Below are 108946 nucleotides of genomic sequence, written 5' to 3'. Positions count from 1 at the left end.
CAATCCACAAAACCTATGAGTAATCTTCACTCTCTTCCTGCCCCTCTTGCTGCTGAATCCTTCCTATTTTATAAAGCCCCCACTTGGCTACACTCATAAGCGGCATAGTGTAGGAATTACATATACGCACTCAAAACCCAGAGTACCAACCCAAATCCAGGATCTGCTATTTGCTAACTTGTGTCACCTGGAGTAATTACTGACCTTCTCTATCCCTTGATGTTCTCACCCATAAGATGGGAATAACAACAGCATCAACCTCACAGGTTTTGTGAGGATTAAACAAATTACTACACGTGAAACTTTTAGAGCAGTGCTGCCACAGCACCCAATAAACACACCAGCAACCAGTATTATATTAGAGACCACCATGCAAAACATCGAAATTAGGGACCAGAAAAACATTTTAGAGGGGGTGTAACACAGACCTCACTTGTAATCACTAGATGTATTATTTTGCTAGGGCTGCTAGAACAAAGTACCACAACCCTGGGGGGCAGCGGGGAGGAGGCTAGGAGTCCTAAATGAAAGTGTCAACAGGACTGGTTCCTTCGGAGAGTTGTTAGGTAAGGATCTGTTCCAGGCCTCTCTGCTTGACTCGTAGATGGCCACCTGTTCACATAGCATTCTCCCTGCATGCATGTGTGGGTCCAAATATCCCCTGTTTAGAAGGACACCAGCATATTGGATTAGGTTTCACATTAATTTTACCTTATTTTAACTTTATTATAATCTGTGTAAAGACTATCTCCAAATAAGGTCACATTCTGAGGTACCTGGGTTTAGGACGCCAACATATCTGTGGGGAGGGAACACAGCTCAACCCGTAACACTAGACATGATGGGTATGAGACAGCACATCTTTAAAAGAAGTGTTTTGGTAGAGTTTCTCAAAAGATGAATTTATTATCTCTAACCAGTAGTAGCCAATTATATAGATGAACCATCTAGAGGTAGGGAGGTAGGTAAATCAGAAACAGCCAGTAAAATAACAGGTTAAATTGACAGTCTCCATGGTGAGACATTATTTTTCAAGAATAATGTTTTATGATTGTGCTCCAGGAAAAAAAAGTAATTTGTATTTGTTTATTCAGCCCCAAATGTAATTTTAAGAAATTCGGGCAGAGAAAACCCAGTTTCCTTGTAATAGGAGAAAACAGTGTCTGCTAGGTAACTAGAACGACTTTTACAAGAGAGATTCGCTGGCCTTTCCTGGTGGCGCAGTAGTTGAGAATCCACCTGCCAATGCAGGGGACACAGGTTCAAGCCCTGGTCCACGAAAGATCCCACATGCTGCAGAGCAACTAAGCCCTTGCACCACAACTACTGAGCCTGCACTCTAGAGCCCACGAGCCACAACTACTGAAGCCCGCATGCCTAGAGCCCATGCTCCACAACAAGAGAAGCCACCGCAATGAGAAGCCCGCGCACTGCAACGAGGAGTAGCCCCTGCTCGCAGCAACTAGAGAAAGCCTGCGCGCAGCAACGAAGACCCAACACAGCCAAAAATAAATAAAATAAATAAATTTATTTTAAAAAAAGAAAATAGATTGGCCCATCGATTTTTGGTGTGTGTGTGGCTGTGTTGGGTCTTCGTTGCTGCGCGCAGGCTTTCTTGTTGTGGAGCATGGGCTCTAGGCATGCGGGCTTCAGTAGTTGTGGCTCGTGGGCTCTAGAGTGCAGGCTCAGTAGTTGTGGTGCAAGGGCTTAGTTGCTCTGCAGCATGTGGGATCTTTCCGGACCAGGGCTCGAACCCGTGTCCCCTACATTGGCAGGCGGATTCTCAACCACTGCACCACCAAGGAAGCCCTGGCCCATCGATTTTTATTCTAAGGTTATAAAAATAGTTTTATGCCTTTTGGTATGTCTGGGTCAACATTTCCCAAACTCTTCCTCGAGATGTTGGTAGATATTATGGGAAAATTGTCCCACAGCCAAATAAACTTAGGATTTGGGAAATCGTACTTCTTTATGCAGGACTTCCCAGAGCCTTTGATGAGCTAGTATGTGCTGTGGTCCTCCAAGAGGCGATACAAGGCTCCCTGAACTTATCTGATGATGGAACTGTTTTCACTGGTGCTGTACATGATGTAGGCTGCGACAGGACACAGTAGGTGGAAACATGGGAGGTGTGAAGAGGATTGGATCTTGGTAGAGGAGGAACTGGGTATCACCTAAGAAATGAAATTAAGTGCTGTGATTAAAAAAAAAAAAAAAAAAATCCAAGGCGTTTGAGAACACATTGCTAGGGCATCTGATCCAGTCAGAGAATTGGGGAACAGTCAGATTAGAGGAAGTTACATGTAGAAGCTGTGACCTAAAGTGTGGGGTGAACTAAGGAGATAAGGAGGAGCTTTCAGGCAGAGGATCCTTGCACCTGCAGAGGTCTGGGGCAAGGAGAGCACGATACATTCAAAAAAGTAGAAAAAGTTAATAAAGGGGATGCAAGAACCTCTGAAGGGCTAGAGGTGAGAAGCAGGGCAACATTGCAAAAGGCCTCTTATACCATATTATGGACTTTGGGCTTTTCTCTAAGAGGTAAGGGGAACCATGAAAGAGATTTAAGCAAACTAGTTACTTGATCAAATTTTACTTTTACAAAGTCTTTAGCTGTTCTGAGAAAACTATGACATGTATTTGCCATTCTATGCCCAAGAGCTTATTTCCTCCCAGGGGACTCCACTCATAGGAAGACCTTCACCTATCACCAAATTTCTAACCCATAATATCCCTGTAATTACCGTTCCTAGGCTTTATAGCCATCTGAGGAAAGGTCTTTCCTAAGACTGTCTGGGGACTTAGGGAAACACGTAATAAAGCCAGACTGGTAGACTCTCCAGGTAAAGGAAAAGGTGTGGGAGAGGGGGTGACTTGTGGAGACAGGAGGGCAACTTACTGCCGCAATTCTTCTCGGTGACAATGACCACTGCTGTGGAACTGCAACGGAGGTAGAAGAATCTGGCCCAACAAGCCAAGTTCTGAGGATGCGATGTCAGGAATGTGGCTCCTGGGGACGACTCCCACTTACTCCTGCTCCATTTTAAGAAGAGGTGGGAAGCAGGTAAGAGGAGTGGGCAGGTATGTCAACGCTTTCCAATCTGTCAGGAAATCACTGCAAAAGATAGCATGTCCTAAAAGTGAGGATTCCAAACCTGAAATTCATGCTTATCCTAGAATCTTTAGGGGTCCCTGAGCTCCCTGAGATTATACATATATTTTTTCTCTTTTTTTTCAGGGACACTGTTCCTAGTTTTCATTTCATTTTTAAAGATGCCAATGAGTCAAAAAGTTTAAGAAATACTGCCCTACACATTTCAGAGAGGGAACCAGCAGATAGATGCCCAAGCCATCTCAGAAGTATCTACACACAGCTCCCTTAAAAAGAGGATAAGCCCTGCTTTGGAAAACACTTCCATGGCTCTGGTGCTTGGGATTCCTCTCCTTCTGCAGCCAGGAGGGGCCTCTGTTAACAAGCCTTGTGTTAGTGTGTACAGTTGCCCCTCAGTATAGCAGGGAATTGGGGGGGAATTGGTTCCAGGACCACAGAGGATACCAAAATCCACAGATACTCAAGTCCCTTATATAAAATGACGTAGTATTCGCATATAGCCAAAGCACATCCTTCTGTATAGTTTTTTTTTTTTTTTTTTTTTTTGCGGTACGTGGGCCTCTCACTGTTGTGGCCTCTCCCGTTGCGGAGCACAGGCTCTGGACGCGCAGGCTCAGCGGCCATGGCTCATGGGCCCAGCCACTCGGTGGCATGTGGGATCTTCCTGGACCGGGGCACGAACCAGTGTCCGCTGCATCGGCAGGCGGACTCTCAACCACTGCACCACCAGGGAAGCCCGCCCTTCGGTATACTTTAAATCATCTCTAGATTACTTATAATGCCTAACAGAATGTAAATACTATGTAAATCGTTGTAAATACAATGTAAATGCTATGTAAATATTTGCTGGTGCAGCAAATTCAAGTTTTGCTTTTCGGAACTTTCTGGAATTTTGTTTTTCAAGTATTTTCTACCCGTTGTTGGTTGAATCCAAGGATGTGGAACCCATGGATACAGAAGGCCGAGTGTACTTACCTACAAGTGCTCCTGAACCAGCAGAGCCTCAAAGACAAATGCTCCTTGCTAAGGATATAATATAGGTATAAATTTCCTGAGTTATAGGAGAAATCTCAGGGATGTGGAGGGAACCTGGTCTGACACCAGACTCAGCCTCAGAGAGGAACATGGGGGCAGAATTCTTCTCTGGAATTGTAACAGGAACGAAGTCAGCTCTTTGTTGACAGCCTCCAGTCTGTCTGACGTTACTGCAATGTTTTTAGATTTTAGTCAGGACACCTGACTCCCCATTCCCCCACCGGCTGAGAACCCTGGCCCACATCCACAAGGGGGGCTGGCTGTCCCCCCTCTACTCCCACTTCCCTGCCTCAAACAACCCAAACAAGCTGGAGAGGAGGGACACCAGCAGGCTCATCTGGCCAAGACCAGAAGGGAGACCGAGACACCCTGTCCCCACAAGGAAGAGAATGAGGCCTCCTGGAGAGGGCCTCCAGAAGGAAAGCGGAGAGTGGAGTACACTGAGATCCAGAGCCTTTGGATAACGAGCCCAAATTCATACAGCTAGGAGCAGAGCTGGATCTAGAAGCCAGGTCTCCGTTTGTCACCGTTATCTTGCCACCCCTTCATGACTGCAAAAATCAAATCTACTGGAGGGTGAGATGGCCAGAGAGAGTGTTTAAGGAGAAGAGGGCTCTGTTCCCCTTCCAGGTCACTATAGTTTCAGGGCAGGGTAGGTCCCTCCCAGTAAAAAGGCCCCTACATAGTCAATTCCTCTTCTCCGAAAGCTAAGGCCAGAAATACTGAATGTTTTATTGGCATTTGCAATATAGCCAGGAAATAGGGTGCTTCTCTGACCCAGGATATCATAGGAACAGACAGAGGTGGCAGAGCCAAAAGCTTTGTGGAAACAATGTTACGAGCTCTAAAGAAGTAACAGAAAAGAACCTTTCCAACCTACAAGGAAGGAGGCACCCTGACAAAACAATCAGCTGGATTCTTGGTGGGTGCTGAGACAAAGGGAAACCAGCTGAGACCCTAGAATATTTAAGGTAGGGGACTGCGGCCATGATAGGGGAAGTTTCTGAAAGCTGAGAGTTGCGTAGATATTACTCCAGAGAACTTGGAGGATTTGGTTTTATTCATTTCAGTTTATGACTAGGATAAGTATTTTTTCACTCAAATTTCTTTCTTTCAAAAAAGAATCCTCAAAGTAATGGTATGAATGAAGAAGTATCCTTACAAGGACTATACTTTCCATTTTTCCTTAATATACAAGGCGGCTGTGAAAGGGATTGAAAGAGCATGGCCTTCAGTCTGGTGACCATTCTTTGAGTTCCTTTCTCTTTCCCCATCTTAAGGAGAGAGGAATTTGATGGTGATGGTGATAGTGATGGCAGTTTCCATCACATGCGCTCTAGATCAGAAAATCATCTTTAGTTATTAACCTGCTGACATGAGCACACATTGCTAGTTTCATTTTCCAACCCTGTGTGAAAATGTCTTGACTTGCTTAGGACAGAAAACCAGAGACAGAAGCTAAAGGTCAGGTATATCAAGATCAACATTTACCTAATACCACCTCCAACACTGCTTCTCAAACTTTACAGTGCATAGGGACCACCTGCACTTGCTCAAACGCAGACTCTGGTTCAGCAGATCTGGGGTGGGGACCTGGGAGTCTGCATTTCTATCAAGCTCCCAAGTAAAGCTGATGCTGATGATCCTCAAAGCATGCTAAGAACAACCTGGAAAGATGTCTGGCCTTTCACGCTGTTAGATGATGGTCCCAAACTTTAATGCTTTTTATATACACCTCTTCTTAAATGCAACAGTTAGGAGTGGGAGTTTCCACCTGGCTCAGTGGTCTTCAACCCTGGCTACCCATTGGAACTACTGAGGAGCTTTTAAAAATACCACTGTAATTGGTCTGGGTCAACCTAGCATCAGGAAGCTCAAATGCTCCTGGGGGTTTCTAATGTGCAGCCAAGGTAGGGAACCCCTGATCTTGCCAAATAAGGTGATCCACTTAATGTTTCCACTTCAAGGTTAACTGTTATTCTCCTAATATGTTTTCTCACATCACAGCACTGACTTTAACTTAGCCAGAGTTTACATTTAAGTGTGCAGCAAACGAGTAGTCATATTATTTTTTTTAAAGCAAAGGTTACCCTTCCTTAAATTTCCAAAATTTTTCTTAGTGACATGGCAAATTTATTAAGCATTTTTCCCCACAGTGTTGACATGGCTCAGTTTTATTGATTTATAAAATTGCTACAATACTTTAAACAAGCAGGATTTTCATAACAAAAATATCGGGTACACCTTTTGGCATTCGGAAGGAAAAAGAATGCTCACAAAATAATTATACATATATTTTTAAATGAAGTTTATTTTTCCCCCTGGAAATAAAAATCCTATTCTGAAAATGTTTCAAAATTGGAGTGCTTAGTTATATCAATCTAAAGCCATTTTTGCTATTAGGTTACTAGGTTTATTTAGAGACTAGCTTTTCAATCAATTTCAATATTTCCAATTTATTTAACTTCTAAAGTTACAAACTGTTCATTTAAATACCCACAAACTCTTATTGCAAGAAGCATATGTATTAGTTAAAACCAAAAATAGACATTTAAAAGGAAAAAATAAAATAAACCATGTGTTTACGTTTCCAATAATATTTATGCACACAAAGCTATTTAAAAACAATCATATTTTCTAATGCTTGCTTATTTATGTTAGTGTGCAAATGTGAATAATAAATACTATTCAACTAGCTAACTAAAAAAGTGAACATTTAGGAAAGCCAACTGTACTTAAGATAGTAATTTATCTCAACTACTAAAAATAAAACAGTGAGTTTTTAAGTACACTGGAGAATTAGAAAGCAAAGATGAATACTAGCAACATAGTGCTTAGTAAGTGGTCAATACTGACTGAACAAAAGTTTTTGAAGAGGTGGATAAATATATACCCTATCCTAAAGCTAGATGCCTCCAATAACTCCCCACTCTTTCCAAGTAATTCATTTTCCAAAACAGTCTACCAGATATGGAGATACTGAGGAGGCTATTTTGGGGGACTCTAACCATCAATCAAAATGAGAGAAAAAGTTACAAATATCAAATCCTGTGGACACCTGCAACTAATATAATGTTATATGTCAATTATACCTCAATTTTAAAAAATAAACCTCTATTTTGTATGAGCCATTAAAAAATAGAGAAAAAAGGGCTTCCCTGGTGGCGCAGTGGTTGAGAGTCCGCCTGCCGATGCAGGGGACACGGGTTCGTGCCCTGGTCAGGGAGGATCCCACATGCCACGAAGCAGCCGGGCCCATGAGCCATGGCCGCTGAGCCTGCACGTCCAGAGCCTGTGCTCCGCAACAGGAGAGGCCCGCGTACCGCAAAGAAAAAAAAAAAAAAAAATAGAGAAAAAGATAAAGTAAAGTGAATAAGAAAAAAAAGGAAAGTTAGAATTGGAAAAGTTCATATGACTTTCTCTTTGGCTAATTACAGGTAATGTTGGAAAGCTCTTAGAAACTTACTTTGAACATTCAACCATGATTTTAATAACATTCAACCATGATTTTTATAACATACAGCCATGATTTCCTCAGAGCTCATAAAAAGGAAAGGTTGAGATAACACAGAATTTTGACAGAGGGCAAAAAAAAAAAAATCACATCATGAGTCTTTTACTGTCTCTACAGCAAGCTACACACTTGAACTTAAAAACATCATCTAAAAAATTATATCCATTCCTTTACTTTCAAAAGAAAGAAAAACACCTGCAGGTATCAATTCTGACAGTGACAGATGCAAACATTATAACTGAAGAAGTCACATGTCTCCCCAAAGAAACTGTTATGAGGACAAAAAATGATAGGTCATTGGTAGGTACATTTTGCAAGGCTTCATGACTTAAGCAAAATTTAAGGCCACTGTGTGGCCAACGTAGCGTGATTCACAAAAGCAAGAAAGAAATCTTGCAGTCTGTACACTCTCCCCCCAAAAGTCATGGCCTGTATTTTAAAAACACAGCAAGGAGAAAGAAGGGCAACTTGTCTAAGGAGGTTTGCTACTTATGCAAAACCACAAATGAACTAAAACTCTTCTCTCAAGTGATGACTAAGGGTGATCTAAATGTTCAAAAGGTGACACGTGCAAAGCACTGGTATGCTATAGAATTTCACTTCCTAAACTCATACTTTTTAAAGTTTTTTTAAAGTATGGCACTGTTTTTTTTTTCCTGAGCACCACATCAAGGTTGCAAAGGTCTTCAAATTCACAAAGGCACTGCTAGTAAGTTAATGGTGTGCATTACTCATGCACACATATACACTTGGCCTGAATAGAGAGATGACGGGTTATTTTTGTTTCCATTTAAAAATATATACACTTGATTAAGTTCACCCTAGTGTGATAGTGGAAACTGAAAACAGGGAATCAATTATGAGTTGTTCAACTTGGTTTATTTTGAGTACTTGAAAATGTAATCTAGCAAAATTCTGCAAAGTCAGACCATAATCATTGCCCTATATTCTGGATGACAGAATATCCTTGCCACCATTCCCACACCTTCCCCACCAAGCCCACAGCAGACATCATTAATCAAGTAGGTAGGTCACTCTCTGCTGATCCTAGCCTCAAACTTAGAATCCCCGAAAGCCACAACTAACTGAGCAGAGTTGGCACAGAAGGAAAAAAACCCAAAAAGACAGTATGCCAATGTTCAGGTATGTTAAACCACAGGTATTTACTGCCTCACACTTCTTTCTGGCCAACAACTGCAAAACAAGAAAACAAACAAAATAATAAAGTCAAATAGGAGTTGTATATATGACTTGTATTCTAAGGCCTCACCCAAGATGGGGCGTCACGACAAGGAGCTCTAAACGATCGTCTGGGTATGCCAGTTCTGAAGGCATGCTGAAACACTTGTATAACCTAGTAACCACAAATGCCACAGGAAAAGGGCAAGTATAGACATTTCCTATTTAAGTACAGAGTGTGATTCTGATGGTAAGACTTAAAAGGTATTTGTTGTATGCTCATTTACCATATAAATTCGGCAACTGAAGGTTTTTAATCATGTATACATTCCAAGACAGAAATCTAGATGCTTAACTTTTACCATCTCTAGGCCACTTTTGATTGCTGACAAACAAAAAACATAACTCTATTTTGACCAAGTAATGGTAGCTTCTACAGCAAACTTATTTTATCCTTTGTAACTCAACTTGTAAAATCAATTGTAAAACTAAATAACTAAACATATCTCAGAGCAAAACGGTTCCAAGTTGCATTGTCCACGACCAAACTGTACGCACACACACTCACACACACAATTAAAGAAAAGCACTAGAAACTCCAGGATTACTTTCAAAAGAAAATGGCCTCATTCTAGCTATCTACAAAAAGCCATCAATTCATAGTTCCTTGCATAGAAGGGTTAAAAAGGAAATAAAAGAGCTAGAATGTCAGGTCAGTAATGGCAGTGGTCAGAATTATTCTACTGTCACACACAAGACATACTTATAAAGATATTTAGAGTCACCTTCTCCTTTATTACCAGCTGCACCACAGAGTGCCACTGTTTACTTAACCACCTTGCTTTTGATGAGGGGATCTGAATGACTGCATAAAATAAAAGTCACTTACACTTACATAAAACAAAAGTCAATGTGTAGAGGAAAGGTCTGGAAGGGCACATAGCAGAAGAGTGGTTACCCCTGGGAGAGCGGGGGTGACAAGGTGAACTTTCACTTTATTGACACTGTCTAAATGATTACTTAATAAAGAGAATACATTCAGGTACGGCTTTAAAAAAAAAATAAGAGGAATCGGGGGGAATAACCCAGCTCTCTCAGAGTCTGAAGTCCAGAGTGCTGAGACAGAAAGATGATAGCACTGAGCGGAACTGAAATGCTTTCCTAGGACCCCTCCTTTTCACTACACATAAGTACTCTTCATTATTCTTCATTCCTAAACTGCTACATCTCATCCAAGACGACCACCTCTGCCTACTAATACCAAGAGGGTGGGAAAGAAAAGAGTGTGTGGGTGTAGCTCCTGAGAGCCATGGATCCTTTCATGACACTATTCTCTCTCCTTTGTTCCTAACTGTCCCCATGCTACCAAATCTGGTAATATACTTTATAATTGAGATTTAAGTGGGTAAAACAGTCTTTGTGACAACTTTCATCAGCACAACTATCAACAGCATCCTCCTCTCACTCGGACACTAAGGAGGAAATTCATTAGAGTCATGTATTTTATTCATCTTTGGTATTCTGAATACATTACCCCTCACTGATGTCAAAGGAATTACTTAATTTGTTAGTATTCCTGTATATTAATTCATTTGTTTTATCTATCAAATTAATCAAAACATAATCCTCCCTTCCATAAGTTCTGGATTTTATAAATTCTGGGTTAGTTATTTATTCAGCATAAGGGCTCTAAAGATGTAGACATTAAAGTTCCAGAGATGAAATATCAAAGCAAATAATGAGACATAATAAAAATAATATATTTACATCTAGGGAGGGGGAAATGGCAGCATCAAGCTAATAGCAGGCACTGTTTGACCCTGCCCATGACTACCTGTTTCATCTGTCCTACCAAAGTCATCCTGGTAAATCGCAAAGAGGTTTATTCACACTAAGCAACTGGCCGTTCTTTTGTAGAAAAATTGCTAGCAACTCTAGTGTACAGATATTTACAGCCCTTTGTCACAACCATAGGACTCTAGTGAGAGAGAATGCAAACCTCCTTACAAATAAAAATCCCCTTCCCTGAAGTATGCAACTCACTATCCATAAGAAGAGTAATGTGAGCACCTACTCACATTTCACCTCTAAAAATTAGTATTCAGTGTTATCATATACACTTTTTTTTTTTTTTTTTTTTTTGCGGTACGTGGGCCTCTCACTGTTGTGGCCTCTCCCGTTGTGGAGCACAGGCTCCGGACACGCAGGCTCAGCAGCCATGGCTCATGGGCCCAGCCGCTCTGCGGCATGTGGGATCTTCCTGCACCGGAGCACGAACCCATGTCCCCTGCATTGGCAGGCGGATTCTCAACCGCTGCGCCACCAGGGAAGCCCATATACACTCTTAATCTAGACACAAAGACGATACTTAAAATAATTGAGCAAATGCAGACATTCTGCTTTATATAAGTTCATAACATTTTCTGAAAAGTATACGAACATTCACTAGGTCATAGGTGCAGTGACTGGAGTCTACTATGTCTCTACATCTATACTCTATATATTCAGAGTATCTCATCTACTGGCTGTAAGGCATATAAACATCACCTCCTTAATTCTGTTTTCTATACTTCATATTTAGATGATTAAAATAAAACTCAATACCAATAAAGCTTAAAAGCACATCAAAATTGTTATTATTTGCTTTTAAAACTTTTAGCATAACTATTACTGATTGGATTTTTAAGGCTTTAATGTGTCTTAAATAACATTTAACCTGAGCATTTCATGTGAAGTCTAGTTAAATGCAGGGTCAATAATATCTAACACTAGAGAATTCCCTGGTGGTCCAGTGGTGAAGACTATGCCTTCCAATGCAAGGGGTGCAGGTTTGATCCCTGGTTGAGGAGCTAAGATCCCACATGCCTTGTGGCCAAAACACCAAAACATAAAGCAGAAGCAAAACAGTAATAAATTCAATAAAGACTTTAACAATGGTCCACATTTTAAAAATCTTTAAAAAAACAGTAATAATAATAATATCAAACACTAGATTTTCCCATATATCAATAATTCTTCCCTTGGTGAAAACATCTTTATTCAAGTCTAAATGGTTTATTGAATTAAGAGTGATAGTACTACTAATAATAATGATAACAATATTTATAATGGCTAACACTTATTAACACATACTATGTGCCAGGCACTGGTCTAAGTGCTTCATATGTATTGATTCTTCTAATCCTCACAACCCTATGAGGTAGGTAATATAGTAAAACCATATTAATTGAAAATCATTAAAGAGTGGAAAGAATGAATTACAGAATAATACTTTCTAAAATTTTCTACGCATTATTACAATTTAAACCTAGAATTCCAGTTAAATATAGTAGACTGACTAACATGACTAACATGTCAGAACAGACTACATAGCCATGAGATTTCAACAAGTGTATAAAAATAAAATCCAGGAGGAGGTGTGATAACTAACCTAGCAGAGTAAAGGAAGTTAAAGCCTATGTACCCAGAAGAGAGGAGCCAATACACTCAACCAAACACCTAACAAGTTCAGAACCTGGAAGTAGCAGATGCTGCAGAAAAAGGGGATGAGGCATAGGGCTGAAATTAGGACTAGATGTCTATAAAATGGGCAACGGGACCCCAGGTCCTCTCCCTACTCCCCACAGCCAGACAACACGCCCCACCACCACCAAACTCCATCCACTGGAGAAACTGAAGCTAAGGGTCACCAAACATAGAAGAAGACTGTGGTGGGGTGAGGCGGGGTATATGGAGGCCGAAAATAGAAAGATTAAGTAAAAAACCACATACAAATGGTGGAGTCCTCAGCCGTTTTTTCCCACCCTGTTGCCAGAAGGAGGAATCCTTCCTAGGGAAACTGAATAGCTCCAAAGAAAAGACCTCCTCTGAAATTTAGGGAACTCCAAGACAAAAGGCCAGCTCTCTGCCTGAGGCAGATAACTGATAAACCCAGCCCACACATAAAGAACTATGAAGTTAGCTTTTTAGTACCTAATTCTTAATATGAATGGATGACCTCTCCAGCTTTCTAAGAAAGCCTTCAGAATGGAAGAGACAATTCAAAACAAACAGAACAGGAAACAATGCAGGAAACAGAAAAGACATGAGGAAAAAACCCATAATCATCCTCATGGAATTGGAACAGAGAAAAAAGATATATTAGAAATTAAAAGATGTAGCTAAAAAAAAAATTCAGGGCTTCCCTGGTGGTGCAGTGGTTGAGAATCCGCCTGCCGATTCAGGATACACGGGCTCGTGCCCCGGTCCGTGAAGATCCCGCATGCCGCGGAGCGGCTGGGCCCGTGATCCATGGCCGCTGAGCCTGCGCGTCCGCATCCGGAGCCTGTGCTCTGCAATGGGAGAGGCCACAACAGTGAGAGGCCCGCGTACCACAAAAAAAAAAAAAAAAAAAAAAAAAAAAATCAACAGAAGAGTTGGAGGAACAGAAAAAGAACAATTACAATACTACAACTTAGAGAAAAGAGGATCAATTAGAGGTCCAACATTCTTTTAAATTAGAGGATCTGTCTGGGAGGTCCAACATTCAAATGACAGGAATTCTAGAAAAACAGGACGGAGAAAATGGAGGAGAGAAAATTATCAAAAAGATAACACAAAAAGTTTCCCAGAATTGAATTAGATAAGTCTGAAAATTGAAAGATTCCACCAAGTCAAGTACCCATCAACATGAATGAATAAAGACCCACACATCCTCATGAAATGCTGGGCATAAAGAGAAGCTCTTAAAAGCTTCCAGAGTGTAAAAACAGGTCCCACAGGAATCATGAAGGCTATAAGACAATGGAGCACTGCCTTTAACATTCTAAGAGAAAATTATTTTCAACAGAGACTCCAAACTACCAATCTATCAAGAGTAGAGACATTTTCAGACCTGTAAAGCCTCAAAATCTTTACCTGTCATGCACCTTTTCCCAGGAAGTTTTTGATAGTGGATATACTTTGGCAAAAAAAGTACAGTAAATCAAGAAAAAAGATCCAATAAACAGGAGATCCAACATGAGATTGAAAAACAAAGGGATCCCAGAATGACCACCAAGCCATACATGGGTCTGGAGAGCAATGGTCCAGATGGCAGAAGATGAGGGACTGTGGAAAAATAGTCCCCAAAGGGAAAAAAAAAGGAACTGATGGATTATTTAATGTTTTTTAGCATTTAAGCCTTTGGATACTCATCGTGACAGGTATATTAAAAACTAAGCAAATTTTAAAGTCAGGAAATTATTATTGTAATTCAAGGAAAAATAAGATTCTAGTAGAAAGGAAACAATGATAGGAAATCACTGATAATGATCAATAAACAACATTTATATCTATTGATTTAACAAAAAAGTTTGTGATTAATCTACATTGGGAGGGGTGGGGGAGGTGAGGATATAAGCAAAGTAATCCTGCCTGCCATAAAAAGAATTCAAAAAATCATTTTTAAAATTGACAAATCAAGAAAGCATAATAAAACATATTTTCAAGGAAGGTAAATACTAGAACAAACTAAGAGCTAAAAGTACTTGTCTCCATGGCTCTAAGAGAAGAAACTACTCCTTTTCATTATAAGCCTTCTACTTCTACTTGAGCTTTTAAATTATGTGCATGAATTACTTTAGTAAAAAGAAAGCTGATTTTTTAAAAAAGAAAAGAATTCAAACTTACAAATTCAGTAGGAATTCAAAGAAAGGAGGACTGTGGAACTGTAAAGCATGAGAAGGAAGCCCTGTCTACCAGCTACAATTACTTACCCCACCAGGGCTATTCACAAATAGCCTCCTCAAAGGAGGTTATTCACAAATAACCTCCTCAAAGGAGCTCCCACAGCCTAACCAGGCTTTCTTACAGGCCAGGATATTCCCTCTGCACCAAGTGGCAGGAGCAAACGACAGACCCAGAGGCACTTCCTTTAATAAAAGTGAAGAATTGGTAGAGTCCAAATTAATGATACTATAATGTGTATGGAATCAGTATAAACAGCAATAAAATACTGCCATATTACAAGGATACATTTCCTGAGCTCTTATGATAATTTCTAAACACTAAGTATAATAACACACACTGGAAAATCTACAACTCAGGGTGAAGTTCCATGGTGACAGTCAAAATGAAGATACTTTATCTCTTGCCTTGGAATTTAAGCTTAAGCAATAGCATCCATTTCTGGACTTATCCTAGTTAAAGATAACACAATAATTCAGGGTAATATAACAAAGTTCAAATTTGGTCCATTTACAAAAGAATTCTCATCAAAGTTGTTTTAATCATAGAAGCCTTGGATTCCCACACAACACAAACCAGGCACTTGAAAAGTAAAGCAAGTACTAGTTCTACTTAGAAGATCACTGATATATGAGTCTCTAAATTTCTCAATAACCCCATGGCCTAGATAAAGCAAAACAAGAACAACCAATAGTTATACATTACAAAAAGTCCTGACAAACTAAAATTCTTATGAAGTTGTTCTTATTTGGTTCATCTTTTTCTTAAAATTCAAAACAGTCAGGCACACTTGAAAATACACTGGGCTCCTCAAAATGCAAGGTTCCCTGAAGCTTTACAGGTTGCTTCATGCTACCAACTCACTGATCAAAACCTAGATGTAATTCAAGATACATTGATATCCCCTAAAAATAAATGATTTCACAAATGTGTTGGTTCCTAAGGGAGAAAAGGTGGCTCCAGTCACAATAAAAGCCATACTGAGGAATATAGCAAACTTGTTCAAAGGACCTGTTTCAAGGAGAAAAAACTGATGAACCAGAAATAACTATTTTATTTTTTAAAATATTTACAGAAAACTGTTCAGGAACTCATATTTTTTGATAAAGCAATAGAAAATGGATTTATTTTCCATGAGTTCAAAAGCTTTGTTATAGTGTTTTCATTATAAACCTACTGGTTCAAAAAAAAACTACCAGAAAAACACCCACAATGAGTACCACCTTGACCTTCATAGTCTTATCACCACTCATTCTTACTACAAAAAATAAAAAATAAAAAAATAGAAGCAGCAAAAAATCTGATTACTCACTCAACATGAAAACTTACATTATCAAACTTTTTTCTCAAATTAGACATATGAAGTATAACATATGAGCAGAAAGATTCCTCTTAATATAGTCTAATGACCTGTGTGCTATTTAAAATCACAAATACTTTAAGTAGCATAGAGTTTATCTAAATGTATATTAATGTATATAGATTGTTTATGTCCATTTTAAACTTAAGGAAGAAAGCCTATAACTACAGACTTATTTTAATAAGGAAATACCAAATATTAATTTTTAAAAAAATTCTCACATAAACGTACAAGAAAAATTTTAAATGAATAGGACGCACTATTCTAAGCTCACAGGCAAAAAAGCTAAAAATATGCCTAATTTGTGTATTTACTATGAGGTCCTAAGATACAAACAACATCAAAGCAATAAAGAATATTATTACCACTTGATAAAGATTAGACAAACTATCAATAAATGTAAAAAATACAATGTATTATATGATGAGTTTGAATGCAAAAACCACATATTTATTAAACATATGATTAACTTAAAAACACCAAACCAGTTTGTTTTAAAGTGCTCCTCATCCAAAACCTTGGACAAAACGATCACTCCAAAGTGAACTGAAAAAACAGTTTACAAGGCAAACACTGACAACAGGTATGGACAGGCACTACCAAAAAATGCTATTTGTTCTTTAATTAAATAATGCCATTCTCAAGTTATGTAGGGCAGTCACCTTGACAGATTCCTTTTTTATAAATATTCATAAATAAAAAATGTCTAGATATTCTAAAGAGCTGCAAACATTAATACCTTACAACAGCAGCTTACGTCTGTTTTCAGAAAAAAGCACTAAAATCCTCTTCCATTGCAAGTCATTTATTTCTCTCGTGGAAGTGAGCAAGGTCACTACAATATTAACCTCTTTTCTAGAACAATGTAAATAACAAGGTATACACATCTTAAATTTGGTAGGTCATAAAAGTTAGGATGCAATAATTTTTTTTGATGCAACAGAAAAATAAATAAGTAAAAATTAAATACTTTAACCCAATATTTGGTATTGACAAATCAGTAGTGTCAACTTCATATACAAAGGACAGCACAATCTGGTTTTTAAAAAATCCTCAATGTCATGGTATTTGGGGTAAAAATATTTCGAATATTAAATGTTTCCTTTTTGCTTAAAGGAATATAATACAAACACCATCAAGCTGCGACTGTAACTCACTTTCAGCTGGGGTAAAGTGACCATTTGGTCCATGGCACAAGTTACATATATCACACTTCTGTCAAACTGAAACCTTAGGTTTATAAGATTTCATGTTTATAAGCTACAATACACACTGACTAAGATGTCAGTCCCTCACAGTATTTTAGAAAAATATCTACATTTGTCCTTACAGATGTCAAAATGTTACACCATCATTTGTTCAAAAAAAAAATGCATATTCATACTGTGAAGTTATTAGGAAAATACTCTTGCAAATAAACTATATAAAGATAAAATACACTTCAAAGGTATGTGGGGTGTTTTTTGTTTGTTTGTTTTACAATATCCTATAAAGTGCAGAGAAATCCTAAGGGAAAAATTACTCCCTATAACATAGTTTAATTACAGCAGCTTTTGCATAGCAATACTTAGAGGAAGTTGGACACTTCCGTTTCCTCAGGAAGAGAAGGATGGAAGAGGATCTTCCGATTCAGATTTTTTTTTGGCCATAAGTCTGCTTTCTTCAGGAATGCTTGCTGATGCCAAATCTCCATTAAGTGTATTTCTGGAACAGTGAACAGGTCCTATTAAGAAATTGATTAAAAGGTTAAACATCCTATCAATATTAACTCCAGTCCTCCATGAAAGAATATTTCCTATTCAGGGACATGAAATTCCTTTAGCTTCCTGCTAACTTTTTGATCATTTGTTTAAGAGTAAAAATGTAACTTTTCTAGTATTGGCAGTTGTAAGGAGAAACTTCAGAGTTCTTGAGAAATTATGAAACTATCTGAAGTAGAGATACTTGTTTTGTTCATTGCTAGAACCAAGGTTGGCACACATGAGCAGCCAATAAGTATTTGCTGAATTGAATTTAGTCTTTCTTTCTATTCTATTTTGTGTGTGTGTGTGTGTGATACGTGGGCCTCTCACTGTCGTGGCCTCTCCCGTTGTGGAGCACAGGCTCCGGATTCGCAGGCTCAGGGGCCATGGCTCATGGGCCCGGCCGCTCCGCGGCATGTGGGATCCTCCCTGACCGGGGCACGAACCCGTGTGCCCTGCATTGGCAGGCAGACTCTCAACCACTGCGCCACCAGGGAAGCCCTAGTCTTTCTTAACTATTGTTTTTCCAACCTGATCGTTTTAATGCTGTTAGTATCCTCCTCATTTTCTAGGCAAAGAAACCATGTCCCAAAAAAGATTACAGGCCTAACTCAAGAAACACACAACTGGTAACAGAACTGGAACTAATCCAGGTCTTGCTCTTTTCATCACAAGACTTTCTTTTTCTTTCTTTTTTTTTAAATATTTTAATTTTATTGGAGTATAGTTGATTTACAATGTTGTGTTAGTTTCAGGTATACAGCAAAGCATCACAAGACTTTCTAAGCAATGCTGACAAGGTTTGTCACAGTGAAAGTTCTCACATCTCCATTTGGGATGCAGCTCACAAAACTATCACTGCAGCTGCCAAGTGAGCACATCAAACACATTGGCAAGGTCCTATTCACTTTCACGTGTACATATTTTTTTAATTTAGCAAGAACATTTATTACTTTTATAATTTTAAAAAATCTAGTTAATAAAAGTAGAAGCAGCTGCATCTCTCAAGGAAAAGAATATGCTGCAATAAGGACTTTCAACTAAGATTGCTAATTTGCAAAAAATACTTTCTAAGAAAGAGCACTAATTCAGTCTCTGCTTTGTCAACTAACTGGGATACTAAACTTTAGGATAAACAGAAGGAAATCTAAGGATAAAACTCTGACATACCCTACACTTGCCAATTTAAAAAAGTTCTAGAGAAGTGAGATATATGTATGTATATAAATATTAACACATGTGTATATAAATATTAATGCATGTATGGGTGGGGGTGTGTGTAACTAATTTTGTTACTCTCCTTAACAGCTAAATTGCGGGGTGTTAAATGGAATATTTACACTTAGATCTTATAAATCAGTTTTCAAAAATTCAGAACCAGAGTACCTAAAAGAGAAGAGAACTAAGGAAAATGGCTGGCTTTAAAAAAATTAATTTAGCTATCACAAATGAAAATGACGCCCTTAAAAAAAAGAAATGGCAGGACTTCCCTGGTGGCACAGTGGTTAAGGATCCACCTGCCAATGCAGGGGACACGGGTTTGAGCCCTGGTCCAGGAAGATCCCATATGTCGCAGAGCCACTAAGCCCGCAACCCACAACTACTGAGCCTGTGCACCACAACTACTGAAGCCCACGCACTCTAGGGCCTGGTGCCTCAACTACTGAGCCCGTGTGCTGCAACTACTGAGCCCGCGCACCTAAAGACCATGCTCCACAACAAGAGAAACCACTGCAGTGAGAAGCCTCCGCACTGCAACGAAGAGTAGCCCCCACTCACTGCAACTAGAGAAAGCCTGTGTGCAGCAACGAAGACCCAACGCAGCCACAAAATTAAAAAAAAAAAAATGGCATCTAAAGAAGTACAAGGCAGAACAGAACTCTTTCATAAGCTCTGGATGAAAAGGGTCATGTATAAAAGGCAGAAAGAGCAAGGTAAATCAGAGTGTATGTTACCTGCCCCAGGTGACATTTTTTCCCATACTTAAGCTCTTTAACCATCTTCCTCTTTTTCTTATCACTTCCAAGATCTAGTAAATTGGCCCAGGAAAGTTTCTTTCTCCCAACCCCTTCCGACACTCAATCCTTTTCCTTCTTTCATTTCTTTACTCATTGCCCCAACTTATATTCAAAATGATAATGAGCATAGTGTTCTATATCAATAAATAGTTCTGTAAGAAAAATGGGCATTTAAAAAAAAAATGCAGGCTTCCCTGGTGGCACGGTGGTTAAGAATCCTCCTGCCAATGCTAGGGACACAGGTTTGAGCCCTGGTCCGGGAAGATCCCACATGCTGCGGAGCAGTTAAGCCTGTGCACCACACCTACTGAGCCTGCACTCTAGAGCCCGTGAGCCACAACTAGTGAGCCCACGTGTCACAACTACTGAAGCCCATGCGCCTAGAGCCTGTGCTCCAGAACAAGAGAAGCCACCGCAATGAGAAGCCCACGCCCGGCAAAGAAGAGTAGCCCCCGTTCGCCGCAACTAAAGAAAGCCCAAGCACAGCAACAAAGACCCAACACAGCCAAATATAAATAAATAAAATAAATAAATTTTTTTTTTTAATGCCATCAACTTCTAAAAATCTGAAAATGATCAGCAGTCCCCTTCATGAACTTTACATTTCTCCTCTAATTAAACCTGTTTAACCTTCTGGTTAAGTAAATCAACTCTATCTTATGCAATGTTTTCAATATATTCAAATACTAGAAATCCAACACCATTGTTTAGTCCCATTTCAGCCACATTATAAATTAGCTGGGCTCTTCTAGGCCATCTAACAAATTTAACCACCATTCACCATGTCATTTCCATAAGGGAAATAATATCTTGTTCCAAACAGCTGACTTACAAATAAACTCTTGGAACACAATCTGTTGCTGAATTGAGAATTGTATGTAATTTCTATCCCACATGTTTCATGGGCAATAGTAAAGACTCTGAAAAGCAAAAGTCTATTAATGGAGTTGTAATAATAATACCATATTTGCATTCACTGAAAATCATGGTCACTACTGTCGAAGTAGATATTCTGACAGACTTTCAAAGCTTTTTCTCTGAAGAGAAAAATAATTAAATTTTAACATAAATCACAAAACCTTTCCTAAAGTATTCAATCACAGTATGCTGACTGTTTAATAATAAGGAAGAAAAAGGTACAGGAATAAATGTTATTATAATTCATCACCACCACCAGAAAAAATTATTGTCCTTGGCCATTTCAAATTCGTTAAGTAACAATGTTGATTTTTTTTTCTTTGAACTTGCCTTTATTTTCCCCTAGAATTCTACCTACAATTTATGCTTTCTTCTAACATGTTTTTAAAATGCAAACACAATGAGAATATAAATTAGTAAGAGATTACTAAAATGCAGTGGGAGTAAAAGATTTTGATACTACATATATAAATCTAAGATATGGTATTTACAAAGAGATATTTAGTACTTCTTAATAACAAAGGTGACTGTAAGAGGATATATGAGCTTCTGTTGATTGTGTGCTAGCTGCTTAGCTCTGAATTAAGGAATTAATCCATGAGCAAAGTACAGTGTTCACTGTCAGTATCCTCCATTTCAACAATTACAGAGCCCCACACCAATTTTACTGAATAGGCCAAAGGGAGAGACACAGCCCTTCTAACTTACTATCTGGGTCTTCGAGAGGAACATCATTACAAGAGTCTGTATCTGAGTAGGTTCTTCGGCGCCGCTGGGAAAGTCGGTGAAGTGTAGACACTGTTTCTTTTATAGAGTGGCTACTCCTGCAAGTTAAATAAAAAGCATTAAATTGTAAGGACTTCAACAAATGAAAACACCCTCAACTGCAGTTTTCAATGACTTCTCTTTAAATGAAAGAAGAACTATTTTAATACCCAAAGTTCTATTTTAGCAACATTCTACTCCTTCAGAGATCAGGCCACAAACAAGTCAAACCATTTAGAATCTAGTTGGTAAGCTGGGGAATACAGCCTCTGAGCCAAATTAAAAGGAAAAGAGGTACAATGAAGAAGTGATTTCTTTTATAGAGGAAGGTCCAGCTAGAGAGTAAACACATCAGATGGTTAACAAGTGTTTAAAAACTAAAAGTTATGGATTTCACAAGTGCATGCATCTAGCGTCATCCACAGCCAATCTAAAACAGCAGAGCGAAGGGGACAGGCAAGCAGCGTGGGAGCATGCTAGGAGTCAACTCACTGACAGCAGCAAGAGCGGATAAAGATGGCAAATGGAGGCTAGGAAAACTAGTTTTAAAAAATCACTCCGGAAAATCAGAAAACTAGAAAAATCAACCTAAAAAATTCAACACAGAAGCAAATCACCACCACTCAACAGCACCTCATCTACCACTGGATGACAGCCCAACATTACTGTTCTTAATGACAACTTTGATTCACCAAAAAAAAAAAAAAGTTAAAAAATTCTTATTATATCTTATTTAATAAGGTAGAAAGGATAAAATACAGGTCAAAAAAATCTGTCATAAAGATAAAAGTTTGTTAAAGGAATTAAGCTTTTATTTTTCTGGAAAATTCAGTTGATAAAACTCTTCATTCCCTGATAGGATTAGACACACACATCACTGGACTCCTCTCAGCACATAATAGTTCAATCAATTGCATAACCATAAGAGGGAAAAATAAAGTGACAAAATAATAAGGGGGTTCAGTTAGCACTTTTTTTTTTGGTAGGCACTCAACAGACGTTTACTGAATGAAAGATTAGTTAAATTCTATAGTGTTTTACAATTTTCTAAAGTTTCACACATGTGATTTCATATAATCCTACAATAACCTTTTTTTTTCCCTACCCCTATATTAATGTAGAGAAATAAATGCTAATGTCACTATCATTTCATTATTTTCCAAAGACAACCATAAAAAGACAACCATAGCAACTTAAAAGAATGTTACCTACCAAGATAAATACCCTGGGATATTGGCAAGAGCTAGAATGTAAATTTTTTAAATGTGTTGATATGAATACATACTTTAAAATATCAATTAGTTTTTCTCTCTTTTCAGTAACACCTTAGCTCCTATTACAACAACAGCTCAGCATGAATATATGATGCTATAAAAAACTGTAGTAAAATAAGCCTAAGCTTGGAGCCTTAATACATCAAAAATGGATTTCTATTAACCATCATTGGATATAATTTACATCTAAAAAAAGTATGATAGGGCTTTCCCTGGTGGCGCAGTGGTTGGGAGTCCGCCTGCCGGTGCAGGGGACATGGGTTCGTGCCCCGGTCCGGGAGGATCCCACATGCCGCGGAGCGGCCCTAAGAACTAAGAGAAATAATGCTGAACAAATCAGAACCAGACTCTGCCCATACAGAGTTTACATTCCACTTTATGTTAAAGACCCAAAGAATTTCCCTAAGTAGATATAATTTTGAGAGAACTTGGTCAAAAGAAAAGGTTATTTTACCTCTCTGAACTGCAAGAACCAGGGTGGCTGACAGAACGCTTCATCTAGAAATTTAAAAAGAAAATAAGCATAATTCATATGTCAAGTAGAATAAGACAGCTCTAATATATTATTATTATCATAATTAACATAAATTTACTGAAAGGAAAAGATGGCTGGCCAAAAAATTTATTTTTTACAGACCCAAGTAACATTATTAGCACAGTATCAAGCTTTCTCCCCAACAATTATTAACTGAAATCTTTCTCAACACATACAAAAACATGCTGGATTATTTTCTCAATACTGAAAACTAAATTTTATAATATATATATAATACATGTGTTTGTATAAAGATATAAAAAACAGTATACTTAACAAGTCCCCCCAAAATCACACTATTTGTGATGAAAATGAGTATCTAGCAAGCCAGAAAAAAAAAATAATCTAATAAATGTCTCTCTCCTTTTTTGAAAGGGCAGAGCTTCTCCTTACCATTCATTATTCAGGTAGCTATTACACAGATGTTCTAAAGTATGGTTTTCATGGAAAACAGCATTAATAATTCAAGTCTTTTAAGAACTCAGAAGAGGAACCCTAAGCCTCAAATAGGTTTCTAAAAACATACACTTAAAATATAAATAAATAAATAAAATCTGAGTCAGCAGAGTATTAATAAATATGACAAATACGAAACATAATTTAGATCTAACTACTCCACCAAAAACACAGAGGCAGCCAAGTAGATTATTTCAATGCGTAGCAAAGTAGCAAAAAAGCAACGTTTATATCAAAGGCTAAGGATGGTTGCTTTAAACATAGGGGCTCAAGAGTCTTACAAGTGAGTCCAAGTCTAACAGTTATGTTACGTAAATGCCTTCTACAGTTGCTCCAAGAAATCCCAGTTGAAATGAGAACAATTATGACCCATCCAATTTGTAGTCCAAGGATATCTAATATGATTAAAATAAAGATGCAACTGGACATTAACATCTCCTTTAACAGAAATCACATCCTTTAGGATTACTCACGCAGCAACACCCCCACTACAATTATCTGTGGATCAAAATGACAATTGTTTAAACTTCTATGATGATTTGAAATATAACTGAATGCAAGTTAATTTAAAGAGGGACACGATGAGATAACCATATAAAGTAGTTATAAAGATCAAGTTAATTTTGGAATTCTCAAATTTTTCAGCTTTATTTCTCATTTACTCATGTAGTTAAAGAAAAAGAAAGAAAAAGATTTCCTCTTGAAGACTGTCTGACCTTACTTTCCACCCTATGTGTCTCCAGAACTATTTACCGTAAGCCACAATTTTTGCCTTATGTATGAAGTAAAACGGCACAGTGAGGAAAAGTAAGTGGCCTCTAACCAGTATTTCCTAGATTAACTTATTGGATTTCTTGTAATGTTTCTACTGATAAAAAGTTTTAGTTTAAAAGAGACAGTTATTATAGCTTCTTATACATAAAATACACATATGACCTCTCTGGACTATAGAACATTTATAACAGAAGGCATTCTCCTCAGAAGTTCAATGCAGAAATTAGGCAGGTTTGAGGTGTTTTCATTATATTTGATTCTATAAAGTCCACCTTAAAAAAATACAGTGTACCCCTTGTATATGAAGCTCAGGAACATAGCACTATACATCCATCTCAAAAGATCAGGATTTTTTGTTCAACTATACATGTTATTTAGCAGTCCACAATAAACCTAAAATTGTTCTAAAAAGCAACATTGTCAAACTGTGTTCTACTAAACAACACAGTCCTCTGAGTTATTAAAATATAAACAAAAGGGTTCAATCATCAAATAAATTTGAGAAACACTACACACCACCTCTCCTCAGAGATTCATAATACACTTTAGCATAAAAGAGGTTCTAAGAAGTCCTGTCAGCGAAACCCAATTTGTTTAAGTTAACCTTGAACTTCCCAAACTAATCTGGCCATAAAACTCATTTTCATGGTACACCTATCTCAGAGGACGCTGTTGGTCCATCATAAATTATTTAGAAAACAACGATCTAGAGACTTCCCTAGTGGCACGGTGGTTAAGACTCCGCACTCGCAATGCAGGGGGCCCAGGTTCAATCCCTGGTCAGGGAACTAGATCCCATGCGCATGCCGCAACTAAGAGTTCGCATGCCACAACAAAGGAGCCTGCCTGCCTCAACTAAGGAGCCCATGTGCTGCAACTAAGGAGCTGGTGAGCCGCAACTAAGACTCAGTTGCACAGCAACCAAATAAAAAAATTTTTTTAAAAACACTTTAGGAAAACAATGATCTAAATAAATTTAGGTAATAATCTTTACTAATTCTCATATGACCAAATTTGCTGTGGTGGTAAGAGAACCTCGGAATTAGTTGTACCCTATTATTTCTGCCAACAAATAGGTCTGCAGGTAATTGCTAAAATAGGAGCCAGGCGGCATTCTTCATTCCACAAAAGGGCTCACGAAAATAGTTTGATGAAAAAAACGTAAGGTTTTATCAAACTTCATCTCACCTCCAAGTTCCCCACAGCATGCTAGGGCAAGTTTATTACCTTGAAAAGGACAATGAATCCATCACCCTTGGCAAAAAGAGTACTCCCTGTTCAGAGTAATCAGAAGATAAGAACCTAATGTTAAGGACCTAACATTAAACAGGCTACATCTACCTCTGATGTAAAAAACACTGTATTTTACAGATGAAAAAAATGAAGTCCAGAGAGATTAAGTAACTTGCCTACTTGGAAGGTTCAAATCCAAATGTTTACTATAAAATACTGTTTCCACTGTAACATGTTTTGAATCCCTTACAGCTCCTCTAAAGATTTACTTAATTTTATCCCCTTGTGAGTAAATCTTCACCCCATAGTGGTGTTTTTACCAAACAGAAGAGTGTTACTCAACCTTTTCATGTCACAGCACCCACAGAGCACCATAATATTTTCCTGACACATTGGGGTAAATGGCATAGCTCTTCCAAGGGGAGGGGATCAGGACCTTGGCTCATGTTGAGCCCATCAGCTGAGAGGCTCCCATACAGAATCTGAGTACTGTAAAAAAAAAATTCAACCTGTTGACTATTTCCCTCCTACTGCCAGTTTCCAGCCTTAAAAATAAACACAAAAACAAAACCACATGCAGTATCATTGGAAGAAAAACCAGAAATTCCAACCATTTGAACAGGAGAAGGTGACACAGGAGAAACTAAGGGATCCGGATGGCACAGCTGAAACATCTCAGGTTTAAACTTGGCATTTGCTATCTTCACACATTCCTCAAGCGTTGTGATGAATGTATTACACGTGGCACTAAGTAGAGAAGAGGCTTCATTCATGTTCTGAAAAATTACATGCAAAGAGTTGAACAGACTCACACACAACTATGTGGATTCATGCACCACCTCACCATCAAGTAATGAAACATTACCTTCAATGGATACCTTACTAGGTTATGCTCAAATCTGTTTAAAATGCATTACCTTAGAAAATTAAAGCAATGCATGAATAAGAATTATCTGTCTCTCAGGTAAACAATGTATGAAATTAGACTCCAAGAAAAAATAACTCTTGCATTTAAACCAAGTATAATATTGAAAAACTGTGTAAGAAAATTTATCTTAAATAAACCTAACCTAGACTGTAAGTTTCTAACTATCAGAATTCCAAAGGTAATCACAGCAGTGGGACACCATGAGGATTACTGAGTGCCAGGTAGAATTCATGTCTACCCCACGCACATTCTCCCATTTCTTCCTTGGTAAAATAAAAACTCCAAGTTCTTTTTGGGACAGCAGAGCGCCTTGCTCCTGGGGGATAAATACAGACTGGTCTAAGCCAGTCATGTCTATTCCATGACCCTTTGTCAAATACTCATTTTTCCTAGTTTTCATGGACCCAGACTAAAAAGATAATGAGAAGTCTGCTGGGGTTTCTGGGATTTTCATTCCCTGATAAAAGCAAAGGACAGCAAACTGAGATGGTCTCTCTCCACCCTGGCTACCCCACTGCCTCCTGCTTCTGTGTGAACTTGTAGTCACCTTGAAGGCTCGGGCATGAGGAGAAAAAACCAACACACCAAAAATGGCAGAGTGGAAGGACAGAACAAGATTGGGTCCCCGACACTGTCCCTGAGCCAGTGGAGCAGATGTAAGGGCACCTGCCTGCAGAGAGCCTGTGGTGAAACAGCAAGTGCCTTAGGGTTTAATGTACTTGCATCTAAAGGCAACCTACCTCACCTAAGATTCCTCCCTAGTAGGACAAGGCCACAGGAAAGTAGGAAGATTTCTTGTCCACTTCTCCCAAGTTAGGCAAAAGGGGACTGGGAACCAGGCTGGCCTTTCACCCAGAGAGCAGTAAGGCTCACTGGTCCTACTTCACCAGAAAGAATGAGCCTATTTCATAGCCAGGTCCCACAAATCTGAATTTTGATTCCTACATCACTGCTCTGAGAATGATTCTTTTTTTTAAGTTAGTTTATAAAGCTAAATTATTAACCCTCAGTAGTTAAGCTAGGACCTAATTACAAAAGAAAGAACAGCAGCTGTCCAATGAACTCATGCAGTGAGTCTGGAGAACAAAGCCGGTAATGCTTCTTTCCCACCCCAACCACCAAATAATCAATTGGCTGCAAAGACAGGCCTTGATTCCTTGGAGAAATGTGCTGCTTGCTGCTTTACTCTGGTTATACAGACATAGTCTAAAAGATCCTACAAACTTCCAGATAGTCTACAGTACGAAGAGGTCTGAATAGCTGAGAATAACTCATTTTGAAAATGCTTCTCTGCCATGTTATGTAAGAAGCTCACCTACCATGTGCTGCAAAGCATAACCAGACATGAAAGGATCATCTTGGATATACCTCTATGCTGGGAGATGAATGATTCTCATCATGGTGAACAAATTCTTGGATCGTATGAACTTGCTTCATTAGGAGGTCACAGTAGAGGCGAAGCTCAGACATTTTGGTTTTCAGAGATTCACTGGTTTCACTTATTTCTGAAAGGAACATATGCAAACATTCAATTAGATTATTTTCATACTACAGAGGCAAAACAACAAAATGGAATCATTAAAAAGTAAGGCAATAGCTATGAATACCTGTAGCTTAAGAGGTGTGAGACCTTGGAAATAGAATATAAGGTTTTCCCTGAGGAAACATCTTCTCTTTAGATAGCTGGAAAAAACTGGCAGTCATATGTCTGACATGAAGTTTAGGTAGATTAATTTCCAGAGACAGGCTGATGACAATGAATGCCTTATACAGGATATTTCCATTCTATTACTCATCTTTAATTTGATAAGCACATATTTCTTTTTTTGTGAATTGGCTTTTCTTGTGCTTTACACATTTTTCCACTTCTGATGTTTGGTTTTCCTCTTAGTAATATATAAATTTATAATTTATAAAAGTTCTTACGCATTAAAGATAGCAATCTTTCATCCCTCCAAAATACTGCAAATACTTTTCAAGATCTGTCAGCTTTCTTTCAGTTTTCTTTATTGTATTTTGGTAAACAGAATTTTTAACTTTTATGTAGTTACAACTGCTCTATATAAACATTCATTTATTTTCTTCTGTTCCTTTCACAGCTTCATTTTCACATACTATTGGTTTAAGAATTTTTTTTTTTTTTTTTTTTTTTTGCGTTACGCGGGCCTCTCACTGCTGTGGCCTCTCCCGCCGCGGAGCACAGGCTCCGGACGCGCAGGCCCGGCGGCCATGGCTCACAGGCCCAGCCGCTCCGCCGCATGTGGGATCCTCCCGGACCCGGGGCACGAACCCGCGTCCCCCGCATCGGCAGGCGGACTCTCAACCACTGCGCCACCAGGGAAGCCCTAAGAATTTTTTTAAATTAAGAGCCTATGTTCCTTTCTTTAATATATCCAGACAGACTAAACATCCAGCCATAATCTCAGCCACTCACTTACCAATATCTTCTAAACTAGTGTAAGCAGCAGAGGAAGGCAAAAAGTATACACAGTAGATCCTGGTGCTTCTCCATATTCCTTGAGCCAGTGGCACTGCTTTGTGGTACTAGTCATGAAGCCCCTCTAGCCAGAGTAGACCAAAGCAGCTCTATCTGCCCATTTAACCTAACCTAAATTAATTTTTACCCAAGTTTAAGTCCATTCCTTCTTTTTAATTGTAGTAATATATATATGTAACAAAATGTACTATTTTAACCATTTTTAAGTATACAGTTCAATGGCATTAAGTACATTCATATTATTGTACAACCATCCATCTCCATAACTTTTTCATCTTCCCCAACTGAAACTCTACACACATTAAACACTAACTCGCCTTTTCCCCCTCCCTTAACCCCTAGAAATCACCAACTTTCTGTCTCTATAAATTTGACTACTCTAGGTACCCCACATAAGTGGAATCATACAATATTTGTCCTTTTGTGACTGGCTTATTTCACTTAGCATATATTCAAGATTCATCAGTGTAGGAACTTCTGTCAGAAGTTCCTTCCTTTATAAGGCTGAATACCATTTTATGTATTTACCATACTATGTTTATCCATTCATCTGTCTATAAACATTTGGGTTTTTTCTACCTTTTGGCTATTGTGACTATTCATTCCCTCTTTTTTTTCTTTTTTTTTTTTGATGTGGACCATTTTTAAAGTCTTTATTGAATTTGTTACAATATTGCTTCTGTTTTATGTTTTTTTGTTTTCTGGTTGCGAAGGCATGTGGGATCTTAGCTCCCCAACCAGGGATGGAACTGCACCCCATACATTGGAAAGTGAAGTCTTAACCACTGGACCACCAAGGAAGTCCTCATTCCTTCTTATCCTACCCTTAACCATACTCTATCCGTGATGTTCTTTCATATATTTGAAAACTGTTATAAATTCAATCCTTAGCCTTCATTTTTCAATAACCCATAATTTAGTTGTTTTCATGAATTTAAATAACTTCTATTGTTTTTTAATTATAAAAGTAATACACGCTCAGTGAAAATTTTTGAAAATCAAAAATATATAGGGAAAAAAACTGCAATCTCACTACCAAGATATAAATACTGTTATTATTTTCACATTATATCTGCATATAATTGAACTAATACCATAAATTATTTGCTTGGCTTTTTTTTTTTCTTTTTGGCCACGGATGCATAGCTTCTTAGTTCTCCGACCAAGGATTGAACCCAGGGCCACGGCAGTGAAAGCGCTGAGTCCTAACCACTGGACTAACAGGGAAGTCCCTTGCTTTGCTTTTGAACGGGCAATATCTGTAGCTGGTAAAGTCAAAAGGTACGGTCAAAGGGTATAAAGTGAAAAGTGAGTCTCTCCTTCAAATTCCCTTTCCAAAGGTAACAACTTGACCAATTCTTACATATCTTTCCTGAGCTGGTCAAGGAGTGGCTATGTAATTCTGAACCCTGCTTTTTTCAATTATCACTTAACTTTGGGCATTTTCTCATATCATTAAAATTCCTTGTAAACATTTTACTGTCTGCATAATACATCACCCTATGAAAGCACTATATAGTTTACTGAACCATTCCCCTAAATTTAAACCTTGGCAATGTTTATAAATTTCTTCACTATAATGAACATCTATGTACATAAATCTACATTTCTGATTATTTCTTTGGGATAAATTACTACAAGTGAACATGACAAGTTACATTTATGTTTAAGAAAGTACTGTCACCACAAAGTAAAAATTTATAGTTACCTTTTTCTTTTTTAGTCCTAGTATCAGACAAACAGGCTTTGGAGCTCCCCAGAGCAACCAGCCACCTTTGTCTTTCAGCTGCATTCACTGCCTTCATGTAGAAATGCTGCTCTCCTGGAATGATTAATTCCATTCTTGTGTTGTCTGCTGAATGGACTATGATGATAAACAAAGGGGAAATATAGTCACGGACTCAAGTAATTTGTGGAGAATCAAATCATCACTTAACATAGTATTAGATGTTTCAGACCTAAAACAACAAACTGATTCAAGAGGCAGGCAGTGCCACCTCCTTAAGGAGCTATCCAGGGGCACCCTCCAAGCCACCATTCTCACATATATCCAGACTGGCAGTGGTGTCAAAGTGGTGGTAGCATGTGAACAGAAAACAACAACAAATTAACTACTGAAAAGGGAGATCTAAGAACTCCCTCCCCTGGGGCCACTGGTACCCCTGTCACACTTATCACACTCTCTTTTACTAATTTCTTTGAAAGCAGTTTGTGTTTTGGTACACAGCCCACCCCCCACCCAAGCCTAGGATAGTGCCTGGCATAAAGTGCAATAAATGGTAACTAAGGTAACCTTCCATCAGAACAACAGTCCACAACTAATGAGCATCTCATAACCACCTGGAAAGCATAAGTGTTTTGAAAATCTCCTCTTCCCCTCCACCCTTCTCTTCCTCTCCTACATACACCCCCATCCTGGATCTCTGACAAAAGAGAGCTAATCATATTGTATGCTGAGCCAATCCTAAATCTTTGTTGTAAGATTAATTTGTGTTACATTGTCATTAGTCAACAAATATTTACTCAGAGCAGTGCTGGTAGAGGGGAAGACAGCAGAGGAGAAGAAAGGTGTCTTTGCTCTAACAGAGGGAACAATTTTATCCAGGAAACAAACCGATACACTAAAAATAAAACACCTAAACATTGAACTCTGGTACAGAGACTTCATGTGTGATTATAATGAAAGGTAAGAAGAGGCAGGAAGTTAAAAAGTCTTCAAGAAGAAGGATCTGACCACAGCAGAACTTGATTAAGAGAAAAACAGCAAAAGAAAAGGCCTAGATAAGGAACTAAACACAATATGTACTGAGGATATCAGGAGACAGGCCTAAATAGAGCCTTGTGTTGGATTACAAAGTAATGATATATTCATGAATAAACAAGCTGAGTGGAGCCAAATTATGAGGGGCCCAGAGTGTCTGGCAGAAGCCCTAATTTAGATGATTAATTACTGAAAACAATGACCAGATGCTCAGTGTACTATGGCAAATAAGTGCCACAAAAACTTTGCTATCTTATTATTCTACTTATATAGACCATTCTTGGATACAGATTGTAAAATATATGATCATGCAACAATCAATGATGGTGGGTGCAAAAAATTTTTGGCTAGGATAAAACTACTGAAATCCCAAAGCTCCAGGAGTAACTCTTTTTTGCTACTTGCTAAAACTAGTGAAAGCCCCAATAGCTACCTTAAAAGAAAACAATGCTTTAATTTCCAAAGATGTTGCTACAAAATGAAACTACAATAAGATTTAGTTTCATTTTTAAAAATACCAGAAGGTATGTGTCAGTCAAGGGATGTCCCCTCCAAAGTAGTTACCTGAGAAGGCAACAAACTTAAGAACAATGCTCCCAAAACATCAAAATCCTAGGAAAAAATAAACTAAGACCTCTACATGCAAAACTGCAAAACATTACTAAGAGAAATCAAGGACCTAATTAAATACAGGAATATACCATGCTAATGGATCAGAAGATTCTTGTCAAGAATACACTTCTCCCAAAATTGATGTATAGATTCAATGTAACTCCAATCAAAATTCCAGCAGGTATTTGTGGAAATTTATAAGCAGATGCTAAAACGTATAAGGAAATGCAAAGGGCCAATATTAAGCAAGACAATGCTGAAAAAGAACAAAGTGAGAAGAGTTAGGCTATCAGATACTAAGAAGTATAAAGTTAAAGAAATCAAGATAGTTGATATTGACACAAGGATAGAAAAACAGGCCCATGAACAAAAGACAGTCCCCAAAAAACCCACACATACATGGTCACTTGCTTTGTGATGACCTTACAGTGCAATGGGCGAAAGGTTGCTCTTTTCAATAAATGGTGCTCAGTCAACTGGAATCTTGACTCCTACCTGACACCATACATAAAAATGAATTTTACGTCAACCACCAACCTAAAATAGACCTAAATATAAAAGGTAAAACAATAAACCTTCAAGATTTCTTAAATAGGACATTAAAAGTTCTAATTTAAAAATTTTTGACAAATTGGGTATTACTGAAATTAAAAACTTCTGTTCGTCAAAAGATACCATTAACAGAATGAAAACACAAACTACAGATCAGGATAATTATCTGCAATACGAAAACTCATTCAGACTATACAAGGAACTACAAATCAATGTGAAAGACAGCCCAGTTTAGAAATTGAGCCAAAGACTGGAAAAGGGACTTCAAAAGAAGAGGATGTTCAAATGCCTAATTAATATCTGAAAAAATACTCAACATCATTAGTTATTGAAAAAAATGCAAGTTAAAACCACCATGAGAGGGACCTCCATGATGGTGCAGGGTTAAGAATCTGCCTGCCAATGCAGGGGACATGGGTTCGACCCTGATCTGGGAAGATTCCACATGCCAAGGAGCAACTAAGCCCGTGTGCCACAACTACTGAGCCTGCGCTCTAGGGCCTGTGAGTCACAACTACTGCTCCCGCATGCCACACCTACTGAAGCCCACATGCCTACAGCCTGTGCTCCGCAACAAGAGAAGCCACTGCAATGAGAAGCCCGCACACCGCAACAAAGATCCAACACAGCCAAAAATAAATAAATAAATAAATTTAACAATGATTCAATCCATTAGTGTTTAAAAAAAAAAAAAACCACCATGAGATAGCACTAGCTATAGTAGAATTCAAAATCTTCAAATTGCTAATAGTAAGCTTTGGCAAGGATAAAAAGCAACTGAAACTCTCATACTAGTTGAAAAACAAATTGGTACTATTACTTTGGTAAACAGTTTGGCATTATCTGAGACAGAAAGTCTCTCCTTGATCAAACTTACTGGGCTCGGACTTCTCTGGTGGCACAGTGGTTAAGAATCCGCCTGCCAATGCAGGGGACATGAGTTCGATCCCTGGTCTGGGAAGATGCCGCGGAGCAACTAAGCCCGTGTGCCACAACTACTGAGCCTGCGCTCTACAGTCCACGTGCCACAACTACTGAAGGCCCGGTGTGCCTAGAGCCCATGCTCCACAACAAGAGAAGCCACTGCAATGAGAAGCCCGCGCACCACAACGAAGAGTAGCCCCTGCTTGCTGCAACCAGAGAAAAGTCCATGCAGAGCAACGAAGACCCAACTCAGCCAAAAATAAATTAATTAATTAATTAATTTTAAAACAACAACAACAACAAAAACTTGTTGGGCTTTTCTGAACCCTCTGCTTGACTAGGCCCAATCTGGGGCTTCCGGCTCTGTCCTTAGTAGAGTCCACTTTTAGCAAACATCCTGCTAAGTCAGTTTAGCCAGAATCCCCCACCCTCAATATCTGATCACCCTCCTTATCTGACCAAATTCCACTTCCCACCACCCCCAAGTAATATCTGATCACCCTGACCTGCCTCCAATAAGAATCCTGTTAGGTCAGTTTAATCGGAATCCCCCTTTATCTCTGAAGTTTCCTCCTTGTAATTTTCCATCCACTGATTCCCTTATCCCGCCCCCTCCCACTCTGCTCCTTGGCTATAAACTCCCACTTTTCCTTGTTGTATTCAGAGTTGAGCCCAATTTCTCTCCCCTACTGCAAAACTCCATTGCAGTAGCTCCTATACCTATTCCAATAGATCGGAGTGAAGTCTGCCTTACTGGGTTTTTAAAATAATTTTTTTAAATTGAGGTATAGTTGATTTACAACATTATACTAGTTTCAGCTGTACAACATAGTGATTAAAAATTGTTATAGACTATACTTATAGTTATTATAAAATATTGCCTACACTCCCTGTGCTGTACAATACATCCTTGTAGCTTATATATTTTATACACGGTAGTTTGTGCCTCTTAATCTTTTACCCCTATCTTGCTCCTCCTCCCTCCCCTCTCCCCACTGGTAGCCACTAGCTTGTTCTCCACATCTGTAAGTCTGCTTCTTTGTGCCTTACTGTTTTAACAAAAGTCAAGAATAGTATTTTCTATACTATCTGTTAAAGCTGAATGTATGAATATTCAATGTCTCCCTTAGCAATTCCACTCCAGTTCTATCTATATACTGAACAGAAACGCATATATATGTTCAACACAATAAATATATGAGAATGTTTATGGCAGCTTTACTTACTATAGTCCCAAAATGGAAACAAAATGGAACAAACAAACAAACACCCATCAATACTAGAATGGAGAGCCAAACTGTGGGACAATCACACAATAAAAATATTACACATCAGTAAGAATGGTGAACTGTTACAAAGAACGACACAGATGAATTTCACAAATATAATGTTAAGCCAGACACAAAAGAAAACATTGATTTATTCCATTTATATAATGTTCAAAAGCAGGCAATACTTAAATATGGTGATAAAAGTCAGATTAATGGTAATGTTTTAGAGAGATTAGTGGCTGAGGTAACATGATTATTATCCCAGCATCTAGAATGCTGATAACATTCTAATTCTTGATCTGGGTGGTGATTACACAAGTGTATTCACTTTGTAGCCATTCTTAAGGCTAAATATTGAAGATCTGTGCCCATTTCTGTATCTTATTCTTTAAACAATTATCAAGGACAACAAAAATGCTGCCATGGCTTGAAAAAGTGCTAGAGTTGCCTTAAGAATTCTGCCACTAACAGTCTTTTAAATATCCTCAAGGTTGTCAAATCTTTTTTTTTTTTTTCTTTTTTTTTTTTTTCTTTTTGAGGTACATGGGACTCTCACTGTTGTGGCCTCTCCGGTTGTAGAGCACAGGCTCCAGACGCGCAGGCTCCACAGCATGTGGGATCTTCCCGGACCGGGGCACGAACCCGTGTCCCCTGCATCGGCAGGCGGACTCTCAACCACTGCCCCACCAGGGAAGCCCTTTCAAATCTTTGAACTTTGAATGTAGTTTGATTTCTGACAAGAGTGAGAATCTCATTTGGAATCAAATATGAAGAATAAGATGAGATAAAACCATCATTTTTTTAATATCTTTTTTTTTTGGCCTCAGTGCATGGCATGTGGGATCTTACCCCAACCAGGTACCAAACCCTGTGTGTCCCCTGCAGTGGGATCACAGAGTCTTAACCACTGGATGGCCAGGGAAGTTCCCATAATTTTTTTAAAAAATAAAAATTCATGCTTTGAATGTGCTCTTGTGTGATTTATAAAAATAAAACAAAATTACACCTCATATAGTTCAGGGAATATTTAAGTAACAACACAAGTAACAATGCTGAAGTGTTTCTGTATCTTATGTAGCCATGACCCCCTGTAGGGTTTAACACACCCTTCTTTAATGCTTTATTTTTTCCTTCAATTCTCTTTGAAGAATTCAATACTTTTCATTATCATTTTGTCTGATTTCTCCTACCTACTTGCACCCCACATAACCCAACCACACACACAAATGAATCAATGGTCCATGAAACCTTCCTTCATGAAAATTAGAGCATGACTTACTACTTTTTTCTCCCCTTTTGAAAAAGCACAGTATGGAAAAGGAGTGGGGAAGGTAACTTTACAGTAGAGAAATCTGTCAGACACTACCTCAGACAGGTGGTCAAGGTTAATGTCAAGAGTGATATGTCAGCTCTCTCGGGTCCTCACTTCCAAGATGACCAAGAAAAGAAGGAAAAACAGTTATGCCAAAAAAGGGCCATGACCACGTGCAGCCTATTCACTGCACCAACTTTGCCCAATGCGTGCCCAAGGACACCATTAAGGTCATTAATTAACACAGTAGAGGCCGCAGCCATCGGGGACATTTCAGAAGTAAGTGTCTTCGATTCCTATGTACTTCCCCACCTGTACTTACATCAAAACTACATTACTGCATGAGTTGTGCCAGTCACAGCAAGATAGTCAGGAATCATTCCCATGAAGCTCATCCCAGATGGACCAAACACTCCCACCCCAGTTTAGACCTGAGGAAGCTGCCCCATGACCTCCACCAAAGTCCATGTAAAGAGCTAAGTCCTTATAGACTGAAGAAAAACCATCCTCTCCAAAAAATATATTAAAATGGAAATTATACATTGGAAAAAAAAAATGGTATATCATGTTGATAGCATGTACTCCTGATATGATGTGATCTTCCTCCCTAAAACCCATAACCCCAGTCTAATCATAGGAAAAACACCAGACAAATTCTGATAGAGGAGCTTCTACAATATTCCTGACCAGTACTCCTTGGAACTCTCAAGATGGTTAAAAAAAGAAGAAGAAAAAGAGAGGAAAAACATCTCTATTACCCAGAAGAGCTTATTTCCAATTCAACAAAGAACCAGAGTTTATGACTCCGAGTTCATACTTTATCAAAAACCTACTGCGCTGGCCTCATCATCTTTAGAGTTCAGCTTCCAATCATTACAACACGCTTCAATGAAAACGAAAGGAAACACTTGTAGACTCAGCATGGACACTAAAGTGGCTTCCACAAGAAGTTGCTTTTTCAAGTCCACATTGGAAGACTAGCACTAGTACTTCGAATTTCAATTCAAAGTATATCTATAGAGGGAGAAATATCAAAAACTGTACCTAACAATGCTAAGTGCCACTTCTGAATGCTAAGGAGATAAATGGCATTAGAAGATCCCTTCCTGGTTAGAAATGCTTTTCTCCTCTTTTTGCAGTATGCTGAAGAACACTTTACTTACCTAACTACAAATTCATCTAATTCCATATATTCACTTACCTTTAATTTCACAAACTGCCATCTTTATACTTCCTTTGCTCCCTTTGCAAACATCATCTTGTGAATCATAGTAGGACAGGATTCCATTATCTAAAACAAACCAACGAGGCTGCCAACCTACAAAGATCATAAATAACAAAACAGCAATAAAAAAGTACTTTAATAACACAGAAAACTATGATTACAAAATTTAATATCCATGTCATTTCTTGGCTCTAAAATAACACTCTGACAATGAATTTTTTTGTTTGTTTTTTGGGTTTTTGGTACGCGGGCCTCTCACTGTTGTGGCCTCTCCCGTTGCAGAGCACAGGCTCTGGACGCACAGGCTCCAGACGCACAGGCTCAGCAGCCATGGCTCACGGGCCTAGCCGCTCCGTGGCATACGGAATCTTCCCGGAATGGGGCACGAACCCATGTCCCCTGCATCGGCAGGCGGATTCTCAACCACTGCGCCACCAGGAAAGCCCCAATGAAATTTTTAATTGCCAAGATCTGCCCAAAATACTCTTGCATCAATCTGCATTTTGCTGGAATAGATTTCTGGAGAAACCTCTAGATCAAAATAAATATGGGGAATAATACCTTTATTCTGGCTTACAACCTTCTCATTAACAACCCATCAGACCCATCTTCAAAAACAGCCCTACACACAGAATGCAACACAATTGCCCCTTTTTTCTAAGGGAAACAGTCAGGTTATAACATAATGGGAAAAGCAACAGAAGACATGGATTCTAGCTCTAGTTTTGCTATCATTCGTTGTCCCACGTTGAATAACCTGAGATAAATCTTTCATCCCAATATATATCAAAAATTCCCAGTCTCCAAAATGAGTGAATTGAACAAGAAGACCTCTCAGGTGCCACCTAGCCCTCTAATTCCGCCATGTGGCTTTCCTCTCTCCTATAAAATACTCTGCCTAAGCCAACTCCCTTGCACACAGTGAGTGCTGAATGAATTACAGTCTCTCACACAGAAGTTGCATACCCTGTGGTGAGAGCATGGAGCCACCACTCCTCTCTCCTTGCCCTGCTGTTGCACAGCTCAGGCAGAAATGCTAGAAATTGAAACCATTCATTTAATTAGCATTGACTCAATGACTACAGCACCCAACTATCACAGACTTGGCTCTAATGCGAAGCTGGGGGTGATGATGGCTTTCCTTGAAGCTCAACTCCCACTCTTGCAAGCCAAACTCAGTGTTCCCTGAAATCTTATCAAGCATGTCACTAATTTACAACAGTTCACTGATTAATAACATGGTGACCATGCTGGAGGCAGTGCGACTGTCCTTGTTCTTTCTGTCACCATTCAGCCTGGTCACTTTAGACACTGTCTACTATATTAATCAGTTCAGTTTTTCTGGGCCAAGTAGTACCAAGACAGTGACAGATAGGGGAATCATTCTTACATCCTGATACAGACCCAGCATTTACCTCCCCAAAAGGCTGTACCTATAACACTTTTGAAATGACAATGCTGAGTCATCATAAAAAAAGATTAACAGCAGGGAATGTGATAATACAGTTCAGAGGGATGGATATCCAAAACCAAGTTTCAGAGGCTTGGAAAATTATTTTTATGAAACTCTATATTCCTTAATGAGGTCTAGCAAATTAGAAGGTAAGTTCTTCTGGTATATGAACTTTATCTTGTTCATCACTGAATTTCCAAAACCTGGGAAAGGTGCTTGGCACACAACAGGTGCTAAAAAAAAATGTACTTCTCAAGTGACTGAATGAATGAATGATTACAGAAAACTGAGATAGTGCCTGTTACCCATAAGAGTACAGATACACAGTATATCCAGTATATCGATAATGTATTGGGCATGCATAGAAATGATGAGAATGGTATCTTTCCAAACATTAATTCACCTTGACAAACAAATTATAAGAAGGTTATGGTGAAAATACACTCCTCTATCCCCAGTCTAGTGTGCCTACAGGACAAATTGTGATTTTGTAAGCCTGCATTATTGTGATTCAATATCTCTTTAAAATAAATATTGAGCAAAATGATTTATTTAGAATTTGTACCAACTTGAAAAGTGACTATAGTTAAGTATATTAATCTAACTAAGACTGTTAATGATCTCTAAATACCTCTTTGAAGAAATATTTAATAAAACAACCTCTAATTGATTCACACACATATATAAGGGCTATATCTGTGAAAAAAATTCATAGGTATTCCCTTTTCTAATACCTTTCCAAAACACATATTCTTTTTTATCTCAAACTGCCAAATGTTACTGAAATTCTTATTCTCTACAAAGGATTCTTAAAGAACACTGTCATCAAACTGGAAGGTTCCTTAAAGATCACTTAGTATGAACAGCTATTCATCCTTCTGACCTAAGATGAACTAAAAGTAATAATCAGCATGCCACTGAGCCAAATTTAAATTTTAAAAATAGAATTCTTCCAAACAAAAGATTTCATTTCATCAAGCGTCTACACTGCATACTAGCAGTTAACTTAAATGCTCTGCAAAGATTAAAACCTTAAGTACACAACGTTAAAAGCTCAACCAGCTGGTGCTCAGCGACAGGAGATGAGAAAGAGGGCCACTAAGACCACATTTAGCTCCAGAAATAAATTTTGACTCATCTTAGTAATCACCCATTGCTCTGGGCTATGCATAAGATCCTCACATGACCTCCCAAACCACTGCAAGCTTAGAATGTTTGCAATGAGACAATCATCTGCATCTCAAAGCATAGTAACTACCATCTCAAAGTTAAACTAAACAGTATAACTGTTCTCACAACAGCCCATGTGAAAATGCCTAATAAAAAAAATTTGCCTCATTTTTTAAATGTTTCCTGCTAAAACATACCAGTTACAGAAATAAAGTGTTTGACATTTTAATGCAAACAAAACATCCATGTATTATAAATGTTAACTGCTACAAATCTGTCTTTAACATTCCAATTAATACAAAAAACAGACACAATTGTAGCTCAGTGCTTATGTCTTTAAGTGTTTATGTGCAAATTTTGCACAAGGTCAGATGGACACAAGTTGAATGTCTGATACAATTACTAAGGGGTTCAATACTTTTGGCAGAGTGAACACGTGGGCAGCAAATCAAGATTGGACTATTACACTAAACCAAGAAATCTGTTTGCTATTTAATCTTACTTTAAATCCACTCCCCTTCCTCTAATTTGGTTAGATCACAGAATTCTGGAGTTGGAAGACACCTTCAGGATAAACTAGTTGATCACCCCTGCCCTATGAGACAGATCTTGAGAGAAAAAGTGACTTGTCCTTACTGTTAGCTAATGGCACAGACAGGACTACAACTCAGATTTAAGGCTCTTTTAATAAGCCAGACTGTTGGTGTCATGGAAAAGGGCCCTTCCCTGCTGGTCTCTCATTTCTACAGAAACACCTAGTTCTTTGGTGTTCTTCCTTTCAACCCACTTCATGTGTAAAACTGACTTGCCTGCTCCACCTTCTGTGTCTTGCACTTTCTCCCACAATTTCTCACACACTTACCTGAATACCAAAACATAAGGATAACTCATTGACAATCAACCCCTAAGAGAATATAATGTGGGAACAGCTTCCAAAATCTTGCTTGCTATGCTTGAACAACTTCAACGAAGAGAACTTTTAAAATAAACCGTGTTGCTAAGGAAAATTAAAAGAAACAGTGAAAAGATTTCCTAAAACGAAATCTTGATTTTAAAGGGCCCATTACAGTCCTATGTCCCAACAACTCAGTTATCAACAAAATGCTGAATTAAGTGTGAGTAAAGGTAGAGACTGCAACAACACATGTAGAGTGACTAGGAATGGTTCCGGAAACTACAGGAGAAAACAGAACTATTATTACACGGGCAAAGAAATGGTCAGGTGCACTTCCCACCCTCAGGATGGTGCGCAGCCTCGAACTGTCCCCTGCAGAGGCCAGATGGGCACTTAGAAGGGACAGAGACAGCGATTAAGCCCGGGAACCAGACAGAGCCGATTCGCTGTGAGGGTCCCCGCCGGCCTGGCGGAGGGAGCAGGAGCCCCTTACCCGCCTTCTCCGCAGCCTCCCCTCCTGAGCCCGTCCAAGTCTTCTCCCCGCCGCCCCGACCCACACCCCGGTCAGCCGAGCCCTCATACCGGTGAGATAGTTAGTCCACTTGTACAGAACTCCCTCCATGCTTCAGAGCCCGGCGCCGCGCATCCTCTTGGCCCGGCGCCGGCCGCGGTGAAGGGGGAAACGCGGGGCCTGGGCAGCCCCTCCAGGCCCGCCCGGGCCCCTCCCCGGGCGCCCCCAGCCGGCACAGAGCAGCCCTCAGCCCGCGCGCGCTGCCGGGACGTGGCGGCCCTCAGAGGCCGGGACGGCGGCCGCCGCGTAGTGCTTGGGGGCCTTGAGACATCCCCGGGCGAGCCCCGGAGGCGGCGGCAAAGTGGGGACCGCGGCCGGCCTCCCGCTCGCGATTCCACCGCCCGGCTGCTCCCTTCCGCGCCCCGGCGCTCCTTCCTCCTCGCCCGCCTTCCTTTCCCCACCCCCGGTCTCTCGTTTGTTTTCATTGACCCCGACGTCGCTTTCACTTCCTGGATGAAAGGGGCCGGCTTGTCCCAGGAAACCCCTCCCCGGCGGCGGGGCTGGAGGAGCGGGCGCGGCTTGCTGCCACTCAGCCGAGCCGGAGGCTTCGCGAGTGGGGCGGACTGGAGCCGTGACTCCTCCTCATCCTCCCACAGACCCTCAGCTGGCGGCTCTAGGCTCCCGCTCTCACCCCGGACGCCGAGCCCCGGACCGACGGCTCCCCGCCGGGAACTAAGCCTCAGGGCCCGGGACCGGCGGACTCGGATCTGGCTGCGTGCGCAGCACCCGGGCCGACCCGAGGACTAGCCGCCCCGCCTCCCCCACCCACGTAGCACTCGTAGGCCTCTCAGGTTTTCCTGTAACTGAGCCTCGGGTCTTTCTGGTGGTTGTTTTTTTCCAAAAAAAAAAGCTTCCTATTTATGTTTCCTTCCTATCCTACTCCCATTCAGGGGGTCCGAGAAATTATCTTCTAGGAAGTCCGTGTGCCATTGAGAGTCCTCCGGCAAGGAACCGCGAGGGGCCCCAAGGAACTGTCACCACGCCGACAATGAATCTTAGCCACAACTTCATTTAGAATATGAAACACATAAGCAATCGTTGGACTTTATTTTAAAAATGAAGGTTTTCTCTAGCCTTTATGATTTTTTAAAATCCTGTTTGTAAATGACCATCCCCTTGTATAATTGAGAATAATTTTCAGATTTCTGGAATTTCACAAGCATTAAGCAAAGCCGATATAAGCAGGCTCAGTGCTGCGGCTTTCAGGCTTTTAGCATCACTGAGGCGGAAAACACCTCCCCTTCCAGAGCCTAATCCAGGCCTTCGCTGAGGTCCTTCTGGTTTGGGTAAAAGTTTTGGGGTATTCGCTTGGAAATACGGCGAATTGACGGATAGATGGACAGATGGAAATGTATTTAATAAATCGAATACCTATAGTTAAATGTTAATGATAGAAACCAAGTAGTGGACATAAGGCCGCAGTGATGGGGTAGTAAAATTTATTCTGTATGTTGTAGAGTTCTTCATGCTAAAATGTTGTCGGTGAGGATATAAGGCTGGCTTTGTGTCGGACTTGGTCAAATCCCTGCTGCGTATTAGCCGTGAGACTTTAACAGAATGCCCAATACTCAAAATTACCTAGGTGGATAATTACCTATGTAGCAGAGTTGGTAAGAAAAGCAAAACTGTTAAGAGCTTTACCCGCACTCCTAGAAGCCCTCAAATCAAGGGCGACCGCGAGTGGTGAGGGAAGGAAATGCAAACCAGCAGCCGGTCCCGAATCGCTGGAGTCGGCTCTGGGGAACAGCCGTTAAGCCCCCTTCGGGGAGCAGCGGTACGTCTGTGTACTAGTGTGTGGCTTAGCCTGGAACCTCTTAATGCATGACACTTCGACCCCGAGAAGGCGCTTCAAAGACACCGCAGAAACAGAATGCCTTCCCCGATGCCCACCAGTTCTCTAGGGATCTGAGGAGACGCCTTTCATGCCCAGAAATGACAATCGTATCCTCGGACTACGACATCCCATCAGTCTTATTTCCTCTTTTGCCAGTTTCAAAAAGACGTTACTATCGAATCCTGAGGAAACTGTAAATTATGCGGACTTAGTGAGGAGATGCGGTGCAAGTGTGGAGTGTTGCCTTAGCGACTGAAGACAGCCAGCCAAAGCGCTAGATACCACCAGGAAGAAACCAGCAGCCAACGTGCAAAAATTCCGCGGCTGGGCGCGCCTCAGGAAAGGGGGCGGGGCCACGCTTCACCCCCGCCCCCCGCCTTTTACGACGTAGGACAATGCCTGCCACGCGTCGGAACTAGGCTGTTGGCGCGGCCACCCCACGCCAGTGACACGCATGAGGGAACGCGGTGGTCATCTGGGGCCGACTCTCGGAATCATGCATTTCTTATTTAGGTTAATCATTTTCTTTTATCTGTGGGGCATTTTTACTACTCAGGGACAAAAGGCAGAGGAGAGCATAGAGAAAGTGAAAATAGAAGTTTTGCATCGTCCAGAAAACTGTTCTAACACAAGCAAAAAGGGAGACCTGCTAAATGCCCATTACGACGGCTTCTTGGCTAAAGACGGCTCGAAATTCTACTGCAGGTAGGAAATTATGCGAACAGCTCCCACGTCCACTTGATGCACTAAATCTAGCCTCCCTCCACCAACCAGAAACCTAATTTGTTGTTTGATTGATTTGTTCTTGTTTTTTAACAGCGAGAGTTCAGCCTTTTATTTCTAGGGGGAAATCAGATTTGATACAATATTTCCCTATTATATGGAATATTATTTTAAATTACTGAAAATGTTGGCCCAAGAAATTATTAAAAATACACACATCCATACACTCCCCCTACCACCACCACTACCCTTGGTACCTATAGAAATAAGTCAAGATACTGTTTGTAAGAATGTTCACACTTTTCCTTTGCTGTGGATTGGAGCCTCCTTACTGAGGACTACACAGAGTTGTTCAGGAGATATTATCTGGCCTTCAGAGGGACGATATTTACTGGCTGGAGGCCACTTTCCAGCTGTATCAAGAAGCCACTACAATGACTTTCTCTGGTGACTTCCGGACCCTGTGTCCTGCCTGCCCCCGCATCCCACCACTACTTACTCTGATTTAGTTGATGGTTTATTACTCAGAGGTAGAATGCCTTTTCTCCTTCTGTGCTATTACCCTATAAAAATACAATTGGGGAAAGTTAGTTCTTTGCATCTAGAATAGAGAAATTTAATAAGAAGAAAAGATAAAAATTTTAATCGTGGTTCAAATGACTTTTTGAGACTAAACCTGTTCCATTATTTTTCAGAACAAACCCAGAATGGTTAAATAAGTCATTTGGACAATCCATGCAACTAGTTAGGGGCAGGAGACCCATTAAAAAGTTAACTGTTGAGTAGTTTTTGTAAAGATGACAATAAAAAAAGAAAATGAGATGACTCCTAATGACTAGCTTTGGGCAAATCATACCTCTGTCTGGCTATTACGAGGGAAGTTTGAGCCAAACACCCCACTAGGGGGTTCAGAATGAATCTTAATATAGGAAAATAGATGGTTAGAGAGGACTCCAATTTTAAGTTGGAACTAAACTCTCAGCTGTATTTTAAAGTTTGATTTTTCTTGAAATCAACTTACCTAGGTGTTGTTTTTAATTATAGCCGGAAACAAAATGAAGGCCACCCCAAATGGTTTGTTCTTGGTGTTGGACAAGTCATAAAAGGCCTAGACATTGGGATGATGGATATGTGTCCCGGCGAGAAGCGAAAATTGATTATACCCCCTTCATTTGCATATGGAAAGGAAGGCTATGGTAAGGTGTTTTAATATGTATATCTCTAAGTTATATTTAAAAATAAATCATAGACTTCGGGTATATAGTCAAAAAATCAAAAGCAGACTCTCAAAGTTAAATAAGATAGAGAATATAGGGTCCAATAAACTTTAGCTCTATCAAGTCCAGTCATCATTAAAGAAAGAGAAATTAAAACAAAAATGAGATACCATTTTCACCCATCAGATTAGCAAAGACATAAAAGTTGGCAAAGATATGGAAAAAACAGCAGTCCCATGCATTATTGCTGGGAATGTAAATCATTCGACCTCTTTAGCAATTTCTATCAAAATTTTAAATGCACATATCCTCTGATCCCATAGTTCCATTTCCAGGAATGTGTACCAAGGTACATCTTTTTTTTTTTTTTTTTTTTTTTTTTTTTGCGGTACGCGGGCCTCTCTGTTGTGGCCTCTCCTGTTGCGGAGCACAGGCTGCGGACGCGCAGGCTCAGCGGCCATGGCTCACGGGCCCAGCCGCTCCGCGGCATGTGGGATCTTCCCGGACCAGGGCACGAACCCGTGTCTCCTGCATCGGCAGGCAGATTCTCAACCACTGCGCCACCAGGGAAGCCCCCAAGGTACATCTTAAAGAACATATATTGCAGACTTTTTTGGGTAGCAAGACTGCAAACTACCCGAGTATCCCTTAGTAGGAAATTAGTTAACTAAGTTATGCTATATCTATACAGTGGATTATTGTGCAGCCAGTAAAAAGAATGAAGTAGAGCCATATATATTAATGTGTTAAAGATAAAATGGGATAGAATATATTCCTGCAACAAATATTTATTGAGCATCAATGGCAGGCTCTATTCTAGGCACTGAGCATGAAGCAGTGTACGATGCAGAAACAGTTTCTTAACCTCAATGAGATCTTACATGTGAGAGGGGAAATTTCACATATGCATCATGTATCTACATAGACTATCTAAAACATACACCATCTGATGATATTAAATGTTCCTGGGAAGGAGGCCTGAGGGTCAAGGGTAAGGAGATTTCCTCTCATCCTGTAATATATTATACTATTTAAATTTTTTACTGTATGCATGTACTAAATTTTTTACTGAAGTATAGTTGACTTAAAATACTATATTAGTTTTAGGTATAAAACATGGTGACTCAATATATTTATAGATTACACACCATACAGATTACAGTATTATTGACTGTATCCCTTCTGCTGTATATAACAACCCAATTGGCGGGAATGTAAATTGGTACAGCCACAACTGAAAACAGTATAAAAGTTTCTCAAAAAATTAAAAATAGAACTACCGTATGATCCAGCAATTCTCCTCCTGGGTATTTATCTGAAGAAAATGAAAACACTAATTTGAAAAGATATATGCACCCCAGTGTTCATTGCAGCATCATTTACAATAGCCAAGATACAGAAACAAGTGTCCATCGATGGATGAATGGATAAAGAAGATGTGGTACACACACACACACACACACACACACACACACACACACACAGGAATATTACTCAGCCATGAAAAGGAATGAAATCTTGCCATTTGCAACAACATGGATGGACCTAGAGGGTATTATGCTAAGTGAAATAAGTCAGACAAAGAAAGACATGTATTAATTTTTCCAAAATTAAATTTTTAAAAATCACTAAAGTTAAAAGTGTAGCAGAATAGAGAAATTTTTAAGAGGGGAAAATGGGCAGTGTGGCAGAGGGCCGGTTCCTATATTGCATTCTCAGTTGGGTCCTTGCTTCCTATTGCTGTGTAAAGACTATAAAGATTTTTTTTTTTTGGCCACACCCCAGGGCTTGCAGGGATCTTAGCTCCCCGACCAGGGATTGAACCCATGCCCCCTGCAGTGGAAGTGCAGAGTCCTAACCACTGGACCATCAGGGAATTCCCCAAAGAAAGAATCTTTACCTCCTCATTCTATTTAGAGCCCTTCTTAACCCCACATATTTGAAATATTTAGTATATAATTAAAGTAATTAAAGATTTTCTACAATGAAATGTTGTCTTTACTCCCCAATATTTCATTGAAATGGCACACCGTCTTTAAGGCTGTTAGTTTACCCATTAGGCGGAATGGTTCCCTCACCTATTCTTTCCAGCAAGAGTAGGGGATCACTGCCCCAAATTGGATTGGAGGGAAGTTAGTGGTACAAGTCAGATCCAGTCAGATTTAAAGCTCCTAAGGAGACAGTTCCGGATAACTACAGCTTCACTTTCAAAGCTTTTCGCCAATCATTTGGTTCCATCAAAACAGCTCCCACAGAACCATAATTAGTGTATCCTATTTTTAGTTGTAAAGGAACCTAGGAGAGGGAGAGAGAATTGAAGATAAATTGAATGCAGTCTTGTCCTAAAAGTGCTGTCATAGGTTGAGGTCAATTCTAGGCAAAATGATATAGGCAGAGTTTGCCTTTCAGTCTCCTTAATCTCATTTTCAGAGTCTCTCTTTCTCTCTTGTACATACCTCCACATTCTGCCTGCTACCAGGGCACCCACATCTCTCATCAATAGGTGCTCATCTTGGGTCCTGTTACCCTGTGACAAATGTGTACTTATTTTATCCTTTTTGTAAACTAATTTATGCTTAGATACAAATGACTACCCAGTCTGCCTAAGCTATTAAGAAGCCAGACCCTTGCTACAAAAATGTAGAAATTTGACTTGAAGTTAGTTCATATTCAATTTGAGGTGTCTTCAATAAATATATTAAAATAATGAATCTCACTAGTAACATCACCAACACCTCCACTTTACAGGTAAGGAAACTGAGGCCCGACAAAAGTGTGTTCTTTGGAATGTAGTTAACTGCTTGTTTACCTGCATTATTTATAATAGCTTACTAATAGCTTGAATTCAATTGTTTTAAAAGCTGCTGTGTATACCATAAGTAACTGCTTAACAAACAATATCTTGATTGAATAAGCTTTTTAAAATAAGTTGTTATTAAGACCTAACATTGGCTATAACTTTATTTTAGGTAGTACTTGAAGAAGTGTTTTCCTGTGCGCAATATCTTTGCCTAATGTCACAGAGCACCCCTGCATGTCTTGAAATGCATGTGACTTGTTAGTGCTTTAATTAACAGTACATGTGGTATGTATAGATTCTTTACATTAACTCCTAATTCTTTGATCTGCTTCTCTAAATACAAGTAATTCTATAGCAAATGCATTTTTCTCTTCTTTATACTGTAATTTTTTAGTAAGATAAAACTTAACTGGCAATATATTCTATGTTTACAGTAGAATTTTTGGGAAACTTAGACTTGTAATATTTTTTAAGAAATTTGAATTTGTGTTTTGAATTTGTTTTTAATTATTGTCAGGAGAAGTTATTTTTCTGTCATAAAGAGGTCTTAACTGGACAGAATAGGAATGGGTTTTGTAAAAATGATCAATCAGTCAATCAATCTCTAGCTCTTTTACTATAAAGTCAGGTAATATGTGGTATGTTGGTTGGGATGGTCACATTAGTCATGTAATATGTGGGCAGATTTTTCTATGTCCTGGCTTTGGAGATCACTGATCCACTTATTTTGGCTGTAACTTTCAAGCTTTTTTCTTTGGATTATATAAATACTTTAGCAAGAATTCTCCACTTTTTCATTTAAAAAATTATTCTTTGCTTCAAAGAAAAAACTTAGCCATTTTTAAAATAAGTGATGGAGGCCATTCATTCAACAAATATTTGAGTAACTATAATGTACTGGTTACAGAAGCCGCCCAGTGCCTCTTAGCAAGTCATTTCTGTAGGTCATTTTTATGAATGGCCATCTGAAGTAGCCCATAGATTGCTAAAGTCATCTGTGACATCACTTAATAGATTAACTTTATTAAAGAGAGCTATTTAACATAATACTTAGAAGGCTTTTTTGTGATTATAAATTTCTTCATGAAATTGTTACTCGTTTATTATGTCATCGCACTATTTTTGTCTATAAAGAATTTGAAAGACATGTATACTAATACATATATTTTATTCATACTTCCAAATAACTGAACAAAATCATTTTCTAAAAGATACCTATCTTTGAAATTGTTCTGCCTGTGAATTTCTTCTCTGCATTAGCTCTCTCCTGTATAATGTTGGGGTATATTAATAAAAAATTACATGATTTAGGGCTTCCCTGGTGGTTCAGTGGTTAAGAATACACCTGCCAATGCAGGGGAGACGGGTTAGAGCCCTAGTCCACGAAGATCCCATGTGCCGCAGAGCAGCTAAGCCTATGCGCCACAGCTACTGAGTCTGTGCTCTAGATCCCGTGAGCCACAACTACTGAGCCCACGTGTCACAACTACTGAAGCCCATGTGCCTAGAGCACATGCTCTGCAACAACAGAAGCCACCGCCATGAGAAGCCTGTGCACCGCAATGAAGAGTAGCCCCCACTCGCCGCAACTAGAAAATGCCCACGCACAGCAACGAAGACCCAATGCAGCCAAAAATAAATTAATTTTTAAAAATACATGATATATATTTATTTCAATTTAATCAGAAATAATGGTCCCCTGGGTCTTTAGAACTGACTTGGTTTGAAGACATATGGAAAAAGTGTTCCTAAGAAATACTTAGCAATTTTTATAAATATGAAATAATATAATCATAATGCTATAATGGCTATTTGTAAATAAATATTTGAACATTATCTTCATGTAAGTTAAAGTGTTAAAATTTACACCTTTAGCAGAAGGCAAGATTCCACCTGATGCAACACTGATTTTTGAGATTGAGCTTTATGCTGTGACCAAAGGACCACGGAGCACTGAAACATTTAAACAGATAGACACGGACAATGACAGGCAACTTTCTAAAACTGAGGTAATTCAAACAGATTTCATGTGTACAATCTAATTTTTTGTCACATCTGTGTTATAGCTGTTATTTTTACTTCTACCTAGTATGGACTGATTAATTTGCTTTTATAGAGCTGGTTACAAAAAAACTAAATTCCAAGAAGAAAATGTACTTTTTTAATGTAAAACTTGAAACTAAGTAAGACTGTTTAATTTCCTTTCTCCCTGCAAGAGGGTCATTAAAATACCAAACTAATCTCTACAAGGCATTTCTGGCATCTAGCCTACAGGAGAAGATCTTTTAAGCAGCACTGTAGGAATTTGTAACTGGGCAAATAATTCCCACCTCATAGGATTGTGAGGATTACATGAGATTATTAAAAGAGCTAGGAAAAATTTGAACTGTGTAGCCCAGAAAGTTGGTAAACAGGGTCCTGGAGTTCAGTTACCTAGCTTCTGCATCCTTAAAAAGCTAAAAATAGAGTTGTCATGTGATCCAGCAATCCCACTCCTGGGCATATATCCAGACAAAACTATAATTCAAAAAGATACATGCACCCCTATGTTCATAGCAGCACTATTTACAATAGCCAAGACATGGAAGCAACCTAAATGTCCATCAACAGACGAATGGATAAAGGGGTGTGTGTGTGTGTGTGTGTGTGTGTGTGTGTACACACACACACACACACACACACACACACAGGAATATTACTCAGCCATAAAAAAAAGTGAAATAATGCCATTTGCAGCAACATGAATGGACATAGAGATTATCATACTAAGTAAAGTAAGAGAAAGACAAATATCATATGGTATCACTTATATGTAGAATCTAAAAAAATGATACAAAAATGAACTTATTTACAGAATAGAAATAGACTCACGGCCATAGAAAACAAATTTATGGTTACCAAGAGGGAAAGGAGGAGAGGAGGCATAAATTGGGAATTTGGGATTAACAGATACACGCTACTATATATAAAATAGATAAACAACAAGGACCTACTGTATAGCACAGGGAACTATATTCAGTATCTTGTAATAACCTATCATGGAAAAGAATCTGAAAAAGAATAGATCATAGATATATAGATATTTGTATAACTGAATCACTTTGCTGTGTACCTGAAACATTGTAAATCAACTATACTTCAATGCAAAAAAAAGTGATAATAAATAAAATACCCAGCCTTGTTTAACACTATCTCTAAATCATTGTGCTTTGCTCTCTTTAGTTATTATATGTATTAATATATGATTTATTTGTATAATATACATAATTTCCAATAGAAATATAATTGAGTTACATACATAATTTTAAATGTTTTAGTAGCCACATTTTAAAAAGTAAAAAGAAACAAGTGAAATTAATGTTAATTAATTAACTTAATATATCTAAAATATTGCCATTTCAACATGAAACCAATATAAAAATTATCAATGACATTTTTTATTATCTTCAAAATTTGTTGTGTATTTTACCCTTACAGTAGCTTGTCTCAATTTGATCTACCACATTTCAAGTGCTTAATGGACATATATGGCTAGTAGCTAACCATGTTAGGGTGTGCTTATAATGTGTCTTTGCTTAGAGAGATGTCATATAGAAAAAAGGGAATACTTCAGAATACCTGTTCTTTATTTGACATTAGAGAGATGATCATAATTTGTAGATTGGGGGAGAGCTATAGAAGCATAGAAAAATTAAGAAAATTTAATTTTATTTCAAAACCTGTAGTTGGGTTTTTTATTCATTATACATATTTATTATTGGATTGGCCAAAAAGTTCATTCGGGTTTTTCATAAGATGTAACGGAAAAACCCAGACGAACTTTTTGGCCAACCCAATAACTTTAGAGATTATAGAAATGCCAATTTGGATTTTATTCACTAATGGAAATCCTTAAGAGGGAGTTTCCTTTGATAATGTGGATAGTGTAGATTAGTGGAAAGCATTTAGTTTCAACAAAATTCAATTCAGATGTTAGTCTCTGAGTATGTACCACTAACCACCTATAACCTTGGGGGAAGCTAGTTTGAAGATCTGTTTCTCTTCAGAAAATTGCTTCAAAGGTTGAAAAAAATAAACTTCAAATAGCTTTTTAAATTTTTGTATCACTTATTATAAGCAGTCTTAGATATGAGTTTATGTAAACATTTTCTCAAAGTTGCTGGAAATTTCTTGTGATAATTTTGTATTAAAGAAATATTATTTTGGCCTAGATAAGTCATTACCTGAAAAAGGAATTTGAAAAAGATGAGAAGCCACGTGACAAGTCATATCAGAATGCAGTTGTAGAAGATATTTTTAAGAAGAACGACCATGACGGTGATGGCTTCATTTCTTCTAAGGAATACAATGTCTATCAACATGATGAACTATAGCATATTTTTATTTCTAAATTTTCTTAGCTACTTACTGTACTTTATATGTAAAACAAAGTCACTTTTCTCTGAGTTGTATTTTCTGTTTTTCCCCCATGAACATATTTTGATCCCTTCAATACATGTAATTTTGGAATAATAAATGTGAGGCTGTTTTGCAAAATTTAACTTTCAAGTAAGGCATAATTGAGTTTCCTATTGCTTTATTCTGTTAACATGAATTGCAGCACCATAAAATCGACCTCTGCATCCTAGTGGGCAGCTTTTCCCCTTCAGGTTATAGGAGGACATCTATGTCAAAATCCACAAGCTCTTCCCAACTCTAACCTTAACAGCATGTATAGTTATGTAAATATCCAAATTTTAATATTTAACATGCCCCTTATTTTTAAAATATTTAATAGGGACCCAGGAATTAACATTTCATTTGTTTATACATTTCACAGCATTATGGATAGTAGTATATAAAAATCATAGGACCAAGGAATCTTCCTTTAGTATGCATGCAGGAATGTATTAGTTATATAACTCTGTCAGAGAGCCTCAACACAGTCTCTGTACTTTTTGGTGCAAGTTTCTGGCCTTAGGTATTTGTTCCAATGACTAATGTTTGAAAGACATTTCATCAGACCAGAGGCTTTGTGCCTCTATCTTAGAGCAGGCATCATAAAGTCTGTACTGCTCTAACTCTTGCATTCCCTCAGACATCATTATATGCCTCTTCCTTCTCGTAGGCCTTTATATCTACCATCCCTAACTCTGTCTTGATAGTTTTAAATTGATGCTACGCTATTTCTTAGTCTCCCTTTCTCTAGGTATCTCTATCCTATGTCACTTCTCACAATGTTCTTGTTATTAACCATGAACGAGCATTACAAATTGGCATGCCATCAAGTTTTTGATAAATGTGTAGAACTTATTTTACACATGAGGATATCAAATGAGGATGCATATGAGGATATAAAGTGCCATGGCAATTTTGTGTCATGGTCAAATCATTGTGGTCCAGCATGTTGAGAAAAAGAGGTAAGAGATGCTGTAGAAAATCATGTTGGTACCCAAGAAAGGACACATATTTATTGGACCATGTAAGATTTACTTACTGTGTATGTAGAAAAGTGTGGTTAGGTAGTAAATAGCTCTATTCAAAACAATTGAGTTCAAAACAAAGTATTTTCCATTTTCTGAAACTTGCTCTTTCCAAACCATTGTTCACTGTTCATCTTTTAACCTCTTTAAATATACTGCTAGAAATCCTATAATTTAAAAGTATAAGGGCAACACAAAAACCACTAGATTAGTGGATATCACATATGCATAGCAGAGTTAGACACTTTGTAAAATAAAAACCTTTACTATCTTTTCTTTCCCCCCAATATTTCTTCATTCCTATACCCAATTTTATAACTTCTCCTCACTTAATCATCAACTTTCATCCCTTTACTTCCCTCAGAAAAACCTGCTCTGTTCAAGTAAACTAAGTTGCTAATACAATATTATGTCTTGATTTGGAAACTGCCCCCATTGTCTATATCCATATTAATAAAAGTCACTAGAGGTTTTTTTGATCGGTATACTCATATTTGTGCCTGAATCATATACTCTGCCCAAAACAAAAATACCAGGAAGGCTATATATGGAAATTATCCTATGATACAGACTTTCTAATTCTAACCTTTCTGTCCCATTGTTTTCATACCAAGTGCTTTTAAACTTACTTTTTTTGTTTTTTATTTATTTTTGGTTGCATTGAATCTTCGTTTCTGCACACAGGCTTCCTCTAGTTGCAGCGAGCGGTGGCTATTGGGCCCAATCAAGCAGAGGGCTCAGAAGAGCCCGACAAGTTTGATCAAGGAGAGACTTTTTGTCACAGATAATGCCTAACTGTTTACCAAAGTAATCCTACCAATTTGTTTTTCAACTAGTATGAGAGTTTCAGTTGCTTTTCATCCTCGCCAAAGCTTACTATTAGCAATTTGAAGATTCTTAATTCTTCTACTATACCTAGTGCTATCTCATGGTGGTTTTTTTTTTTTTATTTAACACTAAATGGATTGAATCACTTTTAAACTTATTTTTGGCTGTGTTGGGTCTTCGTTGCTGCACACGGGCTTTCTCTAGTTGCGGTGAGCGGGGGCTACGCTTCCTTGAGGTGTGCAGGCTTTGCATTGCAGTGGCTTCTCTTGTTGCGGAGCACAGGCTCTAGGTGTGTGGGCTTCAGTAGTTGTGGCACGCGGGCTCAGTAGTTGTGCCTCGCAGGCCCTAGAGTGCAGGCCCAGTAGTTATAGCGCACGGGCTTAGCTGCTCCGCGGCATGTGGGAGGGAGCTTCCCAGACCAGGGCTCGAACCTGCGTCCCCTGCATTGGCAGGTGGATTCTTAACCACTGCGCCACCAGGGAAGTCCCTAAACATATGTTTTAAAAAATTATAGATGATGGTAAATGAACAAGGAGATTTACTCTAAAACTCTAATCACATTTAAATAGTTAAAAAGATAAAATGTTAATCCTTCCACATATGTATAGTATACAAGTATTTCGTATTTATGTAATTACCTAATGCCTTCATAGGCATATGCCTAGTAGTGACTGCTGTACTATACTCTTTGATTTCTGGAACTTTAACATAGTATTTTTGTAATTATTTTAAAATGGTGTATAGTAAATACTTTAGGTTGCTTGTGTATAAAAAAATTTCAGATGTCTTACAGAGTAGATGCAAAAGATCTCACAGACCTAAATACATTAAATGTTTTAAACATTTTCAAAGGAGAAAAGAAATAAACATGTTCCAGCTGCCTTAACTTTAAAATGACTGTAGTGAGTTTTTATAAAGATAAAGCTGGCGAGCACATATATATGTACATCACAGAATGGCAGCCCATAACTACTATCAGTCATCCTTAATTGTGTACACAAAACCCCACACTGAGCTCAGTGTGCTTTTAAATTTGATACCACAATTAAACATTTAGGATTACATTAAATTATTAACACATTTTTCTCATTTTACCAGACCTAGGGCAATAGTTAAAGCATCATAAAGTTGCCACTTGTGTACTCTTGTCATTCTTAGATCTTGAATTAAAAGCCAACTAAAAATAAAATTGATATCTAGAAAATTTCTATGTAAAATGAGACTAAATCCCAAAATATACTTCTCAAGTGACTGGCAGATTTTACAAAGGAATATCTATATTCTGAATTTTGTATTTAAACCTTTTCCAATATAAACATTATTAATCTTGATGACAATTTATGAGGTAGATACTATTATCATCTCCACGTTATAGATGGGAAAAATGATGCCCAGACAGGTTAATTTCTTGTTCCCCTCCCAGGTTAATTTCTTGTTCCCCTCCCTCTTAATTTGCTACAACTCATCAAAGCAAACCTAGATAATTTTGGAAAGGTGTGTGGCACAATTGCACCTAAAGCACCAGCAAGATACATTGATTTTCCATTTTATTTCATTCTCTTGTGCCAAACATCAAAACAAGGAACTGCATGAAGTCTCACATACTTCTGCCCATCGACAGAGCACTGAAAGCACCCATAAACCGTCTCCCTTTTAAAGTTCCCCATGCCACAGAGTATGCAAGGTCCTTTTGGAATGTTGTGATTAAGTAAATTAACTCGGATATGAGTCCCTTCTTTGAGTGAAATATCACTCATGCTGAGAGGTTTGTCATAATAGTCAGAAAAAAGATCATCTAAGTAAAGCTGTGAACGAGAAATGGCATCCATCACTCTTCTATCTAAAAAGACAAAAAAAGAAATGTGTTAAAAGTCAAATAAAAAATGTATAGCCAAACTACAATTATAACTATGTGTGAATCTACACCATCAGTCATGAAATTTGGCTTTTAAATTTAAATTCTCAAGACAGGATTACTGAAGAGATAACCTCAAGTGTTTAATGTGAGAAGAAAAAAATCTTCAGCGGACATACTTCTTTCAAATAGTATATTTCTCAATCTGTAGAACAGTGCAAATGTTGCTGTTTCGTCCATTTCAAATCCTCCTTTTGACACTGAAGTGACACAAAGGTCTATAAAAAAAATTTTAGAAGATGTTATAATTTGAACAACTCAAATAATATTTGTATACAAAAAAGTTACAATTGTTACAATCCAATTTGTATTACAAATAATTATTTGTAACTTTAAGGTTTTAGGGAGAGTCCGGAGTTGGGGGAGCTGGGTCTATGAAAGGAACACCAGAAGAAAGGTTGTCTTTGGGTACCCTAGTTTGGATGCCTTGACAGCTTCGACATCTTACTGTCTACCTACTCTATTTGCCATAATCAAAAACTACCTATTAGATGATAATTTTTTATTTTCCCATATAAGTCAAGGAAATACTGTCAGTGGATTGTGTTCTCACTCTTAGCTATAATTATAAGTGGGTGGTGGGAAGACTACAGCCTTCCCCAAGAAACAGGGATGAGGTAATGAGTAAGTAAGGATGGGAGGGTCTTTCCCAGTTACTTCAGCCGAACATAATATTGACAGTACTGAGAGCAGCACTCTTCTATCATTAGATACTCAGAAATAGACAGAGATTATTCTCATTAAATCCTTCTTTAAAAATATAATCATTTCGGTGTTTCATGCAAATCACTCACCAAAGGCACCATCCAAGTAAATGAAGAGTTCGAAAACACTGAAAGCTATGGTTGTGTGTGCTGGAAAAACAATAGCTTTGTCCCTTCCCCTGGAATTCTGTTCATCCATAAAATGAAACTATATTAAATAAATTAAATAACATTGTTAAGGAGCACAACGCATAAGGATATATTTTTGGAGAAACAAAGCATTCCCTACAACCCTACCAAAAACAAACATCCCCACCCCAACAAACATCCCCACCCCTACAAGCAAAGAATTCTCCTACTTCAATTCAACTGTTTCTAGCAGAGGTCCAAATTAATGGTCCATTGGAGATGTGATATATATTAGGAAATACCTCTCATTACTTTCTCATTTACTTTGTATCAGAGCCAATGATTAGTGCTACCACATGGGTAATGCTCTCTGGCATAGAAACCTTTTTCTTTCAATTGCAAACCAACTGTCTTTAAGTGCTACAGTTGTTTTTAGCCTATTCTGTCGCTGTTCCAAAGCCCCCAAAGCTTTCAGCAGCTTTCCAAAGCAATTACCAACAATCAAGTAAATTTTTCACTCAGTTCATGCCCCCAAAATGATCCAATGTTAAACAATTTGGTGGGCACCTAAATGTAGCCACTGAACAGAACCTTCATTTGCAAAGATTTGAAGCGATTATCATTGTACCCTATCTTTCTAATAATTCATTTTAATAAAACAAATCAAGTCATTATTATGTGAATGACTAGGATAAATAATACCATAATTGAGCTAAAAATTAAACACAAATAGCTTTCAACATTTTTTAAAGGACTTAACATTGAATGAAGCATGTTTGGCCGTTAACAATATTATTTTAGAAAAATTAATTTATTATAAAAATATAAACTCAACTTTTTAAAATTCAAGTAAAAACTGTATCACTTAAAAATAAAATCAAAGAACACAACATAACCACTCAATTTGTATTCTTAAAACAGCATAATAGGGCTTCCCTGGTGGTGCAGTGGTTGAGAGTCCGCCTGCCGATGCAAGGGACGTGGGTTTGTGCCCCGGTCCGGGAGGATTCCACATGTCGCGGAGCAGCTAGGCCCGTGAGCCATGGCTGCTGAGCCTGCGCATCTGGAGCCTGTGCTCCGCAACGGGAGAGGCCACAACGTGAGAGGCCCGCGTACCGCAAAAAAACAAAAACAAAAAACAGCATAATAGTAATATGAGGGACTCCATAGTGCACATTATTTCACATGGATTAGTGTTTTCTAACATTATTTACATGTTTATAATTCAAATTTTCTTGGATTTTTTTCATATTCTAAAAGAAAACCATTGGTGTGCAAAATCCTATATACAATTGCAGCTTTTTAATCTCAACATTTGACAAAATACACAAGGCTCATTAGAAACTGAATACTTTAAAAATTCCCATTGCAGCTTTTTAGTAAGAGAAGTCTAATGAGTCTAATGGTTTACCCTCATGGATTCCCCACGAATTCCAGCGTGCACAGACAGTGAGCACTGTCGTGTGGTTCGGATGCTTTCCATGACCACACACAATACTGCCTTTCTGCTGCTCCTGGACTGACGTATCAAACTGTGGTCAAAATTAATTTTTCTAAAATCAAGAAGACAGACATTCACAAGAATCTGTAACATCTAACTATGTATAATCAAGTACATTTTTTGATTATCATGTGTTACTATTCATGATCCACCTTAATTAAAAGTAAATCAAGGCAGTCCTAATACAAATCAGAAGGTATGCTCAAAAGAAATTTAATAATCTGCCTCTCCTTTCTATTTTGTTAAAACATGCATACTATAGGAGTCTGTTGGAGGAGACTCTCTTAGTGTATTTGCTGCAAGCAGATTCTTGAAGTCTTGTAATCTTATAATTTAGCAAATGCGGCAGAGCCAAAGTGATTTTGCAGAACAATTAAATATTTTTTAAACCAAATGATTCCAGATATCTACACTTATCCAAAGCTTGGACATATTACTAATTTGCAGTAATTCAAATAAATCAAACACATTACTCTGGTTTTAAGCACTCTTTCTAACGAAGTTAATATAATTAAAATATTTAATAAAAACATGGAAGTATTATACTGACCGCGTAGTAATTTCCTTGAGTAATGCTGATACTTCCACTTCATGTTTGGTTACTACACCAAATGAAGCTTTTACTGCAACTGAATCTGATCCAGTAACATTAATCCCAACGTCATTCACAATATGGTTGCCTCGCCTTCCATAGAGTGAAACGTCTGATTCATCTTCATAATTCAGTAACTGATAAGATGAAACACCTTTAAGAAAAGGAAATCAATTTTAAATTTCTTGAATTCATCTAATGTAAATATGTATAGTAGCCCATTAATTTACCATTTAAGACTTGATTTACCCAAATGTTGAGAATGGCAACATCTTAAACCGAGATTAAAAAGAGAGCAATTCAATTAATCTGACAACAAGAGAAATAAATATCCAGAGTACTTTAAATGAACTCAAATTCTCTTTCAGCCAAGAGAATACTTAAGCATCAAGATCCACTGGCTAACTGAAAGAAAAACAAGTGTTTATAAGAAAAATTTGTTAAAATGTTAATATTACCCTGTTAATACATTTCAGCTTACCAACCATAGTAACTGAATCAAAAAATAAATACAAATTACTTTCATCGCATTTAACCATGTGAGATAGGCAAGGCTGAATAATACCCCCATTTAATAGATGAAGAAATATACTATTATGTCATATTCTAAGTTGATTTGGTTAAAACAATTTATAAAATAACTGAAATTAAATTATACCATAAATAATCTTATAAAATACCAATAAGAGATTTGATACTATACAAACATTAGGCATTGTTAACAATATTATTACTGTCACAGTAATGAGTTGCTTTTATCAATGAAAATACATAAATATTATGAACATAGGTAGCACAGCCAACCTATATTTAGATTACCAATAATATAGCTGAATGAGTAGTCACTCCCAAACAGACATTTAAACTTACCAGCTGAAATTTCTCTGTCTCCTAGAAGAATATCTTTCAGTGTAAAAGGTGTTGAAGTAAATTTATATCTAGGAAACAGAAAACATCTCTTCTTTTTTACCACCAGACTTAGAGGTTGATATTTGTCAGCCTCACTGAGGCTTGGAACGGGAACTAATCTCCCTCCATCTCCAACTTGTTTGACAAAGCTCTTGGTAGCCGCAGCAAACATATTAATACGGTATTAAAACGTCATGAACTGCAACCCTCAGATAACAAATCCATGTTTTCAAAAAAAAAATCAAGCATAAAACTAAGTCTCGCTTGATTTTAAATATAATTATACACGTTAAAAATACAAAGCATGGTTTCACTGAGTAGCTTACCAGTGTACAATTTACAACACTACCTCCCCTGGTGTGCTCAGGTAATGAATTATAGATTAACGGTGTAAAATGATATACTAAAAACAAGTCTAATTTGGAATTGCAGTCTATAACACTAAAATATACACAGAAAACTAGTAATCTTTAAATATTATCAATGTCCTTGATGACGGTCACAGCTGATAATGGTTTGCCAGGTTTGAAGGAAGCATATAGCCCTACAGGGAACAATACATAAGCCACTAACATTAGCCCTGGACGCCATCCACAGTGGACCTAGTCCAAAGGGAATTCCTTCACAAGTCCATTGTGCCAATTTTGGCAACAGAAAAGCACTATTTCTGTGTTATGGTACACAGTTCATTCTCTGAACATTTCATTCATTTTCCTTGTACGTTTACAAAACCAAGTGATTAATATAAAAATAAATTCACAGAATATAAGGAAACAATTGTATGCAGAACTTTATAAAATACTAAATGAAAGCCATATTACATGTAACTGCATAAACTCTGACTTAGGGGTTTCTTATGAAGCTGGCACATTGTGTCTCTCTGAAATAGAGTACTGCTGCATTTATTTTCTTTTTGTTTCATCATTACTATCCAGTTACTCAACCTTTAAAGAGAGCTGCATAAAGTTTAGACTTGTTTTTAAGAAATTTTATGGTTAAAAGTATATCTTAGAAACAAATCTGAGTGCTGAAATAGTGTACTGTCATAGCTATGTGGATGTTAACATAATTTTGAAATAGTAGCTATGTGGTACTTAAAATAAGATATTCATTAAAACAGCAATGGATAGTAATCGATATACAAACATCTATAGACGGGGTAGAGGGAGGAAGAAAAAAATAGGCTTAATTCAAGCCTCAAATAATGTAAATCACTTTGATTAGACTCCGGACAGCTTTTTCATTTGCTTTCAAGTACCCAGGGTTCGAGAGAAACAAAGTTTCTAATAAGGACCCTTCGTGTGAATAGCATTGTGCAAGGCAATCTTCCAGAAACGAGAAAGCACAAGGAGTCATTGCTGCAACTGGCAAAGCAAAACCCCTAGAAGCGATACGACATCTAATGTCGCTGTCTGATCCCCACCAAAGGTGGTGCATCCCAAGCAAACGCCATTACAACCAACACAGGTGTGCAGAAACAGCATTTAATTAGAATCGGGTCCACAGAAAAGCCTTCGTTTACACCTAACGTGCCTTGCTGGGATCCGCTAGCCCAGCACTCATCAGGCGACGAAAGCCTAGAAGACAATGCAGCCCACCCGGGGGTGAGACTAGTGGGTGTCCGGACGTTCCCGCGAGCACCTAAAAGCAGGGCTCCAGGACAGGAGCCCACCGCAGCCCTCAGGAGCGGGTATACCGCGAGTCTCAGGCTTCGGGCCCAGGCCTAGGGAGGCTCTCCGGCAATTTTGCATTTGGAATTTTGAAATCATTTTCTCAAAGTGACGCACCGCTCCTCTTCCCCGTCCCCCGCAACCCCTTCCAAAAAAAAAAAAATGGCTGAGCTTCAGGCCTCACAGACGCTGAAGCTTGCCCGCCCGACGACAAGCCTCTCTCTGGGAAGGGAGCAGCCTCCTTCTGAGGACACACAACTGCGGTCTCCACTAGCCGCTGGGCCGAAGGTGGCGCACGGGCTGCAGCTGTAGAGGGCCGGGGCAGCGAGGGGGGCGGGGCCGCCGAAGAGCTCTACCCGAGCCGGGACAGCAGGAGGCGTGACCGGGAGCCGGGACCGGCGCTACTGCACAGAGGCTCCGCCTTCGCCCCCCGCCCATCCCCTGGAGGGACGCAAGCGGGGAGGAGAGGGGGAGTCGGAGGAGGTGGCGGCGTCGGCTCTAGATCGCTCCTCTTGGGGACCGACCGACCCGCGAAGCGAAGACGTCGCTCCACACTGCTCTTCCTCCCGCCGCAAAACCGTCCCTTCTGGCCATGTCTCAGAGCAGGCATCGCGCCGCGGCTCCGCCGCTGGAGCGCGAGGACAGCGGGACCTTCAGGTCAGCACCCGGGCGGTCGGACCGAGCGGGGCAGGGCCGGTAGTGGTGGGCAATAGAGGAGGGGGCGGGGGAGCCGGCTGTCCAGCGGCATTCTGGGTAAAGCCCCTTCCTGGCGCTCGCCTCCTCGCGGCTGCGGGGCGGGCGCTCGGCCCCGCCCTCTCGGCAGCGAGCGGGTAAGGGTCTACGGCCCGGCCCCGCCCCCCCTGCGGCCTCTGGAGGCGCGGGGTGGCCGGAGGTGGTTTCCGGCGGCCGCGTGGGAAAGGGGTTTATAGACTTGGTCTCAGGAGGTTGCAGCACCCGTGCGTACCTCCCGATTCCCCCGCGAATACCTCCTACCCGCATTCAAGTTATCTCCCTAAAGACCTCCCTCACCCTGCCCGCCGCCCGTCGCAGCGGGGCCGGGAGACTCGCGCCTCGCCAGCTCTAGCCCTGGCCGATGGGGAGCTTCGGTGCCTCGCGTTACCGTTGGTGACTGTTAAAACTAGTCTTTATTTGCTTCTGCTTCCCTCCCGGCTTGGACATGCAAAGCACAGCTTTTTCTGGTTTTTGCAGTTTGGGGAAGATGATCACAGCTAAGCCAGGGAAAACACCAATTCAGGTTTTACATGAATACGGCATGAAGACCAAGAACATCCCAGTTTATGAATGTGAAAGATCCGATGTGCAAATACACGTGCCCACTTTCACCTTCAGAGTAACCGTTGGTGACATAACCTGCACAGGTCTGTATGCACAGTGAACCCCCATGACCATGTGGGTTGGCGGGTCAAGACGTGCTATTGCTTCTTAGTTCGGAAAAGTACCCTTTTTACCAGAGACAGCGATGAGGAGCAGGCTCTTAAAACTGATACCTTTCTCAGGTCATTGGGACTTTCCAACTTTCTGATTCCCTCCCTAATTTTCTGTTCCCCAGATACCAAGAGAATCTCAGAAACATACCCTAGGATCCTCCTAGGGATCTTCCAAGAATTAGGGAAAAACAGGAAAGGCTCTTGGAGCAGCCATAGCTGAATCAGTAGGTGCTGTCAAATTTCATAGGTTATAGCAGATGCCAGGAGGCATGACCCCAGAATTTTCTGAGCTGCTCCCCTCTCTATATGGACTCATTTGGCACTTTGGGCCCATTGTACCACACTCGGTTCTGTATCCAAGCAAAATGAGAAAGGCGGAAAGCTCAACTACACTATATTGCATAGCAGCTTCTAGTTCCTGACACTGTACAGTATTTTAATAAGATGTTATCACCTTTTTTATACATGAGGAAATAGGTCCAGAGAGATTATAAGAAACATGCCCAAGGTCACACAGCAATGAAGTTTCCAAATTAAGATTCACCTTATATTATGGTCATTGAACTTGAGCAAATGATAACTGAAGTAGCCCATTTGTAAATGCAGACATTTTATTCCTTATGTATCTATTTAATTGCAAACACAAAAAATATTGAATACTAAATTTAATTTGGAAGAATGCCAAGAAAAAAATTCAGCAAGAAAGCTGAAATTCCACCATCTGGTAATCTGAAGGCATCATTTGTTTGTGTCCCTGAAAATCTGGAGTCCGCTATTTTCATTGAAGCCACTTTAAGAAAATTTTGAAGCTTTTTTGTCTATGTGGGGCAGGTGGACTGTAGCTAGATTCTAGCTAGAAGATTCCTCATATGAGCCATGGAATCAACATTTGCACTACTGCTTTAGCTGGTCTATTTTAAAATATTCAGTGAAAACTCAAAAGTAGCCTTTTTCCCTTCAGTGTGTTTTAGATCAGAGATTAACAACCTGTGGCAACTGCTTAGTCCCCCTACTCTTCTCACACTGTCCTGTCTTCCTGTGCAAGCTTATCTACCTCTGTGGCTTCAAATACTATCTAAAGGCTGATAATTCTGAAATCTCTGTCTTCAGCCCAGGTGCAATTACAGAACAGTGTATCTGCCTGTGCTTGCTAGGCATTTTTGCTTGGATGACCCAAGGACACCTCAGTCTCTCACTGTCCCAAACTGAACCCATCTACTCTCTCAGCTCCATTTCCCCTGCATTCACCAGCTCAGTAAAGGCACCACCATCACCCATCTGCTTACAGTAGAAATTTGGGTTTCACCTTCGTGACCCCTTCTTCTCCCTCTGCTTGTTGTCCAGTCTGCCACCAAATCCTACTCCCTAAATATCTCTTGAATCTGTCTGCTTCTCTCATCTTTCTGTTGCTACTACCCAAGCCACATGGATTCTAGTTGCAGCCTCATAGCTGCTCTTTTAGCTTCTATCTTGTGGTGTCCATTTTTCACACAAAAACCAGAGTGTTTTCTGTGGCATTCAAATCTGTGCATGTACTTCCTCTTTTTAAAATCCATTCAGTGGTTTTCCCATCACCCTCTGGATAAATATACATTTCTTAACATCATTGACAACCTTACTTCTCAAAATGTGGTTGACAGCAGCATTGATATCACCTGGGCACTTGAAAGAAGTGCAGAATATCAGGCCCCATCCAACACCTACTGTTAGGATGCATTCTAACAAAATTCCCAGGCAATTCCTAAAGTTTGATAAGCACAAATTTAGGAGACCGTTCTTTGACCTCTCCTACCCTTCAACTCTCTAGGCTTTTACCTCAAAGTTCCTTTCCTCAAGCTCTTACTGTCCCCTACAACTTGGGGCCTGAGAACACCATGCTCTGTGTTACCTCTAAGGCTTTGCAAGTACTCTTTCTCTGTCTACAGTGCTCTACCTAATCCCCCAGCTCTCTTCAACTCACTAACTTTTATTAATCTTTCAGGTCCTTGTTTAGTTATCTCCTCCTTCATGAAACCTTTCTGAATCCTTACCAAGAGTAGGGGAGCTATCCCTTTTGTAGGCTACCCTACAACCTGCACTTAGGCCTGCTGTGATACTCCACATTTCAGATGTCTTTTTACAGACAGAATCTCACACATTAGTCTGTATGCTCTTTAAGGGCAGGGACCCTGCTTAGTTCTCTACTACAGTTGACCCTTGAACAACACCATTTTGAATTACGCAGTCCACTCATACGAGAATCTTTTTCAGTAGTAAATACTACAGTACCACACAATTCACGGTTGGTTGAATCCACAGTTACTGAGGAAGCTAGAAATGGAGGAACTAAAGATACAGAGGGCTGACTATAAATAATGGGTAGATATTCAACAGCACAGAGGGTCGGTGCCCCTAACTCCCACATAGGTCAAGGGTATATCCTTAATACCTATGTTAGTGGGTAAATAAGTGTGGTTTATGTGGTCTCCGACACTTGAGAGCCACGCTTAAAATTTATTCCATGTTCCTTTTCTTTCCTCCACACAGGAGGAATGGACGTCAGCATTCTGATACCACTTTGGAAGGGTTCTCAACACCTAGTTTGAAGTCAAAAGGAAAAAGATTGAATTTACAATTTACTTGTGTGGTTGCTTACTGAAATTAGGCATCAATCTGAGTGATTATTCAGGCCTAGTCCCCTCTGCCCCCTTAGCTACCCATATAAGGGATACAGATTATATGGAAGACGCTTAATGTAATCTCTCAAATTCTTCCCTATACAAACCTTCACCCACTGTATCCAACAGGTAGTCATGACTGCTTAGCCAAGCAGAGGAGTTTAATTCAGTATAGGAGGATTGTTACAGTGAAAGTGTGCACATTTTGCTGTCAAACGGTGTTGCTGTAAGTGGCTCCTTTAAAGGAAACTTCTTGCTATAGAAGAATTTCCTTTCTAAGAATAATGGAATAAGTTGCATTTCTTCAGAAGGTATGACATAGTCTACTTTATTACTTTATGTAATAAGCATGTATAATGTATACCTGTATAACGATTTTTATACAGGTATACAAAAATACATAGAATTTTTTAAATCACAGGGATTTTTTAATGTATTAACTTCATATGGTATTTTATTTCAGTGTATAATTGTATGCAAGTGTATGTTTTTATTACCTAGTGTGTATATATATAAAATGTGTAGTGACTTTGTTTTGTATTATGCAAACATCTATGTAAGCCTCACATTTTCACAGCATGTAAAGTTTGTTTTTTTTTTTTTTTAACCTTAATTCAGGTGAAGGTACAAGTAAGAAGCTGGCGAAACATAGAGCTGCAGAGGCTGCCATAAACATTTTGAAAGCCAATGCAAGTATTTGGTGAGCTAAATTTCTTTGTATTCTGCAGCTCAAAAATATCATGGCTGGGCTTCCCTGGTGGCGCAGTGGTTGAGAGTCCACCTGCCGATGCAGGGGACACGGGTTCGTGCCCCGGTCCGGGAAGATCCCACATACCGCAGAGCGGCTGGGCCCGTGAGCCATGGCCGCTGAGCCTGCGCATCCGGAGCCTGTGCTCCGCAACGGGAGAGGCCACAACAGTACCGCAAAAAAAAAAAACAAATCATGGCTGAGGTAAGATTAAAAGTTTGAACATGCTCACAAAAGCAACAAAGTAAACAGTTGTTAATATCTAGCTCTAAAATTCTATTTCCTTATGAAGACCTGTCATCCACTAAAGACAACTTTATCCATAAGAAATTAAATCCAACTATTAATTATTAGATGAAGGCTCTCATGAACTAGGCTTTCTTCTTTTTTTTTTCCCAGATGAGGTACAACACTAGAAAACCAGAGTGTTTCTGGCAAATATCTTACTGGGTTAAGAGTTTGTTTCTACACTGAAGAAAACAAGGTGTGAGATAGAAAAAGATCAGCTAAAAGTATTCTTTTAGAAATTGGAATTTGAGACAAAGAGATTTCCTTCTATTATAGAATGTATACTAAATACAAGAGGATGTTAATTCCTTTTTTTTTTAAATTAATTAATTTATTGGCTGCATTGGGTCTTCTGTGTCTGTGCACAGGCTTTCTCTGGTTGCCGAGGGCTTCTCATTGCGGTGGCTTCTCTTGTTGCGGAGCGCAGGCTACAGGTGCGCAGGCTTCAGTAGTTGTGGCACACGGGCTTAGTTGCTTCACAGCATGTGAGATCTTCCCAGACCAGGGCTCGAACATGTGTCCCCTGCACTGGCAGGTGGATTTTTTTTTTTTTTTTTTTTTTGCGGTACACGGGCCTCTCACTGTTGTGGCCTCTGCCGTTGCAGAGCACAAGCTCCAAACGCGCAGGCTCAGCAGCCATGGCTCACGGGCCCAGCCGCTCCGCGGCATGTGGGATCCTCCCGGCCTGGGGCACGAACCCACGTCCCCAGCATCGGCAGGCGGACTCTCAACCACTGCGCCACCAGGGAAACCCCGGGCAGGTGGATTCTTAAACACTGTGCCACTAGGGAAGCAAGTAAATTTGTTATCACATTAGGTGCTTTTGGAAGGAGCACCTTCCAAAAGGTCCTGGAGCATCTCATATATTGTAAATTGGTGTCCTTTGATTTCTAATGGGCACATCCAGGAGCGCATTTTGCCTGCAAATTCTTCCCTTTACGTGCACTCAAATATACTTGGAGTACAATCTGGTATATCTGCTCATAGCTGAGAGCAGAGGCCCCTGAGAATTTAGGATGGGTTTTTTGTTTCCTAGCCATAGAAGAACTTCTGGCATAGGGATATATTGATATTTAGGTTCTCATGCAGTGTTCCTCCTCTTTACTTAGTAATTCTAAACCTTTTAGGTAGTTTAGAACCAACCAGCAAAAGCCTTGGATCTCATAAAATGATGCTTGATTCTCTAGGGTCATACGTTATAAATGATTTATGCTAGCTTTCTGGACATGCCAAATGGCATGACAGGTTTTGGATTTTCCCCTTGCTGGTGACGGCCATGCCATTTCTGTGCCAACCCAAAGTGTTGTGTATATTCATAGAAATTAGTATACAGAGTGTCCTTTCTGCACATGGGCAGTTCACTTTGTCAGCAAAAAAGGCTAACAAACCTTACTATGTATTTGTGCTTCTTGACAGATAAGATGGGAATTGCTAAGCTGTAAGTCAGCCTTAAAGTGGCCTAATATGATACAGAGACTTTCTCACTTTTCCATCACAATTACTTGGGTAGCTTCAGTGTACAGCATTGTAAGTGAATATTTGTATCTCATCAGCTTATGTAAAGCTTGAAATTCTGGCAGGTAGAAAAGAAACTTGAGGAGATGGCAATAACAACCTCACTGGTCATGGAGGAAATGACTCTAGCTGCCTAGGTGGCAGTAACCTTGAAATGCAGCTTGTTCCACGTTAGGCATCCATCACCCAAGTAACTACTAAGTTCACACTACTTAGAAGAGGTTGTTCTCTTTTTTTCTAATCACAGTCCCCACATGCTCAAATCAGATTCATGCTGGCCATCAACTTTATACAGGATACATATAAATCTTAGAAAGATTATCCTAGCATAGAGCAGATAATAGATCAAACCAGGGTCTTTCTTCCATAATTATCTGGATGAAAAAGGTACATTTATGATCTGTATGATTTACATTGCCAGGCTAAACTTCCTGTTAGTCTTCCCTTTTTTTATAGTTGTAACAATAGTGTACTTTATTTAAATACATTTTTATTGAGCATCTGTTATATATAAAGCACTGCAAGGCTTATGAGGGTAAGTAATACATAGGCCCTACCATCAAGGATTTTATAGTCTGAACAGGGGAGAGGTGTGGTGAGGGATAGACAAATCACATGTATTTGTAAGAGTGTACAACTTATGGTAAAATAATTTGTTTAAGAAAGGGTCAAACCAAATGTTACAGTGATTCAATGAAGGGAGAAATTATGTTCCACTGGGGTGAAAGAATAGGCTTCTGAGAGGAAGTGGCAGTTGAGGTATACCTTGGATGACGGATAGATCAGATTCTCATAGAAGAGGTGGGCAAGAAGGGTATTCCATGTAGAAGGAGAGGCAACAGCAAAGGCATGGAAAGCTAAATTGAAAATGCTTGTCCTTTACTTAATAATTTGGGGGAGATTATTTTGTTTTATAACACTTTATAAAAATGTTTAGCTTTGCAGTTCCTGATCCCTTAATGCCTGACCCTTCCAAGCAACCAAAGAACCAGCTTAATCCTATTGGTTCATTACAGGTAAGTGGCACAGTTTTTCCATACTTAACTTTTTGTCTACTGAAAAAAATGCCATAAATTTTGATAATATCATAAGGGCTGAGAGAAGGAATTAATATTTTAAAGATGGAATAACATTTTGTGTTCCAAGTTATGATCATTAGATGTTAAAGTGCTAACTTGAAATTATTTTCCTATTTGTTTATGTTTTGGATTTTCTTCCATATACAGTATCTGCCTTTGGTTTTGTGGAATTCTCATTTGAGAACAGCAGGACCTCAGTGCACATGGGTAGAGTGTTTTATATTTTAAGAATATTTCTTGCCACTCTTGTGACAAATCTCTCTCTACCTCTGCTGAGACAGAAGACTTTATAAGAACCCAAACTGAGTTACCTAACTCAAGAAAAGGGAAGTCGTTTGCTTATTCTACAAAAAATATATATATTCAGCTTTGAACTTCTGCATGCAGAATATCCTCCTTGCAGACTATCCATGTGCTCTGTTGGACAACTCACCTCCCTATTATCCAACCAGTCCTTTGGTCTCTTTCCTCCTCTGTGAGTTTTTTCATCGTTTTCTTCCCCTTCTTTCCTCAACCTCGTCCAAGTGTGTTTGTTTGCTGTCTGCTTCTCATCTGCTCTCGATCGAATGTAGTTAGTTAGGCAGCCATGGGTATGGAGGGTTATAGTTAGGAGGGGAGAGGCTTTAGGAACTGATGGCTGTGAGACCTGTAGCTGTCCTCTCTGATGTTCCCAGAGGCTGAAAGTAGCTTGTCTTTCTGTTTGAGCTCTTTGATATCAACTCACTACAGCTTAATGGAAGAGCACCATTCACAGTAGGAAACTGCTTCCATTTTGGTATTGTGGGCCTATAAGATATAAAATGCAGGAGTATCTCTGGGAAATAGAGGGCCTTCTCTCATTTTTTTCATTGAAGAATATCATTATTCTTTGCAAACATATAAATAGATATGGGATCAAAATCATGAGAGAATATCATTTGTGTGATTGAGCCACTGCATAGTAAAAATTACTAGTAAAGCCTCATCTCGATTTTCTAGGAATTGGCTATTCATCATGGCTGGAGACTTCCTGAATATACCCTTTCCCAGGAGGGAGGGCCTGCTCATAAGAGAGAATATACCACAATTTGCAGGCTAGAGTCATTCATGGAAACTGGTACTTACTCCTTTTTACCCTCATACAGTTGAAGACATTTGAAATATTTTGAGAAGATGAATGACCATAGAAATTTCTGTTGTGATTTCTTTTCAAATATTTCTATGGGGAAAAAAACTGATACTCCTAGTCTACTGTTTCTAACTTTCTGTAGTTGAATTTTTTTTTAATTTTTAAAATTTATTATTTATTTTTGGTCGCGTTGGGTTTTCGTTGCTGTGCGCGGGCTTTCTCTAGTTGCAGCGAGCAGGGGCTACTCTTTGTTGCAGTGCGCAGGCTTCTCATTGTGGTGGCTTCTCTTGTTGCAGAGCATGGGCTCTAGGCGCACGGGCTTCAGTAGTTGTGGCACGCAGTCTCAGTAGTTGTGGCGCACGGGCTTAGTTGCTCTGCGGCATGTGGGATCTTCCTGGAACAAGGATGAAACCCATGTCCCTTGCATTGGGCAGGCAGATTGTTAACCGCTGCACCACCAGGGAAGTCTTCTGCAGTTGAATTTAAGTATAAATATTTGGCTTAAGAATACTTTACTTCTTAATTTTATATTTTTTTAAATTATGGGTTGGTAATAGAGAAACAAATAAATAATTGACTCTTTAAACAGTCTTCATTGATATAATAGGGACTTAAAAATCATTTTGGAGAAAAAAGCAGTAGTAAATCTCTTGGAGTTTCAATAGCTATTCTAGAAGATAGGAGGACAAGAAGAAGATTACATTTGAAACAAATTAATAAGAGGCTGATGGCAAAAAAATTGCAGTGAGACAAAAATAAAGTAGAAATTAACCTTTTAAATTACAACAACTTCTATGTTGTAAAGGCCACAGACTATCAGAAAAAAGTCACTTAATAAAGTACTCCTGAAGATTCCTATTTTAACTTCTCTAGCATGTTTTTGTAAGTGGCTTGAAATGTAATTTTACCTTGGTTAGATATTAGTCTTAAGTAATAAGCAGCTGTTTGCCCTTGAGAGGTAGTGTGGGCCAGTGCAGAAAGCCCTAGGCCAGAAGCAGGAACCTCAGCTTCCTGTTCTTGATGCAGTCCTTGATTTGCAAGGTTAGGTAAATTGCTTAATCTCCCTGCCTGGATCTCAGTTTTTAAATCTGTAAACATGGAAGTAGATGATATTTATAGTGTCTTTCAACTCCAGCCTCTCCATTTATAGTGTCTTTCAACTCCAGCCTCTCCTATGCCCTTCTTATTCATGTTAAAGAAAGAAATTCCACATAGTTATCAGTGTATAGGAGATTATAAGCAAGAAATAGACATTGAGAGATAGGAGTTATAATTTAAATGTACCTTGGTAAATTTGAATATTTAGTGAGAATTAAACCAAATATGGTTCATTAAAGATAGACATAGGGGGCTTCCCTGGTGGCGCAGTGGTTGGGAGTCTGCCTGCTGATGCAGGGGACACGGGTTCGTGCTCTGGTCCAGGAAGATCCCACATGCCACAGAGTGGCTGGGCCCGTGAGCCATGGCCGCTGAACCTGCGCGTCCGGAGCCTGTGCCCCACAACGGGAGAGGCCACAACAATGAGAGGCCAGCGTACCGCAAAAAAAAAAAAAAAAAAAAAAAAAAAATGCTAGACATAGGGAGATACATCTGTTAAAGAAAAATAGAAAGTATAACTATTAAAGAAATGTCTTCAAAAATGTAACCATTAATAGTTGTATGAAGCACAACAAGTAAAGATGTCAGGTCAGTAAAAGAATAGTTTACAGGGCTTCCCTGGTGGCGCAGTGGTTGAGAGTCCGCCTGCCGATGCAGGGGACGTGGGATCGTGCCCCGGTCTGGGAGGATCCCACATGCCGCGTAGCGGCTGGGCCCATGAGCCATGGCCGCTGAGCCTGCGCGTCCGGAGCCTGTGCTCCACAACGGGAGAGGGCACAACAGTGAGAGGCCCGTGTGAGAGGCCCGCGTACCGAAAAAAAAAAGAATAGTTTACAAAAACCATGAGATTGTTCTCTGACCAAACACAGTATATTAAACATTTGGTCATTCTCTATGGACACTAGCTTATTTTCTAAACCTGCTATTTCTTTTTCTTTACTTAGGAAAGGGGGCATCAAAGAAACAAGCCAAGAGAAATGCTGCTGAGAAATTTCTTGCCAAATTCAGTAATATCTCTCCAGAGAACCACATTTCTTTGGTGAGTAATGATCGGAGGTCTACAGTGTTAATGTGATTAAACATCTGTTGCTGTAGGAAACTTCTCTAGATTTCTTTTTGTATAGATACTTCAGAGTTGCAGTTTTAAACAAATCTCTTAACTGTTGAGTAATACACTACCCCAATTTTAGCTGCTTGCAGTATGTGAGCCAGGATCACAGGCGTGGCCAGGTAAGAGAGTTTGTGAGGCACAGTCAAATTCAGAATAATACGATGGTATCTAAAGATGGTAAGTCACTAGTGCCACTTTTGCCTTCAGATTGACAATTCACTCCCATCTCTTGGTTCATCCATTCATTTATCCACTCAGCAAACATTTAGGGAACTAAAATTATGTGCCAAGCTTGATGCCAGGTACTGGCATTTGGTGAATAAGATAGTCTCTGGCCCTAAGGAGTTTGTAGCCAGCCTACTGAAAGAGAAAAGAACCCTACAGACTGGTCCTTCCAGAGGCATCTTGGGAACGTAGGAGAAGGATTCAACTAAGATGGGGTTTTAGGAAGACTTCTTGGAGGAGGTAATAGCTGAGCTGAGACCTATAGGATGACAACAGGAAAAAAGAATTCCAGAGAGAAGAAAGACCGTGTACAAAGACCCAGGAGTGAAACACTTTATGTGATCTAGGACCGCAGATTAATTTGGGATGGCTGGAGCATATTCATAGATTTGGAGGGAGCGAGTCTCAAACAGTGAGGCTGGAAAGGAAAAGAGGGATTGAATCTTGCAGGGACTACTATGTTAAGGAGATTGAACTTTATCCTGAGGGTAGTGCAAAGTCATTAAATAAATTTAATATGTAAAGGACAAGATCTAATTTATACATTAGAAGGGAAGTCACTGGCTGCATTATGGTGAGTGAATGAATGAATATTAGAGTCAAAGAGACCTGCTACAATGCTGTTATAGAAAAGCAGATGAGAAATGCTGGTGGCCTAGACTAAGGTAGTGGCAGTTGAAATGATCGATTTTAAAATTATTTAGAAAACTGAAGTGAATGGGGCATGGTAACTGATTGCATGTAGGGAGTAAGGAAAAAGGAAGAAATAAACATTTTTAGCTTGGCAACTGAGTTGATGGTACCATTCAATAATATGGGGAACACAGAAGATGAGTAGGATTTGAGGGGGAGCAGATAATGAGCTAAACGTAGGATATATTGAATTTGAAATGTTTATGGAGTAGCTAAGTGAAAATGTTGAGTAGGCAGCTGGCATTCAGTTAGAGAACTTAAGAGATCGGGCTACACATAATATATTAATTGAGATTCTGATATTTGTAGATAGGTATGTATGGTGATCCATTATCTGAGAGTAGGATGTTAGGTAGGAAATGAGAAGTGAAGACTGTAGGAGTGTCCTAAGCTTCTGATAAAAAAAAAAAAAAAGGGCTCATTCTGTAGGGAAAAAAGACTATATCTGAATAAGTAATATAATTTTGGTTTTGCTTTTTTAATAGAAAAATATAAAACACTGCATTCACTTCATTTAAAACTGTATCAGAGATGAAACCATAATCACAAAACAGTTAGGTTTGCAGGTGAATTCTATTAAATCATCAAGGAAGAGATAATCTTCTATGCTATTTAAACTCTTCCAGTTAATATATATAACACAGGGGAAGCTTCTAAATTTTCCAAAACTAACATAACACTAAAATCTGACAATAGAAAATCCCAATGGCAAAAATTATGGATTAATCTCCCTTATGGTGAAACACCTTAATATTCAGTAGAACATTAAAAGAATAATATACCATAGACAAGTAGGGTTTATTTTAGGACTGTAAGAGTATTTTGGTAAATCTATTACTATAACTAATCACATTAATGGGTCAAAGGAGAAAAACATTATCCTCTCAATAGATTGCAAAAAAATTTTGACAGTCATTACTGACAAACTCTTTTAAAATATCCCTATTGTGATTTAAAATATATACCTCAATGCTTGCTTTGGCAGCACATATACTAAAATTGGAATGATACAGAGAAGATTAGCATGGCTCCTGTGCAAGAATGACATGCAAATTCGTGAATCATTCCATATTTTTATAGCCAGGATGTGGAAGCAACCTAAGTGTCCATTGACAGATGAATGGATAAAGAAGATGTGGCACAGATATACAAAGGAATATTACTCAGCCATAAAAAGAAACAAAACTGAACTATTTGTAGTTAGGTAGATGGACCTAGAGTCTGTCATACAGAGTGTAGTAAGTCAGAAAGAGAAAAACAAATACCATATGCTAGCACATGTATATGGAATCTTAAAAAGAAAATGGTTCTGATGAACCTAGGGGCAGGACAGGAGTAAAGATGCAGACATAGAGAATGGACTTGAGGACACAGGGAGGGGGAAGGGTAAGCTGGGACAAAGTGAAAGAGTAGCACTGACATATATACACTACCAAATGTAAAATAGCTAGTGGGAAGCAGCTGCATAGCACGGGGAGATCAGCTTGGTGCTTTGTGACCACCTAGAGGGGCACGATAGGGAGGGTATGAGGGAGACGCAAGAGGGAGGGGATATGGGGATATATGTATACATATAGCTGATTCACTTTGTTATACAGCAGAAACTAACAACACTGTAAAGCAATTATACTCCAATAAAGATGTTAAAAATAAATAAATAAAATAAAATATCTACCTCAGAAAAAAAATCGAAATCATGGGTACATGTTTACATGTCTTATACATTCCCATTAATTTCAGAAATAAGGCAAGGATGCCCACAGATACCTTTTTTTTTCTTTGGGGTCACACCATGCAGCTCCTGGGATCTTAGTTCCCCAACCAGGGTTTGAACCCAGGCCCTCAGCAGTGAAAGTGCTGAGTCCTCACCACTTCCCAGGACTGCCTGGGAATTCCCAATACCTTTTTTTTTTAAACATTGTTCTAGAAGTATCAACCAACATAATCAGAAAACAGTAAGAGGTTGGAAATAAGAGGAGATAGAAACGATCATTAACTATAAATAATATAATTGTATCCCTATAAAGCTCTAGAGAAAAACTACCAGCTATAATAAGAGAATTCATCAAGGTAACTGATCATAAAATAAATATACAGAATAACTTTCTCATATTATTTCTGTTACAAAGGTAACCACCAGAATAATTAAAAATAGAAAGGTGAAAATTATTGCTTCTGGAAAGAGGACTTGAAGGTAGGGAGGAGGATTGTTCCTTTTATAATTCTGTACTATTTAATTTTTTTGTTGTATGTGTGTATTACTTTGAATAATAAAATGTATGAAGCTTGATAACATTGGTCATTTTATAGCAAAATAGAAAATCAGTCCTGAAAAAGCATACTAGAAAAAATTAATAGTTTCCCTATTTATGAATACTACAAAATGGAATATAGAAGATCCTATTCTCAATAGTAGAAAAGAGGATAATATGACAGGGAATAAACTTAAAAAGAAATGTGCAGGACTCATATGAGGAAAAACTTTAAAATTCTAGTGAGGGATTTAACAGAAATTGAATAAATGTAAACCTATCTATTTTTGATAGAAAGACTCAATACTATACATATATAAAAAATGTAATATAGTCTTAGTCAAAATCTACCTGAATTCATTTTGGATCTTGATACAACTTTACTGAGTTTATCTGGAAAAATAAACTCAAGAATAGCCAAGAAAACTGAAAAGGAAGAGTACGGGAGGTGGGGTTATACCCCACCAGAGGATAAAACATACTATAAAACTATAGTAGTTAAAACAGGTTTTGTATCACAGTAGACGGAGGATAGGTATAGATGCCAATCCATATAGGAAGATAGTATATGACAACAGTGAGATTTCACATCAGTGGGTGAGAGGATGAATGGTATAGACATAACTTACAGCCACATTGGGGGGTAGGTGAGGGGTGGCGGAATACACATGCACACAGGTGTATGATATATTTAGGTTGCTACCTTATTCCTTACATTAAAATAAATTTCAAATGGATCAAAGATTTAAACGTAAGAATTGCAACTGTATGAGAAAACATGGAAGAGCTTTCCTTTTATAATTCTTAGCATGCAAAAGCCTTTTTAAGCATAACTTAAACATAGAAGCTGTAAAGTAAGATTCATAAATTTAACTACATAAAACCTACTGCACAGCAAAATGTCTGTAAATAAAACCAATAAAAACAAAGTAAGAAGAAAACTGTTTTGAACACATGACTAGGAAGGGACTCTTTTCAATACCAAATATAAAGCTTACACATCAATAAAAAAGGCAACCCAGTAGAAGAAATACAAATGGTAGGGAAATAAATGTTCAACTTTATTCATGCATGTTAAACAAGATACTATTTTCACCTTTAGTTTGACAAAACCTACAAAGTTTGACAATACCTGGTATTGGCTAGGGTGTGAGAAAACAAACACCCTCCAAGACACTTGATGGAAGTATAAATTGGCTCATAAATCAGTTTGGAAGTATTAATATTTATCAAAATTTAAAGCATACATGTTCTTTGACTCAGCAGTTCTACTTCTAGAAATTATTCTGTCGAGAAAGTCATCCAAGTGCAAAAGAGTTTCATTGTAACATTGTTAGTGAAAGCCAGAAACCAGAAACAACCTAAAACCTACAGTTGGAGACTGGTAAGGTAACTGTAGTGCATGTATGTGCAGTGCAGTGATATGAGAAAACTTAACAGTACCAGGTGTAGAAGAGTAAGCTATCATTTTTGTTTAAAAAGGTTATACGTGTGTGTGCTTAAACATGCATAGAATGCGTACGGAAGTATACTGAAGAGGTGTTTAATAGCAAGTATCTCTGGGGAGTGGAGCAGAAGTCTGGGGAAGGGGTGGCAAGGAAAAGAGACTGTTCTTCATATGTATTTGTTCTTGTTACAGGTATTCTTTTACTATATGGATGACCTGTGATTTTTTTAAAAACAGCATTTTTTAAAGTTCCAGTCAAGGAATGTAAAATTCTACTTAATTTTGCAAATTATGCAAAAATTACCCAATTCTTTATCATGGCCATCCCTATGATCTTTTGAAAATCCCTTAACCTCTGTCAAGCTCATTGATAAATAAGACCAAAGGACAGGTTGCCCTACTTACTTCAGAGAGTAGTTTTTTGTGGTTTTTCTAATAGCATAATATATGAAAGCAATTTAAAAACCATAAACTAACAAGGAACTTCAAAGTATTCTAAGAACAGAAGTGAAAAAGTAAAGATAGAGGGGAAAATAAAGAAAAGAGGAAAAGGAGAAAAGAAAACAGAAAAACAAAGTTAGTTGGGTTCTGGGATAAGTCTGATAAGAATTTTTTGACATCATGTCATTCATTTGAATGTCTTGTTCTCAAACTTGCACATTTCACCTTGTCTACAGTTTCTTTGTTTTCTGCTTTACAGCTGTCAGTTACAGAGACTGGTATTTAATACAAGAAGCCATTAAGATATGAAAATTCCTTTATATTTTCATTTGTAAATATTTCCAGTAGGCAGACTCGATTACAGTTGACCCTTGAACAACACAGGTTTTAACTGCTCAGGTCCACTTATATGTGGATTTTTTTCCATAGTAAATACTACAGTCCACGGTTGGTTGATGCTGTGGATGCAGAACCGTGGATACAGAGGGCCGACTATAGGTTATACATGGACTTTTGACTGTGGGGAGTGTCAGCTGCCTTAACCCCCATGTTGTTCAAGGGTCAGCTGTATCCCAGATTTGTTTATCGTGCTCTTAAATATGTTACACATCTTAACGTGACCATCAGAAATTTTGACTGAGACCTTTATACTATACAAAAGTATTTTTAAATACTTCCAGTATATTATTGCACATTCTTTTTTCTTTAACATTGTGGTGTTTGTTAAATGTGTGTGCTTGTTAGTGCTATCTAGTTTAAATCGGAAAGTTTAAACATGCTTTATAAAGTATTAAATGTGAGTGCTTAACTAATACTTATAATAGCGTTGGAACCCAGTCCAAGAGTCATAACTTTCATCTCTGTTTTTCAGACAAATGTGGTAGGACATTCTTTAGGTTGTACTTGGCATTCCTTGAGGAATTCTCCTGGTGAAAAGATCAACTTACTGAAAAGAAGCCTCCTCAGTATTCCAAATACAGATTACATCCAGCTGCTTAGTGAAATTGCAAAGGAACAAGGTTTTAATATAACATATTTGGATATAGGTATGATTTTTTTTCTTTAGCTTATCCTAAAACCTGTTTATTTTTTTTTAATGTTTGAGGAACAAAACCTCTATTATAATTTTTTTCATTGATTGGGGATTCTGACTATATATAATTACTAGAATGGTAACATATATCATTGGTATGTCCCATTCTTATAAACAATAAAAATAGAGATAACATCTATACAGTTATAATAATAAAAACAACAATAGCTAAGAGTTACAGAGTTACTGTGTGCCAGGTACTGTTCTAAGGACATAACATATTTCAACCCACAGAATCCTCAAACTGTGAAGTAGATTCTATTATTCTTATATATAAGTGAGGAAAGTAAGACAAAGAAAGGGTGAGAAACTTGCCTGAGATAACATAGCTGCTAGTCGGTGATAGAGCCAGATTAGAAGAGTCCCTGCTAATATAATATCTATTAAACCAGCCCTGATGGGCAGCTTGACAAATAAAAAGGCACCCACATTTCTAGAACACGTACCAAGTTTGTGGGGGTCAGGCCAGATGTCTTCTCTCCACTTTATCACTGAGTACCACTTCTGGGAGATAAGTGGGGACAATGTATAGTTTTATCTCATCTCAGCTATGAACTTCTATATTTTTTCTAGCACATAATCACTCAGATAGACAAATGCAGACAGATTAGAAAGCAATCTGTGGATTTTCTTTTAATGCAGTTTATAACTGGCTGATTTGTATGTGTGTGTCCATGTGTGTTTTTGGTGTCTTGATTTAACATCAGTATAGTATGTGAAGAATTTGATATCCCTTATTCTAGCCTTAGTGACGTGGGGGGACCTAGCTTGTCAGAGCTACTAGCACTGAGAAAGTAGGGTGTTTAGGGACTGAAAGAACTTCTAATTTTCTCTGCTACTTTGGGATTGAATGATGGGTCAGGTACAGTGCCTCAACATACTGAGAATTATGCAGAACCTGGGGATTAATGCAGAAAGATGATCAGAAAACGTAGCTGATTGAGAGACCACTCATTCAAAAAATATTTCTTAAGTATCTACACTTTGTTGGGTGTTTGAGACACAGATGAATAAGCCATGTCATGAATATGATTATGGAAGGTTTTGAATCTGGGAAAAGAAGGAAACTTGAGATGGTTTTTTAGATTACAAATTAATGATGACTTTGAAATGCTCCTTAGCAATTTTAAGAACTAAATAGTTCTTGTAAACATAGAACAGCAGTTTAAAAACCACAGTTAGTTAATGTGACTAACTTCTATGCAATTACTTTCAAAACAACCTCAGTGTTCTCCAAAGAATATCTACAAATGGCCAAGAAGCACATGAGAAGATGCTCACTATCATTAGTCATCAGGGACATGCAAATCAAAACAACAGTGAGGTACCAATTCACACCCAGTAAGATGGCTATGATGAATAAAATAGAAAATAACCAATGCTGGTAAAGATATAGAGAAATTGTAGCCCTCATATGTTACAGAGTGAACATGTAAAATAGTTCAGCTGCTGTGGAAGATTTGAGTTTTGTTGCTCCTCAAATGAATTACCATATGACTTAGCAACTCTACCGCTAAGTATGTACCCAAAAGAATTGAAAGCTGGTATTCCAACAGATACCTGTACACACATGTTCATAGCAGTACTATTCACAATAGCCACAAGGTAGAAACAGCAGAAACAGCCCAACGTCCATTGACAGATGAATGAATAAACCAATTGTGGTATACACAGGCCATGAAATATTATTCAGCCACGAAAAAGAATGAAGTTCTGATATATGCTACAACATGGATAAACCTCAAAAATAATTATACTAAGTGAAAGACAGGCCAAAAAAGTCACATATGATTCCATTTCCATGAACTATCCAGAATAGGTTGATCCATAGGTTGGTAGTTGCCAGGGGCTAGGCGGTATGGGTGGGGATAGTGTTTTCGCTTGGGGTGATGAAATGGTGAGAATGTTCTGTAACTGGATAGAGGTGGTGGTTGCACAACATTGTGAATGTAGTAAATGTGACTGAATAGTTCACTTTAAAATGCTTAATTTTATGTTACGTGACTTTTACCTCAATTTAAAAAAGAACCTAGATGCTAGAACTAAAAAGTCTCTTCACACATTAAATAATCCCATTGTATCTGGATATTTTATACTATATTGATTCTAGCTGAAATAACATTTAATCATGACAATTTCAAACAACTCACCTGTTTCTACTTCTTTCCCTGTCTCAATAAACCATCTTTAGTAAGAGTGATTCATCAGATGTTAAGACCGTTTGTTTTCAGGGTTTCAATGTTGTTTTAAAACATCCTAGACAAATATACAAAATGGAATTAAACTCTGCACAGACTTAATAACCAAAGAACATGACATCACAAGGGAGGTTTTGCCCTGAACCATGTATTTCCTGGTTCAGTGTCTACTGAAAATAACTCTAGACTTCAGAGTGGAAAATACAGTCTGTCCAGCCCTCTAGCAAATGTTTTTTTTTTCCCTTTTAAACAAGTTGCTGTGGTTCAGTAATTTGCAAACACTGTTAAACTAACCACATTAAAATTGCCTTGGGAGCTTTTTGAAAATGCAGGAATGTGACCACTCCAACCCCTAACCCTGCGTTTCTGATAGAGCAGGCTGGAGTGAGGCCCAGGCACCTGGATTTCTTTAAAATTCCCCCAGGTGATTATGAAGCACAGCTGTGTCTGAGAACCGCTGTAGCTGGGCAGTTTGTACAAGAATGACGAAGATGATAAGTGGAGTAGGATCGCCTGGATGCTTAGGGAGAAAGACGGTAATAACAATTGTATTGTTTTTACAAAGGATCTGCTTTCTATGCACGTGGCATTAACCATCATGTTTGAATGTGTCATTGCAGAAGAACTGAGTGCCAACGGACAGTATCAATGTCTCGCTGAATTGTCCACCAGCCCCATCACAGTCTGTCATGGCTCGGGGATCTCCTGTGGCAGTGCACAGAGTGATGCAGCTCACAATGCTCTGCAGTATTTAAAGATAATAGCAGAAAGAAAGTAAACTTGGAACAACTTAGAAAACCCTTCAGTAGCACATAAGAAGTTCCCCTTTCTCCCCTTCCCAAGTAAAACATTTACTCTAATGTTTGAGTTTGTGTGTTGGTTCTAAATCTCTTCATAGATTACTTCAACACTCCAGATTTAATTATCTCCTAGTAGTTGTTATTAAGATGTTTTTAATGGCTTCGACTTTGTACTGGTATATTGTATTTATAAACTTTGTACCATAGGCAGAGTGTAGCACCCATTTTACAATGCCATGTACATACATAGAAGGAAAAAACTGCATGATTGTTGTTGAGGAGGAGGAGGATAAAATAAAACTGCTAGCAACAGTCTTTCCTACTGGTGCTTAACCTCTTTGTGCAAGGCTTTGTAAAGGGATTTCAAAGGAAGCCCCTTAGAATTAGTGTTGAGGAACGCACTAACAGGTTTTAATTGAATGTGATTGTTAAATTTCAGGGAACGTGATTGGTCTGCTGTGTATTTGAATCCATGTAATAAACAGCTGTTGTTATCATGGGTTCTGTTCATTTTATTAAAGTGCTACTGACTCGACTGTGGCCCTGTTCTTTTTAGCCATTCTTGTGAGTAACATTACATTGTGGATACTGTGTTATTTACATATCTCTAGTTTACTTCTTAGAGTCAAAGGTTAAAAAAAAAACGAACAAGCAAAAATTTACAAATGGGGCTTCCCTGGTGGCGCAGTGGTTAAGAGTCCGCCTGCCGATGCAGGGGACACGGGTTCGTGCCCCGGTCTGGGAGGATCCCACATGCCACGGAGCGGCTGGGCCCATGAGCCATGGCCGCTGGGGCTGCGCGTCTGGAGCCTGTGCTCCGCAACGGGAGAGGCCACAACAGTGAGGCCCGCGTACCACAAAAAAAAAAAAAAAAAAAAAATTTACAAATGTATATGTGATGAATCACTTCCATATTTTCTCTACGCATATGCAGTGTTGTCTTATGCTTTGACATACCATTCATAGATGAATAGTAGTTGAAAAGCATTAGAATTACTGAAACAAAACTTTCCAGTGCACTCAATTCAGTTACAAGAATGTTTCAAACAAAATAGTGAGTGCTTCAAAATATTTGCTCATGAGCAAATATTAATTTTGCCTTTTATGTTTTCATATATCATAACACCTCAAGTCTGCCATCTGTCAGTGCCAGCTGATAGTGCTACATCTGTAGATCAGGGACACTCTCTCAGAGAGGAAGAGAGTGCTCAATGATAAAGATAGATGTTGACAATCTCAAGTGTCAGTCTAGCAGGAAGTATGTAACAAATGTTTTTCTGTCTGGAAAAAAGATGATAACCTGAGTGCAATCCTTTGAGAATAATAAAGGGAAACCAGTGTGTGTAACTTGTTTAAAGCTCTAAAGAGCATTTAACTTAGTTTCACATTATAAGCCATATACGTCAATTAAATCAGGATTCTAGTTATTTGGGGGGTGAGGTTAAGGAATACACAAAGACTGGAAACAAAGTTTAGGCATAAAGTGGAGCATTAAGATTGGATTAACCTTGGGTGTTTATGAATGCTCTGGAATATAGACAGGGCACAATGAACTCACTCTAGAGATGACATCAGACCCTTCTGCACAGTAAAGTGCCCACTGTGAAGAGGATAAGTTGGGAGGAGGTTTCATAAGGTGTTGGAAGAAGGAAGATGAGGTCCAACAGGGGGAAAGGACAATGTACTTGGGTTCTAAGCAGTTCAAATGTATTGAAAAAATGATGAGATCTGAGTATAAGGTACCTGGAAGTCATGCTCTTCCTTCTGCCTATGCTTTCTCTACTTCTGGCTCTGGAGGAAGCATGTGTTCTTAAAAATACTGTTCAGGGGCTTCCCTGGTGGCACAGTGCTTGAGAATCCGCCTGCCGATGCAGGGGACACGGGTTCGTGCCCCGGTCCGGGAGGATCCCACATGCCGCGGAGCGGCTGGGCCCATGAGCCATGGCCGCTGAGCCTGCGCGTCCGGAGCCTGTGCCCCGCAACGGGAGAGGACACAACAGTGAGAGGCCCGCGTACCACAAAAAATATATATATATACTGTTCAAATGCCACCTCTGTCAGACTGTCCAGATGTGCTAGGGAGTTACCTGCACGATCAGGTGTTCTTTAACAGCATTTTGTCAAGGCTCTTAACCAATCTAATTGGTTATACTGTTAACCATTTAGGTGAGTGACTCAAATAGGCTGAACAGGCAACTATGCCTGTTGCATTAGATGCATCAGTAGTGGGGAAATATGCCGTGTGGAGTTTATGACAAGTTCCAACAGGAAAAATCACAATGTGGATGCCAAGGATTCTGGATCAAGACCACGCCATCTATAGGGGAGAAGTAAACACCTTTCAACAACTTGTGTGCCCTGGTAGAGATGTAGCACCTTATGGTGGGATGCTTGGTAGCCATGTAGCCAAAACCACCAATAATGAGCTGGGTTCTTTCAGTCCCATAAAGTCATAAAGTTGAGTTGAGTCGTGTCACAAACCATTGTAACATGGAAGATACATCTAGGAGCAAACACAAATATGGCCAGAGGGCACAGTATGCTATATAAGCAGGCAGCCTGGACTCCCAAGTCATCTACCACTGTTGCACTGGTGCCTCTCCCTCAGTTCACACCTGTTGCCAGTGATCCTGTGTGGCCAGTGGATGGAAGAGAAAAATGCCTGAATTTGACTTGTGGATAGGTAAGGCCAGTAGATGGCACAAAATGAAGATACACGATGGCTATACTACAGCCCACAAAAGGGTGGCCTTGAAAGATAGTGATGATGGGAAATCCTCCCAAAGGGCAGAGTTTCAGGCAGTACACCTTGCCATCCATTTGTGTGGAAAGTGGCCCGAGATTAGAATATACTTGAGCAGTGGCAACTGGTGTGGCCAGCTGGCAGGGGCCTGAAAAGAAATAGACTGGAAGACTAGGGACAAGGAGATCTGAGATAAAGCTACATGGACAGGCACAAAGTGTGAAGAGCTTCGTACTGCCTGTTGATCCATACCATAAAGGATCCATGATGGAAGAGGCCCTGAACAACCAAGTTGACAAAATGACATCATCCAGTGTCTGGGATGGAAAAGCCACTGTAGCAGGATTGGAGGCTACAGTTGACCCAATGGGATCGGTGCCCACATACCAAGGCTGATCTAGTTACATTCACTGCTGAATGTTCAGCCTGCCAGTAACAGAGACCAATGGTGAGTCCCCAGTCCTTCAGGAAACCAATCAGCCACTTGGTGGCATGTCAACTTACCGTGGTCCCAGGAGAAAGAGGATTATCAGCTGTAGCCCCAAGACTAGTTTCAGTGTTGGGGACTGTCGTTTATTTCACTAACTTCTTCTACGTTTCCTCTTGGGAAAGAGGCTGGAATCCTGGAGAATGCTCCCAGAACTTATTCTAAGAAGTGGATTCAAGCAATGCAAAGGGTGGACTATCACTGTGGTCTTAACACCCAGATCCCACTTAAGGGCTGAAGGACTTAACCATCCCAGCTGCAGGGCGTGCTGCAGGTGGGCAGTCGTCAGCAGTCAGCAGGACCAATTACATAATTTGTAGGGCCTGGTGCCAAATGAAAATCTAGGGCTCCTTGGCCAAAAGTGATTAAGAATTTTAGGACAGAGACAGCAGGGTGTTAAACTAAGTGTGGATCTTGTTGAGTGTGGGTCCTGTGTGACTACATGAGTTGCATGTATGTGAAGGCAGTTCTGGCTATTATCCCTATTCAGAATTGCCTCAGTTGAAAAGAGTCACTGCATCCAAGGTCACACTCCCTTTTTTGGGCAGCCTGCCTCCACTGACTGGTCAACAAAGACCTCACCGTCTTGCTCCAATTTGGGACAATTCCAAAGGGCCCATCAGCTTCAGAGTTTCCTAGGGGTCCAGCTGATAACTTTGTTGAGACTGGATCGCAATCCAACGTCTCCTCCTCTCCAATCCCAATTTCTTTTTATTCCTTTCAAAGATGGTGATCCCCAAAGCATTCCCGAAATAAACGTCCTGCCACTGTCTCTTCCTGAGAGTCTGCTCCCTGCAGAGCCCAACCTGAGATATGGAGTTATAGTTTAGGGTGAAAAGAAAAATCAGATAAATCATGTTACTTATCAAAAAAATTACAACTCTAAGATACTTATATTTCTCTTTAGATCATATGTCTTTTGCCTTTTATTTAAAAAAATATATTTTTTTGTAGGTCTGTGTGGTTGGTGTGTGTATTGCTCCAGTGGCAGGGCACATTTGGATTTTGAAAAGATTCTTCTTGACATCCAAAGGACATGCAGGAAATGAAACAGAAGTGATCCTAATTTGAGGACAAAGCCTACCATGAGTAAGGCTATATCTAGAATAACACTGCACTTCAAGGGCCAAAGGACAGTTAAAAATCAGGGAAGAAGCCACATTGTAATATGAGTTCTAAAAAGTATAGATTCCAACCTTGAACGCTTCTGAGTATTAGAACTAAGCAGCAGCTCATAATAGAGTAGGTGAAAAAAAATCAACTTATTTTGATGCATTAAAGTACAGCTTACCTGAAAAACTGTAAATTTGTGGAACTACTGACAATGTGGTCCACTCTGAACATTTTACTAGCTTGACAACATATTCAGAATTATTGACAGATAGGAGATAATGATGGCTTTCTGCCACAGATAAAGCTGATACCAGAAAAGGGAAGTTTGGGCTTGTGGGAAGATAACAATAAACCAAGTCTTGCACTTATTCTATTTAATTTACCATTTCCTGATTTCTGCATTTGCCTTTGTAAATTTATTTAGGTTCAAACTTATCAATTCTAACCATCTACAGAGAACAACGTGCAATGAAGATCTGGCAGCTGCTATTCACAGAGGTCAAAGTTGATGGATGGCATATGTGTCTGCTTGTCTGGTATGAGGTAAGAGTGGGTGTTATGGGAAGAAGACCAGAACAAGCTAGTTCTTCTTCCTATGCTAATCAGAGTGAGTGGATAACTGCAATCTGTCTGTTGCATTTTGTGCTAGTAGATATAACTGACGTTTGGGGAAAATTTACATATATCTCAGGAAAAAAGAGGCACAAAAGAGAGGCAAACTAAATATTTAAGTATATGGACTAAAGCCAAAGAAAGGCATGGGTTTAAAAATGTCTCCCTCATAAATTTTTGTATGAGATGAAAAATTTAGGTAGTAGATTGGAAATTAAGAAGTAGATGGTAGGGTCTTCCCTGGTGGTGCAGTGGTTGGGAATCCAACCCCTGCAAGTTCAGGGGACACGGGTTTGAGCCGTGGTCCGGGAAGATCCCACATGCCGCGGAGCGACTAAGCCCGTGTGCCACAACTACTGAGCCTGTGCTCTGGAGCCCACGAGCCACAAGTACTGAAGCCCGTGTGCCCCAACTATTGAGCCTGCGCTCTAGAGCCCGCAAGCCACGACTGCTGGGGCCCGCGCGCGCCTGGAGCCTGTGCTCTGCGACGGGAGGGGCCGCCAAGGTGAGAGGCCCGCGCGCCACGGCAAGAAGTGGCTCCCGCTCTCCGCAACTGGAGAGAGGCCCACGCGCAGCAACGAAGACCCAGCGCAGCCATACATACATACATACACACACAAATAAATAAAATAAATAGATAGATGGTAGATTCAGTGCTGGGTGCTATTACAAATATTTGCATTCCTATTCATGAGCTTGTACCTTCATTCCACTGCAATCTGCTTCACGGCCAGATGGGTGCGTTACTGCACAGTATTTATTGATTTGAAATTCAGAAATTGATAGGAGTACCATCTATGCCTTCTTGCTTAGATTGTTTTGTTTTGCTCTATATTTCTAATGAATAAAGATAGATTTTAATGGCAAAAAAAAGCAGACTAAGGATTTAATATTTGGTTCATGCAAATAAAAAGGACTTAAGCAAATGCCCTCTTTTCATTTGCTAATGGCATGACGGTAATAAAGATTAGTACTAATAAAGAAAACCAACTCATGTGGTGGTACTTTTGTCCTATCCACCATCTTCTGCTTCTAAGCACTGGGCTAAGAACATATTTATACTGAGCTTTAGAGTTTTAAATAATAATATAGCTAGACTTTATTAAGGACTTACTGTTTCTTGACACCAGACAAAACATTTTACATGTATATATAAAGCCATTTTTCTGAGAAGCTACACAGCACAGTAATTGAGCGAGCAGCTCTGAAGTCAGACTGCCTAGGCTTGAATTCCAGCTCCAACATTTAAACTGCTGTGTCATTTTGGACAAGTTGCTAAACCTTTCCATTCCTCTGTTTCCTCATCTTTAATATAAGAGTAATTGACTTCTGCTTCCAGCATGAAGGAGTAATGGATTCCAGGCCAGCCCTCCCTCTGTAAACAACTAGGAAACTGGACAAAAGACACAAGGCAGGTGTTTTCAGACATTGGACAACAGCACAGACTGTGAACCTGAGAGGGGGTGAATCCAGGGGCACATTCTAGATGGTGCCTGTCAAAGATTTTATTCAATTCATTCAATAATGAGGGAACTAGTAAGATGCCCTGCCCAGCTCAAAGAGCATTTGTGGAGCTAGGGTATTTCTTTATAGGAGAATGAGATTGCTGGGTGAGATACAAAACTGTTTAAACTATAACTTTGGGGGTTGTCTGTTCCACTAGGCAGAAATCTGCACTTCTACCAGGAAAAAAACAAAAGTCTACAAGTTAACATGCATCATCATTAAGTCTGGAAACTTAAACCAAGGATAAGCAGCAAGGTGAAGTACATTACCCTGGCTAATCCTAGCATAGCCTTCACTCCCATGTCACTGAAAGGACAAGCCACCACTTTTTTTTTTTTTTTTCCTCATATCCAAGTATTAGATAATTTATCTTAATAAGTTCCATCTCCTCATTTAGAAAATAAGGCATATTCATTTATAACTCTGAATCCTGTTGTCATGCCTGCAAATTACATGCCTGTAATTCTAAATGGAACCTCTATTATCAACTAAAGGGATATACAGAGCAGTGTTTTGCAAAGCATTTAGAAGGATAACCTCCTAGACTGGAGTACTAAAGGATGGTATTAGAACCTTGCTAAGGTGTTTACCCTTAATTTAAATGATACTAAAATATAATTTCATACTACTACTAAGAGTTAAATTACCAAGAGATTCCTGGGATTTAGTTACTGTGTCAAGTGTTTTACGTGGATTATCTCAATTAATGCTCACCTCAACCCTATGGGATAGGTACTCTGATTATCCCATTTTACAGTTGAATAAATGAAACTTAGGTAGACAGGTAAGAATATCTGTCTAAAGCCATCAATCTGGCAAGAACTGAGCCTTCTGACTCCAAATCCAGTGTTCTTTCCAGGACCTCATAGTGTTTGATCACTCGGAGTCACTGTTCTATAGCATCCTTAATTCCAATGTTCTTTGCATCACACAGACCCTTCAAGCCTCAATTTCCTCACCAGTAAAATAGGGATAACCTGCTCTACCTTCCTCCCAGATCATTAGGAAGATTAAATGAGATAATGAATGTGCAAGTATTTTTGAAAACCTTGAAGATACACACAGTGTAAGGCATTCTCCTTACAAAGCTATGAAATTAGGATGACTCAGTCAAACATAAATTCCTTCTATAACATTTCAACTACGCCTTGAGGTACAGGCTTATGGGATCAGCAGAGTAAACATTAAAAAGTCTGCCCCAGGGACTTCCCTGGTGGTCCAGTGGTAAAGAATCCGCCTTCCAATGCAGGGGACGCGGGTTCGATCCCTGGTCAGGGAACTAAGATCCCATATGCTTCGGGGCAACTAAGCCCACGCGCCACAGCCACAACTACTGAGCTTGTGCGCCTCAACAATGGAGCCTGCATGTGACACGGCAAACTACAGAGCCTACACGCCCTGGAGCCCGCACGCCACAACTAGAGAAAAGAAAACCTGCACGCAAAAAAGAAGAGCCCGTGTGCCACAGCTAAAGATCCCACATGCCTCAACGAAGATACGGTGTGCCGCAGCTAAGACCTGACACAGCCAAAAAAAAAAAAAAAAGTCTGGCCCAAGGACAGGACCCAAGGTCATTTACGGCATTCTCTGAATCTCTGCAGCACTTCCTCTTCTTACCATCTGCACTGTATTGTCTGATGATGGGCCTTTTTTCTTAATACTGAGAACTTTGGCTGCTATTTAACAGTTTCGATCAGCACTGTCCAAAAAAAAGCCATAATGCAAATCACATATATACATGTTCTAATAGACACATTGCTCATGGAGGATAATCTGCTTTATTCAAAGTCCACTGACTTAAATGTTAATCTCATCCAAAAAATACCTCCACAGAAACATCCAGAGTAATGTTAGACCAAATAGCTGGGTACCATGGCCCAGCCAAGTTGACACATAACAACCCTCACACCCGCTTGAATTTTATCTCATCTATTTCTTTCATTGGGAACTCCAGTTAACAGGTTATAATCACTGTTATCACTTTCTCACCTTATTCTTTCATCTTAATAACGATTTAATCCTACCATTCTGACATGTTCCCTCAGGGTCACTCATGAGCTTCTCATTGCCATACAGAATAGTAATTCTAGAACAGTGTTTCAGAAAGTGTGTTCCACAGCTTATTTTTAATAGCTTTTATACTACTAATAATAATTTTTAAAGATTCCATATAGAAATACATTTGGTAAACTCTGGGTTAAACAAGTTTATTTATGATAGGTCTTATCAGGTCCCTTTAAAATATCACAGCTGGGATACAGTGAGTAGCATTTTCCAAATTTATTTTGAGGTCAGAATCCTTTAAACACCTTGTGGGATTAGCTGAGAGGAACACACACTTTGGAAAACACTAATTTTACCTCATTCTGTAAGTTTTTATAATTCTTATTAGCTTATAGCACAGTTTTGACACAATATATGCACCTTTTGTTTTTATTTTTTTCCTACCTTATTCCTAAGATCTTGTCTTACTCCTTCTTCGTATAAAGTGTATCATATCTTTTCACATGTCAAGCTTCTAGAATTGGTGCTGTACACACAGGATGTGTTCACATGAGTGAGTTTTACCTTGTTGCTGATAATTTAAAACTTAGCAACTGCCTTGAACCGTAGGAACTTCAGCACATTGGTCACTAGGGGAAGACACACAGCACGTGGGCCATCCCCCTCCTCAGATCCTCCGAACTACTTATTCCAGCCACTCACAAACCACACCCAGTCTTAGGCAGAAGATATGAGCTACCTTCTGCTTCGTGATCTCGTGGTCAGTGAGCTCAGAGTAGAATCATAGGCAAAGCAGAGCTCATGCAAGAATGATCAAGCCGAGATCAAGCTGAATATCCACTGAATTTGGTAGACGTTAGAGTAAAACTCCCTTAGGCTTGTCCCCCTACCCGGTTTAAAGAAATCATGTTTTCCCTTAGCATTTAATTTCAGGACCTGTAAATATTACTGCTTTTTAGGTAAATTGTATCATCCTAAATCTATTTACCGGGGTAATAAAAGATAATTCCATTAATATAAACTGTTCCAAGGGGATGCTGATCAAGTAATGAATTTTATTTCATTTGAAATGAGGTCAATATTTAATTTTGCAAGTTAAGTAACCTTAACTTTACTCTTGAAGGGAGCCTGAGATACACGAAAGGAAATTTCCTTTTCATTCATGTGAGAAACAGACTTTTTTTAAACACCCATATTCATCAGTGTGACCGTTAGTCCAAGAGGAGGCAATCCGTATCTTTACCAACAAAGCACCTTCCCTTTGAAGGATTGGTACTGGCCCCCTCTGTACAGTATTGTAAAACCTGAAGGAAAAACCATAGCCAAGTACTACTACCAGGACAAGATCGATATTTACTATACCTATTTCACAGTGAAGATACCTTTTCTGGAAAATTCCTCATAAGAAAACTGAAATTCAAGCTGCCGCTTTTTCTTCAGCCACCACTGCTCAATCCTGCCTTGTGTGAGCCTGACGTTCTCTCCCTTTTTCAACAAAAGATGTCAGAGACCAGGACGGCCATGCTGGGGATGGGGGAGGCTGCGCGGGGCAGACCAGGCTTCCATGTATCGGGACCCTCGAGAGCTCCTTTAGGAAGGGAGGGGTCGGGTAGGCCATGCAGGAGCGGGAGTCTGTGGGGCAGTAGGTCCCAAGGCGAGCCGCAGGGAGCAGCGGCACGAAACGGGAGCAGGGCCCCGAGAGTCCGCCCTCCTAGCCGACACCAACCCTTGGGAAGGCAGTCCCAGAGTACTGCTCCTTGAGGGGCGGGTTGGGAGGCGGGGAGGTGGGAGGGCTTTGGGGCCGAGAACGAGAGGACTGGCCCAAGGGATTGGAGTGGGCGTGGCAACTGCTTGGAAAAGAAGTGCTGGGAGCACTGAGCCCCTCGGGACCTAAGATAGTAGACGTGAAGGGGGTGCGGGATGAGGGAGGAGAGGGCATGGGAGGAAACGTACACAGTTTAGAAATTGCTGGGGAAAGAATGAGCCTTAATAATTAGGGAACACCACCAGAAGATTAGAAATAGAAATGTACAACTTCATTCCAGCAAAATAGATTTGCACTTGTCCAATGCAAGACAGGAAAAGGGGAAAATAATTTTTTTAAATGTACGGTTGGTAAAAAATAAATAAGATAAACAATGTAATATTTGGGTTAAAGACAAATTATAAGCAAAATCCCCAAATATTTAGTGCTGAATGACATGAAACCACATGTGAAAATTTTTGCAACACAACAAGCAGTACCTAAAGAGAAATATAACTCTAAGTATATTTGAATAAAAATACAAGAAAAATAATCTCAGAAATCAGAGATTACAAAAGGCTAACAAACAGAGCAAAGAGAACAAGGAGGGAAATAAGGGCAAACAAAAAAAAATCAATAAAAAGAGCAAAAATATTGGGGATTATTAGTATTAGTGAAACCACAGACAATCCTACTACACAGACCTCTGGCAGAATTTGTTAAGAGAAAAACAAACCATCCTAGAGAGAGAACAGGCAAAGAAACAAAATGTGTTATAAAAAGTTGAAAATAATTACAAACACAAAATTTTAAGAAAAGGTAAACCAATATGAGCAACTGTGCAGCAATAACTTTCAGCACCTAGATGAAATTGACACATGTTAACAACGTGTAACCCATGTAACCCCAGACATCCGAATAGACTACTAACCATTAAAGTAATTGAACTGGATATGAAAACCTCCAAAAACATTAAAAAGCTCAGGCCTGAACAATTTTAGAGATGAGTTGAATCAAAGTTTCAAAGAACAAATGAATCCTCTTTTGTATGAATTGTTCCAAAAAATAGATGGAATGAAAACGATTCAACTACTATTTTGTGGCAACTACTATTATATAACCTTGAAATTGAACCAGATAAGGTCAGTTTAAGAAAAGACAGTTATAGACAATTTCTCTTATGAAACCAGTGGGGCTAAAGATTTTCAGTAAAAGTTAATTATGTTGCTATATTGTTTCATTCTAACAGGAGTTTTTAAAAAATATAACTATATGGACACTATACTGTGAACTCAGTGAAGACAAAGACCAGTCCACCTTGCTTTCTATTTTAATGGCAGCACCTGGAACAGTTCCTGATAATTTGTGAACACTCAATAAATACTGGTAGGATGAAAAAGTGAATTCCTAAGGCCCACTTTTCTGTCTAGCATGAATTTATTCAACAATCTTTAAACTTGTCTGTGGTAGGTAGAATAATGGCCCCTCAAAGATGTGCACAGGCCTGACCCTGTGAATATGTTAGGTTACATGGCAAAGGGGAATAAAGGTTGCTAATCAGCTGACTTTAAAATAGCACAATAGGGCTTCCCTGGTGATGCAGTGGTTAAGAATCCGCCTCCCAATGCAAGGGACACAGGTTCAAGCCCTGGTCTGGGAAGATCCCACATGCCATGGAGCAACTAAGCCCATGTGCCACAACTACTGAGCCTGCAAGCCACAACTACTGAGCCCACGTGCTGCAACTACTGAAGTCCATGTGCCTAGAGCCCATGCTCGGCAACAAGAGAAGCCACTGCAATAAGAAGCCCACACACTGCAACGAAGAGTAGCCCCCACTCACCACAACTAGAGAAAGCCTGTGTGCAGCAACGAAGACCCAACACAGCCAAAAATAAAGAAATAAAAATAAATAAAAATTTTAAATAATAATTAAAAAATAAAATAAAAGAGGACAATATCCCGGATTATCCAGATGGGCCCAATGTAAACACAGGTGTCCTTAAAAGAGGAAAGATCTTCTACAACTAAAGACAAAAAAGAAGGAACCAAAACAAGTTGGGTAGGAGAGGTGGACTCATGATATAATCAAGTCCCATACCCCTGGGCAACCCACAAACTGGAGAATAATTATAGTACAGAGGTTCTCCCATAGGAGTGAGAGTTCTGAACCCCATGTCAGGCTCCCCAGCCCAGGGATCCTGCACCAGGAAGACGAGCCCCCAGAGCATTTGGCTTTGAAGGCCAGTGGGGCTTAATTTTTGGAGTCGCATAGGACTGTGGGAAAGAGAGACTAACCTCTTAAAGGGTGCACACAAGATTTCACAGGTCCAGGGCAAAGCAGTAATTTGCTAGGATTCTGGGCCAGACCTACCTGCTGGTCTTGGAGAGTCTCCCAGAGAGGTGGGCTGGGGTGGGGCTGGGGGACTGGAGGGGTAGTGGTGGGGGGTGGGAATGAGGGGATGGGGGTGGCTGTGGCTCACCCTGGGGGTACAGACACTGGCAGCAGCCATATTTGGCTGTTACACATACTAATGTGTAACACTGAGGCTGGCGGCTGCCATCTTCAGATCCTCCCTCTAGCTCATTAGTGCCAAGACCTTGCCTCACCCAACAGGCTGTAGGTGCCTCTAGACATGCCCCTAGACACGGCCCTGCCCACAAGAGGGCCAAGACCCAGCTCTATCCACCAGTGGACAGGCACCAGCCCTGCCCTCCAGGAAGCCTACACTAACCTCTAGACCAGCCTCAACCACCAGGGGGCAGACACTAGACCCAAGAAGACTACAATCTCACAGCCTGTGCACTCAGCCTGCCCACAGTAGGCCAGACCCTACTTGGGACCAGCTGGGCCCTGGCCCTGCCCCACTAGCAGACCAGTACAAGCTTCAGGACACCCTGGACCTCATACCTGACCAACAAGGTGTTGGTGGGAGGACCCAACACCTCCCCACCAGCAATCTGACAGCAGCTATCGGATCCCTGGGTGCTGAAGCCAGCTCGAGGACCTGGCTCTGCGTGCCAGTGTCCAGCACTGACCTGGCTTCACCTGCCAATGGCGGGGGCAACAGCTCTGGAGTGTTCTGGACCCTGACTCTGCCCACCAGTGAGCCAGCACTAGCCCCAGGGCCCCCTAGGATTCCACAACCAGCTGCCTCATGACAAGGCCCCCCTAACCAGCAGCATCTGCACAAGGCAGGGCCTGACAATCAACAGGGTTAGGGGCCAACCAAACCTACCAGAGCACCCACATAGTCAGCCCGCTACCACAGAAGGACCCATGCAGCCCTCTTAGGGGGAATGCCTAGAGCTGGGTGATGAGAGGGGAAAGCACCGCTGAGATGCACAGGACATCTCCTACAGAGGGCCACTTCTCCAAGGTCAAGAAACATAACCAACCTACCACATACATAAAAATACAAATAGCAATTTAGAAAAAATGAGGCAATAGAGGACCATGTTCAAGATGAAGGAACAAGATAAAACCCCAGAGAAAGAACTAAGCAAAGTGGAGATAGGCAATCTACCAGAGAAAGAGTTCAGAGTAAAGGTGATGAAAGAACTCGGGAGAAAAATGGATGCACAGAGCAAGAAGTTAGAAGCTTTTAACAAAGAGTTAGAAACTATAAAGCACAACCAAACAGAGACGAAGAATACAATAACTGAAATGAAAAATACACTAGAAGGAATCAACAGTAGACTAAATGATACAGAGGAATGGATCAGTGAGCTGGAAGACAGAGTAGTGGAAACCACTGCCACTGAACAGAAAAAAGAATGAAAAGAAATGAGGACAGTTTAAGAGACCTCTGGGACAACATCAAGTGCACTAATATTTGCATTATTGGGGCCCCAGAAGATGAAGAGAGAGAGAAATGTTCTGAGAACATATTTGAAAACATAATAGCTGAAAAATTCCCTAACCTGGGAAAGAAATGAGTCACCCAAATCCAGGAAGTGCAGAGTCCCATACAGTATGGGACTGTACCTCTGTACCCAATGAGGAACACACCAAGACACGCTGTAATTAAAATTACAAAAATTAAAGATAAAGATAGAATATTAAAAGCAGTGAGGGAAAAGCAACAAATAACATACAGGGGAACACCCAGAGGCTATCAGCTGATTTTTCAGCAGAAAATCTGCAGGCCAGAAGGGAGTGGCACGATATAGTTAAAGTGATAAAAGGGAAAAGCCTACAACAAGAATACTCTACCCAGCAGGGCTCTCATTCACATTTGATAGAGAAATCAAAAGCTTCACAGACACCCAAAAGCTAAGAGTTTAGCACCACCAAACCAGTTTTACAACAAATGTTAAAGGAATTTCTCTAGGTGAAAAAGAAAAGGCCACAACTAGAAACAAGTAATTTACAAAATGAAAAACTCACCAGTAGAGGTGAGCTCACCAGTAAAGACAGGAAACCATTCACACACAAAGCTAGTAGAAAAGTTAAAAGTAGTAAAATCACCTATATCCACAATAAGCAGTTAAGGGATACACAAAACAATTAAATGTAAAATACAATATAAAAAAACAGTAATCAAGAGGGGAGGAGAGTACAAATGCAGAGTTTAAAAATGCATTTGAAATTAAGAGATCAGCAACTTAAAACAATCATGCATATTCAGATTGCTATATAAAAACCTCATGGTAGCCACAAACTAAAAATCTGTCGTAGATATACACACAAAAAAGAAAAATTAATCCAAACTTAACATTAAGATAGTCATCAAATCACAAGAGAAGAGAACAAAAGAAGAAAGGTTAAAAAAAAAAAGGTAGGAAGTCCTTCTCTCACCACACACTTCTAATAAATCCAAGTCTCTTAAAGTTCTAGGGCTTCCCTGGTGGCGCAGTGGTTGAGAGTCCACCTGCCGATGCAGGGGACGCGGGTTCGTGCCCTGGTCCAGGAAGATCCCACATGCCGCAGAGCGGCTGGGCCCATGAGCCATGGCCAATGGGCCTGTGCGTCCGGAGCCGTCCGGAGCCGGTGCTCCGCAAAGGGAGAGGCCACAACAGTGAGAGGCCTGTGTACCACAAAAAAAAAAAAAAAGTTCTAGACTTTGATTCAGGATTCAAGGCTTGGAATTTGGCTCAGAATTAAAAGTCATAGAATCTAATTCATTCAACTTTCTTCACTTGTGTCAGGCATGTTGGTGGTGGTCTTAATAGAAATGAACTACAATGCACTGGGTAGCAATAATATCACATAAAACCCTCCCAAACAAGATGGCACAATACTGATTAACTAGATTAGAAAAAACATATTCCACTGGACAAACCAGTAGACCTACTGGTCTAAATATCACTATTTTCAAACTGCCCATCTTGTGACAGTCCGTAACATTTATCAACTCTTTGAAGCCTGAAACCTTATGTATTATTTACTTATTTAATACATTATTTATTAAATAAACAATTTGTTTATTTAAAGAAAGAGAACAAAAGAAGGCAAAAAAAAAAACCCTACAAAAACAAACTCAAAACATTTAACGAGGGGGGGACAAGTGGGCGCCGGCGCCGCAGGTAGCAGTGTGGGGTCCCCATGGTGAAGCTGCAGCAGCTCCGCGTGCGGGAGGCAGTGGACTCTATGGTGAAGAGGCTGGAGAGAGAGAGAACATTGGAAGATGCAGGGCCTCGTGTTCTGGTGCAGCACAGGCTGTTGCGAGGACAGCCAGGCCACCATGCAGCAAGTGCACCAATGCATTGAGCGCTGCCATGCACCTCTGGCTCAAGGCCAGGCCCTGGTGACCAGTGAATTGGAGAAGTTCCAGAACTGCCTGGAATGGTGCACTATGCATTGCAACGACAAAGCCAAAGATTCAGTAGATGCGGGGAGTAAAGAGCTTCAGGTGAAGCAGCAGCTGGAGAGTTGTGTGACCAAGTGTGTGGATGACCACATGAACCTCAATCCCAGTCATGACCAAGAAGATGAAGGAGTCTCTCTCATCCATTGAGAAATAGATGTCTGCTATTGGCCATCAGGGCTGAAGGCAGGAATGTATTTAAAAAGAGGAATGGGGATTTGGATTTTCTAAGGAAAGTTTATGAATGAGGAAATTAAGGATGGCAGCAAGTTTAAGGCCTAAGTCACTTGCCTCTGGACACTGGTTCCTTTGTGTTTGAATCCTAGAAAGTGAAAAAACCTGGTGCTAAAATATGGGTCAGAGATAGCACAGGAGAGTTTTTGTGAGCCTGAATTTCATGTGAATTTCATGAGCCTGAGTTTCAAGTGCTTTTCCTGCAACAGGGAGTCTCCCTTGTACCAAACCAGAGCCCCCCAAGGTACCAGATTCTCTTAGTACACAGATACCAGCAGGCCAGCAGGTTCACCTGACCTGCTTATGAACTGGTGGAGTCTGAGGAGAGGTGTTTCTATTTGCTGCCAATCTCCTGTTTACTAGAAGGATCACTGCAACATTTTCCGTAAACTGGAAATAAAACAAAATCCATGAGGTCCCTAATTTGGAAGGGGAAAGGGGGCTTCTGGGGATTTGTTTTGCTTGGTTTTGTTTTATATACAAGGGCATGAAGTTACTTTTAAGATGTGGAGTTGGGAGAGGTAGTTTGGATAAAAACTTTGAAAGGGTCCTTGTGGATATTCATTTCTGCCATCAAAATGTGGATGCACATTTCTTAAAATTCTCACACATGACATTTTTCAGCCTGGAGACCCTGCAAAAATATAAGAAGTGCTATCATACTGGTAGGGGAAGCAAACCTTCCCTCTAACTGGCAGCCATGATGAGCCCTGAGGCTGTCTGCAGCAGAGTCAGCTGAGTGACAAGACAATCTTGCAGTGACACTCACCCTTGAAGGGAAATGGACTGTGATTGTGCTATATGATAGTATTCAGGAATGAACAGCAAAAGAGGAATTGTTAGCTGCTTAATTAAGAGTTATGAAGTACTGGCTTTGGAAAAATCTGGTTTTCATAAAACAAAGTAGAATGAAAGCCTAAACCCAGTATTGCTTACTTTGCCCCCTGCAATAACAGAGCTCTGTTGAAACGATCCCTTGGCAACACAAAGGTCAAAGGAGAAAAAGTCAGCAACTCAAGGGCAAGCTGTGATTCCTTTAGAGCAAAAAATGGGACAGCCCTAGGTTACCAAATACCACTTTTGCGACATGCATTGTTCTTGCCCCAGTTCTGGCACCTTATAGTTTTATTAAGGACCTTGTGTTTTTACCAACTTATTACTTGATAATATAGCCTGTCTGTTCGCTACTTCAAGACTGTGATACATTTTCCTAGTGGTTTGGTTTTAAAAATAAATAAGACTTAATTTTTCTTCCAAAAATAACAACAAAAAAAAACATTTAACAAAATGTCAATAAGAACATTGGAGGGCATTATGCTAAGTGAAATAAGTCAGACAGAGAAAGACAAATTCTGTATGATATCACTTACACGTATAATCTAAAAAATGCAAAAAACTAGTGACTATAACAAAAGAGAAGCAGACACAGATATAGAGAACAAACTACTGGTTACGGGGGGAGAGGGAAGCAGGGAAGGGCATGATACGAGTAGAGGATTTTTTAAAAAAAAATTTTTTTTTTTTTTAAGGAAAAAAGAGAGTTGATAGTTGAGACACACTGCAGCCATAACTTTTAGATGTTTTTATATTCCAGTTAGAGGGTGAGGAGACTAACGTTTTCCCAAGGGAAGTGTAAATCTTCTGTCTGAATTTGGAGGGGAAAAGCCTGCTGATGCAATCTGGCCTTATGCCCTCACAGCATGATACTGGGTGATATGCATGGAGAGAATCTGAGCTATGTTTTATGGTTTACGGTTGGGCAAATTAGGCATTTGACAGGCAGGGGAATATAGTTTGGAACTTCACTCAATAGGAATCCATCATTACCAAAGCCTCAATGCCAAAGAGAAAGCTTGTTAATTCAGTTTTCCCTGATGTCTAATAACTTGTAATAGTCATTATATGGGTAACTTGGTCCTGCTGGGTCCCCGCATGTAAGCTTCTTTCTGATCAAAGTTACCCCTATGGGTAGGCTGTGGTTAAACGTTTTAATATCTGTCTCCATGAAGTTCTGTTATCCTAGTCCAAGAAATTGAATTGGCAGTCTCTAACTTCCTTACCTTTTTTTAAACACAAGAATATAATTTTAAGAAACCCTTTGCTTTGAAGTAATTATAGATTCACAGGAAATTGCAAAGATAGTACAGAGAGGTCCGCTGTACCTTTCACTCAGTGTCCCTAAATGGTTACCTCTTACATAAATATAGTACATTATCAGAACAAGGAAATAAACAGTGGTTCAACATGTGTATACATCTCATTTTTAAATTTAAAGTATACACAACATAAAATTTACCGTCTTAACCATCTCTGGGTATACAGTTCAGTAGTGTTAAGTACATTCACATTGTTGTGCAACCAATCTCCAGAACTCTTTTCACCTTGCAAAATTGAAATTCTGTACCCATTAAACACTAACTCTATAGACAGCTAGTGGGAAGCAGCTGCACAGCTCAGGGAAATCAGCTCGGTGCTTTGTGACCACCTAGAGGGGTGAGATAGGGAGGGTGGGAGGGAGACACAAGAGAGACGAGATATGGGGGTATATGTATATGTATAGCTGATCACTTTGTTATAAAGCAGAAACTAACACACCATTGTAAAGCAATTATACTCCAATAAAGATGTTAAAAACAAAACAAACAAACAAACCACTAACTCCCCATTCCTCCCTTCCCACAGCCTCTGGGAACCAACCTTGTACCTTCTGTTTCTATAAATTGTATAGATGACTTATGTAAGTGGAATCGGACAGTATCTGTCTTTTTGTGACTGTTTTAATTCACTTAGCATAATGTTCCCAAGGTTCTTCCATGCTGTACCACGTATCAGAATTTATTTCCTTTTTAAGGCTGAATAATATTCCACTGCACATACTCCATTTTGTTTATCTATTAATCTGCTGATGGGCACTTGGACTGCTTCCATCTTTTGGCTACTGTGAATAACACTGCTATGAACATGGGTGTACAAATATCTTTGAGACCAGGGCTTCCCTGGTGGCGCAGTGGTTGAGAGTCCGCCTGCCGATGCGGGGGACACGGGTTTGTGCCCCGGTCCAGGAAGATCCCACATGCCGCGGAGCGGCTGGGCCCGTGAGCCATGGCCGCTGAGCCTGCGCGCCCAGAGCCTGTGGTCCGCAACGGGAGAGGCCACTGCGATGAGAGGCCCGCGTACCGCAAAAAAAAAAAATATCTTTGAGACCATAATTTCAATTACTTTGGATATGGCTAGGGGCTGAATTGTGTCCCCCTTAAATTCATATGTTAAAGTCTTAACCCCCAGAATATCAGAATGTGACTGTATTTAAGATAATTCCTTTTAAAAGGTAAGTTAAAAGTGAAATCTAATCCAATCTGGCTGGTTTCCTTATGAAAAGGAAATTTGGACACACTGAGAGACATTTTCTGAAGTGTATACTTTTTAGTATGGTCTTAATATTTTTCATTCTATTTTCTTAAAATTGCCTACAATATTCATTGAAGTTGCAGTTTACAATAAGTACATTTAGACTGTTGACATCTTCAATTGCTTCTTCCTCATAGACCATAATATTTTCAACTGAAAAAATACTTTCTCTTCAAGTGCTGAGGTACTTGGTAATTTGGGGCAAATTCTAAATGGAGGATATTCTAAAATCTAACACTGTTTTTGTTGTGAAATGTGTAAAATTTCAGCACAAATATTTTCACAGGTACTGTCCCTTTGTTATCGATCCCAGTGCCTTAAGCAACAAAAAGGATTTATAAGACAAAATGTGTCCAATAAATGGTCTCTATAATTCTTTAGAAAATTTTGCCAGATTTAAATGCTGCAAAACCATTGGTTGCTCTCATTCATTCCATTCAGGTAAAAAATGTAAAGGTTCTTCTTACAAGTCCAGATGCTCCAAAGCTCAGTTAGAGAATTTAAAAGTTACATCTACATTGTTTGAGCTCTCAGAATTCAATTTGTTCATTTCCTTCCTTGTGCTTGAAGGGATAAAATTCAGTGTCCTCCTGTTTGGAAGTTTTCTTTTCAATAACTGCAATTCACTAAAAATTTCAAAAGCTGAAGTTTTTGGCACTCTACTCATTGAATCAGTTTCCAATTGATTTTGAGCAAAGTGAAACCAAAATTTAGAGAACTTGTTATAAAAATGTTTGATACCACTGCAAGATACCTAGAATGATTTACAAAGTAGTACTTCAAAGTATTACTCAGTAATATTAAAATTCAAATGATGATATATAGTAAAAGTAGAATATAACCATTGGAAAACTGTGAATTTTTTATTCAACATCAGTTGTGCTACAATTTTGTAATTCAGGTACTTTAACTAGGTATATATAAATATTTGTTAAAATTTTTTTAACATCTTTATTGGAGTATAACTGCTTTACAATGGTGTGTTAGTTTCTGCTTTATAACAAAGTGAATCAGTTATACATATACATATGTCCCCATATCTCCTTCCTCTTGCGTCTCCCTCCCTCCCACCCTCCCTATCCCACCCCTGTAGGTGGACACAAAGCACCGAGCTGATCTCCCTGTGCTATGTGGCTGCTTCCCACTAGCTATCTGTTTTACATTTGGTAGTGTATATACGTCCATGCCACTCTCTCACTCCGTCCCCGCTTCCCCTTCCCCCTCCCCGTGTCCTCAAGTCCATTCTCTACGTCTGCGTCTTTATTCCTGTCCTGCCCCTAGGTTCTTCAGAACCATTTTTTTTAGATTCCATATAATATTTGTTAAATTTGATAACTGTTTTATTAGTAAGATTTCTCAGCTTGTTTGAACACAATTATGAACTAGTTTTGTACTATAGCCAATTCTTTGTATATTTCTACTCTGGAGGTTTTGTAATTTATTGAGAACTCTGTTTTTATCACAATACTGTACCCACCAATATTTTCATTTTCATAGCAAAGTTGAATTTTTAAACTGAATTTATAGTATCATTCACAAAATGGGGTCAGATATTTCACTTTTGACATAATTAACTCCTAAATGCTTCACTTCAATTATACAAGTTGGATGAAAAATTGAACTACTTTTGGAATTATTTCAATTGATTTTCTATGTGAAGCATCTTATGACACTGGTATGAAGTTGTCATTATTTTGCACTATTTACAATAGCATGGAACAACCTAAGTGTCCATCGATGAATGGATAAAGAAGATGTGTTACACACAAACAAACACACACACACACACACACACACACACACACACACTGGAATATTACTCATCCATAAAAAAGAATGAAATAATGCCATTTGTATCAACATGGATCGGCCTAGAGATTATCATACTAAATCAAGCAAGTAGAAAGACAAATATCATGATATCACTTATATGTGGAATCTAAAATATGATACAAATGAACTTATTTACAAAACAGAAATAGACTCATAGACATAGAAAACAAATTTATGGTTACCAAAGAGGAAAGAGGGGGCGGGGGAGAGATAAATTAGGAGTTTGAGATTAACATATACAAACTACTACATATAAAATAAACAAGGACCTACTGTATAGCACAGGGAACTATATTCAATATCTTGTAATAACCTATCATGGAAAAGAATCTGAAAAAGGATAGATGCATAGATAGATGTATAACTGATTCACTTTGCCGTATACCTGAAACACTGTAAATCAACTATACTTCAATTTTTAAAAATTGACATTATTTTAATTATATACAAAATTCTTTTGCTAATGGAGCCAACACACTAACAGCTATTGCTACATGTTAGTGTACATGTAAGAAAGTTGGACTCAATATGAGCAAAAGTAATTTAGAAGTAGATAGACATGACCTGAATGAAAGTTATGCTTCACATAGTGATGTGAAAATGCACCTTTTGCTGCTGCGTGTGTTAAATCATTGTCTTCAGGCATGACGTTCTTAAATAACAACTAACTTTTCAAGTGCATGCTGATACCTTTTCGGCAGATTTGAATCTTCTGGCTTTTTTTTTTTCATATTCTGGTTTTCATGTTAAGAGATTAAATGGACAAACAGACAATGGCCATACCATATATGACAACAGAACTCTCACCCACAACCTCTGCAGCAATCAGCCCAGAACTGCCAGGACTCAGTCAATGGCTGCCAGCTTCCTCATTTTTGCCTCGATTTCCAACTCAGGACCAACCAAAGAAAGCCAAATATACTTCCCAAGCTAAATGTGTAAGATATAATACTGCTTCTAGTTAGCATGCCTCCATCTTCTCCATGTCAACAGTTTCCAATCCAAGCATATTTTGAAAAAATTTTTTCAATATAGAACTTTCCCATCCTCCTATCTGCCTTTGGGTTGCTGCCAAAGGCAAGTGATGGTGGCTCCCCTGCTATATAGCAACCTCTGAATAAATAGACTTTGTGCTCTCGTGGATGGTCTTCATCCATTTCCACAGTGTGGTCACTGATGTCATGGTGGATGAAATTACCAGTGTGGATGGTAAATGTTGATTACACTTTATGCAAGTTACATATTCTTCATCAACTTTACTGAGAAACAGAAATTCAGTACTTAACTTTTAGTCCTGGTTACTGCTATACAAATCCTTTTCTATCAACCTTTGAATTCTATGAATGATTTTTTCACCTAATAGTAAAATTTTCTTCCGGGTACTGAATGGTACCTACTAATTTCTCTAAGCATTGATAAGTGGTCACAGCAGAACCTGAAGAATCTGTCTCGTTATGTAACATGGCAAGAGAATTCCTATTTCATGCTTTGACGACTCACCAAGGAAAGACAACCACTTGGAATAAAGAGCCCTCACAGAGAAATGCATTAATACAATGGCTATGAGCAGTAATATACAGGTGGTAAAGGTAGTATGGACGACAGAAAATACAGATTTACATTGTTATCATTTAGAAATGCTTTTTGAGGTCTCAAAAAGTACAGATTTACATCATTTAGAAATGTTTTTTTTGTTTGTTTGTTTGTTTTTTTTGCGGTATGTGGGCCTCTCACTGTTGTGGCCTCTCCCATTGCGGAGCACAGGCTCCGGACGCGCAGGCCCAGCGGCCACGGCTCACGGGCCCAGCCGCTCCGCAGCACGTGGGATCTTCCCGGACCGGGGCACGAACCCGTGTTTCCTGCATCGGCAGGCGGATTCTCAACCACTGCGCCACCAGGGAAGCCCAGAAATGTTTTTTGAAGACGCTCACCTCGTTTGGATTTTTGCCAAGGGAAAACATGGAACAGAAGAATAAAAACCCACTATCTTTAAACATCAGGATTTTTGTTTCACTAACAGGTCATCAAAACAGAACCCACTTGTACTAGCAGAAGTGTTCAGGTTTCTACTCCTGGTGGTAGACAACAGGTGCCACTCACTCAGCACTAACCATTCCCAGCTCTGGCCTCAGCACAGAAGACATATTCCCTGTCAATTCCGATTTGTGTAAGAATGTCATTAGCCGGTGTACAGGCATGTACTTGCTCCCAGGGAGTTTCCATAACATCTCTGTATTCTCACTCTTAAATAAGAGCTTTATTTCAGATTCATACAGGCTCTTTTGTGGTTTTTTGTGACATTTTCCTCCTGCTCCCCAAGGATGAAATTGATAAGAAGGTACCATTAAAAAAAAAAAAATCTCAGTTGGTTCATTTAGGCAACAAGTTCACGTGCTAATGAGAATAGAAGGTGAGTTTGTTTAGAGAGGAGGGCTGAGAGAAGGATTTTATGATTGACAAACAACTGGACTTTTCCATTGAAAACAAATATTCTTCTCCTTTCAAGTTAAATATGTTAGAGGATTCTGGTTTTCATACTGCTTTAAACCAGGGTTTAGCTGAGATAGGATTTTGTTGTTCCAAAGTCAGATCATTTTAGACCCACCCGAAATTGCTGAAGTCATCCAGGTCATTGCACTTACATGAGTCTAAATTTAAATGATACCTTTAGTCACTCATCATTATAATAGTGACCAGATGCAGTACAGTGGGATGGAAAAACCTAGAGAAGAAGCTAGAGGCAGGCCATCTATGTGGTTTTCTATGTTCCCGCTTTCTCTGTCTTTAGAGGTATATGCCTTACTGGATGAGTCTCTGAGGAATGGAAGCAACTGATTTCCCCTCCAGTTGTTACCTGTTGTATTTTCCCATTTAACTGAATTAATCATTTTCATGGAAACCTTTATTTAAAAAAGTTTCCAAGCAGACTTGCTTGTATGATTTTGATGTAATGAAAAAATTCAAAGTTATTGTCTTCAGATACTTTCATTTTCTTCTGTCTGCAAGCTCCAAGTGGAGCTGTATTCATTTATTCATTCAATAAATATTTCTTGCATACGTACAATATGCAAAGCACTGTTTTAGGTAAAGATGACAGATTTATGAGAGAATCATCTTAGATGTCTCAGCTCTAGCAACTGGCTAAATATTCAATCCCATGTTATTTAACAACAGCATTCAAACTTCCCCCACCTTTGCACTGTGCAACTCACCTCCTCCTGCTTTGTGAATACCACTGGGGTAGGCTGAATAATGGCCCCCCAAGATGTCCTTGTCCTTTTCCTCAGAATCTGTGAATGTTACTTTAAATGGTAAAGGGGACTTTGCAGATAATTACATTAAGGATCTTGAGTTGAGGAGATTATCCTGGATTATCTGGGCGGGGCTTAAATGCAATCACAGCATTCTAATAAAAGAAAGGAGGGAAATTTGACTACAGAAGCAGAGATTAGAGAGATGTGGCCACAAGCCAAAGAATGCAAACAGCCACCAGAAGCTGGAAGAGACAAGGAACAGATTCTCCCCTGGAGCTTCCAAAAGCAACCGGTCCGGTCAACATCTTGATTTTTAGCCTTGTAAAGACTCATTTTGGACTTCTGGCCTCTAATATAGTAAAGAATAAATATCTTTGTATTAAGTCATTAAGTCTGTGGTAATTTGTTAAAGCACCAGTAAGAAACTAATACAGGTACAGGCCTCGGTTGAGTATAATTGTACTTTACAGAAGTGGAGTCTAGGATGTATACAAAAGCACTAATGTCATCCATGAGATAGCAGTTTTGCAAATTTCCCCCATTGACTAGAAAAAAGGAAAATTTCTTCTTTATGGTTCCTCAAATCTACTGAGAAGGCAGTACAATGTGAGACGGCATTTGGGGGATAGACAGGCTTTTCCAGAATTTGTCAAATTTGAAGCGCGCATAATATACCTGCATGGATTTGTTGTCAGGATTTGTCCCAGATGCTAACAAATGAAAGATAAAGCATCTAAATCAATAAACTCAGGGCTTCTGTTGAGCTGCACCTCACAGGCCTGCAAGCCCTGTACTTGTCCAGACTCAAGGCAGAAGGGAGAGCAGGAGTCAGCGACAAAGACACCAGTGGTTTAGTGGATGGGGGTTGGGGGGGGGGGGTTGCTTACCTGCCTCAAGCGACATCTCCGAGGAACCCGCCACCGTGTGCGCAGGTAGCAGCCATCTTTGCTCCCAGAGGGTGGGGGGAGGTTGCCTGTTATAGGCGGAATTGACGTCAGCTTGGCTCATCGGTTACCAGGGAAACTAGCAGAGGAGCCTGCCCCTCACCACGCCTTTGATTAGCTCTCCAGGTGCAGAGGCTTGGATCTAAAGATTAGAACATTCACTAGCTGGGGCCTGGGGCAAGTGTGTAGGAGGGTCAGTCAGGTGAGTTGGGTGTAGGTGAAGCAGACATTGGTGGAGCAGGGGATGGACTGAGAGCAAGAGTACAGCCATCTTGAGAGGCCTGATCATACAGCTTCTCACATAATACTAGCTTTAGGCAATTTCACCAATTCCGCTAGGCTATGGAAAAACATCTTTTGCCCTGAACAAAATTAAAAAGTTTGGAATGTTTCACTAAGTATCGTGAACTATGTTTGGCAAAATTGTGAGGAATTTAGAAAATAGCTGACCTCTTGGGGCTGATAGCATGAATCTGAACATTACTGATGGAAGAAACCACGCTGGGAATGCCATCCTCCTGTGTGGCCGCCTAGGTAGGTGCCTGCATATGCAGGTACCTCTTAGAAGTAAATGTACAAAATCTAAAGGCTGGTGCACACCTACATTGGTGACACAAGTGATGGTATTTAAAAGCATCACTGAGACCCAGTCTTGGTTTTGTTACCGACAAGGGTCCTTGGACTTATTAATCAATAGAAATTGATAAGAGGCCAGACAAGGAATTCAGGCAAGGCTTTATTGGGACTTGTGCTGTAGGATGAAGGAGTGAAAACAAGGAACAGGTGCCCTGGCTCGCTCCCTGAAGGGGGTCCACCTGGTTCCTTAATGGGATGAGGGTGGGGACAGATAGGTGGTTTGGTCCAGAGGCGCGGCATAGGTAGTCCGCCTACCCCCTTGGTGGTGCTGTGAGCAGGGATCATTCGCAGTACCTGGCTTTTGCTCCCCACACCTCAAAGTGGCAGTTGGTGTTTGGCCTTTT

The 108946-nt window shown here is 39.5% G+C and overlaps 4 protein-coding genes, 1 non-coding gene and 2 pseudogenes across 8 annotated transcripts; 5 read left to right on the top strand and 2 right to left on the bottom strand.

Moving 5' to 3' along the window:
• Positions 1 to 16331: 16331 nt before the first annotated feature.
• PLEKHA3 (pleckstrin homology domain containing A3) lies at positions 16332 to 41934 on the bottom strand. 3 transcript variants are annotated; one of them, XM_059052753.2, is made up of 8 exons: positions 41801 to 41934; positions 37677 to 37793; positions 30752 to 30907; positions 27915 to 28051; positions 26230 to 26394; positions 23075 to 23118; positions 21290 to 21405; positions 16332 to 17626 (listed from the first exon to the last, which is right to left on the bottom strand). In XM_059052753.2, the coding sequence occupies exons 1-8, from the start codon at positions 41838 to 41840 to the stop codon at positions 17499 to 17501; spliced, it is 903 nt and encodes a 300-aa protein (XP_058908736.1). In that variant the 5' UTR covers positions 41841 to 41934; the 3' UTR covers positions 16332 to 17498. The 3 variants fall into 3 exon arrangements, with proteins under 3 accessions (XP_058908736.1, XP_066882485.1, XP_066882486.1); XM_067026384.1 differs by lacking the exon at positions 41801 to 41934 and adding an exon at positions 36530 to 36588 and having other exon boundaries at positions 37677 to 37766; XM_067026385.1 differs by lacking the exons at positions 37677 to 37793; positions 41801 to 41934 and adding an exon at positions 32506 to 32584.
• On the top strand, positions 36597 to 36947 carry LOC131750262 (small ribosomal subunit protein eS26 pseudogene; annotated as a pseudogene).
• Positions 41935 to 42299: 365 nt separating the features above from the next.
• FKBP7 (FKBP prolyl isomerase 7) lies at positions 42300 to 52922 on the top strand. 2 transcript variants are annotated; one of them, XM_059051941.2, is made up of 4 exons: positions 42300 to 44328; positions 45391 to 45542; positions 50242 to 50372; positions 52575 to 52922. In XM_059051941.2, the coding sequence occupies exons 1-4, from the start codon at positions 44078 to 44080 to the stop codon at positions 52734 to 52736; spliced, it is 696 nt and encodes a 231-aa protein (XP_058907924.1). In that variant the 5' UTR covers positions 42300 to 44077; the 3' UTR covers positions 52737 to 52922. The 2 variants fall into 2 exon arrangements, with proteins under 2 accessions (XP_058907924.1, XP_058907923.1); XM_059051940.2 differs by having other exon boundaries at positions 43992 to 44328; positions 50239 to 50372.
• Positions 52923 to 56188: 3266 nt separating this feature from the next.
• Positions 56189 to 107996, bottom strand: PJVK (pejvakin). The gene is made up of 6 exons (XM_067026383.1): positions 107910 to 107996; positions 59453 to 59648; positions 58813 to 58954; positions 57363 to 57480; positions 56688 to 56786; positions 56189 to 56493 (listed from the first exon to the last, which is right to left on the bottom strand). The coding sequence occupies exons 1-6, from the start codon at positions 107923 to 107925 to the stop codon at positions 56201 to 56203; spliced, it is 864 nt and encodes a 287-aa protein (XP_066882484.1). The 5' UTR covers positions 107926 to 107996; the 3' UTR covers positions 56189 to 56200.
• PRKRA (protein activator of interferon induced protein kinase EIF2AK2) lies at positions 62225 to 82809 on the top strand. The gene is made up of 8 exons (XM_059051939.2): positions 62225 to 62730; positions 63283 to 63452; positions 66797 to 66878; positions 69667 to 69745; positions 70787 to 70904; positions 72959 to 73053; positions 79055 to 79229; positions 82095 to 82809. The coding sequence occupies exons 1-8, from the start codon at positions 62666 to 62668 to the stop codon at positions 82250 to 82252; spliced, it is 942 nt and encodes a 313-aa protein (XP_058907922.1). The 5' UTR covers positions 62225 to 62665; the 3' UTR covers positions 82253 to 82809.
• On the top strand, positions 75017 to 75119 carry LOC131751775 (U6 spliceosomal RNA). Its single transcript, XR_009334332.1, has one exon. It is a non-coding gene; the product is annotated as a U6 spliceosomal RNA (small nuclear RNA).
• Positions 98114 to 98443, top strand: LOC131749910 (protein FAM136A pseudogene; annotated as a pseudogene).
• Positions 107997 to 108946: the final 950 nt, after the last annotated feature.

The sequence above is a fragment of the Kogia breviceps genome, chromosome 2 (genome assembly GCF_026419965.1).
Source record: "Kogia breviceps isolate mKogBre1 chromosome 2, mKogBre1 haplotype 1, whole genome shotgun sequence".
NCBI lineage: Eukaryota > Metazoa > Chordata > Mammalia > Artiodactyla > Physeteridae > Kogia > Kogia breviceps.
The sequence above is the reverse complement of the archived record's forward strand: the minus strand, read 5'-3'. Positions and strand labels throughout refer to the sequence as shown.

What these genes read in the sequence shown, in the direction of transcription:
- FKBP7 (XM_059051940.2), top strand. Translation starts at nt 44,078, where the DNA reads ATGAGGGAACGCGGTGGTCATCTGGGGCCGACTCTCGGAATCATGCAT. An exon ending in GGCTCGAAATTCTACTGCAG is followed by an intron (nt 44,329 to 45,390) that starts GTAGGAAATTAT and finishes TTTTAATTATAG; the next exon opens with CCGGAAACAAAATGAAGGCC. An exon ending in GGCAACTTTCTAAAACTGAG is followed by an intron (nt 50,373 to 52,574) that starts GTAATTCAAACA and finishes ATTTTGGCCTAG; the next exon opens with ATAAGTCATTACCTGAAAAA.
- PJVK (XM_067026383.1), bottom strand. An exon ending in CTCAAGGAAATTACTACGCG is followed by an intron (nt 58,955 to 59,452) that starts GTCAGTATAATA and finishes TCTTGATTTTAG; the next exon opens with AAAAATTAATTTTGACCACA. An exon ending in TTCGTGGGGAATCCATGAGG is followed by an intron (nt 57,481 to 58,812) that starts GTAAACCATTAG and finishes TATTTAATATAG; the next exon opens with TTTCATTTTATGGATGAACA.
- PRKRA (XM_059051939.2), top strand. Translation starts at nt 62,666, where the DNA reads ATGTCTCAGAGCAGGCATCGCGCCGCGGCTCCGCCGCTGGAGCGCGAG. An exon ending in AAAGCCAATGCAAGTATTTG is followed by an intron (nt 66,879 to 69,666) that starts GTGAGCTAAATT and finishes AAAAATGTTTAG; the next exon opens with CTTTGCAGTTCCTGATCCCT. An exon ending in TATAACATATTTGGATATAG is followed by an intron (nt 79,230 to 82,094) that starts GTATGATTTTTT and finishes GTGTCATTGCAG; the next exon opens with AAGAACTGAGTGCCAACGGA.
- PLEKHA3 (XM_059052753.2), bottom strand. Translation starts at nt 41,840, where the DNA reads ATGGAGGGAGTTCTGTACAAGTGGACTAACTATCTCACCG. An exon ending in ATTCATCTCCCAGCATAGAG is followed by an intron (nt 26,395 to 27,914) that starts GTATATCCAAGA and finishes GTAATTTTTCAG; the next exon opens with AACATGAATGAAGCCTCTTC. An exon ending in CACCTTCTCCTGTTCAAATG is followed by an intron (nt 23,119 to 26,229) that starts GTTGGAATTTCT and finishes TTAAATTTCTAG; the next exon opens with ATGAAGCGTTCTGTCAGCCA.